General features: G+C 31.6%; 10 protein-coding genes and 1 long non-coding RNA gene across 17 annotated transcripts; 6 read left to right on the top strand and 5 right to left on the bottom strand.

Annotated features, from left to right (window-relative positions):
- The first annotated feature begins 21,454 nt into the window (after window positions 1–21,454).
- Window positions 21,455–25,439, top strand: LOC105782924 (serine carboxypeptidase-like 27). Its single transcript, XM_012608020.2, has 9 exons — window positions 21,455–22,014; window positions 22,099–22,194; window positions 22,286–22,378; window positions 22,460–22,545; window positions 22,636–22,896; window positions 23,875–24,002; window positions 24,084–24,179; window positions 24,712–24,817; window positions 25,102–25,439. The coding sequence occupies exons 1-9, from the start codon at window positions 21,651–21,653 to the stop codon at window positions 25,282–25,284; spliced, it is 1,413 nt and encodes a 470-aa protein (XP_012463474.1). The 5' UTR covers window positions 21,455–21,650; the 3' UTR covers window positions 25,285–25,439.
- Window positions 25,417–28,834, bottom strand: LOC105782925 (rhomboid-like protein 19). The gene is made up of 8 exons (XM_012608021.2): window positions 28,710–28,834; window positions 28,470–28,594; window positions 27,245–27,305; window positions 26,990–27,156; window positions 26,576–26,681; window positions 26,270–26,472; window positions 26,043–26,180; window positions 25,417–25,727 (listed from the first exon to the last, which is right to left on the bottom strand). The coding sequence occupies exons 1-8, from the start codon at window positions 28,719–28,721 to the stop codon at window positions 25,622–25,624; spliced, it is 918 nt and encodes a 305-aa protein (XP_012463475.1). The 5' UTR covers window positions 28,722–28,834; the 3' UTR covers window positions 25,417–25,621.
- Window positions 28,835–30,706: 1,872 nt separating this feature from the next.
- On the top strand, window positions 30,707–32,347 carry LOC105782926 (chlorophyll a-b binding protein 6, chloroplastic). The gene is made up of 4 exons (XM_012608023.2): window positions 30,707–30,949; window positions 31,053–31,155; window positions 31,696–31,984; window positions 32,089–32,347. The coding sequence occupies exons 1-4, from the start codon at window positions 30,753–30,755 to the stop codon at window positions 32,238–32,240; spliced, it is 741 nt and encodes a 246-aa protein (XP_012463477.1). The 5' UTR covers window positions 30,707–30,752; the 3' UTR covers window positions 32,241–32,347.
- A 19,300-nt stretch (window positions 32,348–51,647) lies between these two features.
- On the top strand, window positions 51,648–53,128 carry LOC105784492 (uncharacterized). Its single transcript, XR_008192564.1, has 2 exons — window positions 51,648–52,364; window positions 52,735–53,128. It is a non-coding gene; the product is annotated as an uncharacterized LOC105784492 (long non-coding RNA).
- A 5,454-nt stretch (window positions 53,129–58,582) lies between these two features.
- LOC105783436 (V-type proton ATPase subunit G1) lies at window positions 58,583–60,951 on the top strand. Its single transcript, XM_012608892.2, has 4 exons — window positions 58,583–58,734; window positions 59,647–59,760; window positions 60,130–60,230; window positions 60,545–60,951. Exons 2-4 carry the CDS (start codon window positions 59,673–59,675, stop codon window positions 60,686–60,688), a joined length of 333 nt encoding a protein of 110 aa, XP_012464346.1. The 5' UTR covers window positions 58,583–58,734; window positions 59,647–59,672; the 3' UTR covers window positions 60,689–60,951.
- Window positions 60,943–63,730, bottom strand: LOC105783434 (uncharacterized). Of its 5 annotated transcripts, none has more exons than XM_012608884.2 (8): window positions 63,566–63,730; window positions 63,260–63,464; window positions 62,789–63,167; window positions 62,562–62,699; window positions 62,250–62,478; window positions 61,627–61,828; window positions 61,310–61,474; window positions 60,943–61,224 (listed from the first exon to the last, which is right to left on the bottom strand). In XM_012608884.2, the coding sequence occupies exons 1-8, from the start codon at window positions 63,694–63,696 to the stop codon at window positions 61,030–61,032; spliced, it is 1,644 nt and encodes a 547-aa protein (XP_012464338.1). In that variant the 5' UTR covers window positions 63,697–63,730; the 3' UTR covers window positions 60,943–61,029. The 5 variants fall into 5 exon arrangements, with proteins under 5 accessions (XP_012464338.1, XP_012464341.1, XP_012464342.1 ...); XM_012608887.2 differs by having other exon boundaries at window positions 61,684–61,828; XM_012608888.2 differs by having other exon boundaries at window positions 61,690–61,828.
- A 4,305-nt stretch (window positions 63,731–68,035) lies between these two features.
- Window positions 68,036–70,627, bottom strand: LOC105784390 (laccase-17). The gene is made up of 6 exons (XM_012610252.2): window positions 70,410–70,627; window positions 70,182–70,333; window positions 69,810–70,054; window positions 69,589–69,717; window positions 68,522–69,484; window positions 68,036–68,431 (listed from the first exon to the last, which is right to left on the bottom strand). The coding sequence occupies exons 1-6, from the start codon at window positions 70,518–70,520 to the stop codon at window positions 68,301–68,303; spliced, it is 1,731 nt and encodes a 576-aa protein (XP_012465706.1). The 5' UTR covers window positions 70,521–70,627; the 3' UTR covers window positions 68,036–68,300.
- Window positions 70,628–80,207: 9,580 nt separating this feature from the next.
- Window positions 80,208–84,790, top strand: LOC105783648 (cytochrome P450 CYP736A12). The gene is made up of 2 exons (XM_012609222.2): window positions 80,208–80,953; window positions 83,665–84,790. The coding sequence occupies exons 1-2, from the start codon at window positions 80,264–80,266 to the stop codon at window positions 84,496–84,498; spliced, it is 1,524 nt and encodes a 507-aa protein (XP_012464676.1). The 5' UTR covers window positions 80,208–80,263; the 3' UTR covers window positions 84,499–84,790.
- Window positions 84,791–89,287: 4,497 nt separating this feature from the next.
- On the top strand, window positions 89,288–122,312 carry LOC105783071 (uncharacterized). 3 transcript variants are annotated; one of them, XM_012608256.2, is made up of 14 exons: window positions 108,937–109,084; window positions 109,878–110,233; window positions 110,654–110,892; window positions 111,471–111,627; window positions 112,585–112,662; window positions 113,325–113,399; window positions 113,557–113,676; window positions 115,676–115,840; window positions 115,998–116,520; window positions 116,786–116,942; window positions 117,867–117,976; window positions 118,867–118,979; window positions 119,996–120,347; window positions 121,785–122,312. In XM_012608256.2, the coding sequence occupies exons 2-14, from the start codon at window positions 109,895–109,897 to the stop codon at window positions 122,102–122,104; spliced, it is 2,748 nt and encodes a 915-aa protein (XP_012463710.1). In that variant the 5' UTR covers window positions 108,937–109,084; window positions 109,878–109,894; the 3' UTR covers window positions 122,105–122,312. The 3 variants fall into 3 exon arrangements, with proteins under 3 accessions (XP_052481998.1, XP_012463710.1, XP_052481997.1); XM_052626037.1 differs by lacking the exon at window positions 108,937–109,084 and adding an exon at window positions 109,401–109,419; XM_052626038.1 differs by lacking the exons at window positions 108,937–109,084; window positions 109,878–110,233; window positions 110,654–110,892 and adding an exon at window positions 89,288–89,434.
- LOC128035921 (uncharacterized) lies at window positions 103,911–106,753 on the bottom strand. Its single transcript, XM_052626039.1, has 2 exons — window positions 106,688–106,753; window positions 103,911–104,561 (listed from the first exon to the last, which is right to left on the bottom strand). Exons 1-2 carry the CDS (start codon window positions 106,729–106,731, stop codon window positions 104,009–104,011), a joined length of 597 nt encoding a protein of 198 aa, XP_052481999.1. The 5' UTR covers window positions 106,732–106,753; the 3' UTR covers window positions 103,911–104,008.
- Window positions 122,313–124,121: 1,809 nt separating the features above from the next.
- On the bottom strand, window positions 124,122–129,338 carry LOC105783200 (E3 ubiquitin-protein ligase WAV3). The gene is made up of 2 exons (XM_012608505.2): window positions 128,613–129,338; window positions 124,122–126,376 (listed from the first exon to the last, which is right to left on the bottom strand). Exons 1-2 carry the CDS (start codon window positions 128,862–128,864, stop codon window positions 124,448–124,450), a joined length of 2,181 nt encoding a protein of 726 aa, XP_012463959.1. The 5' UTR covers window positions 128,865–129,338; the 3' UTR covers window positions 124,122–124,447.
- Between the last annotated feature and the right edge of the window lie 14,841 nt (window positions 129,339–144,179).

The raw sequence follows: 144,179 nt of genomic DNA, 5'->3' as shown, positions 1-144,179 counted from the left end.
TATTAAAAGTTAAATTCTAGGTAAAATATATTTGACTTTAAGTAAAATTAAATATTTAAACTTATATTTAATTTAATTATATATTAAAATTGAGGTGAATTTATAAAATTATTTTTATTTAAAACTAATTAATTAAATTTTATTTTTCTTCCTTTTATTTTTCTTATTCTCTTTTTAAGTAAATAGAAATAGAAATAGAAAAAATTAAGTGTAGATGACATGTCAACTTATTATTGGTTGAGTTTTTTAAAAATTTAACATTTTGGGCTAAAGAAGGTAATGGAATAATAAATTATGTACTACTTTTGACAAAAAAATTAAGTACCAATTTAGAAAAATGGTATAATTTAAGTACCAAATTATCAATTAAACCTTTCAAAAAATCCCAAAACTTAAGTTTTTTTTAGACAACTCAAAACAATGCTGTCTTGTTATCTGCTTCTCCATTTTCATTCCATTTTAAACAATAATTTCAAAATTGTAAAACCCAATTTGCAGAAAACTAAAACGGAATAACAAACACAGGAATACCATCTTCATCTAGTTATAGAGAAATGAGTGAAAATGAAGAAAGCTGACAACAATCTAGCCACTCGAGGAACAATCTTTAGAGAAAGGCTGAGAGCAAGGGTTTAAAAATAAAAAGGGTAAATTATGCTCAAAGTCACTAAATTATTAATAGTTTACGTTTTGATCACTCAACTTTAAAAAGTTATAAAATGGTCACTGAAATATTTGAAAGTTTTCATTTAAGTTACTAAGCTATTAAAATCGTTGATGTATGACCTTCTCTATTCGCATTGCTTGCACCAAGTGAAAGCTTTTCTTTCATTTCTCTTCTACAATTTAATTTTTTTTCATGAAATAGTTAGGATCTCGTGTCCTAAGTGTAGTTTATTTGTCATTTGTACTTGTCATTTTTCGAACAATTAGGTTTAATACAAATTTTCACTCACATTTGTATCGTTTGAATTTTTTTTCTTAACAGTTTTTGCACGCAAAGCAAAATGTAAGTAAATATTGGCTCGTTGATTACCTAGCATTTAACTGATAATAAGTTGCATTATATGGTCGGATCATAATACCATAATACAATTTATGTTATTAAGGTGATCTAAAAGGTCCATAGCCAGCAAATCAATTAAATGACTATTATGTGATCTATTAAATTCAATTAGGGAGATAACTTATCTTAGGTATCAAAGTGGTTGACACCCAATGGATAAAGAGATAGATGTGATTGTCAAGATTGACAATAAATCAGACAAGACCTAAGTTGAATTAATCCTAAATCCATTTATAGATTAATTCACTTGTGACTTCATAGTGTGACTTACCTCAATCTTGAGTAAGTGATCAACTATGTATGTGTGACTCGTATACTTTGATGTATTAAAAGTTTGAGTTTAAATAATTAAAAAATCGAAAGCTAGTACGATAGGTATACTACTTATGTATGACATAACTTCATCTACAATAGTGGAATTCATAGCCTAATAAAAGTTAATGGTAACCTCTCATTGACATTACATGATAAATGAAAAAGTAATGTGGTCACGAGTCATGGGTCATTGTCTAGGACAAATGATTTAATTACTATTTGTTAGTTATTGATTTTTTTTATGAACGAAGATGTAATGGTTACCAATAGATGAAATTGGATCATATTGGGTGAATGGATTTAACCTAAATAGATAAATGATACCCTATGCACCCTATAAGGGTAATACACTCATGATAAGGTCATTGGGCAAGCATCTATAAAGTTGCTTTCATAATTGTATATAACAAGGAAGAGCTGTAACACCCTATACCTGGTTCGGTCACTGTCTCGAGCTATAAGATATTACAGTTATAAAACTTTACATAACCCTTAATGTAAATCTAACATAATCAAAATAATTCATCACCAATCATTTCCACGCTTTTCAAACAATTTGAAACCTGAATCAAGCTTGCAGAACATTTAAAACAACTCGGGATCAAATTTAAATTAAATTTAAACTTCTACAAAATTTTAAGTGTAATGTGAAAACAGGGGTCACATGGCCGTGTGAAAAAGGCCAACCTGTGTGGCCTCAAACATGAGCGTGTGGCTACCATACACGCCCATGTGCTCAAACTATGTAACTAACTGTGCCCGTGTCCTTCAGGATCACACGACCGTGTCTTCAAACCGTGTAACTCACTGTGCCTGTGTAACTCAAGGTCACCCGGCCGTGTAACACACTGTCCCCGTGTGAACCACCATGCAATGGAAGATAACAAGACACATAGTTGTGTGAGTAGGTCGTGTGCGACACACGGCCGTGTGACAGCCTGTGTCTCAGGCCGCATATACTTAAAATTAACTTAAAAATCAAGGTAACTTTCACATTTTGCTTGAGTAACAAACTAAACATAATACAAAAATTTTTATACCTTCAAATGCATTCAAACAAGTTCAAAACATAGCGAAACATAAAACCTAACTGTCAAACCAATGTGCCCTCAATGACACCACAATTCAATTACTAAGCCCAACATTTACATTTCATACCAAATTAGTATGCATACAAAGTTCTCAAATCCATTCATTTCATTCATTTAGGTATCCTGAACCAATAACATTAACAATAAAGCTTGACATCATATACCAGCCAAAATAACATTACAAAGATGACTATTAACATACATTACCAAAAGGTCACCTTCATCAAAACATATGCCAACTTTACACCTAAATACATTTATAACCAAAATACCAAGACATTAACAACCTTAACATAACATCATCCTATATAAATGCCATTTATAACTAAACCAAAATTAGCAAATAACTACTGAATAAAATGCTGGATAGTGTGATCTCTGGAACTTCCAATCAGCAACAAAAGTCCAACAACCTACAATGAAATACAACCAAAACAAAGTAAACTTTCATATAGCTTAGTAAGTTCGTAAAAAAACATCACATATGTTTTACTCAATTATAAAGCATACAAAGAATGTATTTAACAATTCTTAGTAATATACCATCGTTTCAACTTTCTGAAACCTTTAAACCTGGATAATTTATATCATAAATATACCATATGATAAACGATTATAAATCAAATCATCTTATATTAACATTTTATTTCATATAGTCGAAAGAATAATATTTATTCAAGTTAACTTTAGAACTCTACCTGACTCATAATGCTGCTCACACAAGCTTCAGAGTATCTGCAACACATGCAGGATCTCAAGCCATCATTACGGCCTATATCACCGATACGTAATACCTGCTAAACAAACATCGGCTCAAAGCCTGCCAAACAATCACCGGCTCAAAGCTTACTAAATAATGGCTCAAAGCCTACTAAATAATCGCTAGCTCAAGGCCTGCTAAATAAACACCGGCTCAAGGCCTGCTAAATAATCACCGGCTCAAGGCTTACTAAATGATCACCGGCTCAAGGCCTACTAAATAATCACTGGCTTAAGGCCTACCAAATAATCACCGGCTCAAGGTCTGCTAAATAAACAATATACTGTAACTACTATATTCCTATACTATTTATTTTCCAATCAATCAATAGATAATAACAACATTAAATCTAGTTATGATAAAATGTGCAATAAGTAAAAATAATTATAAACATATGAATAATTGTAACACCCCCTAACCCTAAACCGTCGTCGGAACAGGGTTACGAGGCATCATCGGACGTATCAGATAATCTACAAATAATTCTTAAACAAATAACAAACATATTATAATATAATCATAATTTCATATAAATATTTTTTATTACTAATTGACTTCATTTTTTTTAACTCAATATAACCCCTTTATAAATATTTAACCTTCCTATAATTTCAACCTGAAACCAATTCAAAACCAATATCATAATCCATATAATTTCGTATTCAAAACACCTAAACATATCTTAAACATCAACTTAGTAATTTACTAAATAAATATTCGCATATATTGTTTAAATTAATAAACTTCATTCTTTCTATTTCAACTTGTTATCAAATATACCAAATATGTTATGATAATTCTATTTCCATTTCATTACACTAAGTATCAAAATATCATTTTAATATCATTTTCAACCAAAAGCATAAGACATTTTCAAGTGACCAATGTAACACCTAAGTACATGCCACTTTACCAAAAGAAAGATTACATCACCAAATTTTACACTGGAGTCGGGATCGCTCTGGATGCTGAGCCGGAACCTTAATTTCTACTAACCTGCGCATGAAAACAACCGTACGCTGAGTATATCACACTCAGTGGTATTACTATAATTCAAATTACAATATAATAACAAAGTAAATTAAATCATTTAGCTTTAAAAATTTACCAAACTAATTCTTATTTAACTTTATTTTCTCAATATCTACAATTCAATTTGGCTTTCAATAGTTAATATCATACACTATCACATTGAGCCATTATTTATCTCATGAACATTTAGTTCATGCTTTCTATTCACATTTTCATATTCAATTCACATTTTCAAATTATATTCCACAATCACGTTTCTTTTCAATGGCTCAACTGATTTATTTCATTCGATTTAACTTTTCAATTAATTACCCCTATTAACAGACTCGGACTTTGGCGGATACACGAATCCAACCAAACACACTAGATTGGCACCTAGTGCCTCATCGGATAGTTCGGAGCAAAGTTGATACCCAGTGTCTCATCGGCCTAGCCGAAGTAAATTGATACCCAGTATCTCATCGAATCTATCCGAAGTAAAATAGTGACACCCAGTGTCTCATCGACTCGAGGTCGAAGTATCCCTGAACTCATCCAATCCTATGGCATGCCAACTATATCTGACTCGGCCCAACTAGTTAATAGGGTTTCCAATTCTCATTTCAAATTCACTTTCATTTCAAAATTTACTTTCAATATCAAATTCACTTTTTCATTCACTAATCAAAATTCAATTCAATACTAACACATAGTTCTTATTCAATTCAATTTTCTAATTTCAATTCAATAAAGTTACTTACCTCAATATTTACTTACCATAAATTAAATAAATTTAAATTAATATTTAATAATGAATAACTTGAATTATAGTAATACAAACCCGAATTTCGCGATTACTCCTTGATAACTTTTTCCTTTCCTTTCGGTGCCGATGTCTCGGGTTCTTTGTTAGCTACGAAAATTAAAATAATTCACAATCATTAATATATCACTAATTTATAATAAATACTAAATTTCTATTTAACTTTCACTTAAATTCCAATTTTAGTCCTAACTAAATTCATCTATTTTCCCATTACATTTTATATCTTATTCCTATCCAAATTCCATATAAACTTAAATTTAACTATCAAATTTTCATCATAATTTCAAATTTCTTTCAATTTAGTCCCTACAACACAAAACTTATAACCTAGTTTACAATTTAATCCTTTAATCAATTCTAATCAATAATTCTATCAAATAAACCCTAATTCAATCATTTATTCAACATGAACCCACTAAAAATCTACTAAATTTCAAAATTTCAACTTAAATTCAATAATATTCAACTCTAGGACTCCAAAAACATCAAAATTATAAGAAAAGGGACTAAATTTACTTACCAAATTAAACCCCAAGCTTTAAAAACCCTATTTCTCATTTCTTTCTTTCCTTTTTTTTCTCTTTTCGTTTCTATTCTGTTTCTTTCTATTTCTTTTTGGTTCTTTTATGCTTTCATTTTACTTTAGTTTCATAATTATTATTTCTTAAATATTAAGTAAATAAATATATATTTTACAATTGTATGTATATGATTTATTACACTTGTAATTTCTGTCACCATACATTTGTCAACTTATTAATCTGTTCATTAATCTAAAATATAATATCAATTAAATAATAATAAAATAATAATTATTATTATAATAATAAATATCTATTTAATAACAAATATAAATATTACAAATGTACACATATATATTTTACATTTTCATTTTATCATTACCATCCACTTGTCATAATTTTAATTTATTTATCATATAAAAATCTTTTACTAATTAATAATAAATAATAAAATATCTTTTACTAACTATATATAAATAATACAAATGTACTCATTTAAATTAATACACTTGTATTTTATTTTTACCTTACACTTGTCTTTTCTTAATTTATTTCATAATATAATATAAAATATTCAATTTAATTTATAATATAATAAAATAATAACAATAATAATATATTTTATGATTAAACAATCACAAAAATCAAAGATTTTTATGCTTTGCCGCCTCATTCATTAGAATAGGCTTAATTGCCTATTTAGTCCCCCTTATCTTCTTTTAATCTATAATTAGACTTTCACACCTTATTCAATTCAGTCCTTTTTTCTAATATCTATTAACTAAGCTAAATTCACCCAATTTGAACATAATTAAACACTCAAATAGACTCATGATCACTCTTAATAATTATTTACAAACTCGGTTTACTAAAACGGAGGCCCTATAACTCATTTTTCGATGCTTGTGAATTTTAGGTCATTACAATAATAATACGAACTTATAGAGTGTGGTAGCTAACGATACGCAATGACGACTATTCGACAGCTTTTCCCTTTCCCTGCTTATAAACAGACTGATCAGTTTCTTGATCATGCATAAAAAAAACTATTATTGGCCGAAGCTTTCTCAACTCTACTATGGTGAATTCAGTTTTGAATGTCTAAATGAAAAAGAAGATGATTTTAACTTATTTTATTTTTATGTTTATTTACTAAATTACCATTTTACCCTTATTATTAATTAAAAATTTCAACTAAACCTTGTCCATAACTATCCACTAACATGTCATATGGTACAATTACCATCCAAGTACATTAGTTTAAAATTTCATAGCCTTTTGATCCTTTTAATAATAGAAATAAACTTTTGCATCTTTTTCTATTTAGTCCTTTTTATCTAATTAACTATTTAAACATTATAATTTCTTAACCAAATTTTGATATAACCATATTAAATACTCATAAACATTAAATAAATGTTAAAATGCTAACTTCCTCGTCAGGATTGTGGTCATGAAACCACTGTTTCCAACACCAGTGAAAATCGGGTTGTCACAATAGCTCAATCATGGTACTTTAATGGAATGACTCCATGATTAAATGATCTTATAATTAATAAACGAATACTCAAAACTTAATTATGATTTATTTGAGCCCTAAATATATATGCCCAACCGGTCCCTCTGGTAGCTCGACATAACCCAAAATAATTTGCACGTTGAACTGATATTATGGAATGAATGAAAATGATAAGTGAGAGAAATAGGTCGCATGCATCACTATTTGCAATTAAATATATTTCCTCATAAATCCTAATACAGTAAAGTTGTCATGACTTTAATGGAACTAGAATTAAGTTGAGAAAATAATTTAATTAGGTAAATTAATTAATTAATATTTTGAGAAATAGAAAAATAGTTATTGGGTTGGTTAAATTATACGAGTTGGCTAGATAACATGTGGAATTGTACCCAATACCAGAAACAAGCCTAATAGGCCCATCTAGCATAGAAGGGGAGACAAACCCTAGTCCCAGTAAGGATTGTCGCCGCCCCCTTAATATTCCCAAGTAGGGAATTGTAATTTGTTATTAAACTATTATTATTTAATTACCTATTATTCAAGTAAAACTCTTGTAACTTTTTCCTATAAATAGGAATTACAGGTTAAGCGAAACTGACACTAGTTATTCATATTTTGAGCGCCTTACTCTGTTAGAAAATAATGACAATTTACTTAGAGAATGGATTATATTTTCTTGAGAGCCCATATTTTGGGTTTCTCATTGAGCGAATTAATTTTCCCATTAAAAAATAATTAAATTTTTTATTCTATGTGATCAGTTTGTAAAGTTAGAACCCACATCTAAGTAAGTCGGTGTCCAAGGATAGCGAAGACGATTGTTTAGTAGAAGGCTAGGAAATGACCTACACTGCCTCGCTCAAAGTATAAGTATTAATTTGATCCAGGGTTTACACTATAAATACCATAAGGCTCGATATTTTATTTTTATTTTTAAATTTCATTGTGCAACAAACACTATTTTTTAAGCTGATTTTTCTAATAGAAATAGCTTTGAACTCCATGAATCTACGAACCAAAATCTAAACAGCTTTCTTCTTCGATATTTGACACTATTTTTTAGACTGATTTGGATCTAAGATATGTTCTTCTACTCGATGGATACTGATTCACCGTACTGATTGTCAAATCATCACTTGTAGCTTGCTAGTAAGATTTAAAAAAATAATAATTGAGTTACTTAAATAAAAACTTTTGAATAGATTAGTCACTTAGATGAAACATTTCAAATAGTTCAGTGATCATTTTGTAACTTTTTGAAGTTCAGTGACCAAAATGTAAACTTGCTAATAGTTTAGTTGATAAAAAGCAGCGGATCAAGGATTGTATTCAAGTTGTTCAGCTTGAGAAAGAAAGATTTGGATTTGACCTAAAAAGAAAACACCAAATAAATTTAGGAAAACAACGAAAACAAGAATAACTAAAATAAGAAATTTAAGAACAAAGAGTGAATATTCAAAATAATAAACAAATAAACAAAAAAAAGTGGAAGATGGATCGAATAAATTGATAAATATGATGGATAGATGGATAAGTGTCCAATTGAACCATGTGAGATATAAATCTCATCAAACTCAATTAACGACTTTAATCAACCCTCCAAGAAATAATCCTTGGCAAATTAAAGGATGAAAAATGAATTCTCACGACTCCTTGAAGAAAATTGAGAATAAAATTACTTTTAAAAATCATAAGAAATAAATTTTACACAAAGAAGCTAACTCCGATAGTTGGAAAATTTTATTAATAAAACAATTGTCTCTTTAAAAAGCAATGAAGAGGCCTTTATATAGTCTAGCTAAGTACATCCAAACAAATTTTCAAGTATAATGAAACTCTAATTAATCTAAAAAGAAGTAGTTTTAAAATGAAACTTTCTTATTTGACTAAGAAACATTAAACTCTTAAACAACTTAAAATACTTAAAAATCCAAATTTAAAACAATAAAACATAATCAATACGATATTGAGATCATATATAATAAAAAATAAGCCTAAAAATCAAACCCAATATAATTTAAACCTGAACTAAAAGCTCGAAACTCGTAATTTCCGTAATAATTCTGTCTAGAAATTCTGCTCGTGCAGTCTTCACTAAAACGGTCATAACTTGAGCTCCCGAACTTGAAATCAAGTGATTTAAAGTGTGTTTCGAAACTAAGAGATAGATATTAAAATGCTATGAAGACATCTCAACCTCAAAATGCCTGGATCCAATCTAAAAGTTGCCGCAAGTTGAATGATTTTTCAAACTTGAAAATTAATAGCTTCGGTGAATGAAATTTAATAAATATCACCCCATTCGTGCATGTATCATTAGTAAGTTTGGATGTCATTTACCCAAATAACAAAAAGGGGAGGAGGCTTTAATTACAAGAAATGAAAGCATAATTAATCTAAGAGATAAAGTTGAAGGAGTGAGAAAATTGAAGTATGGAGAGCAAACTTAAAGTTCTATAGTGGTGATTGGGAGGTTGTAGTAGATGGTTTGTGTAAGTTAGACTGTGATTGGTTTGATGGTGATGAATGTGGTCGGTTCTGTGTGGTGTTGAAGGGACTGTTGAAATATTTAGTGGGTGAGGGATAGAGGTGCTCATATGTTGGGTCAAGCCTAAACATGATATTAACATATTTTATGTTTGTTCAAGCCTATCCTGACTCAAAATACGAGCTTAAAATTTTGCCTAAACTCACCTATATTTGCAAAAGACTAACCCAAGGCCCATATTATTTTTTAATTTTTTTAAAAATATTTATATTATATTATTTTAATATTTAATAATTTTATACATATTTTATTTATTGAAAATTTTTATATAGTCATTTTGTAACGGCCCGTTTTTAGTGAAATCGAAACAGTGATTTTGGGACCAAAAATCTGAAGTCAAAAATTTTATTTTAATATTATTTTATGGTCTATAGCATGATAATATGGTGGTATAAAAATTTCGTTAAAAAATTTTACCGTTTGTATGCTCAAATTGTGAAAAAGAACTAAATCGCGTAAAGTGCGAAAGTTGTGTTCTATAGCTAAAGGTGTTAAATAGCTATAGAAATTTAAATTGGAGGTCTTTATATGATAATTAGACCATTAAAGGTGATAGTGGATGAGCATGGCTTGATAATTGAGTAATTTTTAAAGTTAGGTAAGGGTAAAATGGTAATTAGGTAATAAAAGTTAAATTAAATAAAATAACACAAATTGACCATCCTTCTCTTTCATTTTCCACTAAAAATTTCAGCAAGAAACACCATTTTTGAAGCTTCAAATTTCAGCCATTGTCTCTCTTGCATGTAAGTGATTTTGGTGTTCGTTTTTAATGATTTTTATGTTTTCGGAATCGTTGTTGCTTAACCTAGCTAACCAGGGGACCAATTTGCAAAATGATTGAAAGTATAGGGTTTTTCCATGAGAGCATTTTGGTTTTTCTTGAAGTTTAATGGAAGAAAATGAACCCTTGTTGTTAAGTAAACAACTTTTGTTAAGTGTGTTTTGATGAAATTGTTAATTAGGGGTTAAATTGAGAAATACGAAAATTTTGTGATAAATGTGTGAATTTATGGAATATATGGGCTGATATGAGCATATATGATTTTTGGCTAGGCTTGGATGTAGTGAAATTTCATGAATTTCATTTTTTATGAGCCTAGGGACTAAATTGTAAAAAGGTCAAATGTTTAGGGGCAAAATGGTAATTTTTTCATAACATGAAATTTGATTGAATTGAATTGAATAAATATTAAATTAGTTAAATTTGATTATAGAGATCAAGAAAAGCCACGTTTGGAATTAGATCGAGGCAAAGATAAAGTAGTGGATTGATCGGTCGATTGTCTCCGTGTAAATTTGAGGTAAGTTCATATGTTTAATATGTATTAAATTATATGTGTTTAAATGCTTAATTGATATAATTGTGATGATACGACACCACGAAAATTCTCGACGAGGTATCGGCAATGCATGGATCCCAGTTCAACATTAGGAATAGATAGAATACAAATGACATGTCATTAAGGATTACTGTATTTTAGGTGCTGGTCTCGTACGTCCTACCGGTGGCTGATTTTTCGGTATGTGTTGCGGTAACTTTACAGCTTGTGTGAGCAGCACCGTGTAGCTACGTCTTGACTAACAACTTGTGTGAGTAGACCCAGTGATGGCTCGAGAGTGAGCATCTATATGAGATATGAAATATGAGACATGAGATAGAGGTGGTTTTAAATTGGCACTTAATGTGCGAGATACCCGAGTATCTGATAGTATTCCAAATGGTTCAACAGGCACAGATGATGATACGAGGTTATAAGAGTTGATACGAACCAGTACAGGTTTTCGTGTGAAATATGAAAAGTAATTCATAGTTGATGTATTCATACATGACTAACATGATTGTGATTATGTGTTAGGCTTTGGGCCAATTGAAATTTACCTATGTTTTAATTATGCTTATCTAAATTGTGGATGAATGGTAAGTTGTATTTATTAGCCATACGAACTTACTAAGCTTAATTACTTACTCTGTTTTAATTTTCGTGTTTTATAGTGATTCAAAAGCTCGCTTGGTTTGGAAGTGTTCGAAGATCGTGTCGCACTATCAAACTCTCATTTTAGTATTTTGGACTTTGTATATTTTGGTTAAATGACATGTATAGGTGTTTTGGCTAATGTGGCCTATATGTCTTGTTATGTTTTGGCCATTTGAGATGGCTTGTAAGGTGGTCACATATTTTGATATGTATATATGTTCAAATGGCCCTTTGATATGTAGTGTATGGTTGCTTTATGAATGTCTTGCTTGTGCAATTGTGTTTGGCATTAATTGGTTGAAACGGAGATGATTATGTATGCTAAGTTTTAGGCATAATGTCTCATATATCTAATTGATCATTTAGGTAACCTTTGAAATATGTTTGGTGTGTTTTAAAGTGGTCAAATGGATGTGTTTATGGATATCATGTTATGGTGTGAATGTACATGTTATAAACTTGATATTGGTTGGACTTGAGTGCCTATTTATACCATGGTTTTATGTATTTTGATGTGTATAGGTTGACACCAATTTGGGTGAAAATATGGCTTGGAAAATGACCTATTTTTGTCCACACAGGCAGAGACATGGGCGTGTGTCTCAGCCGTGTGTGACACACAGCTAGGTGGCACGACCATGTTCCCCCTGTAATTTCCTTAGAAAGCAAGTCAGTAGCTACACAGGGCCTAACACAAGGGTGAGTGGCTTGGCCGTATGGCACAAGTTAGTATACCCTCCAGTTTTCACACGGCCTAACACACGGCTTGGCACACGGGCGTGTGAGGCCATTTCGAAGGGTACACGGCTTGGCACACGGTCGTGTGGTCTGGTCGTGTAACCCAAGTTAGTGAGTTACACGGGGTCAGACATGAGTTGGGACACGACAATGTGATCTTTTTTCGATTGCCCACACGGCCTAGCCACATGGACGTGTGTCCCCTGCAATTTGAAAATTTTCAATATTTTTTTAAAAATTTCTTGAATACTCGATTTAGTCCCAAACCACTTTTAATGTCTATTTGGGGCCTCGAGGGCTCGTAATAAGGACTGTATGAATGTATTTGAATAGATTTTGATTTGAATGATAATTGATTATGAAATGTATGATTGTTTAAGTCATAAGTCCGGTATTGCTCTGTAACCCTATTCCGGCGTCGGATACGGGTTAGGGGTGGTACACATTTTAACATTATTTTAATTTGTACATTAGAGTAGTATTATATATTTAGCATATGTTTATTTTTTTAATGTGTTCTAAATTACATAATATAAAGTATTATAAACTTAAAAATGGATTGGGTCGGGACAAGCTTGAGCCTTGAATGTTCAAGCTCGAGGTCGACCCATATTATGGTGGTGTGGCAATGACTAGGGTTGAGGAAAGAAGAAAGAAAAGAAGAAGAAATTAGAAAAATAAATTAATAAAAAGAAGAATAAAATAGAAAAATAAATTAATAACTTGTTAGTTTAAATTTAGTAGAAAAAAACATATTTGGAATAATTGCTTAAGTAAAATAAGTTTTGGATCATTTATCAATGTTTTTAAAATCGAACAGATGGTTGAAACGATTAGATTATCGGTTTTTTGATTTGATCAATTCAATCGAATCGATTAAAAAATATTAAAAATTAAAAAAAAAAAAGAAAATCTAATTCAACTGGTCCTACCAGTTCCCAGGTCAAATGATTGAAAGCCCCTCTTCGGACCAATACCTCAAACGATTTGTGATCCTATCGATTAGTCCAAACCGATTAAAATAATGTTGTTATTTATTTTAAGGTTATTTTAATTATCTAAATTAAAAATAATTCCAAAAAAATAACACGTGACACATTATAAGAGGACCACATGTCCTGACATTTTAGAATTTAACAATATTAGTCAAAACTACATTACAGACGAAATCAAACTTTTAAGTACCAAAATAAATATATTCAAAATAGAGGTACATATTAGAATATTTGATCAAATTGAGGGGTCAAATATGGAATTATCTCTTATATAAATAAATATTGCAAAAGTTAAAAAATATCGGATTTCGTCTCTAGATGACCATCCTTTGTTCTTTACGTACTCAACTTGCACACGCCAATACGGTGCGTGTGAAAAATCGATGGCTGACATGGCATGTCTAAGTCGACACTTTCGGCAAAAATGTTGATTCCTAGACTTAATTAATTAAATATACATATTTACCCTTTGCAAATTAAATATATGATATATTTTCTCAATTTTTTTCAAATATATGATATTTTATGAAGTATTTTGAAAAGGGTATTTTTGTAAAAAACTCTCCCAATAGCAATAATCAGAAAACAATGTGTTTCCCAAATTTCCACTGTACCAATTAGTCAAAAGTTTTATAACTTCAACTTTTAGATAAGTAGCCTTAAATTATGCAGAGAGCTTATTTATTTATTTATTTAAAAGAGAATAAATTAATTTTATATATTAAATTAATTTATTATACTTAGAACAACACTAAAAAGTTCACATTCAATGATTAATGTAAATAAGATTAATTTCCTCTAAATAATTCACCAAAATATAAGATTTTTCCTTCATCTTAGTAGTGTCAAATACAAAGAATTTCTGAAAATTCGATGAGCAAAATGAAATTAATGGGTAGAATGACCACTTCGTAACAAAATGATAACGTAAATGACTAAAACGCAACCTGAAACAAATAAAAGTGACTATTTTTGTAGTTTACTCAAAAATATATTTTTCTAATCAATTTTCCACTTCATTTTTACAAAAACAAAATATAGAAAATGCAAAGTTCATTTTGCCCATTTAATTTAGAGTTAAATTTCATTAGATATCCCCAAATTATGATTTTTATTTTAAATTGATCTTCAAACTTTAAAACGCTTTAGTTATACCTCTAAATTATCGTGTTATATCAATCGATATTTTCATTATTAAAATTGTTTATTTAATAATTAAATAACATGTAAAATCTTATGTTACAGCTTTTAAAAAATAAAGAAAAGCAAAAAGTTGCCACATAACTTTTAAAATTAAAATCTACAAATAAAGTCAAACCGAAGAGAGAATAATAGTTTCTATAAAAGCTTTGAAGACCTCAAAAGAAGATTTTTACAAGATTCATTCTTCATTTTAAATTCAGTCATATATGATTTGATACTTCATTTAACGATTAAATTAATAATTTTAATAACGAAATAACCTTATTAGCATAACACCGATAATTTAAATATGTAATTAGAATATTTTAAAGTTTGAGAACTAATTTAAAATTAATATCATAGTCTAGGGATGTTTAGTGCGATTAACTCAGTATAGAGACTGTTATGATACTTTTATCTGGGCCTTGTTATCTGGGCCGAATTAATGTCAATGCCCAATAGTTAATAATAAGACCCAATAAGCTTGGATTGCCCTGGAAATTGGCAGTTCAATATATTAATAAATTTACCAAAAAACCTAATAATAAGATAAACACAATATATTAATAAAATTATATTATTAATTTGAATTAATAAAAAATAAAATTACTTTAGTTTTTTCCCTTACTTCTTTCTTTTAAAAACTTTTTTTCTATTCTAATTATTTGTTTTTATTTTTATAAATATATAAATAATCATTACTTAATTTCACTTATATATATTTGAACATTAATCTCATTATAGGTTTTTATCATATCTATTCTTTTTGAGACAATGACTAGAACTACTCATAGTCCCTTCCCAACCTTTAAATAGGAGGATAATGCGCTTCAGTGTACTCGAACCCACGTCCTCCTGTACTGACAATAATACTGATACCAATTAAGTTAAGACTCAATCGACATTTCACTCATAGTAGGTGTGGTGTCTGCTAATATACCAAAAAAAATTGGCAAAGACATTTTGGCTTTGGGAATATTTAAGAAAATAAAATTGGTTTTTTTAAAAAAAACTCATAAAATGTATATTTTGTATTTGATGATTAAAATAATAATAAAATTACCCATATTTTTATAATTAAAGTTAAATAAAATAATTCTATCAATTAAATAATAACTCAAATAAATTTTTAAAAATATAATTACAATCAATCATATAATAAATTAAAATATATCTAAACTCCCGCATAAAACTTAAAGTTGTCGCTACTTCTTTCTTGGTAAGCCAAACCTTGTTAGTCAAATCAAATTTTTTTGAACAATCTCATTATAGATTCTAATTATATTTGTCCTTTTTGACATAATTGAACTCACGTCTTTCTGTATTCGTAATAATACACATACTAATTAAACTAAGAATCAATCGAACAAATCAATTTTTTGTTAAATATTTACTTATGTTGATGCCTACTTGATTCCTTTATTTCTCTCTATTATTAGAGATAATAAAAGAAGATAAGGAGTTTATATATATATATATATGGTGATATGCCAAAACCAAATTTTTATTTTATTCTATCAAAACAAAAGGCTGACATGAAAGAAAGATATGATGCTCTTTGTATGGAAGATGTTTTGCCCATAACAAAGCCATCTATTATTAGAGATAATAAATGAAGATAAGGGTGTTTAGAATATATATATATATATATATATATATATAGGTCATGCCAAAACCAAATGTTTGTTTTATTTTATCAACACAAAAAGGCTGACATGAATGAAAGGAATGATGTTTTGGTCTATAGCAAAGCTATCATTTTCATTCTTTCACTTTCCAAAATTGCCTAAAATGGGGAAATTCTAGCATCACCTCTTAACTTTACCAATGATTTACCAAAATTTTTAAGCCTATAGAAAAAGTCTTAAAATTGCCAAACAATAACTTTACTTTATATCACAATTATCAAAATTTCTAACAATTTATCATAATTTCAATACATTTACTGATATCTCTAAGATTTTACGAATATTTCTAATGATTTATAAGAACTTTTAAACCTATGCCAAAATATCTAACGATTTACCAAAAATTCTAGAAATTTACCAATATTTCTAACCTATACAAAAATCCTTCAAAATGACCACAATTACTATACCTTTTCCTATATTTTTAAGTTTTCACCAAAATTTAAATCTAAGATATTACCCATATTTATATGAATTTATCAAAATATCTAATACCTTACAAATATTTTATAATAATGATTTACTAATATTTTTATTGGTTTATCAAAAATTCTAATATTTTACCAAATACCTGTTATGAGATATCCAATTGTCAACCTGAAATTCGAATACAACCCAGACTACCGACCTGCGACCCGAGTTTAAACCCCACCAGGTGGAGTCGTTAAGGGGCCCGCGGGGAGAGTTCGCGAGGTGAACTCGTGAGCTTAGTTCGCACATCCCTAGGTGTTCACAAGCACAGGGTACGAAGCCAAACGAATGAATCGGCGAGCACCTGGACTGACGAACACATGTTAAGTCTAGGGTATACATGTCATACATACATGGAGCCTACTTATAACGTCAATTCCATAAACATTAACCATATCATATCAATTCCATGAACATTAACCATATCATACAAATAACCCGATTCTCCCCATTAGGAGTACACACACCAAAAACATTCAAGAATACCCAAAGAGAACCCTTCAAAACCTTTTTGGTAATCGGCTACCTACAAGCTTCTCCTAAGCTTTTTTCCTACAAAATCCCATAGTAGAATTTCGGCTAACATGGTAGGGTCCTTTTCTCTTGTTTTTATGTTTGTCGCTTCATCATTACAAATTTTCCCATGCACATGCTAAGCTCCAATCAAAAAATAAATCGGTAATTATATCATGATGGTAAAAAATAGTGAAAATGTATTTCTTTTAACTTACTTATTCAAATGAATGAGAATATTTTTTTATTGATACAAGGTTTGGAGATAGCAGTTGGGTGTGGTTCACATTGATTTGTCGAGACGCATTAGAAGATATTGAAATGATGATAGGGCATGGTTCACACTATGTGCTGAGAGCTACTAGAGGACGTTGACTGGTTCGAAGGTTTGTAGAGTTATGGTGGAACTCAAGTGGAGCTGTAGTTTGGACGAACTTACCTCCTATCGGAGATCAGGTAACTTATGTAGAGGAAGGGCTTAGTGCAGGCCCTTTTCGTACTAGTGATCTATCTTGCATTCGTAGGGTCATGGGGAGACTAGGGATGGCAGCAATAGGACATTTGCAAATTATCCGAATTTGAATTCAAATTTAATATCATTATTTGTTGAATATATGACTCTGCATTCATTATTTAGATAAAAAATTCAGATTTGAATATTTGGCAATCTCTAATGTGTTGATATCAATTGTGCCTCATTATTTCCATGAATCATTTTTCTAGATAGAAGAAAATTATGTAAATATTTACTCAAAATCTTGTTTATCAGATTCCATTGTGGAAGACTAGGGATGGCAGCGATAGGATATTTGCAAATTATCCGAATTTGAATTCAAATTTAATATCTTTATTTGTTGAATATATGACTCCGCATTCGTTATTCAGATAAAAAATTCAAATTTGGACAATCTCTAATGTGTTGATATCAATGGTGCCTCATTATTTCCATGAATCATTTTTCCAGATAGAAGAAAATTATGTAAACACTTACTCAAAATCTTGCTTATCAGATTCCATTGTGGAAGACATTGTTTTTCTGAAGAATTTGCCATTATATATATGATCCATGCATAATTTCATGAAAAATGGATATAAATTTTTTATTGCTACTTAGTATTAGTGCATACCTCAAATGAATTGGCTTATTCGGAAAAAAACTTTTTTCTTTGGAAGATCTATCTCGTGTCTAGTACTGCATGGTTCCACTTTGCAAGAGCACTGAATCATTTTCTTGAAGCTATCTTTTTCGTCATAAATGATCTGCTTTCCCTGAAATGATCTAGTTCAATAGGGAAATCTCAATTCATTGGGCCTTTCGATACAATCAAATAGAAAGCCCCAAGGGCGTCATTGTTGGAAAAAATTCAGTTTGAAAATGGTTTTCTTGTACAATAAAAAATTAAAATTTAAAAAATCGAGCTGGTTTGTTATATTTATAGCAATAAACCCTTTATCGAAATCGCGCATGCATTTTTGGCTAGACAGGTCCTTGTCGTCCCCGACTTTCAACTAAACGACCTTCTCCGCTATTCTCGTACCACAAGCTGCTTTGAGTGTGGGCTTGAACGAATTCGAATGAAATATAGAACCATAAATTATTTATTTTACTTTCAGTGGAAAATCAAATATCTTTTTAATAGAACCTAGTAAAATTGTTATTTCAAAAAATAGAATTTATACTTAAAAAATAAATTCTCACTATTTGGTGTCATCTATATAGAGAGAAGAAGTGAAACCCTTATTGAATTGTAGAAGTCTATTTCAATAGAAAAACTAAATCCTAGTTTAACTAGGATTAGAGGGCGACAACCCTAATTAAATAAATTAGGGTTTGTCATCTCATGTATATTAATATATTTATATTAATATATTTCGATTTATAAATCTATATTTCTATATTATTTATTTTATTATTCTATCTATTATTATATTATCTATTATTATTATATTATTATAATATTATTATATATTATTATTTTATTTAGTTATTATTTATATTAGTATATTTAGAATTTTTATTATTTAATTTAAGTTATTATTATTTAATTTAAGTTAAAGTTAAATAGAAAAATAATAATTTAATTTAAGTATAATTAAGATAAATTATTAATTTAATAATTTAGATTTTCATTTTTATTATTATTTCGATTTTATTATTTTCTTTTCATTCATCATTAAATTCTATTTATTTCATTCAATTTACATTATAGATTGCGAAGTTTGACTGACTCCCCTCTATTTTTTTTAATTTTAATTTGGCAACTTATACTTCTATATTATTGAATGTGTCTCAAAATCTGAAAAATTCGTGGGAGGGGTCATTTTTGGATCCATAATGGATAATCATAAGAGGCTTTTGGGCCTCTCCCGTATCAGATCCAATTATAAATATTTCTTAGACTTTTAACTAAATATTTTATAATTCAATCCAACCCAATACTTTTTTTTCTAGTTCCTAAAATAAACATTTTAAATTAATTTAAATAAATAACTTAATTTCTCAATTAAATAATTTTTCAACCTAATTCTAATTTGTTAAAATAATGACATCTTTATCATAAAAAAAATCTATGAGAAAATATATTTAATATTTCTACATTTAATAGAGTTAGATTCATTATGACCAATTAATTTATTTTCATTTTTTTACTTTAATTAATTAATTAATTAATTAATAATTCGAAAAACTATAAATTAAATTTCAGGTCATTTCCATTTAGAGAAAACCACATTCATTTCCAAATGTTTCTCATTTCTCTAACTTTATCATTTCTATCCATTTTTGTTTATTTGATTCATCATACAATTCATTTCTGGTTTCAATGAGCTAGCAGAGAGACCGATTGGACTATAGTATCATGACTTAGCTCTCCCTAATGACATGTCATTATGAAAATAACTTGACCAGTGTTCATTCAATGACCTTATCATAAGTGTGTTATCCTCATAATATATCATTAATCTCTTTGGGATAAATCCGCTCTCCCAATATGATACTATTTTATCTAATGACAACCATTACATATTCCTTTATAAAAAGTCAATTATTATCAAATAGTAATTAAGTCATTTATCACAGATATAAACAACTTATGACTATATTTACTTTTCATCATGTAATACCAATGAGAGGATATCATTTACCCATATCTCAGGTTATGAATTTCATTGTTGTGAATGATGCTACATACTGTAGAAGTCATATACCCAACGCACAAACTTTTAATTCTTTATCTATTTAAACTCAAGCTACATACTGTTATGAATGATGTTACATATTGTAATAGTTAATTATAATCATAGTTATTCGAATGTATTGATTAAAGTTATAATTTTGTTTGTGCATTATATTGATTGATTTTGATTCTCGTATTAATTGTAATTTTAAATTTAAAAATAAAAATTAGATTGATTTTGATTGTTGTTTTACTCATATATTAATTGTAATTTCAACTTTAAAAATAAAATAAAAATTGGAAAGTCTAAAAAGAGAAAAATATGGATTCCTAGCTTCAAAGAGTTAATTTTCATGGGCCAATAGAACAACCAATAGCAAGTATTTATCAAAAAATAGAAAAGAAAAAAAAAAGTTGAACCAAAAAGGGCTAAACAACTACAAATGTTGCATCATTTGCATGCTTTAGAATATTCTAAAGCTGCTCTTAATCTCAATGCTAATGCTTTTCACTCTCAAGAGCCAAAAATGCAGTTCCTTCATATTCAATTTAGAACTTTATAGTCCATATAATTTGTTTCCAAATTTGATAAGGGCATATTTTTCCCACAAAGCTCAAATTAAATATTGGAACTTTGCGATAAAAGGAAAATGAAAATTTGAAACTTGGAACAATCCCATGTGTAACCCTTTAACTATTGGGATGAAATCTAATGACAAAGTTAGAAAACCAAAGAAAAGAAAATTCAGAGCTTTCCTTTGAATCTAATCAACAGACAAATAAGAACGTAAAAGCCAAAAGGAAAAAACATAAGCCTCATTGTTTAATTAGGTTTATGTCTGTTTTTACACCTCATGACAACCAATCACTATCATTGGAAGATTGTGAAAAATTAAAATTTTAAATGCCATTGGGAAATTCTGGAGATATTTTGGGATTTGGGTGTTTTGAGTTGTTTTTTTTAATTTGGTCCTGATAGTTACTTAATCTAACTTTAAATGTGATGATTATTTTCTTTGTTTTTTGTGTATGTGTGTGTATTGGTCTGTTTTGTACTTTCATTGTCTTTTTTGACTAGTCTATTTAGCTTTCTCTTGTTTTTTTCTTTTTTTTGGGTGAATATTAGCTCTCTTGTTAAACCCCATTTTCTAGAATATCCAAAGGTTCCATCTTTGAAAACCCAGAAATATTTATGAACTTGTGAATTTGGGTATTGCTTGTTTTTGTGAGTTCTTCATTGGTTGATTCATGGGTCAGTCAAGGTTCATTGATTTTCTCTTTGTGCTTTTGACTTGCTTTACTTGTTTTTCTTCTTCTTTTGGAGATCAAAATTTGGATAAAATCACAGAGTTACCTGGACAGCCAAAGAATGTTGACTTCAATCAATATTCAGGGTATGTGACTGTAAATGAAGAAGCTGGGAGGGCATTATTTTACTGGTTTATTGAGTCACCATTGAACCGTAGACCTGAGACAAGGCCACTTATTTTATGGCTTAATGGAGGACCTGGTTGCTCTTCAGTTGCTTATGGAGCAGCTGAAGAGATTGGTCCTTTTCGTATTAGACCAGATGGCAAGACACTTTACTCCAATCCTTATGCTTGGAACAAGTGTAAGTCTTCAATAACCTTTGTCTTGTATTATGTTCTGTCTGAATTTCATTTAAGACTTGCTTTGTTTCAATTGTTTTTTTCAGTGGCAAATACACTATTCCTTGAATCTCCAGCTGGTGTTGGTTTCTCATACACAAACACAACATCAGATTTATACACTTCTGGTGATAAGAGAACTGGTAAAACTTATTTACTTCTATATGGATAATTTGGTATTTGTAATGCAATTAGTTCATGTTTTTTTGGGATCTTGGTGTTGTAAATTCGCAGCTGAAGATGCATATGTTTTTCTGGTTAATTGGCTTGAAAGGTTTCCACAGTACAAGTATAGAGATTTCTATATTGCTGGAGAAAGTTATGCAGGTGTTACTTTGATCCCGGTTTTCGGCTTTAAGATTTTACTTGGTTCATATAAGATTTTATGTTTTTGGGATTCACTTTCAGGTCATTATGTTCCTCAATTGGCTCAAATTGTTTATGAAAGAAACAAAGGGGTTCAGAATCCTGTTATCAATTTCAAAGGATTTATGGTAAGAATGGGTTGTTGGAATTTCAATCCTTAATGGTAATCAGCTCTTTTGTTTTATGGGAAAATGAGTTACTGTCATCGGATTGTATAGGTCGGAAATGCTGTTACCGATGACTACCATGACTTTGTTGGCACATTCGAGTACTGGTGGACTCATGGTTTGATATCTGATTCCACCTATCGAAACCTGCAAGTTGCCTGTGACTTGGGATCAGCTACACATCCCTCCTCAGAATGCACAACTGCTCTTGAAGTTGCCGAAGCGGAGCAAGGAAACATCGATCCATATAGCATCTTCACACAACCTTGTGCAGATACCACATCGTTAAGACGCAACTTAAGGGGTCATTACGTAAGTTTCCATCAATCTCTTTCTCCTCCCTTATGAACACAATTATAGAACTTTTCCACTTATCTGTAAACTGACATGGTTTTACATATAATCCATATGTTTATGTCACTAATATAGCTTTAAATCATGGAATTGATACATATGTATATACACATATGTATGTATGTATGTATGTATGGAATGTTGAGAAGATAATTTGATTTGATTTGAGTTTGGATGACGGTTATCTTTCCTGTCCGTAAATTCATGCTTATCCCAGACTTGATCGTATTAACATGCAGTAAAGCTGAATCATTTGTCTGGAAAATAGGCTATGTACGCTACATGTGATGTTCTAAGATATTTTTTGATTCATTATGGGAAGCAAACACATTAAGTAGAATTTGTATCTTTCTGAAACTCCGAGAACTTTTGTACTATGACTGGTTTTCAGGTGGGACTCGGCATTAAATCTGTGGGATCATCTCAGTTATATGCCATTGTTGAATTTTATGAAAGCCTGTCAGAAGCCATTTATTTAGTTTAACTGTTGTGGACCATAAAGTACTCTCCCGTTAAAGTTGCTGCACTAAATAAAGAGATAAAAGATAAAAAAAAAAGAGGCAAATATCTTCGCATCCAATATGTTATGACGATCGAGTTTAGTCATAAGATGATGGCAATAGTGATGAGACAATTTCATATGTCTCTATTTGGTTGTTGCATAGTTTTTAGTTGTCCTTGCTGTTTTCTCTACTAATTTGATGCGTTTTTGCTTATGGGGTTCGGACATTAGACAGCTAGACTTACCGATATAGTTCATGAACCTAATTTGCTATGCATGTAGTCTCTAAATCATCGAGTTCCGAACAAGAATGTTTTAACCCCTTTAATTTTGATTAAGCTTGTTTGTTTTGTTTTCCTCTATGCTCTGGTTACTGATCCTGGAATTATCCATTCCGACCCTGCAATTGACCTTGTTTGTTACTTAAACTGCAGCCATGGATGTCAAGAGCTTTTGATCCATGCACTGAGAGGTACTCGAAAGAGTATTTTAATCGCCCTGAAGTTCAGAAGGCACTTCATGCAAATGTAACTGGTATTCCTTATCAATGGGAAACTTGCAGGTGGGTGATTAAATATTGATTTTGGATGATTTCGTTTTAGACATCCAGTAAGCGTTGTTTACAAAGATGTTCGATTTACAGTGATGTTGTTGGATATAACTGGACGGACTCTCCTCTCTCTATGCTTCCTATATACCAAGAACTAATTGCTGCTGGTATTCGGATATGGGTATACAGGTAAGTTAGCTCTCTTTCTTTCTTCTTGTCTCCACAAATCAGATTTTATGTTACCCGGAGGGTTATATGTTTTTTGTTGCTGAAGTAGTCACTAAGACTGTTGCCATTGGGAATTTATTGGCAAATGTTGAAGAATCTAAGTTCTAACATAACCAAAATCGACCAACTCCCGGCATGAGCTTTATGAATGTTAGTCAATTAGTCCATGTTATGGTTAGACACTTTAGGATGTATGCCCCATTATGTTGCTCACCTATGTTTGTTTGACTAAATTTGTCGGGATTGCCTTAAACCGGATGTCCTGTATTGTGAGAGTTCTGAGGATTTGGGAGGTTAGGCCCCTAAGACGATCATATTCTATCCTGGAAATTGTTCAACCTTTCATATCCAAATTATGGTACCTTCGCCAAGGGTCCCTGGTCTCAAACTATCAGTAAAATTGGTCCTTTGTTTCGTTTATTGTACTTTTCCTTTTTTCAGTTTCGATAGCTGGTCCGGGTTTTTCTTTGTGTGATTGAACACTTTTGTGCAGTGGAGACACTGACGCAGTGGTTCCGGTGACTGCAACTCGATACTCCATTGATGCCCTGAAACTACCTACCATTAACAAGTGGCATCCTTGGTATGACAATGGCAAGGTGAGTCCTTATAAACCCACACATTCTTTCAAACTTTAATCCTATTGCAGCCTCATTGCATGTTTTTCTCAAAAAATAGGGTTAACAAACTGTTCTTCCGACTCTATTTTTCTTGAAGTACTTGTGTCTGACATTACTAAACATGATCATTGAGATATGATGTTATAGGACTCCAAATATGTGAGCAAAACCTAAAAGAATTGAACATACCTGTATTAATCACATATCAGTATCTAACACTTGGTCTGAGTAACACGCCGGTTTAATTATTTTTTTGAATTAAGGTTGGTGGGTGGAGCCAAGAATACAAAGGGCTGACATTTGTGACAGTAACCGGAGCAGGTCATGAGGTTCCACTGCATCGTCCTCGTCAAGCTTTCATTCTTTTCAGATCATTCTTGGAGAACAAGTCAATGCCAAGTTACTTGTATTCATTATCCGCCGTGAATAAGTGGAAAGAGTTTTAGACTAGTTCATAAATCGGGTTGCGGAAATAAAAAATAATATAAGTTGTAAAATGATAAACTACTAGCCCGATTAAACTCTGTGCAATCATTGCTACTTGCCCGTATCTATTTTCATTGCAAGGGTCACAAAGATAATCTAAAATTTCTTATTTCAACTCAGTATGTTTCGTTGTGTAAAACTAAATTAGTTTTACACAAATGTAAGAAGATTTCTCATGTACGTATGCGTGTGTGTCACAAAAAGGGAAAAAAATAAAAAAAATGAAAGTAATTTTTGTAGTATTGAGATTCATGTAACCTCTATAATTGTTGACGATGGGGTAGAGTTTCTGTGCAATCAAACATTGTTGGTGCCGTTTATCTGCAGCTCTTCTGATTTCTTTCCAGCAGCAATCAAACTCTCAGCTGCCAATCTCTCCTCCAATGCTCTGGCCCCTTTTTCTCTGCAATCCGTCATAATGAAAGAAGCCCGTTACAGTCTTCAACTACAGACATCTTATGCAACAACTGCTGCATATTTCTACAGAAGTTCCGGCTTTCGCATTCATAACTTTCCTTTCTTAAACATCTTCCTACTTGTTCATCTTATTTCTTCCAACAAGGTTTGACCAATTTTCAATATATTAAAAGATAAAATGTTCATGAAAAAGCTTATGGTGTTCGTATCGGATGTTAGATTCATTAGATATTTATTACAATAGGGATGATGAGACATTGAACTTTCCAATGAGTATAGCAGGATTAACATAAATATGTACCTTCTTCTTGATGCTTCAATGGGGTCAGAACCAGGTAATGGTGCACTTCCCAAGCTATAAGCCAGAGTATCTATGAAAGCTTCAGACTTTCCACAAAGATTCCGGTGAAATTTTGATGCAATGAGATCAATCATTGGTCTGGACCAAATTGCATGCAAACACTTGTGAAAGAGCTTAAAGTGAATTATCTTATCATATCATAAACTAAAACGAAAGGCAAATAATACCTGAGAAATTCAGGGAAGAACGTCGAGAATGCAAAATCTTCATTCGGATCACCCCTATGCTTCGATTCTGGTTTTCTCTGGAGGTACCTGAGGTAAATCCAGCCCATATATGTTCCAAATATCAAAGTTGAAAGATATGTTGCTGACTCTGGAGTGAAGAAACTTATGGCAATGGAAAACAACAGCATAAGAGATGGAAGCCACTGCAAAGGATAGCATCATAAAGAGCATAAAAGGCGAATTCCCAGCTAGAAAATCTTTTTATGTCAAACTGAATTTAATGGTGCTAGTAATATAAATTTTTACCTTTGCTTTTATTTTCAGCCGAGGCAACTCTTGGTCGGGTACCATTTGCTTGATGCCAACCAAGAAGCCTGCTAGCACCCCATGGAAGCCAGAAAGTGGCATGTAACTAGCACAAAGACCAAACAAGAATAAGAGGCATAAAAAATGTAAACATGATGGGAAAAAAGATTAGGCTAAATTTTGCAGAATGTGTTTCATCAACTTCAAAATACACCCACCATTTTCATACAGATCAGTCAGAGAAGAAGAGGAGAGAAGTGTGCTTCGGTTTTTATAAATTTATTCTCTTCGCTTCTCAAACATTCAATTGAGAAGAAAGATGGAAAAAGAACAAGCAAAAGAGGAAATGGCATAAGGAGAGAAGTAACCAAATATAAATGCTTCTCAAACGCATAGGGAGATCATAGCACTCACAGGTAATTTTCCTGCCTTGTTACTCCGTACAAGGCCATAGCAGTAATGAAAACACAGACAGAAGTTAGAAAGTTAATTACAAAGATGAACTTCAAGAACTCCTTAGAACCCCATATCGGCTCAAGCAACTTCCCCATGAAAAGAAGACCAAGAGTGCTGACCACCAGCTGCAGAAATCGGTAAGCTTCAATACAACTATATGGTTGAAAGAAAAAGCAAAAGGAAAATGAGGCAAAATAGAATACATGTTCATACCCCTTGAATTGATTGTTCAATGTAACCGGCAGTTATGAGGTTCCAACCAAAAGGAATCGTCCTGAAAAAATATGTTTTAGGAAATAAACTAGGAATCAAATGAATCACTCTCTTGCATCTTTATGTTACTTGGACTCGGGTGTGAGTGTTGCATGTGGATATGTATCTGACATGGGTGTGGTTAGATTTTTCTAAGTTTTTTCATGTATTTGGAGGACCCTCGGAATTCATATCCTCATATCTATCTGTTGGACAAGAGTGTCAGAAACGGGTACTTTAAGGAGAATGAAGAGCCCAAGCAGCATAGCTTGCATCTCAAGGAATCCAACACCAACCACAGATAAATATGTAAAGCTATAGGTACATGGTATACAACCAGATCATGATCCAAAATGAAAAATCCATTCTTTTGACGGGGCAGGATCTCATATTAATTTTCCCAAGTCCTCCAAACCATTGTTACAGCTTTAATCACTGAATCAATACCAGGAAGGCAATGGTTTCTAAACCAAGATCCACCTTCAAGTTTCAAAATCTATATCTAAAACCTAAACAAAACCCTGAAAACCACTCCCTTCAGCCAAGTGTAAAACATAATAATTCAACTGATCAAACAGTAAGTAGCCATGTGAAGGAAGATGATCAAAACAATGATCTCTATAAGTTTGTTCAAGCATTAGAATCAAAATCTCGGCATATAAATGTTGAAATCATAAGCCATTCTATTAACCCTTGGATAAAAGCAATGAATATTCTAATTAACTAAAAATGACTACAAAAAACTGCATATAGTTGTAAATAGTTCAATCAAGTTCCTAAGTCCAGATCTAAGCATTCAAATTAAAATATGTAAAAAAGAATAAACATTCCACTTAACCAGAAGGAAAAAAAAAACCCTCTAATGGTAAATAGCCAATCAAATTCCAAAATCCAGATCTAAACATCCAAATAACAAAATAGAAACATCAACTATTTGATTAAAACTAGAACCAGTTCATCTATAAATATACATTGGACAGGATTACCAAAAACGAAATACAAAAGTTCCAGTGTAATGATCCTATGACTTTGTTCAATTAAAAATGAAGTTTGACTAAAATCCTATATGGGTAATTCACCAAAATCAACAACCAAAACAAAAAACCAAGTAAAGAAAAATCCAAACTTTCTCACATGAAAACGATGAAACTTCAATTAAAAGCGGGGGAAAAATGGGAGAAAGAACCTGGCGGGAATAAGAGCAAAGTAAGTAAGGGAAGAAGGAATAAGCTGAACCACGATGTGAATACCGAGGAGTATCAGTACTAGTCCTTTACATAGCTTCGTAAATTCATTGAATATTTCACTTCCCTATAAACTCAAATTCAACAAAATTTTAGAAAAAAAAAAAAAGAATTTTGAACTTTGGGGTGTATTTAATTTTCGTTTTCTTTTTAGAATGCCAACTTGGTGAAGATTATATTACCGGAGATCCCATGGTGAAGAGAGTGAATTGTAGCAGTGAATGGGATGCTTAGTGGGGGAGGAATAGCAGAGATGTACTATGAACTATATATATACTTATATATATGTGAGGATTAATGTAGAGAATACGACTACATTAATCATTAGATGTAAAAACGTTGTTGTCATAATTTTGGCAATGCGGGCAAAATTAATATCAATAAATGTTCTTGTTATCATATTTATTATATCATCTTTCTAAGAAAAGAAAATATTAATGTTGGGTTTGAAAAGCTATCAAATAATTAGATTTAGGTGTAATTACGTGTAATTATATAAAATGGTATATTTGATCATCATTATAATTGATAGATGTTACGAATTGAGTGTAATTGAAAATTTTCTGTCTTTTTAATATTTAATTTTAAAAAATATTTTTATATAAATTATAAAAATTATATTATAAGCATAAACATATATATATATATATATATGAGTGTTTAGGATGATTATGGCAACAATTTTTATATTATAAATATTAAAAATATATTATAAATATAATTTGTGAATTTTATAAAATTATAACAAAAATTATATTATTTAAAATCTAAAAAGTTCTAAATTATGATAAAAAATTTATTATAAAAACGATTTATATGTTATAAAGTGTTATCATATATTTATTTATAAAAATTAATGGGTAAACTATATAAATCAAATAGGAAACGACATAGAGAAACTTAGAGGTGATCATGGGTCGAGTCGGGTCAGGTCGGGCCTCAATAGAATTTTATGCCCATTTCCTAGGCTCGAGCCTGACCCAAAAAAGGGTTTAAAATTTTATCCAAGCTCGACTTGGACAAAAATGTTAAAACTCGAGCCTGACTCGTCCACTCCATATTAATTTTTTCATATTATTATTTTTATATAAAAATAAATTTAAAAATTATAATACACCAAATACACTAAAAACATTAAAATAAATATTTTTTAATAAATTGAAAATAAATTAAAAAATATTTATACTTAAAAAAATACTAATATAAGTATAACTTAACAACTTTACAAGCAAATACATTTAAAATAGTAGCAAAATTAACAATAAAACAATAGTTATACGATATCCAAATAATAATAACAAAACAATAGTAATATAATAGCGAAACAACACCAAAACGATGATAAAACAACAAGTTTTTTTATTTTTTTTGCAAATTCGGGTCAGATTGGGCCCAAACCAAAAAACTTACCAGAGGTCTGACCCGTGTTGAAAACGAGTCTCGTGTTTTGTCCAAACCCATTATCGGGCCTATATTTTTGCTCAAACCCTCCCACTTTTTGAGAGGAAAAAGTATTCACAGATTCAAAAAATTAAAAGAAAAACACTTCATTCTCCAAAAATAATAATAATGTTGATGCTAATTAAGTTAAGACTTAGTCAGAATTATTATGTATAACTTTTTTGTACATTACTCTATAAAATTTTATTATTTTAAATTAAGCGCTATTAATAATATACAAATAATAATTTAAATGTTTTAAAATAAATAATTTAATAATATATAGATTTTAAAATGTTTAAAATTAAATTACAAAAATTATTGATAATTAATATTCAAATTTATAATATTAAGTTTAAATAATCAATTAAACTTATGTTTAAAAATAGTTTCAATTAATATCTATCAAATTCAATTAATATTTTTATTTAAATTTAATTATTTTAAAAATAAAAATATTAATATGATATTAAACTATTAAAAAAATAAATACAAATAATCTGACGGGACTGTTTCCTATTACCTTTTCCCGTCAACCTTCACCTTACGGCTTACGCAGTAAAACACAAATATCCAATTGTCTCCTTCCCCACATATCGGCTTAAATAAGATTGGCAAATGCTACGTGGCGCAATAACAAAGCATTTGTTACCTTCACTTAGCCAATTAAAATCCACTTTTAGATTACCTCCATATCCACTCCCTTTTCTCTTTAACCTTCATATTCCCCCAACTTTCTTTTCTTTTCAGTTACGTCCTCCCAAACGAAAACCCTTTTTCCTCCTATGGCCGCCACCAACACATTGATGAGCTGTGGCATCGCCACCGCTTTCCCTTCAGTGCTTTCCTCTTCAAAGTCCAAGTTCGCCACCGCTACGCCGTTGCCTAGCTTTGGCGCCAATGTTGGCCACCGTGTTAGCATGTCGGCTGACTGGATGCCTGGTCAGCCTAGGCCTCCTTATCTTGATGGTTCAGCACCTGGGTAAAATTTCAAACAAAAAAATTCCATCTTTCTTTTCTTTTTATGTAGCCATTTTTAAGTATTTCTTATGAATGTGTGTGTATATATATATTTGGTTTTTCAGTGACTTTGGGTTTGATCCACTTAGACTTGGTGAGGTGCCGGAGAACCTTGAGAGGTACAAGGAATCTGAGTTGATTCACTGCAGATGGGCTATGCTTGCTGTTGTAAGTGTTTTCTTCCCTCAAATTATGGTTTTAGTCTCTATATTTTGATTTAGTCTAATTCAGTCCTCTTACTTACCTTAAATCACTTAAACGGCAAATGTTTCTTTTTAAATAAGCCCAAAATTACTGAAGTCATTTTAGAAGTGAATTATCACAATAATTATATTTTATTATTTTATATAAATATTTTAAAATGCCACACTCATTATAGGAAAGAAAAAGCAAAATTATGTAATAAATATATTTATATAAAATATATCTCTAACAAATGAAATTTTGGTTGAACATATAAATATTGAAAGCTATAGAGACTTTGGTCCAAATTTTATTATGTATATTTATATATCTATTTCTCTATATAAAATATATAAAATGATAAAATAAGCTTTACAATAATATAATTTGCTTTATAAAGTAAGGGTATGTTCATCATCATTTAACTGTGTTGGTGTTAGATTCACTCGTAAAATTAAAGTCAATAAAAAGTTTAATATTAAAATAAAAATTAACTAAATTCTCTAATAAAACTATAAATTGCAGCCTGGTATATTGGTGCCAGAGGCATTGGGGTATGGAAACTGGGTAAAGGCACAAGAATGGGCAGCCGTTCCTGGTGGGCAAGCCACTTACTTAGGCAACCCTGTTCCATGGGGAACTCTCCCAACAATCTTGGTCATCGAGTTCCTTGCCATCGCCTTCGTCGAGCACCAACGCAGCATGGAGAAAGATACCGAGAAAAAGAAGTACCCCGGCGGTGCTTTCGACCCCTTGGGATACTCCAAGGACCCTAAAAAGTTCGAGGAATACAAAGTCAAAGAGATCAAGAACGGTAAAGAACTTAAATCCCTTTTTATATATATATATATATAATTGATTAGAATTGTTTAGCTATTCATCCGAGCTCGAAAATCCGATTGATTTTGTTGTTTGCAGGTCGTTTGGCATTGTTGGCGTTTGTGGGATTTTGTGTTCAACAATCAGCTTACCCTGGAACTGGACCATTGGAGAACTTGGCAACTCACTTGGCTGATCCGTGGCACAACAACATTGGAGATATTATCATCCCCAGATCAATTTCGCCTTGAATGACGGAACATTTTAAAATGATGTCCATTACCCACTGTGTAAAACTCCCATGTAATCCATAATTCCACATGTAACGTAATGAATCAGGGTTCATGACTTTTACCTATACTATATAGACCATCATCTCCTCATATATAAGACTAGTATTAATAAAATTTAAACAAATTATAAACTTGTAATTCTTTCAAATATTTATAATTTTTTAAAATATTTTTTTGAAAATAAGAGTATGTACCAATTAAACATGCATATATTTACAAAAGTAATTTTAGGTCAAAGTAAATGTTCAACACACACGTGCATATATATACACGTTTTTGCAAAAAATATATTATAATCTTAAAATTAAGATGATCTTAAAATTAAGATTTTAGGCACCAAAAAATTTTGCCACATCTTCAAATTTTAAAGACATGAAATTATTATTATACACTCATTCATAGAGAAATTATTTTATGGGCCATTCCCATCACATTACTCACGATTCCTTTCCAATTATTTAATGACATTTCAACAATTTTTTTAATATCATTAAAACATAATTTTGGTAATTTCTTTTACCCTGAATCCTGAATCTAGAATGTCAAACCCTAAATACAAAACCTAAAACCCTAAATCATAACACCAAACCTCAAACATGTAACCTTAAACACGAACCATGAATCCCAAACTCATAACTCGTAACCCTAAACCCTTAAACCCTAAACATGAACCTTAAATCACAAGGTTAGAGGTTTATCCACATGTATTTTAAATTGTGGGGCCTACAATAGTTGAATATATAAAATGTTAATGTGTCAAAGCAAAGGCATTATCCACGTGTCTATGCCATCTAAGATTATTTTTAAAGACTTTATAATGTAGCTTTTTTAATCTCATATTTTCTTTTGTAATTGACATAATGATTTATTTGGCCCTCTAATTTCATAAAAGAAAATTAGTTTCGTCATTCATTTAAAATTTTGTCTCTTTTGTCTTTAAACTTATACTATTTATCAAATCACTCTCAAATAGATGGAAAAATTAATATTTATTAACTTTCTTGACGTGACACATCTTGAATTGTTATGTGTATGTCACATAAGCAATTAATTAATTTTTTAAAAAATTATAAATATTTTTAATTTTTAAAAGTTAATTGCTAATGTGGCATACATGTCAAAAAGTTAACAGACGTTAATTTTTCATCTATTTTGAAGTGATTTAATAAACAATACAAATTCAATGACTAGAAGAAATGAAAAATTATAAAGAAGATTGAAATGATTTTTTAACATCAATTTCATTATTGATTCTTGATCATATATGCTGTTTTTAATATAATGCATAAAACTACTCATAACTCCTCTCAACCTTTAAATAAAAGGATAATGTGCTTGGGCATTTTACTAAAAAAAGCCCATTTTTTTCATTAATTACCGAAATGGGCCAACTATTTAATTATTTACCGGATTGATCCATTTTCAATGGGCCAACTATTTAATTATTTACCGGATTGATCCATTTTCCCCGAAGTCGCGTCCACGTCAGCGCGATGTCAAGGTACGCGTCAGGACATCGCGGCCACGTAAGCGCGATGTGCTGACGTGGCAGCGATGTTGGCCCGCGCGTGAACAGTGCCCTTTGACCGTTGCCCCCAACGGTCAAAAAAAATATAAATACCCCCACCCCTTTTTATTTTTCACAAACAAATCCTCTCTCATATTTCCTCTCAATTTTCTCTCAATTTCCTTCCAAAATTCTCATAAATCCATATTTAATTTCAATTTCCTCTCAATTTCATTCCAAAAATCTCTCAAACCCATATTTAATTTCAATTTGCTCTCAATTTCCTTTTTTAAAATAGTTTTAATTTTTTTTATATTTTTATAAATCGTAAAAATTTCTACGATTCCATCAATGGCCGGATCATTGACTCGTCTTGATAGACATCACATATCGGTGGAACAAATGGAAATAGTAAGTGTTAAATTTAATTTTTAAATATTATTTAAGAATTTTATTTATGCTTTTTTAGATAATTATTAATTTATTATTTGTTATAAAAGTCTGTAGATCAGGTATTGGAATGCAATATCCGGAACATGTATGGTCCTCCATCACCGTTGGTAGAGAACTACCTGCGGGAAGCGGGTTTTTGGCACGTGGTGACGGTAGGCCGGGGATGCAAGTTGTACCCGAAACTAATCAGTGCATTGATCGAGAGGTGGAGACCCGAGACGCACACATTCCATCTTCTATGTGGAGAGTGCACTATCACTCTAGAAGATTTGAGTCTGCAATTGGGATTGCCGGTCGAGAGGTGGAGACCCGAGACGCACACATTCCATCGCCTTGGCCTTGTTAATTTCTCGAACTACCTTACTACACCATACATTGCCTCACTGCATCTGGTCTGCATAACTTGCTGCTCGCTTTGGAAATAGCGCCGCCAAATAAAAATATGTCTCTCGCACAACCGATGTTATCGGTAGATCGCGCGTTCCTTTGAGAACAGAACTTATGCATTCAGCCAGGTTCGATGTCATATGGCCATATTGTAAGCCGTTGTCGTATGCTTGTGCCCACTGTTCGAAACGTATGTTACAAAGGTAGTCCGCCCTTTCTGCGTTCATTGAACGTAAAATGGCCAACATCTCGTGAAAACCATCTTTATTTATTTCATACCCTGCCAATATAAGATCATAGCGAATAACTTACACCACTTCTACCAATAAAACTAATTCAGATTGACAAACGAAATAACACATATATAGACTAAATACCCATGTTGGTCACTTGTCGTCTTTCGCTCTTAGATGGATATTACGTGTAGTAGTTCGAAGCAATGTGTCTTAGGCAATATCTATGGTGTGTGCGCTGCCATAAGCTTCCCTGTCGATCAAATGCAGCTAGTATAACGGCGCCCCGATCTGAAATAACACAGATATCAGGTTGGGGGCACACATGCCTCCTTAACCTAGAGAGAAAGAAATCCCAGTCATCAGACGACTCCCCCGGTGTTATTGCAAATGCAATTGGAAGAATTCTTCCACCGCCATCCTGTGCCACTGCAAGCAATAGCCGATGTGTAATAGCCCGATTTTAGGCCTAGTCAGAACAGTGGTTTCGGGACCACAAATCCGACGAGAAAAAAAAATGTAATGGCCTGATTTTTCAGAGGTGTCGGAACGGTGATTTGAGATCACTAAATTCGACAAATGGGTAGAAAATATTATTAATTTAGTAAGTATAAGTTAAATGTGAAGTTAGGAAAATTTTTGAAATAGTGAATAGTGCACTAGAAATAAATATTAAAATAATTAGAATCGAAATGAGGTATCAAGACCTCGGGGATTTTAAACCGAGCCATAAATATTTTTATAAATATTTATGGAGTGTTAAAAAGTTAGTATTAAAGTTTCGTTAAGAAATTTTAAAGTTCCGATAATTAATTGAACAAAAAGGACTAAATTGTAACAAATGCAAAATTTTGGGAAATGATTAAATAGCTTAAATGATAAAAGGAAGAGGGCTTAAAAGGCAAATAGACCCAAGGTCTATTTGGGCTGGACGGCAAAGGCAAGAAATCAGCAAGAAAGTAAGAAGAATTAAGGGAAAAATTGGAATATTGCAAAATTTGCTTAATAAAGTTAGGACCAAAGTGGAATTATCTAGATTTCTCTTCATTTTTCTGAATTCTCATCAGCTAAAACACCATGGAAGAGCTTCTTCAAGCTTTTTCTTCATATTTTTATTACAAGTAAGTTCAATTCTTGACTATTTCTTGAAATTTTTGTATTTTTATGACTTTTACAACTAGGCCCACTTGTTAAATTCATTAGTTTTGATTTTATGAAAGAAGTTGAAAGTTGATATGAATATGTGCTGGAATTATATGATGATTTATCATGAAATTAGAGCTTTAAATTGTTCATATGCTGATTTTATTGAAAGAATTGAATAGAAAGTGAATGTTTGGGACCTAATAGTAAAAGAGTTTGAAGATAGAGTTATATGTGGAAATTATGAATTTCAATAGTTGTGTAACAACTTATAATGTCTAGGTAAAGTATTAATTGAGAAAATTAGATTAATTGAGGGGTTAATTGAGAAATGACCGAATTGTATAAACTGTGAAATTTGGGGCAAAATGGAAATCAACATTTTGCACTAAAACAGTTTTGGACAGCAGCAGTAGTGTAAATTTGAAAAATCACCAAAAATTGTAGAGATTGAATTAGAGGATGAATAAAATATGAAACTAAAGCTTATTGAGCCTAGTTTCTTATAAAAGAAACAGTTGTGAGCAATGGAATTGTAAATCATGAGATATAATAGATTTTATGAGACAATGTCAGAATGAATTCGGGTTCCCCTGTTCTGACTTTGGAAAATCATTAAAAATTGTAAAAAAATGATTATGAGTTATAGTTTATATGGTTAGAATCCTTAATGAGTCTATTTTTAGAAGAAAAAAAGAAAACATCATCCGAATTCTATACAATGAGATAATTAATTTTTAGTGAAGAGTGGTCGGAACTGTCAGACAGCGAAACAGGGGAAAATTTAAAGAATAAACTGTACTATTTGGCTGAACCAAAAATTCTGAAAATTTTATGGTATGAAGATATATGAGTCTAGTTTCAGGGAAAATTAACGGATCTTAATTTGGAGCTCTGTAGCTCCAGATAAAAACAATTTAGTGACTCTGACTCGAATAAACAGTTTTGAATATACATGTGAGTGAATAGTGAAATTATAGCTAATGTTGTTTAAGTGTGTTATACACATTAAGGATGTGGAATGGAGAGGAGGAGGAGGAAAATTGGGAAATATATGAATGATTTGTGTATAATTGGTCATATGCTTGATTTTAATTGATAAACGATGAAATAGAAATGATACTTATATTTGTGCATTATTGGTCATGGTTTAAGCTCATGTGTGAAAATAAAAGTTTCATAGTATGTGTGTATGGTATATTCGGTATATGATTTGGCATGAAATAATGTCATGAATGGTTTATGAATTAACACATGTTGGTAAGCCTGATACATGAATAAATGTTGTGCTCATCCATGCTTATAATGCTTATGCTATACGTGTATTTGGCTAACATATTTGGTGTATATGCTTAGACTTTGGCCAAGTAGTGGCTAGATTATGCCACGTTAAATTTATAAGTTATGCATTGAAATGGTTTATCGTGTGGTTAGTTCCAAAAAGAGTCATGTTTAAATACACTAGCTTGCAACTATGGTTGAATGATATGCTTATATCTTGTGTGATGTGCATAGAAACAAGTGTGGAAAGATAATGAAATAATAAGTTCATATGGCTGAAATTTAATGATTAAATGTTAATTTCATGAATTATATAATGTATGATGAAATGTATTTATTGTTGAAATGAGAGTAAAATAAAAATGTGAAAATCGAATAAATGATCAAATTAAGCGGAACGCCGGATTTGAGTACTTCTGATCAAGAGATAAAGTGATAAGTGGTAGCTTTAGCTACACTTATCTGATCAAGTGACAAAGTGATAAGTGCTACACTTATCTGATCAAGAGACAAAGTGATAAGTGGTAGCTTTAGCTACACTTATCTGATCAAGTGAAAAAGTGATAAGTGCTATACTTATCTGATCAAGTGAAAAAGTGATAAGTGCTACACTTATCTGATCAAGAGACAAAGTGATAAGTGGTAGCTTTAGCTACACTTATCTGATCAAGTGAAAAAGTGATAAGTGCTATACTTATCTGATCAAGTGAAAAAGTGATAAGTGCTATACTTATCTGATCAAGTGACAAAGTGATAAGTGTTAGCCTTAGCTACACTTATCTGATCAAGTGAGAAAGTGATAAGTGGTAGCCTTAGCTACACTTATCTGATCAAGTGACAAAGTGATAAGTGGTAGCCTAACTACACTTATCTGATCAGTGACAAGTGATAAGTGATCATACGTAAGACCATAGTTATACTATGGCAAAGTGAAAGTGAAGTACTCAATTTTCCGTAACCGTTCCCTAATTTGATTAAGGATGGTAAGTGACAAATGGACCCAAAAAAAATTAAAGTAAATGGATAAGTGGTAGTGTGTTTATGTCAGGACGATGTTGTTATTCAAGCTAAAGTGATATTTTCATTGCAAAATTGAGAATTTCATAAAGGTGTTATTGAATGGTATAATCAATAAATATTGAGTTAAATGGTAAATACGTATTAGTGTTGAACTTGATGTCATTGAATTGTACGTGAATTAAATGTAAATTGCTGGTGATATGATCTAAATTGTGAGCATGAGAAATTGCGAATTGAAGGAAATGGAAACGAAGCATTGAATTGCATGAGTATGTGTCGGGTCTTGTAAGCCCTAATTATTATGATTATAACATTTTGAGGATATATTGTGAAAAGTTATAGGAGCATGTTAATTATTTTGAAAGTTTTAATTTAGATGAAATTTTATAACTCGGTTAAATACGTTTACAAGTGCATGTGTTTTGGTAACGCCTCGTACCCTATTTCGGTATTGAATACGGGTAAGGGGTGTTACACGATGAGTATACCTACCGAACATAAATGTACCGTCAATTTGTACCAACAGCTTGCAGTACGAAAATACGTCTCGACATTGCTTAAAGGTCCAAAAAGGCGTTTGAACACTTTACATCCACGTAGCAATCGGCCGTTGTAGTACGTATCTTCCGTTTCAAGGTCTGTGATAGCACCTGGGATGTATCTCTCTAGCACCTGACACCATTGTCATATTTCATTATATGAGGCGTCCCACCCACTATGCATCTTTTCCAATACCTTTTGCTTAGCTATCCAAGCCTTGCGTTAAGAGGGAGTGTACCCCATTTGGCTACGGATACTGGCAATTATACCGACACTGAAGTCTTGGGATCTGCTCTTACCGTGGGCAGTATCAAGCTAGCTAACATAACTGAATCCATCTTGGGATGATCTTGTGAAACACCTATTAATGGAGTACATTAAATAATGCAACATTACATAATAAAAGTATTATTCATATACTGTCAATACTGTACTTGTAGCACATGTATGTAGACCTTTGTACTTTTTTATCTCCCACAACCCTGTACTTTTTTTAACGAGATGTAGATTTTCCATGAACATGTGCCGTCTTGCACCGCACACTTCGCCTCAAACTTATCAGATTTGGATTTAACGACGTGGTAGTTAACGTTGTTTTTTATGCTATGTTGTTTCAAAGCACCAATAAAACTATCCTTGTTGGTAAACCGATTACCAACTTCAAATTCAGCAGAATCTACCCCCGAACTTGTACGATCACGCAACCGGTGTGGTAGATCTGGAAACTCTAACGCATCATCTGCAGAGAGATCGACATTATGCATGTGGGCCGGAGGTGAGTATGCTCTGAATCGTGGATTTTCTTCTTCGTCTGAACTCCTTTCAGCATCTTCAGGTTCTGTTAGAATAGGCTCTGGTTCAGAAAATAAGCCAACTTCTGCACCATCCGGCCCGGGCTTTCGAGGTGGATCCACATCGGACTCATCTTCTAACCCACAATCATCTGCAGAGTACGAGGTCCCCTCACCGGTTGACGTCGTAGGGAGTATGTCATCCCTTCTTCGGGGTATTTGATAACGTCCCCAATTGGGTGTAGATTGTCACCCACTAGAACTTGATGTCATTCCCCAGTACGTATTTCCAGCATCAGACGTTGAGCCACCAACGTACATGTCCCATCCACCGACAGAGTGTCTTGCGGGGGATGTGCATTCGACACCGCTTCCGAACATGGGCTGTTCCATATTTTGTAACCCGCTAACCGAGTGTCGGCCAGAGGTCGTGTATACATCTCGAACATTGGTCGCAAGTACATCAGTTGGCGATGTAAATTGTACATATAACTCAATATAAGCTGCTCCACTAGCAAGATGAGTCTGCCCCATTACCTCCAAGCTACGAGCACCTTTTATGTCGAACGAGTCATATGTCACCAGATCAACAGAAGAACAAAATTGATATGTGATAGACAGAACTTTCATTGGTGTTGTTCCGAAAATTTTACGCCTAATTCTTTTACGAAGTTCTGTCAAATCTATGTTCTGGTTAAAAACCAGTCGCACCATATTCTCCGACAAAAAAAGAACACCATTCTCGGTGTGGCAAACCTTACCATCGTAGTAAATAACAGCACTAATACGTTCACTCATATTTGAAACTCTAACCTTCTTAGCCTCTCTAAATTGTTTCTGCTCTGACTTATGCATTCTGAGAACATTTTCTACCTAATTTATAACATCAGCCCAAACATGCTACTATAGCAAAAGCGCGTCCCCAAGGGCGCAATTTTCACAAATTCTTCTCAAATAGCATCCTGCTAGAAGCGAATTTATACTATTTGCTCAGAAACGTCAAAAAAAAAAATTCATCCATGACCTACTGTAGCAAGAGCGCGTCCACGAGGGCGCGATTTCAAAATTTGTTCTCAAATAGCATCCTGCTAGAAGTGATTTTATACTCTCAGAAAGGTAAAAAAAAAATTATTTCTTCCCGGACCTAAAAACCCTAAAAAGCCTGAACCCTAAGTCCTAAAAGCCGAAAAAAAACCTAACATGAAAAAAAACGTCAAAATCGCGTCCCCCAGAATGCGCTACGTGTCGGCCGACATCGCGACCACGTCAGCGATATCCTGACGCGTACCCTGACATCGCACTGACGTGGACGCGATTTAGGGAAAAATAGACCAATCCGGTAAATAATTAAATAGTTAGCCCATTTCGATAATTAATAAAAAAATGGACTTTTTTGGTAAAATACCCAATATACTTAACATACTCAACTTTGCGTCTTTCGACACTAATTGAATTAAAACTCATTCAACTAAAAAATAAAGATAATTACGAAAGGAAAGATGAGATTAAAGAAAGGCCCCGTAATGGATAATACCTATGACTTTTATTATAATTGTGTCATTATCATGTGGTAGTCATGCTGACAAGTCTCCATTTTTATTGTGTTGGCACCTAGCATTTACCTTTGTTAATTTAATATAAAAAAAAGATTGAAAAAAACTACAAATTGACTAATAAATTCATTTAAATCGATTTAAATTATCATAACCAAAAAAATAAAACTAGAATCAACCAAATAAAATCGTGTTGGATCCCCTTAGGACGGTTCAAACCCAACCTTTTATTATAAAAAGAGATAATTATTTATTTAACCTTTTAATTTTATAAAAAATTTATTTTAACTCTATTTTTAATTTTCATCTTTTTAGTCCTTAAATTTGCGTTGTTTGTCAAATTACACCCCAAAATGAATGAAAAAAAATCAACATTTGCTAACATTGCTGATGTGACATACACGTGGATGCCAATCAACAAAGTTAACACATGTTAACTTTTCCATATATTTTAAGATGATTTGACAAAAAATAAAAGAAACTAAAAAATAAATGAAGAGTTAATTTTAAAATTTTAGGGCAAAATAAATTATTATACAGTATGAAAATTCATTCACCAACCGATGAGCTAAAAGGCTTGATGCATGTCACACTCTTGTATTAATAAATTATTATGATTTGATTAAAAAATAAATTAAATTAGATCATTATCAAGTAAAGTTTGAATGTTAAGTGAGTTAGTCTAATCTAAATCTTGTACTTATGGATCGATTAAGTCTTAAATCGATTGACATGGACATTGTTGTCAATACAGGAGGACGTGAGTTCGAGTGCGTTAAAACATATTATCTTCCTATTTATGGGTTGAGAGGGGCTATTGGTAGTTTTAGGCATTGTGTCAAAACGAGCAAATATGATCAAAACAATCTTGTATTTATGAGTCTAATTAATTGAATTATTGTCCCGTTTTATACTACTAGTTTCTAATGTGACATGTATTGCATGTGACTTTTTATGTTTAATTTTTAAATAGTTTTAAAATAATGTATTTTAAATTATTGTTAACTACCATTGATAAAGACAATTTCTTTTAGTTTTAAATAATATACAAATTTTGAACGATAGAAGAAAGTAAATTATAATACTAATTTGAAAAAATTTAGTAAAACAACATATATCAATTATAATTATTTATGATAAATAGGAAAGATATTTATACTGAATTAATAAACACATTTAATTATAGTGACTAAGAATTAATTACAGAAATTTGACTTTCTTTTCAAAATAAACCCACAAAATATTTTTCACTTACGCCAAACAAACAACACATAGATAAAAAAATAGTTTTAAGAGTGCTTGCTTCTTTGAAGAACTGTGTTTTAATGCTTCATTTTTATATAATTCTTACTTATTAATGCAATCTTTAATTTTTTATTGAATATGTTTAACTACTGAATGTTATTTATAAAGCTAACATTAAACTTTAATTGATATACAACTCTAATATTAATTAAGTGATAATTAAGATACTTATAGTTCTATTCAAGTAATAATTCTATTTCACATCAATGAAATTAGCACAGTTTTAAAAAAAAATTAATAGAACTTTTTTCACCAAAATTTTAAGGATAAATTACACAAATAGTCACTCAATTTTGGGGTAGCTGACAAAACAGTTACTCAGGTTTCAATTTAGTCATTCAACTTTCAAAAAATAACAAAGCAGTCACCACTAACCGTTTTCCGTTATTAACTTAACATAAATGCCATTTTTCATCCCTCTCCCACCCCCTCCCTCATCCCCACCATCCATTGTAATACCCCCTACCCGTATTCATCCCCGAAATAGGGTATAAGGCATTACCAGATTTCACCGAATAAATTTTTCGTTGTTACGAGTTAAATACTATTCATTTATCGAAACATGTCATGACATCCCTTTGATGGGCCTCCGAAGCCTAAAACATACATCGGGGCCAAACCCGGATTAAATCGAAACCATAAGAAATTTTTCGCAAAATCCCAAAGTTTTTTTTTTGAACTCAATATAACCCCTTTATAAATATCTAATCTTCCCTGCAATTTTAAACCGAGACCAATCCAATACAACCAATCAATTTCAACATATTTTCAAGATAGATTTAACATATTCATAAGATAACCTCATCACATACCAAAACCAAAATTTGTTAGTCATACCAATGGCTAACCATACATTTATTTCACATTAACATTTACTTTACTAGCTTATACATGCCATTGATTTCCAAAATAAAGTTTCTTTACATACTGAGATATTGAGGTTGATAGTGTGATGCGTCTCTGACCAAATCCGACCTCCGAGCTCTTAACACTACAAAACAGGGGAAAAAGAAATAGGGTAAGCACTTTATGCTTAGTAAGCTCATGTAACAAGAATTATACTTACCTAATATTTTCAATACAATGCAATAAACATTCATACATCCCCATTCAATGCATTATTCCCTTAACATGCACAAACTCAACATTCAAGTTAGTTCTATAATTTCCATGTATCAATAATATATATACCATGATTGATCATCAATACCATGATTTCCATTTCCTTGTTATTTTTCCATATTTATCCCGTTGAATTTCTCGGAATTTCGATGAATTTCCAGGGGTACACTTTAGTGTACAAATTCGGGTTCGTCAATTCATATTAATGTGCACACATTTCCATTTCAGAGAGCACACACCCGCGAACCTCATCCTTACAGCGGGATTACCAGTCCAGGCTAAATCCCCTGTAATATAAACTCATAGAGTATTGTCGGGATTACCAGTCCAGGCTAAATCCCCTGCAATGACAATTACTCTAATGAGCTTGGATCTGAATTACCAGTCCAGGCTAAATTCAGACCATAATTTGGATTACCCGTCCGGGCTAAATCCATTTTCCACATATTCTTCGGGAGGGCTATATAAAGATAGGATCACCTGTCCGGGCTAGATCCTTTTTACCGTCAATTCCTTTTCAGAGATCTATCGAATTTTCCTTCCATTCAACCGGGATTTCTTCCCCTTTTTATCAAATATATCAATGTTTCATCAATTTCATACAATGAACATTCAAATCATATTCACAACAATAACAAACATTTCAAGCCTTTAAGAATATAATTCAAGTTACATGAGCTTACCTCAATACTTGTTTGTAAACAAAAATCTACTAATCCCAAAATTTTTCTTTTCCTCAATCTAGCTTCGTATTTGAATTTTCTGGATCTAAATAAATAAATTTAATTATTAATCTAATACATTTCATGTTCATATGTAACATTCTCTATAATTCCATTATTATTTATAGTGCATTCAAAGCTGTCTCACTGAGTCATAGTCGCTAAATTATTTATATCTTGAGCTAAGAAACTCCAAATTAAGATCCGCTAATTTTTCCTGAAACTAGACTCACATATATTCTTACCATAAAATTTTCAGAATTTTTGGTTTAGCCAATAAGTACAGTTTATTCTTTAAATTTTCCCCTATTTCACTGTTCAACAGTTCCGACCCCTCTTTATTAAAAATTAATTATCTCATTGTACAGAATTCAGATGATCTCCTCGTTTATTTCTTTTGAAAATAGACTCATTAAGGATTTTAAACATATAAATTTAAGCCCCTAATTATTTTTATCCAATTTTTTATGATTTTCCAAAGTCAGAACAGGGGAACCCGAATTCATTCTGACCTTGTCTCACAAAATCTATTATATCTCATGATTTACAATTCCATTGCTTACACCGTTTCTTTTATAAAAAAACTAGACTCAATAAGTTTTAATTTCATGTTTTATTAATCCTCTAATTTGATCTCTACAATTTTTGGTGATTTTTCAAAGTTAGACTACTGCTGCTGTCCAAAACTGTTTTAGTGCATGATGTTAATTACAATTTTTCCCCTAAGCTTTCAATAAATGATAATTTCATCCCTGCTCAATTAACCTCTCAATTGAGCTGATTTTTCTCAATTAACAATTTATTCGATCACTTTAAACTACTTTATAACCTTTGGAAATCAGCATTTTAGCACTAGACTTTAATTCCAAACTTTTCACAATTAGGTCCTACAAATCAATTTCTATTGAAATTACCTAATAAAATCATCTCATAAACAAATTAAACCTTCAATTTCATGCTATTTCATCATAAAATTACAGAACTCAACCATAGTGACTTTCAATTTCATCCATGAAATCAAAAACTAATGAATTTAGTAATAGGACCTAGTTGTAAAAGTCTTAGAAACACAAAAATTACAAGAAAAGGGCAAGGATTAACTCAATTGGTGCAAAAATTAGGATGTTTTTGTCTGATGATAATGAAGAAAATATGAAGAGAATTCTAGATATTCCAATTTGGTCACATTTTTATGTTAGTAAAATTTGTTATTTTCTCATTTTACCCTCATTTCACTAATTCTCCTGATTTTTCTCAGCTTATGCCGCCCAAAATATCTTCTTTTGGCTTATTTACAATTTATGTCCCTCCTCATTTAACAATTGAGCTATTTAATTTTTTTAGTAATTTTACACCTTTTTCAATTTAGTCCTTTTTACTTAATTGACTACCCAAACATTAAAATTTTCTAACGAAATTTTAATACCATATTACTAACATTTCATAAATATTTATAAAATATTTTTGACTTGGTTTTACGAGATTGAGGTCTCGATGCCTTGTTTTTACCCAATTTCTTCAATAATTTCTTTTTCTAACTAACCACTAAATCGGTAAAATTCCTCTATTTATATTTTCATATGATTTTCCTATCATATCAATATTCATGCAAAAATATTAAAATAAATTTATCTTTAAATCAGATTTGTGTCTACGAAACCACTGTTCCGATAACCTTAATTTAGGCCATTACATCCCTCCTCTTATCACAAGCCCCTTTACTTTTTTACAGACCTCTCCACAATTGCCCTCTCCCCCCCTTCCCCCTATTCATTCTTCACCATCATTCCTCTCATCCTTAGCAAAGCTGCCATGTCCAAAGGAATGAACCACTTTGTCCTTGTCATTTACTCAAATGCTCTAGCTTTAGTCATTCTTTTTCCAGCAACTTTTTTCTTCACAAGGTTCTCATTTATCTATCAATTAGATCCCTGGGTGAGCAATTAATGGTATTTATTTCTGTTTTGGAACTTCCTTATATGCAGGAAAAAGCGGCCACCAATTACTTTATTTTTTGTGCAAAATTTTCTGCTTAAGCATTGCTAGGTATGCAATTAAATCTAAACAGAGTTCAATAATTCTTTTATTGGTGAAAAAATTGGGTTATAAAACTTGGTTTTTTGCAAGATCACTTTGATACAGAACTGTGTAATCATTGGTGTAAGATACAACTCTCCAACCCTTACTTCTGCTCTAGCCAACTTAATCCCAGCTTTCACTTTCTTGCTTGCTGTTATCTTTAGGTTCTGAAAGGGTATCTATCGGAGATAACGTTGCTATGCCATTTGTAAATTTGAAAGCTGTAGTTTTGAAAGGGTATCTATCGGAGATAATGTTGGTTTCCTTCTATTGCATCTTTGGGTCCATTCAATCTGTATTGGTTACTTTGATTTTAAAAGAGACCCAAATGCTTTGATGTTGAGTCTTGATATCGAGCTCAATTCTATGGTTTACCTAGTAAGCAAACTGCAACTCCCTAAGTTAGCTTTGTCATTTTGGTAAATCGAAGCTTTGTAGCTGAGACCAATTTCGTTTCAGGCTTTATTTGGAAATGTGGTAACATTCGGCATACAAACATGGTGCTTATGGCGTAAAGGTCTAGTTTTTGTGGCCAAGTTCAAGCCCTTAAGTATCTTTGTGACCACACATTATATTGCTGCCTTCTTAGGGTTCATTTTCCTTGGGGATTCTGGTGAAGAAGGAAGAGGGGGAAGACGGGGAGATGGCAATGGTGGGGATGTTTGCAAAAAAGTAAAAGGGCTTGTGATAGGGGGAATGATGGTGGGGAAGAGGGAAGGGGATGGGGATGGGGATGGGAGAGGGATGAAAAATGGCATTTCTGTTAAGTCAATAACGGAAAACGATAGCTCCGTTACAGATGTAACGGAAAATAATTAGTGGTGATTGTTTTGTTATTTTTTGAAAGTTGAGCGATTGAATTGAAACCTGAGTGATTGTTTTGTCAGCTACCCCAAATTAAGTGACTATTGGTGGAATTTACCCAAATTGTGGATAAGAGGTTTTTTTTTGGAACAATTTTAATATATGTTCTGATCATATTTACTATTTTTGAGATAATACCTAAAATTACTTATAATCCCTCTCAACCCATAAATAGGAAAATAATCGCTTCAGTACACTTGAACTCACATTCTCTTGCATTAGTAACAATACTTATACCGATTGAACTAAGACTCAATCGAACTGATGGAAATAAATTTCTGCCAATCTTAATCCATGTCAATGTCACTAAAGTTAAATTTGAATCATTGCTTAAAGTGCAATGACTTAATTGAATTATTGCATAAAATTGGAAGTGTTTATGTGGCAATTAGACCATAAATTAGTGTTATGGACACAAAAGGGTATTTCTAGAAAAATATCTAAGTAATAGGTCAAGGGAATTTTTGTCCAAATTGAATAAAAGACAAAATAACGATAAAAACAAGTGTTCATCTTCTTAAAAAGTTGAAGCTTGCTGCCGAAATTTTCATGTTACCATAGCTAGGGTTCTTGATTTTTCTAAACTCAATTGTAAGTGATTTCTTGCCCTGTTTTTAATTATTTTCGTATTTCTATGCTTATTGATGCTTGAATTTCATGTTTCTACTATTTAATTTAAATGAAATTAAAGTTTAAAAATTGACCCATTCATGATATAATTGTAAATTGATTAGTGATGTTAGATAATGAATGTTTGAAGTGTTAATTACAAGTTTTACTAGATGAATTTCAATGAAAATGTTGAAAAAGGGCTAAATTGTGAAAGATAGTAAAGTGTGCATAAAGTTGTGATTTTGTGAAATTGAGGGCTGTTATGAGCATGAAATATGATTTAGTGAAGTTTGAAATTTAAGAATTTAGTGAATTTTATTTTTACGAGCTTAGGGACAAAAGTGGAATTTTTGAAAAGTTTTGGGGAAAAATGTAAATTTGCCAAAATGTTGTGTATGAATTGTATTTGAATGAAATGTTGATAAAATGTATTAAATTGTGCTAATATAGATCAAGAAAGAAGAAATAGTGGAAGTGATCGGGGAAAAGAGAAAGTTATCGACTAAATTACAAAAATAGTCGTTTTGCATCCGAGGTAAGTTACGTGTAAATAATAGTTATATTTTTATAAATTGTGAATTATATTTGATATGTGAATTAATATTCAATGTGGAACGAAAATTATTCATGAATTATTCAAGTGATAAAGTGTTGAAAATAAAGTGTTAAGTGTAAATTCCGGTTGAACTTAGGAATAGAAGTGGATACAAGTGACATGTCACTAGAGATCGATGTTCTGATGTTACAGTGAGTCCCGGTGCTGGGTGATCTAGCATGTGTTGCGAGACACTGACGACTTGTGTGAGCAGGCCCGTGGACATTTCAGTGTTATTGATCGATGGTAGCTTGCTACGTTTGATGGTAACCGGCTACATAACGATGGTAACCGGCTACATTTCGATGGTAACCGGCTACATAATGATGGTAACCGGCTACATATCGTGTTGCACTTATGTGCTAAATCTCTACGTATCTGTGTATATTACGAGTGTTCAACGGGATTAATAATGAGTTAAAGTGAATATGAAATGAAGTGTGTATGCAGGTACATTTGAAAAGAATGAGCATAAGTGATAAAGGTTAAGTGTGAAAATGTATATGCAAGTGAATTGGTAAGATTGTGCATGTGTAAGTGATTGAAATTGCTAGGAAATGTTTTGATTAGTTATATGTTAAAAGTGTTAATTATTAAATGAGTAATTATTGTTTACATGTAACTTACTAAGCTATTTATAGCTTACACCTTTCTTTCTTTCCATTGTTTTATAGTGTTTTGAGCTTGCTCGAATTGGGGATTGTCGGAGCTCGTATCACACTATCACACCCATCTCGGTATTATGTGTTTTCAAAATGTTTAAAGTTATGGCATGTATAGAGTCTTGATCATTTTGAGCATGTTCATATGATATGGCTAAGATTAGCTATGGAAATGGTTAGTAAAAATTATGTTTTGGGTGTTATGTATGTGTAAATGGTAGCTAATACAAAGAAGCAGTTTCTTTGACAGCAGCAGTGACGTGAATGTGAAAAATCACCATAAATAGTAGAAATGGAATTAGAGAGTGAATTATATATGGAATTAAAGCTTATCAAGTCTATTTTTATATGAAAGAAACGATGTAGGCAAAGGAATTCTGTATTTTGAGATATTTGAATTTTAGTGAGACAGGATCAGAATGGTTTTTGAAGTCCCCTGTTCTGACTTTAGAAAATCATTATAAATTTCACAGAAAGAATTATAGGTCATAATTTATATGTCTATATTCCTTAGTGAGTCTATTTTCAAAAGAAACAAACAATAACCTTATATGAATTCTGTACAATGCGATAATTGATTTTTAGTGGCAAGAGGTCAGATCTGTCGAGCTGTGAAACAGGGGATACTTTAATGAATAAAATGTACTAATTGGATAAGTAAAAAATTCTGAAAATTTTATGGTAAGTAGGAATATGAGTATAGTTTCAGGGAAAATTTACGGATTTAAATTTCGAGTTTCGTAACTTGAGTTATAATTAAATTAGTGACAGTCGCGCAGGTGGACAGTTTTGTTGTAAACAGTGAATTTAATTTTAAAAGCAAATTTTTATACTCCGAATTGGTAAGTTAAATTGGATAACATCTCGTACTCGATTCCGGCGACTGTCTCGGGTAAGAGGTGTTACAGATTAAATTGAAACCTGAGTGATTGTTTTGTCAGCTACCCCAAATTAAGTGACTATTGGTGGAATTTACCCAAATTGTGGATAAGAGGTTTTTTTTTTGGAACAATTTTAATATATGTTCTGATCATATTTACTATTTTTGAGATAATACCTAAAATTACTTATAATCCCTCTCAACCCATAAATAGGAAAATAATCGCTTCAGTACACTTGAACTCACATTCTTTTACATTAGTAACAATACTTATACCGATTGAACTAAGACTCAATCAAACTGATGGAAATAAATTTCTGCCGATCTTAATCCATGTCAATGTCACTAAAGTTAAATTTGAATCATTGCTTAAAGTGCACGTTACATTATTGTTTCCAACTTATCCTCCCAACACAAAATTTGTCCCCTGTACATAATGTTTTAGGCCCACTAGACTTGCATCATGTTTGCAATTCCTACAAGCAATCATCATGTATAAAGTTCTATAAGTTAATTGGTAGAGGACCATCTTTTTTATCTTGCAAATAAAAATAAACAAAAGTAGTAAATATATCATGTGATATATCAAATAAATATCTGATATTTTTATTTTCTGAATTTTTAAAAAATCCTATTCATATTCAATATTGAAAACTTTAGTTTATATGGATTTTTTAAAGATAAATCTTTATATGCAAACTAAATTATGTCTAAGTTAAAAGAATATGTATGAAAATTGTAATTTTGAAAAAATATATAAATGTATTTTTTAAAAGGTGAATAAACATATTCTCTCTTTAATTTTAGAATTTTAAATAATTTTATTTGATTAATTTTTATCAATTTTCAATTTAATTGATGTGATTGTTGATGTGACAATAAAATAAATAGAATATTTATAATATAGTTAGATTATATTTATAAAAACTTTATTTTAAAATCAATTTTCAAAAGAGAAAAACGTTTCTTATGTCTTAAGTTTAAATCTTACCATAATATTGTTTTATTAAAAATATAAAAAATAAAAATATTCTCAGTATTAATATTTGTTATTTTATAAAAGTCTTGGGCTTTTAATAAAATACTAGTATATTAATATTTATTACTTTGTAAAAGTAATCGGTTTTTGGCAATTTTCAAATTAAGTTAAGATTCAGTTGAAAAGCAATATTAACTTAGTCAAAAACTTAATATATAGAATAGATGATATATTGTGACATGTAAAGAATCAAACATATATTCAAACTAATATATTTAGATAGCTATTGTAATTTAGGAATTACCTCTAATTATTGAAATTCTTTAAAATATTCAGAAAAATTATTTGATTAGTCATATTTGTCACCTATAATCTAGACAATTTTATAATTTTACAACACTATCATTTTTAGGCAAAAATATTAGTAGAGATTCTTATATTAAGAGTCGATTGCATTTTACCTCCTTTACTCAAAAATAAAAAAATTAATTTCTATCGTTAGATTAAAAAGTAAACTAGTCATTTTTATTAATAATTCCATTCATTTTACTGTTAAAAAATAACGTTACTAATAAGATAACTAAATAGTTACACGTGACATGCCACTGTGCTTCATTTTGACATATAGTAACCAATTGTTAACAATAGAAATGGATGACTCTTAGTAGAATTTGACTCTTAATATAAATACCTCTACGATACTTTTACCCCATTTTTCAATTATTTAGAAAAACAAAAATAGTGAGATACTATAAATAATTTCGTTGATCAAACCATATTACCATACCCAAGTTTGAAAACATGGTACCTATCAGCACCATCATCATCTTCTTCCTCGACGCTTTTTCTTCCCTTCTAAGCCCTGCAACTTCTTTACGTGTCTCTTCTTCTTCTCCCAACTCGCCGGCTATGTTGATGCTCGGATTCGATTCCTTCAATCCCCATTTCTCAACCTTTCAACTGTTACATATCGGATACGCAATTTCATGAGAGGTAATTCAATCTTTCAACAGTTGAATCACACTTTTTTTGGGGGGTTTTACAGGGGAGAGAAAAGGGTTTACAAATCAAAAAGTTTCATAATGTATATATTGGTTTTGATGAATATTTCTTCTCTATTTCATCATTGATGTATATTTTATTGTACATTTTTCCTTTTAGCTCTGATTTAAGAAATACTGCCGATCTTACATGCAGTTTCTTGTATGCAATTTGATGTGTAAATAGCTATTTGTGCTTTTCTTGTTTTTGGCCATAAACTTCATCGTCTATATTCCTTAAAACGTGCCACCATTACGAGTTGCGTGTAAAGACACCACATATGAGCTACCAGAGACAAGGCGTCGGGTAAAAGGTATCTTTATAATTAATCAGGATCCGTTGGCCAAAATCTTTTATTCAAAATTGTGTTTTACCTTGAATTAGGGTGAAGCCAAAACAATTTTCTAAGGAGCCGAATGAAATTTTAATTTTTTATTGTTTATATCTTTATAATTTTTGAAAGATTAAATTGAATTTTTATAATTTTAGGGGGCCAAAGTACAATTTTATATTTATTAAATTGAAATTTTAAAAATTTTTAAAAGACCTAAATAATAAATTTTCATTTTGGGGGAGAAGCCAGCCCCTTAGCTTTGCATCTGCTTGGAACATCTGTTAATGTTAATTATAAGAAAAATTGACAAAACATTATAATTTGACTTATTTGTTTACATTTTGATCAGCAAATCACAAGATTATGATCGGAGAAAAGATTAGATCAAGCAAAAAGAAAAATTCAAAGAATTCTACAAAGATTCATTCGGTTCGTACTTGCTTTTTTACAAAGTACTACAATGCGTACTTGAATACTTGTATTTTTGACTTTTTGAGATGAGATGAAGAGAGTGCTTATTTTGTTCAGTTAGGAGCTTATTTCTGTTCAAATTTGTTATAATTCAGATTTGTTGTTCAGTTTGCAATTAAACTTTCAAAGGAAAAAGTTTTAATGAAAGAGTGATGTAGATTATATATAAAGGAGTGAGATTGTATCTTGGTGAGTAAGTTAGATTTAGATGATATTTTACTCTTCAAGTAAAACTCCGTTTACGTAAGAAGTTTCCAAACTATGTATGTAAACTTTTGATGTCCATTTTATTTATTCTGCTAATAATCATTTACTCCTGTTGCAATTTAATATATATCTAAACTAATATCCGCAGACAAAAAAAAAATAATTTAATTAATAATATCCAAGCAAAAAGCCCAGCCAAATGTTTAGTATAAGAAAACTCAACAAAGTCCAATCATGAAGCAAAACAAAACCAAAGATAAAAAACAGAAAATCATAATCACCAGCAAATGTCAAAAAAGAATCGAACACTACATCAAGCATGGGGAATATAGAAGCTTAACACGACTGTAAGAAGCTTACCACCAAGCCTTAAAAAAAATGATTTTGATCATCCCTACTTTATCTCACAGAGCTAGAACTTTAGTTTGGCAAGTTTGGTAAATTATGTAACTTTATGAATTTTTTGGTTTCAAATTCACCTAAATTAGCTTAATTCTCGCAAAATAAAAATTCTCGATAAAAATTTTCCAACGCACCAAAATTAAAGCGGAAACAACTCAAAAAAAAAAAAAGAAAAGAAAAAATAAGCTACACCCCATGTCACTAAACTATTAGTATGTTTACAATTTAATTATTTAACTTCAAAAAATTACAAAATAATCAGTGAACTATTTAAAAGTTTTCATTCACTATTTAGAAGTTTTTATTTAAGTAATTAGGCTGTTAAGTTTTTTTATTTATTTAGAAAAGTTTGTCTAATGAGTTCCAAGCAATGTTCAATAATTGGTATGGTGGACTAGTACCTATCGACGAGTAAAAAAATATACCTTAAATCCACGTCAATTTGATTATTAGTTTCGGGGATTGGAGAACAAAATTATTTGGACTTTGGTTTGTAGATTCATGACATTCAAGTTGTTTTATAAAAAAAATAAATTGCAAAAGAGAAGGGAAATGAGTGCTTGCGGTTGGTGCGTTTTGTAGATTCATGACGTTTAAAGTTATTTTATAAAAATAATTGCAAAAGAGAAGGGAAATTAGAGTTTTCGGTTGGTACATGTGATGCGAACAAAGAAAATCATATAACAAAGATTTAACAGCCGAGTGACTTAAATAAAAACTTAGTTTAGTGAAAATTTTGTAATTTTTTTGAAGTTGAGTGATCAAAACGTAAAAATACTAATAGTTTAGTAGCATTAAGTGTAGTTTACCCAAAAAGAAATGAAAAATATCTTATCGATTTTTCGCCTTAAAGCCAAACTCGCTTTTTGCCGGTCCTCTTCCTCTTCTTGTTTCATTGTCAGAAATTTCAATCAAAAGAACAAAGAAGCAGTGAGAGATGCATCTATGGCCATCAGTTAGACTAAGGGATTCATTCAAAATCGCTTATTTAAGAAAACTAGAATGGAACCTCCATCGAATGAAATCAGAGAAACAATCTTCTTCTTCTTCTTCCCCGAGGATTCCAAGCAACCAACAAAATCTCTTAAATGACGATCAAAAAGCTGCCCACTCGAAATCTGCTCCTGCCAAGTGTTGTGCTAGCTTCATTGTGATCTGTAGAGAGATTTTCATGGTCCTTTCTTGCTGCTACTGTTGCTTCTGCTGTGGAGGTAACTCTAAATCCCCCCATTTGACTTTCTTTTTCCAGGAAAAAAATTGTTGAAAGATTAGGTTTTTTGGTTTTTTTGGTATGAGTTTTTGATTTTATGTTGATTTATGGTGTTTATAGACTTGGCTTTTTGTGTTTACTCGATTTTGATATCTCCTTGTTGCAATTTTGTGGTTTATTTTTGTTTCTTTACATGAATTTTTAATTTTATGTAATTTTAGTGTTTTATTTAGTTCATTGGAAATGGGGTCTTTGAATTCAAAGCATTTCACTTTTTTGCTTGATTTTTTTTATAAAGTTTATATGTTGAATGGTCAAGCTTTTATTTTTGCGCTTTGCTTGAGCGGTTTAGAAAAGTTAGGTTGTGCTCTATGAGGTCCTTCATTTAATAATTCCAACTTAGCAATTCAGCACAAATTGATTTGAGTAATTCTTAACAAATTTGCCTCTATTTCTTGACATATTACTTGATTAAATCGCTCAGTCACTCAAATAGATTGATGGATCATATTTTGTCAGCTTAATTCCTGGATGAGTGTGTTAAATAATCTCTGTGTTCATGTTTTAGTGATTCTGCAAGAGCAAGATGGCGTTGTTTGTTTGGTTTAACATCATAATAGTGCAAGCCTTGCATGGTCGAACAGGTGAAGTTTGAGTCGTGTTTGGTTCAAACATCAACCTTGAATTATTGATAAAAAAAGATGACTGAATTGACAAGGAGACCCCTATTTTCATCCTAAAATCGGAGATAGGATAATGAAGTCTAAATAATGAAGTCTAATATTTAGAAGTCTAAGAGCTCTAATGTCTTTGATATACAGATAAACAAAGTTGCAAAGGATAATGAAGTTTAGAGATGAAAAGTTTGGGTAGCCATAGCACTAGTTACAGTTCAGAATGGTTTTTGGAATTTGTGGAAATTGTTTATTTTTATCCATGTTTTGCTTCTAATTCGAGAAGATAAAAGCCATCTTTGAAGCTCTCACTGGGTTGACCATCCCTTTTGTAACACTTACTCCGTAACATGTACTAGTCTAATACTAGAGGTTTAGGGGAAAGTGAAAACAATTTAATGTGGTAAAAGTACCATGGAGGCCGTTATACAATAGTCAGATTGCATTTTGCCCTCCCTACTAAAATATGAAAGTAAAGTAGTCCCTATACGTTGATCAAAGAGTAAATTGGTCATTTTGTTAAAAATTTCATTTATTTCTATTGTTAAAAACTGGTTACTGTACGTCAGCATGAAGTACACGTGGCACGCCGTTTGTCACTGTTTGGTTATTCTGTCCCCCATGGCAATTTTTAACAGTAGAAATGGATGAATTTTTCAACAGAAAGGATCAGTTTGCTCTTTGGTTTAATATACAACGATTAATTTGCCTAATTTTTTAGTTGGGAGGGGGGGGGGAATGCAATCTGACATCTAGTATAGGACAAAATGCTACTTCTTTAGTTTTTGAAATTTAGATAAAGTCTTCACTGGTGATATTTATAATGAGATTTGATGATAAAAAGTTCAAGAGGATACTTATCTATGATGGTAATCCGGTAGCTCTCTTCATTTTCTGAAAATATATGAATTGGAAAACACTTGGGATTGTGGTGTTCTTAACAACTATCTTTATTTTTCTTTTGATGTTTCTCTTGGGAGTTGTTCTACTTGACTTTTGAGCCTTTGGAGGATGGAATTTCTAGTGAAGCTTTCAATTTTTTTTTTCTTTCCAATCCTCTTCCGGAGTTGATGCTTGCCATAGAGTATATGCATGCACAGCAAACCCTTTTATTCCCGCCTTTTAAAGGCAAATGTAGAACAAATATAAGCTTTTTGAACTTTGAAGAATTGAACTTTTCAAGTTCCCATGTTCGTTTTTCCTTTGTGTTTTTGTTTAGTGAGCTTAGCGAAGAAGCAAAGATACTGGAAAAAGCCACCCGTTTCTTCTTTCAGTACACTTGTCAAACTGAGCACACACAAGTGAAGCCGTTAACTTCGTTTATTTTGCCTTAAAAAAGAAGAAACCCAAAAGACACTGTAGTTTTTCTTCCGTTTAAGCATAACCGACTTCTAGTGATGACCTTTGTTATACATTCTTACTATATCAGCTATTCTTTCAATCTTCAATGGTTTCTGGAATTGCTTTTGGGACATTCGTAGCTCTCGTTATACCCGTTTGTTTTATAAACTTGTTTTTGCATTGTGTAATTCATTATTATCATCGCCTAATATGAATTACCCCCCTTCAGCTTGTGTCGATGAAGAAGATTACTGATGGCATTTGTTTTAGGCGCCGAATCCGTTTGACTGCAGAATTGTACAAAAATGAAATACAAAGAAGTAAAATTGAATAATATTTTGCAGGAATCGAATTCTAATAACTGTAATGTGGCAAAAACTATATATTTGATTGTTATAGGAATAGGATTGATGTTGATCATTATATCAAGTCATTGATGTAGTGAATGGTTAGTTGTATAATCTATTTTATGTTAATGTTTGTAGAAACTGTCACCTTTTGTTGATTCAATTAGGAATGCCTTCCATAGCTGGTGGAAGCTAAGCTTCTTGCTGGGTTTTATTGTTAAAAACGGTGTTGTAAAATTGGACCGGACCAACCGGTTGAACCACAAATTGGTCTGAATTGGGAATCATTCAATTGTTTAAGAATTGGTTTGAACCATTAAAAAACCAATAAAAACCAGAAAATGAATTGGCAAAATGGATATGTCACGTAAACAAAGTGATTATTTAGTTTAAGGATTGAAATTTGAGAGGGACGAAAAGTAATTTTTTTAAAGTTGGAGGATTAAATCGGTTATTATATTAAAAACGGGTTTAATTGGTTGGTTCAATTAAGTTGAAAAATAATTAAAATTTTATTTAATTTACAAAATAAAATTCTATTATTTTTTATATTTTATATGAATTTATTAAAATCAATTAAAATTTAGAAAACAATAAAAGGAATTTCTTTCTCTAAACAAAACTTCAGTTATTTATATACAATTTTTATAAATATTATTTTCACTTAATATTTTTATATCTTGAATGTGTTCAAAAGTCACAATAGTCCCTGTCATCCAGTTATTATTATTATTATTATTTTATTTTAGAAAATGACAAAATAGTCATTTAAACTTTTGCAGTATGAAATTTCTTGCGGGTGTCCCGTGCAAGAAGACATCGAATTTGTTCAACGGTACACATATCATATATCTATATTTAAATAGGTATAATAATTTATTTGGTTCTTCAATCGTCCTAAAATAGATAAAAATTAATGCTTGTTAATTTTATTAACGTAACATTCATATGTATGTTATGTTAACAATAAATTAATTTTTAAATATAAAAACATTAAAGAATATTTTATAATTTTAAATTTAAAATTAATTAATTGATGACGTGTCAATGCTCGTGTATACATCAACAAAGTTAATATACAAATTAATTGGATTTATATTTTAATTTGATTGGATATATTATCAATAAAAATTTATTTTCTACGATGCTTCAATTTTTTTTAAAAATTAACTATTTTAAATTGTTTAAAAATGGACGAGTGCAACTAAACAAATATAAATTTGATCAGACATATAGATGCACAAAATTTTTCATGATTTATCACTCTACTTCAATTGAGACAGGTGACAATATGAGAGGCAATTAGAGAAGCACATACGAATAGTTCTTTGTCTTATACTGTCAGAATAATCGTTCAGTGACCGATTATCCACATACCTTGTGTCACCATGGAAGGGATCATTCATCTTAAACCACCCACGGGTGGCATTCTCTTCAAAAGGGATCACCTGAAAACTACAGCCTATGTATAAATACAGTGTTTGATGAATTATAGATATACTCATATTTAAAACTCTAGAAATAACATTTATTATTTTAATTATTTTTTTATAAAGACAAATAAGGGTAGAGTGGTCATTTGAGGAATTCAATTATTTCAATTTTTTTTTCCCTTGAAACTCTTTTAAATAAGCTGCCATTGTTGGTCCCTAAATTTTCTCGTTAAATCTCAAATCACAAAAACACCTATTCTCTTGGTACGTCTTCTCTTGCTCTCTCAATCTTTCTCTTTACTTTTTCTTACATTTTCTTCATATTTTCAATAATTTCTTCTCATTTTCCATAATTGATATTGTTTAACTGTCCAGATCACTATTTTTTTAACTCAAAACAATTTAATTGTATTATTAAAATAAGATCTTTATTTAATTTGAAAATTATATAAATCTAAATCCTCTACCTTTATTTTTTCCTCTCTGATCTGACTATTCTGTTTATCGATAGTTGTAATTCACTTGGATTTTGATTTTTTTTTTTGTGGGTACATTGTTTTCTGCCTTTTTATGGACCTAGATTTCATGGGTTTTTGAGAATTTTTGAAGGAGATTGCTGATATTGAGTTATAGAGTTGGCTTTCATAGTTGGTGGCATTGTTGTAAATTATCTTGGTGATCAAATCATGTTAGCCATAAAAGTTTGATGTACCAAAGGATTTGGATGTTGAACTTGGCTTAGATTGAAATGTATGCTAGACATGAAAGTGAGGTCCTTGGATTCTTAGTAGTCTCTTTGAGTTTTAATTTTACTATGGATCTAGAAAGGGGAAATTGAAATTTTGATGACTTTTGAGCTGGGGATATCAATGGGGACTGTGGAGGCATGGTTTAAAATCCTTGTGAATGTTAATGTAGTAAAATTGATTCAATGAATGCTTGTTGATCTTATTTTTAGTAAATATACTGATCTTGAGTTAGTCTTACTACATGCTATATGTTAATTGATGCAAATTAAACTTAACATTATTGTATCATGGTTGACCACTATTGAACTAAAGTTATTGCTTGGCCTTCTACCGTTCCGATGGATTTTGTTCTGTTTATTGTGTGACTGGTTTTTATTCCAATCTATACAATTACTAGAGTACTAAAGAAAAGGAATCTTAATTTCAGAGTAACTGTAATAAAATTCAGCAAATATGGAAGCCAACAGGGGCCAGAACGGTATTCAACAGCTGCTAGCTGCGGAACAAGATGCTCAGCACATTGTCAATGCTGCAAGAAATGGTTAGCACTAGTCTCATTTTTATTTTTCTCACACCTTGGCTAGTAAAAAATTATTCATTTTTCTTAACGGTTTTCATTGATGCAATTCTAGGTCAAGAATAATAAGATGTTAGTTTCTATGTTGATTCCCTTTATTTCTTTAGATGATATATTCAAGATTTATAGCATATTTTTTGCGTACTTGATTTCACTTGATAAGGAGACTTGGTTAAACAATGTAATTATGTAAACATGCAAGCGCATGTATGGACTTGTGGAAACATGGAAGAGAACTTGATTTGACTTTCATGGTTGCTGTTCTAATAGGTAGTTGTTGCCTTTTTTTTTGGAAGGACTAGATGTCAATTCACATATGTTTCTTGTTTTCAGCAAAAATGGCTAGACTGAAACAGGCCAAGGAAGAGGCAGAGAAAGAGATTGCTGAATATCGTGCTCAAGTAGAGTATGAGTTCAAGAAGAAGGTGGCGGAGGTATGAATTCATAATTTCTTTTTCCTGTTGCAATAACTGCAGTATGCTGAAAATCTTAGATATGAGCAACTGTCCCTTTCTTGGCTTCCATTTACTGAATCTGTCACACGGTTAAATAGTTTCTGCAAGTTTTCTGGAATTCATTCATGTTCTTAAATATCTGATTCTTTTTTAGTGAGATGCTATTTTGCCATTTCCATGGTATCTGAAATCTTATCATGTGATTGAACTCTAGGCGATAGACTTGCTTCGAGACCCAGTTATCCTTGATTACAATATGAGCTAAACCATTAACCATGTTTGTGGATTATCAGAGTAGCGGATACTCGGGGGCTAATGTGAAGCGGCTCGAGACTGAAACAGATGCAAAGATCAATCACTTGCAAAACGAAGCTGCAAGGATATCTCATGATGTTGTACAGATGCTTTTGAAGAATGTGACAACTGTGAGGAACTAGGGGGTCTTCCATGAAGACTGATGGTTTAATTTTCTACAACATTCTATCAATTCCCAAAACTCAGAGCTCATGCTTGGGAACAATTTTATGTCATTATTTTATCATTTGTTGTTATTTTTGTTTGTGCCATGTTCCTGTTCTGAAATAAACTCCAATGTGTGCCTTCTAGAAATGGTTTCTCTTAGTATTTCTTGGAACTTGATCTGAATTTTTGATGAGTATTGATCTCAGCTCAATATTGTTTAATGGATTCATTTTGTCTCTCTCCTAATCTCAACCTCAACTTTTGCTAATTTAGTTTCTGGAATAATAGTTAAATACAGACTTGTTTATCCTTTTTCTCAGAATTGCAATGCCAATAAATCCTGTAAAATTTGCTCCACCACTAAGCCACAGGCAAATAATCCAACTCCACAAATTGCAGGCCAAGCCATTGTTAATCCCTTCTGGTTAGAACCCTCACCTTCTCTGTTCCCCATGGCCCAAGCCATCGCTGGTGGAAGAACTCCATACAGCATTGTCATGCAATAACCCCCCTGCATCAAAGTTATGAAAATTTAGTGCTTCAAGTTCTACATCTTTAACACCTTTAATTCATTTATGGCTTCGCTTTTAACTTACTGCAATATCTGTAGCAGCAGAGAATGCTTCTGGAACTGTTGTTGAAACTATTAGTGTTGGGGTGACCACCATTGCCATTGCTGTGAACCCGGTTTTATTTCTTCCCCACCAATTTGTCAGTTTGTCTGGTTCCTGCTGTAGGTCATCCAATGCCAATGCCGTTATCTGCATGGTTTTAACAATTATACAGTAAGTTGAATGTGGTAAACAGGTTGTAAACTAAGAGGGGGAGGTTTACCTCTCCCTTCACCTCTCGTCTGCTCATCTCTCGGTTCAAATAAAAGAGCTGGAGGGAGAGGGAGAGGGAGAGTCTTTACAGCGTGAGTGTCGGACACGGGGTATTTGCTTTCAGAAATATGAAGAGTTGGGGCAACCTGTACCGAAGAAGAATGCCATGACAGGTTCTTAAGCTGCTCCTTAAAGAACTCTGAGAAACTGAGGAGAGTGCCAATCATTGATGTTCCCACGGCCAGAAGTGAAAATGCTTCTACCATAAATGAAACTCCACTCCATTTTACCCTGAAACAAGGGGGGAAAACATTAAATTCAGGGTACCAACTCATCTTAACTTATCCGACTATATGAATCATCCCCCAATAATCCTATACGAATCCCATTGGAGAAAGTTCAACATCTATGCTCAAGTTTTAGGCTTTTACAACATATAAGCTTTGGTTTCAGCTCCAATTCTATTTTTTGGAGTGAGTGTTGAATATAACTATATGCTCGTTCGATCGTTCATTATACCTAGGCTGCTATTATTAACTGCCCTAACCTTGGTATGTAAGTTATGCATGAAGGTAATGTTCATTTCCTTCTAGGCCTACCTGATATTGAAGCTGCCTCTACAAATGGGTAAAACTTGGGTTCTAGTGTTGAAGTTTTTCCTTATATTTACAACAGAGTTACGATGCCACATTTCGAGATGTAAAAAATGTACCTAACATAATATTCTTCTACCGAGGGGATTTTGCAATTGTGACATGTAGAATCTATGTATTTGACATACCCCATAAGCAGCTCAATAGGATCAACAACTTGGTCAGTTTGTGTTGAAATGCCAAGTGCAATAGCATCCCAAACAAGCAATGCCAACAAGGGAACAAGGCTGCCAAGCAAAACCGAAGCCCTTAATCGAGTAAGGTCACTGCCTAAATAAGCACAAAGGACTGCAATAACCAAGAGATATCATAACCCCATGATTGGAAAAATATTAAGCTTCATATTGAAAACAATAGTGTGTTTCTTTTACCCGGTGCAACATCATGGTATACCAATGAAAATATCATGACAGGAATGGTTGCTGGAACTTTCCCCCAATCACCATTTCCCTCCAGGCCTGACCATCCTCCTAACATAACTGCTACCACTTCAATTGCCATTAATAATCCTGTTCACATACAACCACCTATGGTTAATCGAGATAGAATTATCTATGATACTCAGACTCGGGTGTAAATAACTTGTCCAAAATTATACCTATCATGGAAACAGTGAGCCATTGGTTCACTTGATCAGTGACTTGTGTTCCACCAACAGAGATGAGAAATGTGAAAAGTGCAGTGAATAGGAAACCGGAAGCTGGTTCAGGAAGATTGATCAAATGGAAAAGGATCTCTCCAGACTTGGAACTATAGGCAATCATTGAAGTGTAACCCAAGAAAACATAGGTAACAGTGGCCAAATTTCCACCCCAATCACCAAGTGTCTCTTGTGCCATTGTCCTTATGGAAATGACCTCCAATTCACCCTCCTTCTTCTTCCTTTGTAAACCAACATTTATTTCAATGAGTAAAAGTGCTTCAATTAGCAAAAACGCCCAACAAACTACCAAGGATATTGAACTTGGAACCACACCCTGCAGTGTAAAAAGAAGTTTAAAACTTCATTAATTACCCAGTCACCAAAAGGTAAAAAAAAAAAACTCAATATCTATTGAAAGCAATTTACAGCAGGAGAGGCCTTCTGTGGGAGTGCAAGAATCCCAGAACCAATACTAGTGCCAACAATAAGAGCAACAGCTCCTGCTATGGTTCCTTTTTTTCCAGCTCCATTGATAACACTTTCTCCCTCTTTTGTCACATAAATTTTGTGAGTCCTCCATGGGTTTTTCTTCTTTTGCAGATATTGACAACCATATGGATGTTTCTTGCTGCTAAAACCAACCCCCAAAACATGGATAAGGAAACAGATGATCATATATATAGGAAACTTTAAATGAAAAGGTACCAAAAAGAAAGTTAATGTCATACATACATCTTGATATTGAGGCAAAATATATCTCTTTTTCGGTGAAGAATTGGAGATTTGGAGATTATGGTTGCATTTTTTATGTGGGCTTTGAGTGTGAGGGAAGAGGATGAAGTCATGCACTTGGTGGTGTCCATGGAAGAACGGAGTGTGGTGAAATAAATGGACAGTATAAATGCAAGGATCTTCCAAATATCTTGGAAGTGGACCTTACAAACTTTTTTTGCTTGTTTTAGCCACAAAAAATAATTATTCTGGAATTAAAAAACTTTATAAACGAATTTTAAAAGTTGTCTAAATTATATTAAAAAATAAAAATTAATTAAAAAAATACATTACAATTTTCAAAATCCTTCTTTTAGTTTCACTAGAACTGGCAAAACAAGCCCGAGTTTGAAAGCTCGCTTGTGCCGATCCGAGCCCATAACGATTTGAGTTTGAGAAATTTCAAGCCCGAGAAAATCCGAACTTGACAGAACCCAAGCTCGAGTCTGAGAACCCTGAAAAATCTAAATTTATAATTGAATAGTCATAATAGGAATTAATAATTAATATATTTTTATGATATCACTTAAAATAAAAAAATAAAAATAAAAAATCTTTATTTTATGAAAATGTATTCATAAGCATTGCATATTGTTATACCTTGTGTAGCAAGTCTCGTAGACCTTATAGTGTACCTCATGAACCTCAAAGTGCATTCATAGTGAGTTAAACATGTGTCTCTTAATGGAATTAACTACACTGCAAACTTTGAGCTTAATTTGCAAACCTCAACTCAACGAACTTTAGAAAGGGACAACTCCTCTAAGACCATGTGAGGGCCATGTGGAGACTTAAAGTAATTGATTGTTAGTCATCCTAAAACGTCTCATCTTAGGACGTAACATTATTGTCACTGCCAAGAGCATCAAATCATACTTCCTCGCCAGTAACCTTAAGACATGTATCCAAGCTTATCTGCCACTATAAAAGGCCATGCAAACAACTCATACACACTCACATAGGCACTCCTTTATGATCTCTTAACTCTTTCAAAAATTGAAACCATTCCCAACCTTCACTTCATTCTCCTTTGTTCTACCACTATCTTCTTCCCCTTGTTTACCTAATTGGTTAACCATTGGTGCGGTGCGTGCGGACGAGCATGTCGCATCCATGTAGCACTGATCATCCTAGCACTGAGTTTGATCCCATCCATGGTCACGTTACAAACCCCACTGAAGTGGTACAAGGAGTTGAACTATAGATCGATCAATGAAAATGCAAGGAAGACTTTGAGGTAATTCATTTGGATAATTACGACTTTGTTCTTGGCTTGAGTTTCCTTGACAAGATTAATGCTCTGTTGGTTCCTTTTGTCGGTTGTACATGCATCTTGGATACTCAACAACAACAATGCGTTGTGCTGGTGAGTCGAGACATGAAAGGTGGAATCTAGGTATTGTCGGCAATCCAACTAGCCGGTGATGTTCATTATGGTAAGAACATTGACTTTTTAGATTGGAATGCGAAGGAGACCCATTTGGAAATGCTAAAGGAGCGAAAAATCAATGTGAAGCTTGTTAAGCTACCACCTATGAGAGAAGTGGGTTGTGCATCAGACTTTATGGGAAAAAGTAGTGATGCAAACTAGACAGTCAAATCAAGTAAATTCTACAAGTAAGGTAAATCTTAAACAATTATCTAGTGTTTTACGTTATAACTTATCATTGGTTTGACAAAGACATAGGGGCCCTTTCAGAGTTTTAAAGCGGGTAAATCAAGAAACTTACAAACTGGAGTTGGCGGGAATACTTAAGGTTAACCCAATGTTCAATGTGGGTAAGCTTAAGCCTATTTGTGAGGATTAAGAGGATTCCGATCGAAAAAAGTCACAATTGGGGCAAGTAAGAGTGGTGGACTCTTGCGAACGAGATGTACCAAAAAGAGAAGCTGTTTGAATTAGGCGATGGATGAGATAAAAGCTGAGGTAAATGTTTCGAGGGACAAAACTACATGATAGAAAGACAAGTTGGGAACTAATATCATCCTGTGAACGCGACGAGGGTGTTGTAAGAATGATTAGGGGAGAATGTTTGGGGTCGCAAATCAAAGCCTGTGACTAAAAGCTTGTGACTAATGCACAAAGAGTGTCCAATGGAGGTCAACTAATTAAATGAGGCTCATTTGACCCGCTTGAATTGGCCCAATTCATAGAACCCAAAGAGAAACCCATCTATTTGAAGCTTGGGTGGCCCTATGAAACACTCTAATAAAACTAGGATTACCAGAGTAATTATTGTAAATCCTAAATAATAATATTGTATAGAGTTTAAATCCCTTAGGACTCTCATATTGTAGATAGGTAGTAGCCTCAATTGTTGATGTAATTCAATTTGTACCGTTGGATCTGGGGGAGCTCAACTATAAATAAATGCCCCCTCATTTGTAATCATCCTATTGTACTTTATTCTTGAGATAAAGAATATATTTGAGAGCGTTTACTCACACACATTATGTGCATCACTTTCTTGTGGCTTTCCAAGTTTTTTCGTTACTCATTCACTTTTGGGTTGCTTCCATTTTATTTTTGGCGTCTTAGAGAATTTTCAAGAGAATTCTCACTTTTTGAGAGTTAGACTGATAAACAAAGAAATCTCGTAAGGCTACGCGATTTGCTAGACTAAAGTTCTAGCCTCGTGACACTTACAAATGTTTTTGATAAAAAAAAGAATGCTTAACAACATAATTACCTTGATTTGTTTGATAATTCTCAACCACTAATCCACGACAAAACTAAACTTTAAGTTAAGCAAGGAAACAAAAACCACAAAGTCCTTGTTGATAAAATCTCTTCATATGGATTATGATAAGCATATATTATGGATGATTAAGAGTGAATATTTCAGCTAAGATTAGTGAAGATTATTCATTATTATCATAGATTATTTTGATGATAATTAAAGGTTATCTTGTTAGTAATTGAAACTGTGAAAAACCAATAAGTAAATTATATTATTATCCTACTTATCTCTTAGTTAGAGTTAAGTCTTGTAAGCTTATAAATTGCCATTCATGGGATTTGTGTAAAGCTTAGAGCACACAATTGAGTTCATTCTGTGAAAAACATTTTATGTGCTATTATCTTCCATCTTTGAGTGATTTGTTTTCAACTTTTCGTAGGAATTGGTTGTTTATATTCGGGAAGAGTTTGTTCTAAGCGTATTTAATGTTGGTGTGCGGAGATAAAATAAACTTATGAGAAATCAAGTATCAATGTCACTTTTTTAAGGTTCTATTCGCCTCCACTTATATTTGTTAGTTCAAAACTCTGGTAAGGAAAATCTCGAACACACGATCGGAACTCGAAAAGAAAAAGAAGAAATAGGACAAGGCTCCAAGGCGTGTATCAAGCCACTATCTTTAAGGTTATATTCGCCCCCACTTATCTTCAGTGTGCAAATGAGTTCCAAGCAAATTAACCTCGAGGATACAATGAAGCCAATGACTATTTGCGTTTTGCACTGACGAGAATAGTCCACTATGCACTGAGCATGTATAACAAAAACCTCAATTTCTACAAAGGATTTTTGCAGTAATACTTTATAGAATAATCTAATAATATTAGAAAATGAAGGAAGAAAAGAAAGAATATTAGAATTTGTTGATATGATTTCCAAATGAAATCTCATTCCTATTTATAGGAATTTTCATGTCTCTTCATAGAGACATCTTTCAATAGGTGTCTTTATGAATAAATAAATAATAATAATTATTCATTTAATTTTGTAACTATTCAAATAATATTTTTGAATAGTTATAATTCTTTAAAAATCAAATAATATAACTTTTGACCAATGACCAAAAGTTTTATCCTTTGATTAATTACACTCATTCATTTATAGTTATTGGGATACTATAAATATTTGAAAATGTTCCAACAATATTATGGTGTGCAAAAGAATTACTTGCAAATGAACCTCGAGATGTTTACTTGAATAATTATGACTATTTGTTAATAATAAAGTGGTATAATTTTTGAATTTCAGAGACATAACTAATTACTTGCAACTTTTGTTACAACTATTGAAACACTATATATATTTTGAAAATGTTACGACACTTGAAAAATGCTGCAATTATACATGGATTAGAATAAGTTAGACTTAAATTATTATATTGTGAGATTTAATAGTGGAATTCAAGTAAGGCTACGCTGAGATAGATTAATTTTGAACTTCGTTACAACTTCCTATGCTCAGAATTCTTGCAAAGCTTGGAAAAAGTGTTAACAACTTCAGCTAAGTTGAATGCTTTACTAAACAGTATTAAATTTTAATGTAATCAATATATGAGATTGCTTGGAAACCTGTAAAAATGCATGGACAAATTCTATAATAAAGTGGGTTTTTTATGAGACCACAGCATATTATTGTTATTAACGAAGATTCTAAAAGATGATTAAGGTTGAGCTGATCAGTCAGGGAAATGGTATTTTAATGAAAATAAAGCAATAAATTTAGTATGGAGGAGTTGCAAATTGTACAGATATGCTTCTGAGGCTTGTTACAAAATAAATTGCTTGCTTACTGTCCTAACTTCGCAAGAATCAAGAAAACAAATTTGGACCATTGATAGGCCAATGCCAAAAAAAATAAAAAAAAAAGTCAACAAATCAAAATGGCTGAAATTTAAAAAAAAAAAAAAAAAGGTTCAGGCAGGTTTTCGGCCAAAATGAACACAAGAAGTGTCATATCGATCAACATTTAGGAAGATCTGCTGGTGGAGGCAACAATTTCTGAGTAGGAAGTTCACCATCCAAGACAATCCAAGCCATCTTCAAGCCCCAGCTGGTGTGCACTTCTAGATGGCAATGCATGAACCATACCCCTGCAAACATGTGATTCTTGTTATCAATCGTCATCATCAACTCAAAGCAAGCATTTGATGAATCTAATTGGTGTTTAACATGTCACTTACCTGGATTGTCAGCTAGAAAACGAATTGCAACCCAACCTCCTGATGGCACACCAACAGTGTTCCTTTCAACGGGGTCAATCAGATTGAACTTTGCAGGGTCCTTATTTGGATCAAAGTTGCCAAAACCTTGGCCGACGATGAAGAAATTGAAGCCATGTAGATGAAGAGGGTGGCTTTCGGCTCCAAGAATGCTCGTGTCCTGCATAACTAGCTCCACGGAAGTGTTAAAAGGAAGCACTACTACCTTTGTTCCGTTGCTTACCGTAGTATTGTTAGGTGGTGAGCCTGTATAGTTAAATGGAGTTATAGGAGTGCTAGGAAAATCAGGGGTGTAAACTCCGTTAAATTGGCCGAAGAAATGAGCCTGGAGTAGTGCTGAAGTTGGCATTGCAAACGATACATTATTCACTGAAGCTGCGAACTTGGTTCCATTAGGTCCTTGGCAGGTTTGGTTATGCTGGCATGGGCTGGTTCCGAGACCAACAGTGAAGAAAAAATGCTTATCAACCTTCTGAGGCACATTGGCAGGATATTGTGCACTGGCCAAGCTACGGAGTTTACTCCCGAATTTTGTAGCAAAGGAAGTGTCGTTCAAAGCAGGTAGAATTGGTTTAAACAAGGGCAACATTATGCTTGAATGAAGGCTATTGGGTGGTGACTCGTATTCTAAAATACCGGCAACAGTTGAATTATCGAATGTTCCTTGGCCTGTCACATATGGTCTAGCCGTCATGAAGAAAGTGGCATTTGGATAGCTTGGTTTGGTCTTAAGGATCACATTTGTGGTCTGACCAGGGGTGATGAGAAGAGTTTCAGTCTTGAATGGTTTAACATAAACGGCATCAACATCAACAACAGTTAGTGTGTGATTTGCTATGCTGAAGAAGAGCTCATCATTGAGTGCCGCATTGACTAAACGCAGAAGGTAAGTTTTGCCAGGCTTCACCTTCAGCTTGAATGTATCTGTCAAAGTTGTCAGTCCACAAGTGAATCCCATAGCTCTATAATGTATGTGTGCATGTGTGTGTATGTCTAAAGCTTAAGACAAAATTTTAGCTATTTATTACCTTTGGCTGAGCAGGTATAAAGTGGTCCGGGGAGACCATTGATGGTATAAGCATCAGAGACATTTGGACCCCCACCAGTCTGGAGTGCCTGGCTAATTACAGCCTCAGGATCTGAATTGAACCACTCTCCTGCAATTTTATCATAAAGGGGTTCATGTCAATTTGAGTTAGCAAAATAAATGTAGAATCTTAATGGATCGGTTCGTTGATGATTTCGTTACCGAAGACAATGGGAACTTCCTTGTAAGGCTTAGCAAAAGGGTAAGGTATGCCACGCTTGTGAAGAATGATAATGGGACCATAAAGAGTGGCTCTTAGCCATGATATATGGGCATGCCAAAAGAGAGTCCCTCTTTGGCCTATAATGGTGAAGTTGTAAACGTAGCTTTGGCCAGTTTGTATGGGACACTGAGTCACATATGCTGGCCCATCCGCCCAACCGCTTTGAAGCTGTCGAATGCCATGCCTGTTTCGAAAAGACATCACCATATATAGCATGTAACTTTAGACCTTCCCACGTTAAGCATAGATCATTTATTCAGCATGTAAATTTAATATCTGCATAATGTCATTTTCAAAGTAAACTTCAATACCAGTGGATAGAAACATTGTTAGGCACATGATTGACCACTTTTATGAGAAGCTGATCACCCTCCCTTGCTACAATGCGAGGCCCTGGAAATTGTCCATTCACCGAAACAATGCTCCTTGTATGGCACAAACGTGTCACATTATGCAACTTGACCTACAAAATGGGTAAGGTACACCAAGTCACAATCAAACAGATATTTGGTTGATAATCCTATCAAATTAATACATACATCAAATTTGTAGTGCCTGGTGATCCCAAATACAGGGTCAACAAGTAGACAGAAAGTGAAAAATGAGAAGAAAACCAGAAATGCTGGTGATGAAAGAAGAAAAACTCCCATTTCTTTTTTCTTGGTCTGATTTCTCTTCCGTTTGAGTGAACTTATGAACTACTCCTTGAGTATGTATTCATTGAAGAATACAAAAGAGTGTATATATAGTGAAAGGCAAAGGGGTGTTTGGTGTGTACTTTTTTTTTAATTAGATGATGGAAACTATCTCAGTTTAAAATATATATATAAAGAAACCCATAGCTTCATTTTAGACTTCAGTATGATGCAGACCCAGTTGTTAGAGCAACTTTAGAGTGGTGTCAAAGATAAGTCAAAGCTTGATATTTAAACAAAGAAATCTATACTACATGAATGCTATTCTATGTCCCATAATGGACGTGATTCTGAGCTTATTTCTATGTTAATAGTACAAAACCCACATTATCTTCATGGGTGAAACTTGGAACCAACGAAGCAATTCTGTAACATTTGATAGTATCATATATCATTAGCCCCAAACATGACACTGACATTTACCTACCATATATTAGTAGTAAAGCAAATTTCAGAGTTTACATCAAGCAGTCATTTCAGAGTTAGATCTCATGCTATATCCTTTTAAAGTTTAATGAAGAAACAGGTCATGGAGGAACAAGGAGGAAACCCCCATGGAAGCAACAGTTCTACAAGCAAAAACAGACTAACAGCTACAAAAATTAAGCTTCTCTTTAAAGGGAATATATATAAACTCAAGATTGGCTTGATTCAAATATTGGGAATGTGATATCAAACTGTTTAATTGTGTCAAATTCTGAATTGGACTTTTAGATGCCAACCACTTTCTTTCTCCCCCAAAAAAAAAGGCAAAGATTAAAGCGAGATCATGCAAGCTTCAAGTATGTCTTTTGAGTTTTATGGGTCATATTTAAAGAAACGGAGGGTTTGTTAGATATATTTTAAAACAGCTAATGAATAAATGGGGGGAGTTGGTTGTCACGGTTATGATCATTGTGGAGATGCGTTTACGAGGCTTAATGCATATCGGGGTATTGATAGGTTGGGTATGGCGGATCTAAACATGTTATTAACATTTTTTATGTTTATTTAAGTTTGGCTCGATTGGAAATATGGGTATAATTTTTTTTTTCAAATTTATTCATATTTGCAAAAGAATAACCTAAACTCATTTTAGGCCCACCCATACTATTTTTTACTTTTTTTTAAATATTTATTTTATTTTATTTTAATATTTTATATTTTATATTTTTGAAAGTTTTATATAGTCATCTTAGCATTATTTTAATATTTAAATTAGAGAAGTATTATATATTTAGTATAAGTTTATTTTATAATGTGTTCTAAATTACATAATATAAAGTATTAGAAACCTAAAAACGCGTGAGTTACATGTGTTTCCACTCCTATTTATAGGAATTAATGAGTTACGTTTCAATTATAATTATTGAAACATTATAAGTATTTTGAATATATTTCAACAATCTCCCCCCATTTTTGAAATATTTTAGATTTTGATAATCTGGGAATCAGTTGCATAAGTGAAAGTGTTATACAATTGAACATTTACTCAGTGAAGACATGTTAAAGTTAATCGAAATTTCATAGTAGATTATGTTTTGAACCAATTATTCCATTTAATTAACCGAACACATCTCACACAATGATTACAACACTAGTCAATGCAGAGTATTCATGGACATTATTATGGTCATGTGTTTAGTAACCTCTTTTCATGAGTGTTATTAAGGTCAAGCCCTTAAGCTCTTAGAAGTGACCACACTTCACACTCACATAGGTAGATCCTAAGAGTGTTCCCATAATTATAACACTCTAACACATTTATGTTATGAGTCTACTAAGAGTATATTACTCATCCTTCCCCTTACCATTACCAGTATCTAGCACTTTTTTCTTAGCACAATATACTATTTATTATTTTATAGTTTTAGCAGTCGCATGCTGATGATGTATTTTGAATCGATCAAAATTTGACATTATATCAAGTGCTGAGTCAAGTTTCCGTTATAGGTAACTCAAATGTTATGTGCTTGTACCCTATCCCTAAATTTCCATATTTCCACTTTATCTAAGAATTGAGAGCATTAAATTTGTTCAAGTAAGGAACTTTCCTTAGGGTGCTATTTGATAGTAAAACCTTTTGTGTTATTATTTTACTTGCTGAGTTCACAAGGGTGAACTTAATGGTGATAGTATTGATCTTCAAGGTGCAAATGTGAGGAAAATTGTCACAGGATGTGTGATAGGTTAGAATCACTTATTGCAATTGTTGAAGAGAGTTGATATTTCTCACTGAACTAAGCTCCAAAGATGTAGAAAAACCGAACTACGCATATGTTTTGTTTGTTTACTATTTACAATTTGGTGCCAAAGAAATGCCTACTACCCTGTCGCTCCTTCCAAGCACCTATCTTATATTGCAGCAATGGTTTTAAATCTTCAATTGATATAAGAGTTTACCACATAAAGTAGATAGTGGAGATCCTAAACGTTGCTAGAATCAAGTTGTGAAAAATGTTTTGCTAAGTATTGGATTATATAAAGTATTTTTAGTACAATTAGATATTATCAAACCAAAATTTCATTATTCAACTATTAGCATATATCAGTATGAAATATTCTAACCAAGGTTTTTAGAACCAAACTAGTGGTTGAACCGATCAAGCTACCGGTTCGTCGATTTGACTAGTTCAACCGTCCGTCCAGATCAATCAAATAAAACAATAAAAAATATTTTTAAAATAATAAAAAAAATCTAGATTCTTAGGTCAACTGATCTAATGGCTTTCTCCAGACCTATACTATTGTCATTTCAGTCTAACTGATTCAACCGGTTGATTCGATTCAATTCAAGTTTTTATGATTTTTTTATAATTTTTATATGTTTATATTGATTTTTAATAATTTTAAATATTTTTTTTATATTTTTATGATTTTTATAAGTTTTTAAGAATTTTTATACATTATTATAAAATTTATATTTTAAATGTGTTTTATTAATTTTATAAATTTTATTAGAATTTATTATATTCTATAATATTTTTAAGCTTTTTTAATAACTTTTTAAAATTTATAAGTTTATATAATTTTAATATTTTTAATATTTTATGAGCAAATATTAGATTAAAATAGAAATTATCACGTATCACCATCTAATTAGTCCATTAATTTATTTTATTGGTGAAATGGTCAACTATGGATTCCATTTACGGAGTTGACTTTGGTGCATATTTAATATAGAGGCGTAATCAATTTTTTCACGTTTTTTTGCCGTTTTTGTATGTAAGCTTTTTTTAAACGTTTTTTAAGTTAAATAGTGAGACACTCAAGCTTTGGTATTGGACTTCTGATGTGATAGATAGTACAATTATTACATATATTTTTAAATAAGGATTATATGTAGAAAAAGCTTTTAAGAAAATGTAAAAAATAAACTCTTCTCTTAAATTCGCAATCAATTGAGTTTTTGTTGTTAATAAAATTATCAATTAAGCTCCTCAATTAATGGAATTCGTTGCTGACCTCGTTGACTATTAAATTAAATTGACAAACCAATTAGATTGTGACATGTGATGATTCTGGATTAATCTAATATTTTTACACTAAAATCATAAAAATTATAAAAACATTGAAACTTATAAAAAACAGAAAAAAAATATAAACAAACTAATAAATATTAAAATTATAAAAATAATCTCATAAATATTATAAAAATATAAAATATCTAATAAATTTATAAAATTAATAAAACACATTTAAAATTTTATAAAAACATATACAAGTTCTTAATAACTTATAAAAAAATCATTAGAAATCATTAAAACTATTGAAAATTAAAAATATTAAAAATTATTGGAATCGATACAAATTTATAAAAATTATAAAAAATCATAAAAACTTATAAGTATTGTAAAAAGTTATAAAAATCTAATAAATTATTAAAATTATACAATTAAAAATATATTTAAAATTGTATAAAACTTATAAAATTTCATAAAAACATTAAATAATATAATAAATTCTAAAACATTATAAGATATTATCCAAATTACTAAAAAGTTTATAAAAATCATAAAAGCATTAAAATAAAAATAAAAAGTCATTTAAACCCTAAAATCATAATGAGCACATGACATCACACCAACCATCGGATAATGAAAATAGTCATCGATCGTTAGGGTCATTTTCATGTTAAATAAAATGTTCTTAATATTTCAAAACTAAGACGATAATTATGAGATCCTCTCCTTTTATTGATAAATTATTGTTTTTTATTTTATAAATTTTTATCTCTAATTTTTTAAGTACAGTACGGTAGTTTGGATATTGAAAATTGATTTTTTTTTTTGCTAAGTATTGTATGATATAACATATTTTTGGTGTAGTTAGATACTATCAAACCAAAATTTAATTATCCAATCATTAGCATATCTTAGGGCCCCTTTGGATGGACGGTGCGTTTACCTACGGTTAGTTAAAAACAACGATTGCAATGAGATTATATATTGTAGCAATACTATAGCGTGACACAAAAAGAAAGCTAAACGCACTGCATTGGAGGTAAACGCCCATCCAAAGGGGCCATTAGTATGAATACTCTAACCAAAGTTTTCAGAATGGGACTACTAGATGAACCAGTTAGTCCGCTTGTTTTTCGGTTTGACTAGTTCAATCAATCCGTCCATTTCGATTAAATAAAACATTAAAAAGTAAAAAAATTTAAAAAAGTAAAAACAATTCAAACGTCAAGTTTTCAAGTCAATTGGTGTAATGGCTTTCTCCGAACTAGTACCCTTGTCGATTTTGTTTAACCAGTCCAACCTACTAATTCGATTCAATTCAAGTTTTATGATTACTTTTATAATTTTATAAGTTTATATCAATTTTGATATTTTTAAATTTTTATGGTTTTAATTTATTTTAATGAACTTTTATAAGTTTTTTAAGAATTTTATACGTTTTATAAGATTTCAAATATGTTTTGTTAATATTATAATTTTTTTATAATTTATTAGAATTAATTTGATTTTTATAATATTTATTATTTTTATAATTTTATAACTTTCTATCAATTTAATTATTTTTTATATTTTAATAATTTCTTTTATTTTATGAGAAAATATCATATTAAATCATAAATTGTCATATGTCGTCGTTTGATTCGTTTATCAATTTATTTTTACAGTCAACCTAGTCAACCATAAATTTTGTTAACGAAGGGTTTAATGGATTATTTTAACTAATGACAAAAGCTTAATCAATTTCTTTTGTTGATAGTAATGGACTAGATATTTTATTAGAAGACAAAAATAACAAAAAATACTGGCCCAAAAAGAATTAATTAAATTTTTGTATTTTCTAAAAGGTTTTTTTTTACGAGTTTTTTCGTTTAAAAAGAACATTTTTAAAGTTGAATACTACAACGCTCAAGTTTTGGAATTGGACTTATTTTACTTTTGCTCATTTTGATGGCCAAATTTCGGAAGCCACATTAAAACCGTTGAAAACATTTAATTGTTGAAAATAATTAGGTTTCAGTTGTTTTTACGAAAACTTTAAAATTTAAATACCAAGTAATTTAGAATTTGAAAATACTTATCCAAATTTAAATACCAAGTATTTGAAAAGTATTATTTTTATATCGAAGTCTCATCTTAAATCATTAAATTAAGAATTTGTAATAATTTTAATTATTTATTAAAATTAATTTTGGTAAAAAACTTCGGCAGCGGACTTTTGAAAATATTTTAAAAATCACAAAGTTTATTTAAAATAAATTAAAAATCATAAATAATTTATATTTCCTTATTCATACTCCTACAACAATTGTTTTAAAAATATGATATGACTTTTATTAAGGTTTGAAGCAAATTTGCACCAAATGGGAATTAATGAAAAAGAAGGGATTCAAAGTTTCAAACTCATATCATCAATGACGCCTCCATTATTACTCAATCACTACACTTGATACTTATATATTGACAAATGTGGCAAGATTATCTAAAAAAAATCGGGCGTGACCGCACTCAGTTCATTAACCAAATTTTTACTAACCCAATTTTTGAGATGTGACATGACGGATTTATCAGATAATAACATGTGATAGTTTTTTATTTAATTTAATATTTTCTCATAAAAACTATTAAAAATCATAAAAATTATTAAAAATCATTAAATTTATAAAATTTATAAAATTATTAAATAATAAAATATTAAAACTGATAGAAACGTATAAATAGTATAAAATTAAATATTATAATAATATTTAAAAATCTAATAAATTATAAAAATTATAAAATGAATAAAACATATTTAAAATTTTATAAAACATATAAAAATTCTTAAAAATTATAAAAGATCATTAAAAATAAGAAAAAATCATTAACAGTTTAAAAAATTGAAATTAATTTAAATTTATAATAATTATAAAAATCATAAAAAACTTATAAATATTATAAAAATTTATAAAATTATAAAAGTAATCAAATATGTTTTGATTTTTTATAAACTTATAAAATTTATAAATAATATAAAAATTATTAAAAAAGCTAAAAATATATAAAAGTAGTCATTTAAACTCCTAGAATAACTTATGATATCATATCAATCCTTGGATCATAGAAATAGTGATCAAATTATTAAAATTATTTTAATGTTGAATAAAATAGGCTTTTTATAAAATTAACCCAAAAGATTTAATTAATTATGTAAATGACTCATTTTTTATTAAACACGTAAGTGACCTAAAATTTACAATGAAAGTTGGTGGTTTAAAAAATTATCAAGAAAATACTATAATTTCTAAAAAATATGGGGGTTTAAAATTTTTGTTTTGTGGAGCCAAATAAATTGGTGCCACCAGTTTCTAGAGCTGCCTACATCATCCCTTTTTGCAATGTGGTTTTTTTTTTAATTTTTAAAATTTTAAATATATTAAAAACATCTTTTTTATCTTTACCTATTAAAAATATATTAAAATTTTAAAATTGGTTATACTTAACATTTTTTAATATGTTTAAAATTTTAATACATTTGAATATATTAAAATTTTAAAATTGGTTATACTTAATCTTTTTAATATATTTAAAATTTTAAAATTTTTTAATTTTTTAAATTTTAAAAAAAATTTTTGTCTTTACCTATTAAAATATATATTTTAAAAATATATTGAATATATTACAATTTTAAAAATAAAAAATTTATTTTAAAAGTATTTTAAAATTAAAAATAAAAATAAAAAATATATATTTATTATATTCGGGCCGGGCCGGGCCTAGGCCAAAAAAGTAACGTCCGAGGCCCGGCCTATTTTTTAAACGGGCCTCATTTTTTTGCCCAAACCCATATTTCGAGCCTATATTTTTACCCGAACCTTTTCATATTTCGGATATGCCGTCGGGCCGGGCGACCCTGGACAGGTCTACCTCTGCTTTACTTTGAGATAATGATTTGGTTGGTTGGAGTCTTTATCGAGAGGTCAGAGTTACCGACGGTGGAAGCAAGCAGGGAAATCATTATCAACTAAAATTTGTCACACTTTTATGATAATTATTAATAATAATTTTATAAATATATTTATGTCGCTAACATTTTTTTTTTCTTTTTGGTGTAGAAAACAGACAAAAATACCAAAAGATTTACATAGGAATACTAGGGGTTAAAATACCCCTTCTGTCGTCTTCTAAAATTTTTTGAATCTCCAAAGACCAACGATAAATAAGTATTAACTTTTCTTTATTTACAAAAGTCATTTTAATTAATGTATCTATTACTTGATTATTCTCTATAGGAGTATATCGCATAAACTATTTATCTTCATAAGATAAAGCAAGAGCAAACTATTCAAAATTGTCTACAGTTCGATAACAAAGACATAACACTTCCCAATTTCATCTCGAATCACATCTATTGTAGCAGATAACTCGATGTTTGTTTGAACCGCACCATTCGTATTGAGATAAAAACACATACTTGGGACTAACGGCGCACAAAGAGATTTAGATCCCATTTTCGACACAGCTCCATGTGCTGAGATAAATTGATTAGCTCAGCTGTATAAAATCTTAATAATCACATTTAGATTCATAGAAGTATCTTAAAAAATAAAAAAAGCCCCAGCTGGGTCTCTCGTGTTAATATCGCTAACAATTTTTAATCCAATAGTAAGGATGGGTATACGGGTTTTTCAATAATTGACCTAAATAAACTGTTTATGTATGAAAATGTCCCGAGTGCAATATCTTGTACTAAAATGACATGTTTCTACAATGCAACGAACAAATAATTATTTTACCATCTCCTTTTTTTTTTTTTACTTATTTATCTTTTCGTTTGACCATGTTGGCTTTTATTGGAGATCAACCGGATTAAGCAACGAACAAATAAAATAACAAGGAAATTGAAATGATCGAATGCAAATATCTTACGTGGAAAAACCCTTCCGAAGAGGATAGAAAACCATGAGTAAAAATAATTTTACTAAAACGGTAAAAATGAAGAGTACAAAAGATGGGGATAAAACTAAATCCTGAAACTCAAAATAAGAACCCTCAAAACGTAAACACAAATTTCTCTGAAAGCTTATAAAAGTTAATACCTAAATGTGTAATGGGTTATTTTTTTAAGGTGGAAAAGGACATATTTACAGCTAAATTCATAGGTCAAATAATATTAAAATAACATACACTAATCAGAGTTTTAAGTGAAAAACTAAAAAATAGAGTTTAATTGGGAGAAGAAAAGCCGAAAAATACGAGGTATAACTCCACAGCTTCTTATTTATTTTACAATTAATTAATTTTGTTATTGTTATTATTAATTGTTATATTTTCCATGTCTATATTGTTCTTGTTCAAGCTGCCTTGTCTTCTTCTGTTCCTCTTTTCTTTTCACCTATCCCGGCAACTAGAGCACGCCGGCAAAAAATAAATTCGAAAACCACACTGGCAAAGAGAATGTCGACACTAAAAAAGCAAAACATCATTTTTTTAAATTTAAACCAGTGTTGGCAACGAGAACATCCACACCTATTAAAATATTTTTCTAAAATCCTGGAATGTCCATATTTTTTAAGTGTATTGAAAAAAATACATATTGGTGCCAATGAACACAAAAAAATATATATTTTTTATAGACCAGGCAATCATTAAAGGATGATGGATGGCCGACACCAACATGTATTGTAAAAAAAATCATTTTCATATAAGATTTTACAGTTAAATCATTTTCGTAAATAATCAATTTATTTGGGTCAATTATAAAAAAATCATAAGTATAAATATTAAGCTGTCATTTGAATGCCAAATCAATATATTAACAATCCACTTTCATAATCTTAAAAATATATTTCTATATTTTTTTAAATAGATTAAGCATTAATCTCAATCAATATATAAGTTAACGCAGTCGATTAAGTCTTAGCTTGACTAGTATGTGTATTGTTGTCAATGTAAAAGTATGTGAGTTTGAGTGCACTGAAATGTATTATCCTCTTATTTATAAATCAGAGAAGAGCTATAGATAATTTTATACATTGTGTCAAAAAATACATAAATTAAGGCATAAATCTAATGTAAAATCCCACTTATTACTTCTTTCCCCACGTGGTTCATGTTTTGTTTTTTTTTTATTGAGAATTTGGCTATTTATTTGTAATTACAGCATTACTTGTCGGCCAAGTTGTGAAATCATGTTTGTTCCTTTCTTATTTAAGGTGAGGTTATTAATTGTCAATCGGCTACCTCTACTTTCCCATCCCAACTACTTTCCCATCCCAAATGTATTATTCAACGTTAGCCATACTCTTGGTACTCCTTGTACCTCTTTGTTCCTTTATCTACTTCTTCCGCCCACGAAACCACCACAAAAATGGCCGGAAACATCCACCCGGTCCTGCTCCTCTTCCCATTATTGGTAACCTCCATATGCTAGGGAACCTTCCTCACCAAACCCTTCACCATCTTGGCAAAAAATATGGACCCATAATGTCAATAAAGCTAGGCTATGTACCGACCATTGTGGTATCATCACCTGAAGCCGCTGAACAGTTCCTCAAGGTCCATGACCTTGTTTTTGCTTCCAGGCCTAACCTCCAATCTACCGAGTACTTGACCTACAGTGGCAAGGGCTTGGCTTTTGCCCACTACGGTTCCTATTGGCGAACTGCACGGAAATTGTCCACTTTGCACTTCCTTAGTGCTTCAAAAATCGAATGTTTTGCCCCAGTTAGGAAGGAAGAGGTGGTGTCATTGGTTGAATCGGTGAGGAAGGCAGTGACGGCGGGTGAGACGGTGGACCTTAGCCGGAAGTTAGGTAAGGTTATTGAAGTAATGATGTGTAAACTGCTTTTCGGGCAGTCCATGGATGATAAATTCCAATTCAAACCGCTAGTTGACGAGACCATGCTCTTGGCTGGGGTTTTCAATCTATCAGATTATCTACCTTTTCTTGCACCACTTGACCTTCAGGTAAATATCCTTTTCTTTTTCTCATTTTATCCTATTTTTATATGATTTTCCTTTTCACAATTTATTTTGTTATTACTTGCTCCATCTTGGGTTTTTTTATCAGAATAATATAAAAAATTAGGAAAATTGTATAAGATGTAGATTTTTTTATCAAAATAATATAAAAAATTTAATTAATTACAAACAATGAGAAAATTTATTTACGAAAATAAGTTGTTTGTTACCGTACAAACCGGTGTCATCTGACACATCGGCAACGTTACAACTTTTTCGACCAATCATCAGCCAATAATTATGTTTTTTCTTTAAAAAAATTATTGGTGCCATCACTGTTTCTGGCGGAACTAGTGTATATCTTTTTAAAATATTTGTATTTTCACGGATATACACGATGAGAGAAAAATAAAATATATATATTTTTAAGTGGATGTTGCGAATGTATCAAGCCGCACCCTTCTAGGTTAGAAAAAAAAAAGTTTATCATGAAAACATGAGCTGAAGTTAAAAAAAGTTCATAAAAAAAAAGCCTATCACCAATAATATTTAATCGAACCAAAAAAAAGTGATCAAACTGAGAATTTGTGGCTTAACCGGTTCAACCATCAGTCCAATTTTAAAGAAAAAAATAAAAATATATATACAAGAGAAAATAATATTTTTTGCTTTTATTGACACATGTCAATTTTTAATTATTATGTCATCTATATTCATTTCCAATAGGAGAATGACAAATTAGATTTTTCATCTTAAACTTTAGCTTTTTTTCTCCTAAAAAAATTCAAATCCAATTGAATATGCTAAAAATCAGGAGGAAAAATCTTATTTGTCATTCTCTTATTAGAAAGGGATATGAATGATGTGAAATCACAACTCCATACAATTAACAATCTTAAACTAACATATATGTCAATTTGGGAAAAAAAGCAGTCTACAGAGGCGAATCTAGGGGGCTGGCAAGGGCCTCAATCCCCTCTCAAATGGAAAATTGTTATTTAGGTCCTTTAGGAATTTTTAAAATTTTAATTTAGTAAAGGTAAAATTAAACTTTGGCCCCCTAAAATTATAAAAAAATTTAATTTAATCTTTTAAAAATTATAAATATATAGACTATTAAAAATTAAAATTTCATTTCTGGCTCCACCCCTGGTAGTTTAGGTATCACTTGTAACTAAAACAATGTTTAGGTGCCAAACTGGAAAAAATGTATAGTTTAGATACCAATTTATGGGTTAAGCTTATTTTTTAAATAGATTTAACAGTTTGACTAACGATTTACTCAACAGAGGTACCAACTTGAAGAAAAAAAAGTAGTTTAGGTATCACATGTGACTAAAAAAAGTTTAGATACCAAGATGAGAAAATCAGTATAATTTAAATACTAATTTATGAGTTAAACCTTATATAATTCATTAGGGACTATAAATAGTGTGTTAGGAAAGATCTACGAAATAATTTTTTAATAAAACGACATTATGTTTAAAAAGTGAAAGGTTATTAAAAGAGTAAATAATATTTATAAAACTTATTTTATAATTAGATAATTAAAAAAACAATCGAGTTATGACTTACAAATTGGGAGTGACATAAAATACATTTTAAATAAAATAATTATAAATTTAATAAATATTACTCCATCGAGCTTCAAGTTTTAAAAATATTCACAAATTACTCACATCTAGAACTTCAAGGTTCAACCTTTAAAAACAAAAGTTCAAGCTTCAAAAATATTAAGTCTCTTCACCCTTCAACCTATAAGTGTTCATGGGTTGGTATTAAGTATAATAATAGATTTTATGTTTGTTTAAGTTTGGTCTGACCCAGAATATAAACTTAAAATTTTATCCAAATTCACTCAAATTTACAAAAAAATTAACCCAAGCCCATTTTAGGCTCGTCCATATTATTTTTAATTTTTTTAAATATTTATATTATATTATTTTAATATTTAATAATTTTATACATTTTATTTATTGAAATTTTTTATATAATCATATTAACATTATTTTATTGTTTACATTAGAGTAGTATTATATATTTACTATAGGTTTGTTTCTTAATGTGTTCTAAATTACATAATATAAAGTATTATAAATTTTAAAACGGATTGAACCAGGCTTAAACCTTGAATGTTCAAGCTCGAGTCCAACCCATATTTTAAATGGGCTTAATTTTTTTGCCCAAGCTCATTTTCGAACCTAACATTTTTTGCCTAAACCCTTCTAAATTTCAGACAAGCCTTCGAGTCTAGATAAATAACCTAATCTATGAACAAGTCCACTTCAACCCCTTATAAAAAAAAATTCAATTTCATGCTTTTAGTTGTTTTGCATCACGCTAGTTCTTATGATTTTTCAAATTATTTGTTGCACTTTATTCGTTGAAAATCGTTTCAATTGAATAAATTATTTAAAAATTATAAAAAAAAAACCTATTCAACTGTGGGTTTAATCGATTGGTCTAGCTATAAAGAAGTATTTTAAGAGTTTAATTATCTTTGAATAATTTGATTTTATAGGTTTTTAAAAGATTAAAATACTTATCAAGTTGTGACATATTCGTCGTATCTTTACCTTCTTTAGAAATTATCTGGTTCGAATTAAAAAAAATTAAAATACTTGATTCACCAAATAAATCTAGTATTTTCACAAAGACTTGACAGTAATGAAGAATAAAATAATATATTACAGATTCCATCTATCGTTTCATTGCAGGGATATAGAAGAAGGCTTAAGAGGACAAGCAATGGGCTTCACGCAATTTTTGACAAAATGGTTGATGAACATCAACAAGGGACTTACGCCAAGGAACAAAAACCTTACACAGATTTCTTTCATGTACTGGTTTCATTGTTGGATACACCCATGAACCCTAACGATGAAGAGCAGCAGTACATCATTGGTAGAGAAAACATCAAGGCCATAATGGTGGACATGGTGGCAGCTTCATTTGACACCACAGCTACAGCCATTGAGTGGACACTTGCAGAGCTTCTAAGGCATCCTTCAGTCATGGTTGCTCTTCAACAAGAACTAGAAAGAATTGTTGGAAGGCATAGAATGGTAGAAGAGTCGGATCTACCGAAGCTTGCTTACTTAGATATGGTCATCAAAGAGAGTTTAAGGTTGCATCCAGTGGCGCCTTTACTAATTCCACGTGAGTCGACAGAAGATATCACCATTGATGGATATTTCATTCCAAAGAAGTCGCGAATTTTAGTGAATGTTTGGTCCATCGGGCGAGACCACAAAGTATGGTCAAACAATGCTGAAGAGTTCTTTCCAGAAAGGTTCAAGGATAGCAACATAGACCTTCGAGGACATGATTTCCAACTCATCCCTTTCGGGAGTGGCCGTAGAGGATGTCCTGGAATGCAGTTAGGGTTGACCACCATGCGTCTAATTATAGCTCAATTAGTTCATTGCTTTGATTGGGAGTTGCCTGATGGGATGTTGCCTAATGAACTCGATATGACTGAGAAGTTTGGGCTCTCGTTGCCAAGGGCTAATCATTTACTTGCAAACCCAACTTATCGTTTAGTTGGTTAAAGTGAGATAACTAAGGGTACGTAAGATGCATATCAATTATCAAAAAAATTGAGGTAACTATCATGGTCCCATTGTTTTAAGGTGAGTTCCTCAGCTAAGGGTTCTCATTTGGGCTTGATTATGGGTTGTTTTGTTGCCCTTTCATCAACTTAGGGTTAGTTTTCTATTTGTTGTTGCTGTTAAAAAGTGTTTTTTTAAAATACTTTTAGAATTTATGTGTTAAGCATTATTTATGGTCATAAAAGGTATTTTTGAAAAGCAAGAGGAAATAAAACGAAAGTAGTTTTGAAAAGTTTAGTAGAAAAGTACTATGAAAAAGTGTGATTTGTTAATTTTTAGTGTTCTCTATTGCTGCCAAAAAATTACGCTTGATGGTTTAAATTTTCTTTTAAATATGATAGTCAAAAGTAAAAATTAGTTAAGTTATATGATATTTAAATAATTAATATTATGATACATTAAATATAAATTATTTGTAAAATTTATAAAAATATTTTAATAATCTAATATAATAATAAATTATATTCAAATAATTTAATATAATGATATATAAAATATAAATAGCTAACATAAATAAAGATATTTTGATATTTTTCACTTCCAAATATAAAAGCCAAAAACCAAAAGTTCTTTAATCCTACCTTTTGCATTTGAGTGGAAAAACATTTTTTGGTTGCACTTTTGACTCCAAAAGTCGAGTGTTTTTCATAACTTCTGTGGTGGAAAAACACTTTACTTTTGGTTTAAAAGTGTTTTCCCTTCAATGGAAAACACACCCTTAAGCTTTACAAGTATAAAAATAATACAAATCCATAACTGGTTGAAATCATAAATTCAACTAGATTATATATATTTGAATTAAAATTCGTTAGTGGATTGTTCTATTCAACAATGTAAAATAACATTTGCAATTACAACTGAATGTAATTCAGATGGATAATCAAGTCCAAACGAAGTTCATCATTCTTATTAAATGTAACAGTCTTTATCTAAACCCAAAGGTTGACTCGAGTAAGCGATGTTACAATTAAATGACTTATAAACTTTCACTAAATGACTATTAAACTTTCATTAGCTAACCTAACGTTATCAAGGTCCCATTCAACATTTTAAGCCATTACCCAAGTCCTATTATGAAGCAATTACGTATAGAAATTATCCAGAATCGAGTCAAGGCATAAAAACATATTGTTAAGCATTTCAGGCTAAAAGTCTCGAGACTTGTACCTTAAATCTTGAGACATGAGTCTTGAGACTTGGTTGTTTACTATAGCAATTTAGCTATTGACTTTGCAAGTTTTGAAACTTGGATGCAGGGACTAAAAATTAATCAAGTTTAAAAACATTTCAAATCATTTTCAAACATCTTCATTTTAGTGATATGAACTTCATTGATGGACTAGATTGGATCGTGGATGCTAGATTGGATTGAATCTCTGCATTCTTAGTTGCAAAGAGTCCATGTTTACTTTGCTTGTTATTATTATGTTGTATCTAGCTTACCTTATTGACGTTTTAGTGCGATTATAATATATCTTGTAACACCCCATACTTGACCCGAACATTGGACCAAAGCACCGAGATGTTATGTACGTACAGGTACTAGATTATACACTAACAAATCAATGGTTTCTAAGTTTTATAGCTTAATACAGATCATACAGACCCTACGGAAGACCTACATTTGACCCAAAAGACGTTCACGGCCTCAGGAAAACTTTCAGAATTTTGACCCACACGCCCTTATGGATACACACGACATGAGTGTCTGGCCCGTGTGACCTACACGGCCTAGCACACGCCCGTATGGCCCTCTTAGTGACTCACACGACTTGTCACACGGTCTCACACATAGCCGTGTGATCCCAAACAATAGGTTACACGACCTGGACACACGCCCGTGTCCTTAGCCCGTGTGACCCTAAATAGTGCCTCACACAATCTACCACATGGCCTAACCCACGACCGTGTGGCATCAAAGGCCATGTTTTTCGACGTTCGTAAATTGCTGAAATTCAAGTTTTTGGTACCCACTTGATATGGTTTTGACGTAGAAGCAACAGAGGCAATCCTAGAACCTAAAAAACAACACTACAATGGCTAAATCAAACAAATAAACCAGAACAAAATGCTTGAACTAACATCCAAAGCGAAGTACATCGAAGGACTTTGACACCAAATCTTAAACGAAGTTAAACGCTTACCTTTGCTCGTAAACCGAAACACAACTCAAATCGTTGAGGAAAAGCGTTACTCTTAAGATCTTCGCCTAACAAACTTGTGCAAATAAGAAATCTACTCCATACAAAAAAATATAACTTCGTTCATCAAAACTCATACATAGAAAAACTTGACAAAGAACACTTACACAATTTGACTAGAGAATTACAGCACAACAGAACTTCGAATATCATATACGAAAGGATTCGAACAGTAAACTAAGGGTGGGAGAAGATCCCAACCAATAAGAAAAGAAAAGGAAACAGTAGAGAAAAAAGTGGAAGGAAAACAAAAAAAAATGTAAAAAGGATAGGAAGTTTTTCTTTGAAAGAAACTTAATTAATTTCAAAAAATAGAAACTAACTCGCAAAGCAGGATAATAAAAATAACTTCTCATTGCTTTCACATGAACTCACACACAGGACCACAAGATATACAGAAGCTTAACCATTAAATCAGTAGGCTCATTCTTGCTATCAACTGAGCAAAAATAATATTTATGCCAGATGCTCAAGAATAGGAATTTAGATAAAATAGCAAAAATTTTCAACAAAAAGATTCAAACCCAAAACCTCGCGCGCACACAAACACAACACTAAACCATTGAATAAGATTAACTTGTTAAAATTTCAAAAATCTTAATTCACAAATCGAGAGATAACCACTCTTGGTTTCACGACTCAATTTCTTCTAGCCCGGTTTTTGGAATGTTACAATTTTAATGGAAAAGGTCTAAATTATAAATAAAACAAAATTTTGTTCTTTTCCTCTCCATAGACGTAGGCTTTTGTGAAAGATGAAGATTTCTTTTTACACTAACTTTAATTAAATAAAATATTAATAAATATCTTATAATAAAATAAAATATTCAATCAATCATGTTTCAATACTTTTCTTCAGTAATTATTACGTCATATAATTATCTAATTTGAGTAATGATCATTTTACCCTTCATAAATTATTTTACTCTCTAAATAGATATCAATTAAAATTATTTTAATTTTTTCGAATGATTTTTTTTAATTTTGATTCTTAATTGATTTGGTTCGAATCAATTCAATTACATTTACTAACCATTTTAATTACATTGATATTGATATTAAATATGTGTTTTATTTTGTCAAATTGTTTTTATTGTAATTAATAATTCCTTTTTTTAAAGAATTAATAATTCTTATTATATTTAAAAGTGGTTATTTTCTTATATTTGTCTTTGGTTAAATTAGGAAATATTTTTAATATTTACTTAAATAAAAATGAATGTATTATCACAGTAATTAAATATCCATGCACCATAGGAATAGTTTACTTATAAGATTATATATGACTTTAAAAAATTATAAGATATATAAATATTAACAATAATAATATTTTATTATTTGTTGTTAAAATTTAAAATGCAAAAATTAACCGATTTTAAATGGTATAAAGATGTCTTTATGACTAGAGTTATGCAAAGGTCTTATAACCAACAACCGATTTAGAAAGAAAAGTTTCTAGCAAGACTTTCCACTTTATTTGGAGAAAAAGTTAGAAATCAAATAAGAGAAAATTACAGAGGTATTATTCCATATGAAAAGCTTACATATGGTGAACTAATTAGTTTCACCCAAAAGAAGGATTAAAAATTTATCAAGATTTAAAATTATAAAAGCAACTTAAGAAAGAAAGATATCAATGTAGAAAGGAATTAGGATCATTCTGCCACCAATTTGACATTAGGAATGAACCTTCTTCTTCAAAAACATGTTGCCCTATAAAACCAAAAATAGAAAGAAGAATATTTCAGAATATTATAAAAAACTCAAATATAGAAAATACAGAAAATGAAAGAAACAACAGAAAACAAAATTGATAAAACAATAAAATGTTATAGATGTGAAAAACCAGGATATATCTCAAAATATTGTAAAATTAAAAGAAAAATCAATAATTTAAATCTAGATGAAGAAATAGAGCAAAATTAAATAAGATTCTGTTAGAATTTAGAAACAACTTCTTCTAAAATGATATATCTATCGAAACAGATGAATTACAAATAGACGAATTACGTACAACATCTCAGTCTTCTAATGATGAAAATGAACTCTCAATTAATATGTTAACCAAATACCAAGAATTTATGATCGAAGTTATTGATAAAATTCAAGACCCAAAACTTAAAAGAGAATACATTTTGAAATTAAAATTCTCATTAAAAGATAAACCAGAAAAAGAAAAAGAATTATTTCACAACTGGATGACGTTATGTTGTTGTTGGTATATTGTGTTGTGCCTTAAAAATGTTCTTATTTTGCTGCTTTACAGGGATTACCTTGCATTTTTATGATTTGATTTATCCCTTATTTTATAAGGGCTGTTCTTGCATCGGTCAAGCATCTTGACTTATATATATATTAAATTACAGTGGCTGTTCTTGCGATCCATTTCTTGTGCAATCATGTTGTAGATTTAACTTAATCTGCTTTCAACAACAGTATGTTTTGGCAGAATTAGAAAATATTAAAAAAACAGCTCACTGGGAGGTTGATGTTGAAGTGGACCTTTTCCTTGTTAATGTTGGTGCAACTCGCCTGGACAGTGGCATGTTTGTGGACAGAACAATTATTTATTCTGATCTGGATCACAGCGTATTAAGAATGCTGCCAAAATATGCACCTGAAGCAAGAGAAAATGCTATTTTGGTTTCTTCCCATATTGATACTGTTTTCTCAACGTATGTTTCTTCCTTCTCCGTTCTTCTACTTCATGTTGATTCAAATAAGTTTTGTTTTTGACCGAAATGTGCAATATTAGTGTATGCGTCCTTTATGTTGCTTCCATTTGAATTCAGCTAGTGCTCTTAATCATAATTTCTTCTGACAGCCTGTACTGTGATATGTATGCTGCTAATGAACCAGTATAATGTTCAATTGTTAAAAAAATTTATAGGTTAGATGCATGGTAATATGCAGTGAATGATATCATTTGCATTTCAATTTCAAATTAATTAGTTTCCTGAAAAAACATAAACTTCTTTTTATTGGTTCAAAATTCAAAACAAAAAGTTTTGAATCCGGTTTCAAAAGATTGTGGTTGGGAAAAATGCGCTGCAACAGTTTTCAGCTCATTTCTTGAAAATTTTGAAAAGGTGTGGTTGCAATCTTTTCATATGGGAACACCAGATATTTACAACACTGCCCATTTTTGTGTGACATCGTTGTCCATCTTTCATCAGCTCTGGTTTGTGTGACATCAACACTGCCCAGATATTTACAACTTCTTTCCCCACTTGTGGTTCATGTTTTTTTTTTCTTTTGATTGAGAAAAATATGGTTCATATTTGGCTATTTATTTGTAATTACAGTCATATTTGTTCCTTTCTTATTTAAGGTGGCGTTATCAATTGCCAATCGGCCGCCTCTACTTTCCCATCCCAAATGTATTATGTTCACACCATTTTTTTTTTATGAAAACGAGGTCGACTTGGGTTTGAAAATAAAACAAAAAAATGGGAGTCGCCACCGATCTTTTTTTATGAGGTGTGATCGGATCACCTTGAAAAGTGGTTGTTTTTAATAAACGATTTGATTTTATTAAAACAACAATTTTGGTCCACGAAATTCAAAAAACGGGTTCAGGAGTCGGTTACGCACGAGAAAGGATTAGCACCCTCGATACGCCCAAAATTGGCACCTAGTTGATTAGTTAATGTCTTAATGTCGAAAATTGAAAACTTTGAAGAGTTTTAAAAATACGATCCTTGTATTAAAATGTTGAAAATGTTTGAGGAAAGGGGCATATTTCACATTAATCGAGGAAGAGAATCATATCCAGTAAGTTAGGACACAATGTCTCAAATTCCCGATGCGCGAATGAATGCCGGCAATTTAAAAGGTATTTAGCTATCTCGGATTAAAAAAGGATCACGACCAGTGAGTTAGGACACGATCTTTTTTTTATTCCCGAGATCATTTAAAACTTGAGTTTTGAAAAAGGCTCGTGTATTTAAATTTATTGTGAAAATCGAAACCCAGTAAGTTAGGGTACGACCTTCCCAAATTTAAACACGAGATTTTGCTTATTCAAATAAAATCATAATTTATGCATCAAATAAAATTAATTTAACACGAAATAAACACAACGTCAATATGCGAACAAAACAAAATGAATACGATGATGTAGCATAAATAATATGAGTAATAGCAATGAGAATAAATTAGGTAAAAGGATAAACCAATAACATACAAAATAACAATGCATATAAGGAAATAAAATTAAAACATTCATTCAAAATAATAATGAAAATATAAATAAAGAAATGAATAAGGCTATAAAATATAAAAGATATAAATTATGGAGATATATGAAAGCATGTATATATAAAAGTATGTATATATATGTATACTTTATATATTTATAAAAAAGAACTATGTACATATATATATAAATAAATTATATAAATGTATTCACGTGTATGCATATATATATAATGTAAAATATAAAAACATATGTACATTTTTAAAATTATTATATAAAAATATATACATATAAGTAAGTATATACATATATACGTATGTAAATTAAAATATGAAAAGTATATACATATAGGTATATATATGAATCATAAAACATAAAATACATATATAAAATACATATTTTAAAAAGATGAAGGATCTGTAAATATATATATATATGAAAATAATATATATATAGATATGTATATGGATATGTACAAAATTATACAATATACATAAAGAATGTAGGTATGTATATGCATGTATAAATAAATTATAAAAATAGGTATATGTATATATATATATATTACAAAAGTATGTATGTAAGTATATATATATATATATAATATACATCTATATAAAAGCAATAATAATAATAATAATAATAATAATAATAATAACAATAATAATAACAATAATAATAAAATAGTTAACTAAAATAATAGAAGAGCTAAAATGCGGACTAAATCGAAATAAAACTTAAATACTGGGCGATTTCGAAATAAATAAAAAAACTAAAAGGATTAAATTGCAACATGCGCCGAACATAGAGGGACCAAAACAGTAAATAAACCAAAGCCCCAAAACGTAGCGTTGAAGTGGACCAAATTGAAGCAAAAATAAAATTATGGGGCTAAATTAAAAATAACAGAAAATAATGAAAAGAGGGCTAAATTGCAACGAGCCGCGAATCGGAGGGACTGCGTGTGCAAATATCCCAAAAGTTAAAAACACGCAGATTCTCCGGGTCGGGTCGGGTCGACGCGCGGATCCCCCTTACCCAAAACGGCGCCGTTTTAATATCCTATGTAAATCATTTTTTGCCTTAAAATTTCATTTTCTCCCTTTTCCTTAAAAAAAACCTAAAATTCTCTCTAACCTTCTCCCCATTTTCCAGACGCCGGCCAGAGACCCGGCGAGGAGAGCCGCCGCCGCACCGGCCACCGTACACGGTGGCCAGAAAATTCAAAAAGGTAATTTTTTTTATTTTGCTAATATAAATTGTTTTTATATGTATATATATATGTATGAAAATAGCAAACGAACGAGTATAAGAGAAAAAAAATCCGAAATGAAAAAGAAGAGATCACCTTTTAATGTCTCTTTTTTCTATTGATATTTCTTTCCTTTTTTGTTACAAAAGTTCCCCCCTTTTACAATGGGTTCAATCAGTTTTTATACCGAAAAACAAAACCCCCCTTTGTACTGTGATATTTCTTTATTGTTTGCTGTCTTTTCTTCTTTGATTTTGCAGGTGCAAGTGGGGCGTCGATGGGACAGTGGCGGTAGCGGTAGTGCGCGGCGGCCAGCAGAGGCTAGGGTTAGGGGCTAGGGTTTTCTTTGTTTCTTTCTTTTTTGTTTTTGGGTTTGGGCTAGGTTTGGGTATTTGGGCTTGGGTAGTTTTGGGTCTGTTTGGGTGTATTGGGCAGGGATTAGGCTAGTTGGGCTCCGGGTTTGGTTTAATTGGTTTGGTTTTTTCGTTTTTGTAATTGGGCCCGGGCAAATGGGCTTGTACATATTATTCAACGTTAGCCATACTCTTGGTACTCCTTGTACCTCTTTGTTCCTTTATCTACTTCTTCCTCCCAAGAAACCACCACAAAAATGGCCGGAAACCTCCGCCCGGTCCTGCTCCTCTTCCCATTATTGGTAACCTCCATATGCTAGGGAACTTTCCTCACCAAACCCTTCACCATCTTGGCAAAAAATATGGACCCATAATGTCAATAAAGCTAGGCTATGTACCGACCATTGTGGTATCATCACCTGAAGCCGCTGAACTGTTCCTCAAGGTCCATGACCTTGTTTTTGCTTCCAGGCCTAACCTCCAATCTACCGAGTACTTGTCCTACAGTGGCAAGGGCTTGGCTTTTTCCCACTACGGTTCCTATTGGCGAACTGTACAGAAATTGTGCACTTTGCACTTCCTTAGTGCTTCAAAAATCGAATGTTTTGCCCCAGTTAGGAAGGAAGAGGTGGTGTCATTGGTTGAATCAGTGAGGAAGGCAGTGACGGCTGGTGAGACGGTGAACCTTAGCCGGAAGTTAGGTAAGGTTATTGAAGTAATGATGTGTAAAGTGCTTTTCGGGCAGTCCATGGATGGTAAGTTCCAATTCAAACCGCTAGTTAACGAGACCATGCTCTTGGCTGGGGTTTTCAATCTCTTAGATTATCTACCTTTTCTTGCCCCACTTGACCTTCAGGTAAATATCCTTTTCTTTTTCTCATTTTATCCTATTTTTATATGATTTTCCTTTTCACAAAATATTTTGTTATTACTTGCTCTATCTTGGGTTTTTTATCAAAATAATATAAAAAATTAGGAAAATTGTATAAGATGTAGATTTTTAATAAAAATAATATAAATAATTTAATTAATTACAAACAATAGGTTGAGAAATTTATTTACGAAAATGAGTTGTTTGTTACCGTGCAAACCGGTGTCATCTGACACATCGAACGTTACAACTTTTTCAACCAATCATCAGCCAATAATTATGTTTTTCTTTAAAAAAATTATTAGTGCCGTCACTGTGTCTAGTAGAACCAGTGTATATCTTTTTAAAATATTCGTATTTTCACAGATATACACGATTAGAGAAAAATAAAATATATATATTTTTAAGTGGATGTTGGGAATGTATAATGAAAACATGAGCTGAAGTTAAAAAAAAGTTCATAAAAAAAAGTCTATCACCAATAATATTTAATCGAACCAAAAAAAGTGATCAAACTGAGAATTGGTGACTTAACCGGTTCAACCATCGGTCCAATTTTAAAGAAAAATAAAATATATATACAAGAGAAAATAATATTTTTGCCTTTTTGACACATGTCAGTTTTAATTATTATGTCATTTATATCCATTTCCAATAGGAGAATAACAAACTAGATTTTTCATCTTGATTTTTAACTTTTTTTTCTCCTAAAAAAATTTAAATCCAATTGAAAATGCTAAAAATCAAGAGGAAAACGTTTAAGGTTGTCATTCTCTTATTGGAAAGGGATATGAATGATGTAGAATCACAACTTCATACAATTGACAATCTTGAACTAACATATATACCAATTTGGGAAAAAAAGCAGTTTACAAAGGCGAATTTAGGGGGGCTGGCAGGCGCCCCAGTCCCCTTTCAAATGGAAAATTGTTATTTAGGTCTTTTAGAAATTTTTAAAACTTTAATTTAGTAAAGGTAAAATTACACTTTGGCCCCTTAAAATTATAAAAAAATAATTTAATCCTTTAAAAATTATAAATATATAGACTATTAAAAATTAAAATTTCATTTCTGGCTCTACCCCTGGTAGTTTAGGTATCACTTGTAACTAAAAAAATATTTAGGTGCCAAACTAGAAAAATTGTATAGTTTAGATACCAATTTATGGGTTAAGCTTATTTTTAAATAGGTTTAACAGTTTGACTAACGATTTACTTAACAAAGGTATCAACTTGAAAAAAAGTAGTTTAAGTATCACATGTGACTAAAAAAGTTTAGATACCAAGATGAGAAAATCAGATAATTTAAATACCAATTTATGAGTTAAACCTTATATAATTGATTAGGGACTATAAATAATGTGTTAGGAAAGATCTACGAAATAACTTTTTTAATAAAATGACATTATGTTTAATGTGTTCTAAATTACATAATATAAAGTATTATAAACTTTAAAACAGGTTGAACCGGGCTTAAGTCTTGAATGTTCAAGCTCGAGTCCAACCCATATTTTAAATGAGCCTAATTTTTTTTGCCCAAGCTCATTTTTCGAACCTAATATTTTTACCTAAACCCTATTAAATTTCGGACAAACCTTCGAGTCTAGATGAATAACCCAATCCATGAACAGGTCTACTTCAACCCCTTTTTAAAAAAAAAAATCAAGTTTCATACTTTTAGTTGTTGTGCATCACACTAGTTATGATTTTTCAAATTATTTGTTGCACTTTATTCGTTGAAAATCGTTTCAACTAAATAAATTATTTAAAAGTCATAATAATTAAAAACCTATTCAACTCTTGGTTTAATCGATTGGTCTAGACTAGTTATAAAGAAGTGCTTTTAAGAGTTTAATTATGTTTGAATAATTTGATTTTATAGGTTTTAAAAGATTAAAATACTTATCAAGTTGTGACATATTCGTCAGTATCTTTACCCTCTTTAGAAATTTTTGGTTGAATTAAAAAAATTAAAATACTTGATTCACCAAATAAATCTAGTATTTTCACAAAGACTTGACAAGAATGAAGAATAAAATAATATATTACTGATTCCATCTATCGTTTCATTGGGGATATAGAAGAAGGCTTAAGAGGACAAGCAATGGGCTTCACGCAATTTTTGACAAAATGGTTGATGAACATCAACAAGGGACTTACGCCAAGGAGCAAAAACCTTGCACAGATTTCTTTCATGTACTGGTTGTACAAGCCCAATTTTTAAAACCCGAACCCAATTACAAAACCAGCCCTAACCCGGAGCCCAAACCAAAGGCCCAATGACCAAGGCCCAATTTCACAAAAAAATCAGCCTAGGGTTTCAGAAACAGAAACCCTAGGCGCCGCACTAGGGTCTTTGACCCTTGGCCTCCTAACAGCGCCGAATCTGCTGACTCTTGGCCTCTGCCACTGCCACTATCGCGTCGCACCTGCCACCATCCCATCGCCACTTGCACCTGCAGAGAAGAAACAACAAGGAAGACAGAAACAAACCACAAAATCGAGGGTATTTTTTTTTCCTTTTTCTCTTTGCTTTCGGTTATAAAAACCGATGATTGTAAAACAATGGGGTTCGGCCCCTCTTTCATGATTTCAAGAAATAAAAAGGCAAAGAAAACAGATTCAAAAAGCTTTTTTCGGTATAAGCTTTATTTTTTTATTTTTTTCTTTCTTTTCTCTTTATTTTTTTTTCCTTTCGTTTGCAATCGATTTTTTATATTTTTATTTTTGTTTTATTTTTAAACAACGTATAAACAAAAAAAAAGCAAAAAAAAACCTTTTTTGAATTTTCGGGCCACCATGTACGGTGGCCGGCGCGGCGACACGGCGGCGGTCCCTTGCCTATTTCTGGGCATTGCCCAGAGAGTAAACACAAAAGGGGGAGGATTCTGGTTTCTTTTTTGAGAAATAAGAGAAAAAATGAGCTTTTCTGAAAAGCTTTAACTTTTATACTGTTAACAAAATGACGTCGTTTTGGGCTTGGGCACCAATAGCCAAAACGACGCCGTTTCGTGCTCGACCCGACCCGTCCGGCCAGGATCCGCGTGTTTTTTCACTTGAGGGGTTATTTACGCAATTGGCCCCTCTGCCTTTGCGGTGTTTTAAATGTGGTCCTTATTGCATTTTCTAATTTGGCCACAAAATTTTATTTCTGTTTCATTTTAGTCCATAGCAGTGCAGCGTTTTCGACGCTTAGTCTATTTACCATTTTGGTCCCCCTGTTTCTGAGCGTGTCACAGTTCGTTCCTTTTCGACTTTTTATTTGAAATTCGCCCCGTATTTTTGTTTCTATTTTGATTTAGTCCTTTTTCTGTAATTTTATTATTATTATTATTATTTTGTTATTATTATTTTTATCATTTTTATTATTATTTATATTATTGTTACTTATCATATTATTATTATATAGTAGCCTATATATACATGTACATACATTTTTTCTAACTTATCTAATACATATATAAATATTTTTTATTATAAACATATCTATACGTATGCATATCTATGTATTTTTCTTTCACGAATATGTATATATTTATTCATATATATATAATTTTATATATTAAAGTATGTATATATATATATATGTATATATGTATATTTTATTTTATATTTTTTATAATCCACATATATATCTCCTTTAAAATGTACATACACATGTTTCTATAACGTACATACTTATATTTTATATATATATTCACATTTTATAATCTATATGCATATACATGTAGATATTTATATTTTATATCTCATAATATATATATCTTTCATATTTCCATAATTTTATGTATATACATACGTGTATATTTCCTAATATGTACATACATATTTTTTATATATTTTATAATTTTCATTTCTTTTATTTTTATGTTCATTCATGTATTTATTTATATATCCATTTTTATGCTTTAGTGTATTTATTTATTTATTTATTTGCCATGGTATATGCATGATTGGTTTATTTTATTATTCGTTTTTGTTCATTTTTTATTCACATTATCATATCTATTATTCCATTATGCATATAAATATCCTATTTCAAAAAGGAAAATATTTCAAATTAAGGCAATATTTAGCGTTTGGAAATTCGAGGAACGTGCCCTAAGGTACTGGGTTTCGATTTCTCGTTCGACCAAATAGCTAAATATCCTTTCAAAAATTTTCAAAATAAGGCAATATTTTGCGTTTGGAAATTCGAGGAACGTGCCCTAAGGTACTGGGTTTCGATTTCTCGTTCCACCAATTGACTTAATATCCTTTTCAAAAATTTTCAAAATAAGGCAATATTTTGCGTTTGGAAATTCGAGGAACGTGCCCTAAGGTATTGAGTTTCGATTTCTCGTTCGACCAAATGACTTAATATCCTTTTCAAAAATTTTCTAAATAAGTCAATATTTTGCATTTGGAAATTCGAGGAACGTGCCCTAAGGTACTGGGTTTCGATTTCACGTTTAGTCAAATTGCTAAATATCCCCTTGAATTTTAATCTATGCCATTCGAAATTTTTTTAAGGATCGTATTTTGAAATTCTTTAAAGTTTTCAGCTTTTCGACACTAAGACATTAAATAATCAACTAGGTACCAATTTTTGGGCGTATCGAGGATGCTAATCCTTCCTCGTATGCGAATCGACTCCGAACCTGTTTTTCTGAATTTTGTGGACCAAAACCGTTGTTTTAATAAAATCAAATCATTTATTAAAAACAACCACTTTTCAAGGTGATCCGATCACACCTCATAAAAAAAATATTGGTGGCGACTCCCGTTTCATTTTTCAAAACCCAAGTCGACCCCGTTTTCCATCCAAAAAATGGTGTCAACAGCTTGGCGACTCCACTGGGGATCCAAAATAAGAGAGTCAAGCCACGTGTTGATTAATTTCTGTCTTCTTGTCGAAAACTGTAAATTCGATTTAAAATTACGATCCTTTTATCCTTTTTTTTATGGTCCGCATCATTTTGATATGTTTGCTTTATTGGTTGAAGTCTTTTTCTTCCTGCACATTGCATTGCATGACCGTTGGTCACATCTTCTTAAGTGGGAGTGAGAAGCTAGTCCTTCGTGAGGTTTTCACCTCTGTGCAGGATAGTGGATCGCTTTCGGGATACATCCGTACCTATGTCTTCGTGAGATTTTCATCTTCGTGCAGCCATAGGGAAATGTATTCCCCTGAACCGAACTCGGTCTATATGAGCCTATAATGGGTGAGGATCGAGGAATCTACTGGTTCGGGTACCTTTATTTTAGAACCAAACCTCATGTATTGAACCTTAGGAGCCCACCCTAGGTAGAACCACTTTGAACCCTTAGTATTCACCCGAATAGGTGTTCTAATTATTCTTACTTGCTTTTGCTTTGTACTAACCTGTTTTCTTTTCTGTTTTGATTGCATTGCATTTTCATCATTAAAAGAGGTGTTGATTCATGTTCGGTTGTTAAATAGAGAGCTTGTCATAAGGAAATGAGTCTTTTGATAAAGTGGAAAATAATACGGTTGCCCGAATATTTTCCAAGAAAACACAACAAGAGAAAGATGATAGAGGACAACACAACTATTGCTCTGATGCCCGAGGACTAAAGATGATAAGGATTATCCGAGAGCCGCTGAACTTTCTTAAAGAGAAGCCAACGAGCATCACGAGGATGAGTGAGCAACGGCTCGGGTCAAGCAAAAAGGAGATAGAAGAGACGTTTCTTTTGAAGAGTGCGTGAGATTTATCTTAACGCTCGAATGAAGAAAATGATCGTTGACTTGGAATATAAGGGCAAAGCCGTATATATATATCCGCTTTATGTAAAGAGATTTGTTTTTTAGTAAAGTTGTCATAATAAGAATTGAACCAAGAATCAACGTCTCTTTTTGCATTCATTTCATGCATTTGCATTACATTGCATCATATGCATTAGATTTTCACGAAGTGACCCTAATTAGGTAAAATTATTTCAGTTAACCTGGAAAACCAACACCCCTACGGAACTCGAACGAAATCGAAGAGCATGGATCAAAGATTAGAAAAACTTGAACAGCTCCAAAGAGATATGCAAGATCAGATACAAGAGCGTCTGGAAAAGATTCAGTGAGATATGGCAAAAAAGATGAAGGAATCCCAGAATGACCTGATGGCTCAGTTAACGCAGTTGTTGACCGGGGGAAATGACAAAGGAAAAGAACCCGTGGTTAACCCTGAAGAAGGAAATAATGATGGACCCATCTACCCTCCAAGCTTTACCCCTCCGCACGCGCAAGCTCAAACTGAGGCGTACTTACACAAACCCTCTGTTACAATTAGACCTCAGCTATTTCCGACAGGCACCTCGATGCCAACAAACTTCCAAATCGGAGTAAGTTCTAACCCCGGAGAAAACCCTACCAATCCTATCGTCCTAGATCTCAACAAAGTGGAAAGAGAAAACGATAGAAGAATTGCCAAAGCGGTTAGAAGAAAGATGCAAATGGCTCGAGGAAAGGTTCAAGGCCATGGAAAGCATTGAGAATTATCGAGGGATTAATGCTAAAGACTTAAGCTTGGTTCCGGATCTGGTACTGCCCCATAAGTTCAAAATGCCAGAATTTGAGAAGTACAATAGGACTAGTTGCCCTGAGGCACATATTACTATGTTCTGTAGGCGTATGGCTGGATACGTCAACAACGACCAACTGCTCATACACTGCTTTCAAGATAGCCTCACAGGGGCAGCGTCTAAGTGGTACAATCAATTGACGCGTACCCAGATTAGTTCTTGGAGGGATTTAGCACAAGCCTTTATGAAACAATACAGTCATGTAGCTGATATGGTCCCCGACAGAATTACCCTGCAAAATATGGAGAAAAAGCCTAATGAAAGTTTTAGGCAGTACGCACAAAGGTGGAGGGAGGTCGCTATCCAAGTTCAGCCGCCACTCCTAGAGAAAGAAATGACGATGCTCTTCATCAACACATTGAAAGCCCCGTTCATCACCTACATGTTAGGAAGTGTTTCGAAGAGTTTTTCAGACATAGTCATGAGTGGTGAAATTATTGAAAGTGCCGTGAGAAGTGGAAAGATTGATGCTGGAGAAAATAATAGAAGGTCAGACTTAAAGAAGAAGGAAAACGAGGTGAGCAATGTGAACACTTACAACAAATCAATCACACAGCCAAGAAAGGTGATTGCTAGTCAGCAAGGTTCATCTAGACAAGAACCTTGTGTGAAACAAGGTACTAAGAACCTCCAGTTCACGCTAATACCGATGACGTATAAGGGGTTGTATCAAAAGCTATTCGATGCGCACATTGTTTCCCCTTTCTACTCAAAACCCCCACAGCCTCCTTACCCCAAATGGCACTATGCGAATGCACAATGTGAATATCATGCGGGAAATCTAGGGCATTCCATAGAAGATTGCATTGCCTTTAAAAAGGTGGTTGAAAGGCTTATCAGTATGGGCATTGTTAAACTTGATGATTCCTCTATTGCAAAAAATCCACTACCCTGTCATGACTGATAATGGAGTGAATACAATGCATAGAGATATTGGGAAGTGTTTACATCAGTGACATGTATGAAGAAGGGACCTTGTTAGATGTCAGCCCTTATAAATTTGGGAGTGTTCTAAGTAATCCCTATAGTATTTAGGGCTTGCTTAGAGTAATATTTAGAACACACTTGTTGCTTTCAGCCTAGAAGCAACAAGAACTCTTTTGTGAAATAGGCTCATGTCTGAACGTCATCATTTTAATGGAATGCATCTTTGCGATCTTTTGAACCAATATTCTTTCATTTCTTATGAATGATTATTTTATTCTTTTATTCTTTCATCCAAATCATTCTTTCATTCATTCATAATCATACTGCGTAGATAATTATTCTTAAACTCATACATTCTTTGTATATTCTCTTGTACCTACAATAGGTCCCTGAATATCAACGACATGAATGACACTGTTACAGACTTAGAACCTTTTTTTGAGCAAGACATGTGTTTAGAGGGATCTCACAATTTTGAAGATGACATAGATTGTAGCTTATCTCCGGACTTGTTGAGGATGGTAGAACAATAGGATAAACAGATCCTACCTCTCAAGGAATCACTAGAAATTGTGAGCTTGGTGAATACTAGAATTGATCTGACCACAGAGACGAAGCAAGACCTTGTTGAGTTACCTCTAGAGTTCAAAGATGTCTTTGTATGATCATACCAGGGTATGTCTCGATTCTTATCTTTGCCGGGGCAATGCCTCTCTCGTTGAGTCAGCATAGCTTTGTCCATTTGAAGTCGAGTTTCCATCCCTTCAAGATGTTGTTGGATTTCATCCTGATTAAAGAGGAAGATCCAAAGTTTTCTGTCATAGTTGCGTCCCAAAAAGACTCTATGAAAGAAATCTGGCACCAAAGAAGGTTTTTCGCATACAAGATGAAAGTGAAAGATCTTATATGGAAGACTTTAGAATAACATTGATTCTGGTCGAAAAGCATGACCAGGACTTGCCTAATCTCATGCGTTCAGACTCAAAAAAAATCAAAAAAATCAAAAAAATCAAAAAAATCAAAAAATTAAAAAATTAAAAAATTAAAAAATCAAAGTCAAAATAGAAAAAAAAAGAAAAAGAAAAAGGAGAGGTCAAGGCGAAAACCCGCAAAGGGCGCTTTGACCAAAGGTGGATCTGAGTTGAAAACCCGAAAAAGGGCAACTCAAATTTTGAGCAAAATGGGGCATGGACATCACCATTATCGATGACTTCTGATGGGCATTGCTTCATTTTGAGAGGCTACTTCATGGATCAAGGTCATCCTATACTAATACAGAATTTCAGAAAGGATGGTATTGGAAAATGCATTGAACTTAAATGATAGCACGATAATTGAGGTCTAAAATAAATTCAGAAGCAGACACCACGTTTTGTCACCGAATTACCTAGAGGTGAAAAAGGACTGGCATGAAAAATTACCATTTGCCCTCATTGTTTATCAAACATCTGTATTGAGGCAACACCTCTCTTTTTGGTTTACAGGATTGAGGTAGTTTTACCTATTAAAATCCCCTCATTGCTTGTTGGAGGGATCCTATCGCGATGTGATCAGTTGGCCCTAGGAAAAGGGTTAAAAGCTATTCATCAGAGTCGGATGTACCATAAATAAATAATATGAGCCCATAATAAACAGGCTCATCTCAGAGAATTCCACGAGAGGGCTGGATGTTGAAAAAGATTCTTCCTTAACGAAAGGATTCTAAAGGGAAATGAATGTCAAACCAAGAATGTCTCTATGTTGTAAAGAAGACCATTTTCAGAGGAGCACTGATCCTGAGTGAGATTGCCAATCCTATAAACTAGGATCCAGTTAAGAAACACTTCGTTTAAAGAAGAAGGAAAGACCAAGGTGAAAATTTGCAAAGGGCACTTTGAGTCAAAAAAAAGAAAAAAAAAGATGAAAAATGAAAAAATGAAAAAGTAAAAATGGAGAGGCTAAGGGGAAAACCCACAAAGGGCACCTTAGGCTAAAGGGGATTTGAGTTGAAAACCCGAAGGGCGGCTCAAATATTGATCAGAATGGGGCATGAAGTGATCAGATCGGGGCATGTGGTGATCTTGCTATACCTGAAAGGGTAAGGCGACATCTTGGGGCATCGACAGAGTCCTGTAGATCTCCTAAACACATGTCAAACTCAGAAAAGTCTTCAGAAAGTTTGTACAAAGAAGTTCAAGCTGCGATATCTGGGGCACCTAACCTTCAGACTATTTATATATTGAATTTGTTGTTGTTCTTGGAATACTTCATTCTTTTTCAAGATACGTGTTCCAATCAATTCCTCTTTTATTCTTGCTACCCTTGATAATTCATTCATTTTGAGCTTGCTCTCAAATCAATTCTATTTCATCCATCGTTATATTCTTTTTTGCAAACATGTTGCATTGGAATAATGATTAATGGACTAATAAAACTTTCACAAATGAAGTTTTGCATATTACTCTGAAAAGTTTCTAAATAATATAGGAACCTGAAACAGGATTATTGTTTAGAAAACACCGAGTTTAAAGGGTGAAATATCTAAGAAGGAAGAGTCTAAGTTAAAGGCTTTTCAGATTTTGTTGTCCAAACATTGATTGAACAAAATAACAAGATGCCGTGTTGGTGACAAAGCTTCAATGAACAAACAGGCAATGATCACCGAGTGATAAGAAAAGGTTTTCTTGGAGAATAAAATTTTGCAATTGTGCATCAGAATTTGGTACGACACCTTGGGAATGGGGTAAAGGACCAAAGAGCTTTACATTTTGTATCATTGAATTACGATAGAAGAAGATTGAGAAAAGTCATATCTTTCTACCCTTACGTTACAGTGGGAGATTGATGGTACAAATTTTATGTCCTAGTGGATTGAACTTTGACGTTCACAGTAGGGGGCAATCAGATTAAGTGTTTCTTTGGATATGTCAGCTGAGCAAGAAGGCGTTGTAGCACGTCAGTGATAAAGCCTTAATAAGCTTTTGCGTGATGATAACCTAAGCATTAAGGAATCATTTTCATGACATTTTGCATTCATACACATCTAGTTAGGAGCATTTGATTCATTCTGATCATGTCATCCTAATCACTATGCATAAATAAATTCATAAAATAGAACATACAGGTCATATTCCCTAGAGAACAGATCAGTGAAAACAACAGATCTTGCCTTTCTGCATTGACAGTGAAGCAGGTTGAAGCACCAAACCTTGCCTCTCTCGGTTGTGATGAAGCTGGTTGAAGACAACAGATCTTGCCTTCCTGCATTGACAGCGAAGCAGGTCGAAGACACAAACCTTGCCTCTCTCGATTGTGATGGAGCTGGTTGAAGAAAAAAGATCTTGCCCTTCTGTATTGACAGCGAAGCAGGTCGAAGACACAAACCTTGCCTCTCTCGATTGTGATGGAGCTGGTTGAAGACAAAAGATCCTGTCTTCCTGCATTGATAGCGAAGCAGGTCGAAGACACAAACCTTGCCTCTCTCGGTTGTGATGGAGCTGGTTGAAGATAAAAGATCTTGCCTTTCTACATTGACAGCGAAGCAGATCGAAGACACAAACCTTGCCTCTCTCGGTTGTGTAACACCCCTTACCCGTATCCAACACCGGAATAGGGTACGAGGCATTACCAAAACACATACACTTGTAAACGTATTTAACCGAGTTATAAAATTTCATCAAAATTAAAACTTTCAAAATAATTAACATGTTTCTATAACTTTTCACAATATATCCTCAAAATATTATAATCATAATAATTAGGGCCTACGAGACCCGATACATACTCATGCAATTTAATGCTTCATTTCCATTTCATTCAATTCGCAATTTCTCATGCTCATAATTTAAATCATATCACTAGCAATTTCCATTTAATTCACGTACAATTCAATGACATCAAGTTCAAAACTAATACGTATTTACCATTTAACTCAATGTTTATTGATTATACCATTCAATAACACATTTATGAAATTCTCAATTTTGCAATGAAAATATCACTTTAGTTTGAATAACAACATCGTCCTGATATAAATACGCTACCACTTATCCATTTACTTTAATTCTTTTGGGCCCATTTGTCACTTACCATCCTTAATCAAATTAGGGAACGGTCACGGAAAATTGAGTACTTCACTTTCACTTTGCCATAGTATAACTATGGTCTTACGTATGATCACTTATCACTTGTCCCTGATCAGATAAGTGTAGCTAGGCTACCACTTATCACTTTGTTTCTTGATCAGATAAGTGTAACCACTTATCACTTTGTTTCTTGATCAGATAAGTGTAACCACTTATCACTTTGTTTCTTGATCAGATAAGTGTAACCACTTATCACTTTGTTTCTTGATCAGATAAGTGTAGCCACTTATCACTTTGTCACTTGATCAGATAAGTGTAGCTAAAACTACCACTTATCACTTTTTCACTTGATCGAAGTACTCAAATCCGCGCCCGCTCAATTTGACCATTTATTCATATATCGGCTTACCAACATGTGTTAATTCATAAACCATTCATGACATTATTTCATGCCACATCATATATTGAATATACCATACACACATACTATGAAACTTTCTTTTCACACATGCCATGACCAATAATGCACAAATATAAGTATAATTCATATTTCATCGTTTATCAATTAAAATCAAGCATATGACCAATTATACACAAATCATTCATATATTTCCCAATTTTCCTCCTCCTCCTCTCCATTCCACATCCTTAATGTGTATAACACACTTAAACAACATTAACCATAATTTCAATATTCACTAACATATATAAATTCAAAGCTGTTTATCCGAGTCAGAGTCACTAAATTATTTTTATCCAGAGCTACAGAGCTTCAAATTAAGATACGTTAATTTTTCCTGAAACTAGACTCACATATCTTCATACCATAAAATTTTCAGAATTTTTGGTTCAGCCAAATAGTACAGTTTATTCTTTAAAGTTTCCCTTGTTTCGCTGTCTGATAGTTCCGACCACTCTTCACTAAAAATTAATTATCTCATTGTAAAGAATTCGGATAATTTTTTAGTTTGTTTCTTCTAAAAATAGACTCATTAAGGATTCTAACCATATAAATTATAACTCATAATCATTTTTGTACAATTTTTAATGATTTTTCAAAGTCAGAACAGGGGGACCAGAATTCATTCTGACCTTGTCTCACAAAATCCATTATATCTCATGATTTACAATTCCATTGCTCACACCATTTATTTTATAAGAAACTAGACTCAATAAGCTTTAGTGTCATATTTTATTCATCCTCTAATTCAATTTCTACAATTTTTGGTGATTTTTCAAAGTTATACTACTGCTGCTGTCCAAAACTGCTTTAGTGCAAAATGTTGATTTCCATTTTGCCCCAAATTTCACAGTTTATACAATTCGGTCCTTTCTCAATTAACCCCTCAATTAATCTAATTTTCTCAATTAATACTTTACCTAGACATTATAAGCTGTTACACAACTATTGGAATTCAGAATTTCCACATATAACTCTATCTTCAAACTCTTTTACTATTAGGTCCCAACATTCACTTTCTATTCAATTCTTTCAATAAAATCAGCATATGAACAATTTAAAGCTCTAATTTCATGATAAATCATCATATATTTCCAGCACATATTCATATCAACTTTCAACTTCTTTCATAAAATCAAAACTAATGAATTTAACAAGTGGGCCTAGTTGTAAAAGTCATAAAAATACAAAATTTCAAGAAATAGTCAAGAATTGAACTTACTTGTAATAAAAATATGAAGAACCAGCTTGAAGAAGCCTTTCCATGGTGTTTTAGCTGATGAGAATTCAGAAAATGAAGAGAAATCTAGATAATTCCACTTTGGTCCTAACTTTATTAAGCAATTTTGCAATATTCCAATTTTGCCCTTAATTCTCTTTACTTTCTGCTGATTTCATGCCCTGCCGTCCAGCCCAAATAGGCCTTGGGTCTATTTTCCTTTTAAGCCCTCTTCCTTTTATCATTTAAGCTATTTAATCATTTCCTATAATTTTGCATTTGTTACAATTTAGTCATTTTGTTCAATTAATTATCGGAACTTTAAAATTTCTTAACTAAACTTTAATACTAACTTTTAACACTCCATAAATATTTATAAAAATATTTATGGCTCGGTTTAAAATCCCCGAGGTCTTGATACCTCATTTCGTTTCTAATTATTTTAATATTTATTTCTAGTGCACTATTCACTATTTCAAAAATTTTCCTAACTTCGCATTTAACTTATACTCACTAAATTAATAATATTTTCTACCCATTTGTCGAATTTAGTGATCTCGAATCACCGTTCCGACACCTCTGAAAATTCAAGCCATTACATTTTTTTTTCGTCGGATTTGTGGTCCAGAAACCACTGTTCCGACTAGGCCTAAAATCGGGCTATTACAGGTTGTGATGGAGCTGGTTGAAGAAAAAAGATCTTGCCTTTTCGTATTGACAAATAAGGTGTCAAGACACAAACCTTGCCTCTCGGTTGTGATGGAGTGGTTGAAGACAATAGATCTTGCCTTTCAGTATTGACAATAAGCGGTCGAAGACACAAACCTTGCCTCTCTCGGTTGTGATGGAGTTGGTTGAAGACAAAGATCTTGCCTTCTGTATTGACGGTGAAGCGGTCAAGACACAAACCTTGCCTCTCTCGGTTGTGATGGAGCGGTTGAAGACAAAAGATCTTGCCTTTTCAGATTGATAAAGTGAAGCAGGTCGAAGACACAAACCTTGCCTTTCTCGATTGTATAATATACAAGATATAATATTTAATAAATATGAAAAAATAAAAACAACAAATAAAGTCTGAAACCTAAACCATTAATAAATAAAACCATTAGTTACTAAATTATAAGTAAATTTTTATTTTGGTCACTTAACTAAAAAAGTTACAATTTGGTCAATAAATTATTGAAAAGTTTTCTTTTAAGTTACTGAGCCATTAAAATCGATGGTATATAGCTTTCTCTGTTTACACTACCTGCATCAATCGAAAGCTCCTCTTTTTTCTTTTCTTCTACAATTCAATTTTTTTTTTATGAAACAACTTTGGACGTCATGAATCTGCAAACCAAAATTCAAACAATTTTTTTCTCCAATCTCTGACATTGATCATTAGATCAACTTGGATCTAAGGTATGTTCTTTTACTTGTCGATGGATACTAATATACCATACCGATCGTCATATCATCGCTTGAAGCTTGCTTATGGAAATATGGCCCAATGACTTAAATAATTTTTTTTAAATATTTAAATAATCAAATTATAACTTTTTTTAATTAAGTGACCAAATCAAAGGCTAGTGAGGTTTAGTCATAAATAAAAGTTTTTTCTCTAAATTCTTTTTGTACCTAATCATATACAAATTCATTGAACTAGGCTGAATAGCTGAAACCTACTGTCAATTCCCTGTTAATAAAGCTCTTCCTTTGCCTTACTATTCATTATTACCTTTCATCAGATTCCAAACCTAAATCACTTAGCATTTACTATTTTGCAGTTGTATTATTAATTTAATCATTAAAAAAATATTATTTCGTTTTTAATAATATTTTTTTAATAATTTTATTATAGATTCTGATTAAATTTATTATTTTTGACATAATGCCTACAATTATATATAGTCCCTCCCTAACCCATAAATAGGAGGATAATACACTTTAGCACGCTTGAACTCACATCCTCTTGTATTGTCAATAATTCCTAATGCCCATAATAATCGAGTTAAGAGTCAATTGACTATTTTGTTTTTAATAATTAACTAAATATAAAATGTTATTCGACATGTTTCCAAAAAATAATATGATTTTAATATATTGTACTTAGAAGTGCTCATGGGTCGAATCCAATTAAAATTTTAAACCCATTAAGCCCGACCCATTAATTCGTACAAATTGAGGGTCCAATTAATTTTTTTTTCTAATTTTTAATAATTTATTTAATTTCACCTAAAAACAATTCAACCGGTTAATCTCAGCCCATGTGAAAACCATAATTTCAACGATGGTATAAATTGTACGCTCCTAAGTAGCACCCAATCCGCATCTCCTGCTTTCCCTGAACTTAAATGCTTCTCTTTTGACTCTCAGAAAATAACCGAAGCTTTTGTCTTTTTGCATCAAATTTCCATCGTAAGTCTATCCTTCTTCTCTAAATAAAATTTCTTTGTTAGTTTTTGTTTATCGTATCCCTCTTCAATTTACATTTTTTTTCTTTTTTAATAATGTTCCTGTTCTTTAGCTTTCGAATTGGCCATGTATTCATGTAATCTTGTAGTTTCATTGACTTGGATTGATATGTAATTTGAAAAAAAAAATAGTTTTAGTTTTCTGTAAATACCCGTTTCTGTTTTATGTTGTGTTTCGGTTTGTTTATGGTTTTTGGATTGAGAGCAATGATCCCATGGATTTGAATTGATGGAGAATTTCAAATTTTGCGCTGGATGAATAAGAATATATATTATGAGGTTAAATTACTTGGAGTTTTTTTTATAAGGGGTAGGGGTAGTCCAAAGATTGAACTCAGGACTAGTGTCAACTGAATTTGAATACAAGTTCTTTGCCAACCACCTCTGGTTCAGCTTAGATTCTTTTACTCTTAAGTTTAGTAGCAAATTAGTCCAATTATTAATAAAAATTTTAGTCAACCAAGTCCATGGTGTAATGGCGAAGGACTAATGTTGAAATAAACTCCAAGTTGAATCAGGTTTTGGGTTCGATCGCTAGACACCCTAAACTATCCCCTCATCAAATAATAATAATTGTAGACAAGAATAAGGTAGGAAGTAAGGTTGAATGCCAAAAGATATTACCCTCATGAATTAGTTAATGGCCTTTGGAAGTAAGGGTGAATGCTAAAAGATATTACCTTGACTCATCCAAAGAGAATCTCTTTAAACTAACCTTTTGATCATATTTTGAGCAGATTTATTGGTTAAGAAAATGCGAAGGCGACCTGAAAGTTCATCAACTGCACCAGATACATCAGCCAAGAAATCAAGTGGTACCTCTAAAACTGATGAGGAAGCCAAACTGAATCACGGTATTCAGATAAGAACTGCACGGAGGTCAGGCTTCACATGGCTGACATTGTTTGCGGTGATTGTATACTCTTCTTGGGCTGTTTACCAATACCAGTATGAGAATTTGCCTGTGCCACTTACTGCTGAGCAAGCAGGCAAAAGGGGTTTCTCAGAGGTGGCTGCAATGAAGCATGTTAAGGCACTGACTGAATTGGGTCCGCATACAATTGGTTCTGATGCTATTGAACTTGCTCTGCAGGTTGGGTCAATTAAACCATTAGTTTTTTGCCTAATGATAATAGGATTATTGTCCCAAATCTTGATTACATTCTATTCGCTTTGCATTTTTATTGGATTCTTTGCTATGGCTACAAAAATAGGAAAGGATCTTAATATAGCTCCTTTTCTTTATTGTCATTTTGAGAAAAATTTAACAACTGGATGACGTTATGTTGTTGTTGGTATATTGTGTTGTGCCTTAAAAATGTTCTTATTTTGCTGTTTTACAGGGATTACCTTGCATTTTTATGATTTGATTTATCCCTTATTTTATAAGGGCTGTTCTTGCATCGGTCAAGCATCTTGATTGATATATATATTAAATTACAGTGGCTGTTCTTGCGATCCATTTCTTGTGCAATCATGTTGTAGATTTAACTTAATCTGCTTTCAACAACAGTATGTTTTGGCAGAATTAGAAAATATTAAAAAAACAGCTCACTGGGAGGTTGATGTTGAAGTGGACCTTTTCCATGTTAATGTTGGTGCAACTCGCCTGGACAGTGGCATGTTTGTGGACAGAACAATTATTTATTCTGATCTGGATCACATCGTATTAAGAATGCTGCCCAAATATGCACCTGAAGCAAGAGAAAATGCTATTTTGGTTTCTTCCCATATTGATACTGTTTTCTCAACGTATGTTTCTTCCTTCTCCGTTCTTCTACTTCATGTTGATTCAAATAAGTTCTGTTTTTGACCAAAATGTGCAATATTTAGTGTATGCGTCCTTTATGTTGCTTCCATTTGAATTCAGCTAGTGCTCTTAATCATAATTTCTTCTGACAGCCTGTACTGTGCTATGTATGCTGCTAATGAACCAGTATAATGTTCAATTGTTAAAAAAAATTATAGGTTAGATACATGGTAATATGCAGTGAATGATATCATTTGCATTTCAATTAAGGCAAGAAATAAAAATACTTCAAATTAATTAGTTTCCTGAAAAAAATACAAACTTCTTTTTATTGGTTCAAAATTCAAAACAAAAAGTTTTGAATCCCGTTTCAAAAGATTGTGGTTGGGAAAAATGCGCTGCAACAGTTTTCAGCTCATTTCTTGAAAATTTCGAAAAGGTGTGGTTGCAATCTTTTCATATGGGAACACCAGATATTTACAACACTGCCCATTTTTGTGTGACATCGTTGTCTATCTTTCATCAGCTCTGGTTATTCTGATTATTTTTCCCTTCGGAAAACATCTCTGTGCTGCTTCAGGGAAGGAGCTGGTGATTGTAGCTCATGTGTTTCTGTTATGTTGGAACTTGCTCGGGGGATTTCTCAGTGGGCTCATGGATTTAAGAATGCTGTGATATTTTTGTTTAACACTGGAGAGGAGGAGGGTCTAAGTGGTGCTCATAGCTTTATAACACAGGTTAGAAGTGTTTTCAAGGCCTTCACTTGAAACTTGAGCTGTATTATCTATGATTTTCATGAAGATTAGCCTCTTAAAGGTGAATGGTTTTGTTTTGGTGGATTTAGTTGTTTATGTTTTCCTTTTTCCTTGACGATGATGATACATTTATGTGTTTTCTACTAGGTAATGACTGGAAGATTTCTAAGAAAAATAGTATGATTTAATCAAAGATGGAAGAGTCTTATCCATTTTCTATTCTGCACATATCGTAGGCACAGGAATGTAGGAATGTGTCCAACATGTATAGTGCTTGGATTAACTTGTATGAAACATATGGTTGGTTTCTTACTTTAGTTTAATGGTTGATGAAACAAATTTCCAATAGTGAAGTTGGATAGTTGCATAATTTCTAGTTAAGCATGTAAGTGAAAGATATATATTTTCTTCATGGAGTCGAGATCTAGTAGTGCCACAGAGAAAGAATATAAGCAGCTAAACTAGAGAAGGAAGTTTGGTGAGGAACAAGATTGGTGGAGGCATACATAGATCTGAAAATCTTAAAAAGGGAATGTGGAGGCATTCATTTAGAATGCTGCAAGTTCTGTTATTTACTATTTTTGTATTTGATAAGGAGCATAGCAGATAAACTGTCTAAATTGTTTTAGTAGACAACTAGCATAGCTCAAGTTCAGTGAAATATTAGTATCTATTGGTAGATTTTTACAATCGGTTAGATGATGAAACTTTAGTGGGTAATTTACACTGAAGCATTCAATCTTGGATACTTTTCCATTTCTGTATTCTAAATTGTAGTTCTGTCAGTATTAGACACATGAATGAGTGATTATTCTTCTGCAGTATTACTCCAATAGTGAATGTGTAGGGTTACTCCAATACTGACAGATCAAGTACAGAAAGCAACAAATAGCAAAATCTTTTGAGTTAAAGGATTAACGTTTTAGTTTGCCATTGCAGCACCCTTGGAGTACAACTATTCGTATGGCTATTGATTTGGAGGCCATGGGTATTGGAGGAAAGTCTGCCATTTTTCAGGTATATCTCTGGGAGAAGTTTTGGTCCCCCCATTGACTTGTTGGAAGAGACTGGTAAATCCACTTAATCAGATTAGGGTAATTCCTTAAAAACAGATTTAAGCAGATTTACCGAATAATATTTTGGGTGTATACCTGCTTGTCTGATTTACCCAATCTTCAATTTTATTGCATCTTTTTCAGTTATGTTGTCAAATATTGTATATGTGTTAGCTTTTAACAAAGATTTGTAGCCTTGGTGGATAAGGCAAATAGTTTTCTCCAATCTAACTTCGGACAACCGTGATAATACTGGAAGGAACTAACCGGGAACTTCTTCCTCTCACACATAGACAGTCGCCAACATTGATTGTTGGATAACCATACCAAAATTCTTATTTTCCCTTCTTTAAAGTTTATGCTTTGTATTGTTTGAAGTGCTTTTGCTGTTGTGACATCAAGCATATGATTGAATCTACCATCGGCTTGTATGAGATGTTGTAAGATCATTGTTGTGTATGATTTGATGTTAATAGTGATGTTCTTGTGATTTACCATGTGAAAATTTCAGTACTTCTTCATATATGTTCTGAACCTCAAAATAATCAAAATCAAGATTACTTGCTATTTCCTTATATTTAACCATATTTCCTGTCATCTTATGTCTTGTTCTTTACTTGATAGGCTGGTCCTCATCCATTGGCTGTTGAGACTTTTGCTTCAGTTGCAAAATACCCATCTGGTAATATCATATTTCAGGTGTGTTTTTTCCTGCTTCTCCTTTTGGGTGTGTGTACGCACATATTCAAATGCATGTGCATGTTTTTGTATTTTTTTTATTTCATGTCATGCTTTAGTAGTTAAATTTGCTAAAGTCAGAAGGAAACCTTAAAATCTAAATGATACAATGCTGTAGGACATTTTTTCTTCTGGAGTTATAAACTCTGCAACAGATTTCCAAGTGTACAGAGAGGTTGCTGGTCTTTCAGGGCTTGACTTTGTGTACGCAGACCATGGTGCAGTATATCACACCAAGGTTTCTTCTGTTTCTTTGCCTCTTTTCACTATTTAATTGGGAACTTACATTTTGGTATTGAATTATTGATGAACTGCAATCTTTTATTACTCTGATCAAAGGAGTGGAGTTACTAGGTCTTCTTTTTCCTAGATAAGACAAGCTCCTTAATTTAGATGCTAATCTTGAGCCGTATATGTCCAAAATTTGATAGCCTTGCTGATAGGCAAGGATAGAATCCCGATATTAACTGTTCTTGTCACAGACAAGTGGGAGGCTTGCAAGAGAAGCATTGAGTCGCTGTAAACTTAGGGAGCAGGATGTAAATTGATGTAACCGCAGGATGGATTGAATACATTTCTAATGCATAAGAGTTAGTAAATATAATATTCTCTGAATATGGAGTTTTGAAATATGTAGAGTACATTATGGTGGTTCAGACTATCAAATAATGGACAATGAATGGCGTGGTTTAGGGAGAAAAGCGACAACAAATTGATAGAATAAGGCTAAAAAACGAGTAAGATAGAAGTTGCAACTCTTGGAGACTATAGGTTAGATAACCCTCAAGTTTATTATGAAGTCTATGCATAATAATAATGTAAATCTATTTTAGTGCTTATTAATGCTAAGGTTACAAATAACACTTTATTCCCTTCTTTGGACTAAAGCTCTAAGGATAAACGAGAGAGTTATTAATTTGTGGAGAAAGAAGTCTGTCATCTATTGGAAGCACCTGTTGTATAAGGGAGATTTAAAACATTTAGATGGGCTGATATCAATCGAAAGCCATTATGATCAGCCATTCGGAAGAAGCATTATGCTTGGTTGAACTAATAGAAAGAAGGTATCCTTGTGGTTCTCACAAGACAAAGGAGTAACCAATGGAAGTGAGAGGTACCATATGGAAAAACTGGCATCTTCGAAGATCAAGGCTCTCCTTGATGGATCCCTCTCTAACTAAATTCACTAACTTATTATCCTTTAAATATTTTGTCTTGCTAATTCTAAGAATTATTGTCATTTTCGTTGGATATGGCACCTTTTTAGATGATTTTTGTGATTACAGATATATAAACAAGCTTGAAAATTAATCAAGAGAAATAGGGCCTTTATTAATCATACGCCTAGCTAATTGTTTAAAAAAATATTTCTGGAATATAAAAAAAAGAATCATTTTATTTTACTCCATAAGATTCATAGTTTTAGTAAGGATAAATATCAAATTTATACATGAACTTTCATCCAATGTGCAATTTGATACATAAACTTTGATTTGGTGCAATCATACACATGAAATTTGAATTGTGGTTCATATGTATTCATGAAACTTTGATTTTGATCAATTGTACACATTGAAAGAAATGAATACATACATTTATTTTCATATTAAATTACTATAATTGTTTGTGTATGTAATATATCAACATAAAGTGGTGCTAATTCGATAATGTTGTTAGTGATATGTGAAATTTGAATTAAATCAAAATTTCATGTATAAAATCACACAAAATCGAAGTTCATGTACGAGATTACATATTGGATCAAAGTTCATGTATAGTTTTGATATTTATCCCTTTTAGTAATTTATGAAGATTGGAAACTGGTTTTCTTTTTAGGTCTAATGGTTGACATGATGCAATGCACATAAAATTGGCTAGTAACCCACTAACTAGAATAGTTGTTTGATATTTAGTATTACAAACTGCACTTTCATTAGGAAATCTAATTAACATCCTTATATTTATCAGTTAGCTGAGTGCATGTTATTATTATTTTTCGCTTTTAATGCTCCCTTTGAATCTTGATATTACCTCTGTGCATTCTTGGTCTTGGAAGCTATTCATAGTCTATGAGACAGTAAATGAAATCCTAGTATAACTAAATAATTAATTAAAATGAAGAAAATTGAATCATTTTCCATGCTAATTAAGAAACAACAAAAAAAGAAATGGAGAGAACATTGACAACTCTAATTCTTTCTTATTTCAGAATAGTTAAATTTGAATATTTTCTGCAGAATGACAAATTGAAGCTATTAAAGTCAGGATCTCTTCAACATCTTGGAGAAAACATGCTTGCTTTCCTGCTTCAGATTGCAACATCCTCTCATCTTTCAAAAGCCAATGCTACGGTTGATGACATACAATCTAGCCATGATACTGCTGTGTATTATGACATTTTGGTACCTTCATAATCTCTTGCACATAGTTTTTTATTTTGAAATCTGCTTTCTTTCTTTTTACATTTTTATTTCCTTTTTAGCCATGTTAAATTCACGGGGCTTTCTGCTACCATGAAAAATTTGCGGGATGCTATTGCTAAAACTTTGTTGATTTCAGGGGCAATATATGGTTATATACCGGCAACGGTTTGCAAACATGCTACATAGTTCAGTGATACTTCAGTCGCTTCTTATATGGACTACATCTTTGCTTATGGGTGGTTCTACAGCTGCAGTTTCATTGGCCTTTTCATGTTTGAGCAATATCCTCATGTGGATATTTTCAATAAGTTTTTCTGTTCTTGCTGCATTCATTCTACCCCTGATATCTTCATCACCTTTGCCATATCTTTCAATCCCGTGGTTGGTCTTGGGGTTATTTGCTGCGCCTGCTTTTCTTGGTGCTTTAACTGGTCAGCATTTGGGCTATCTTGTTTTGAAAAGATATTTATCAAATGTTTATGCCAAGAGAAAACAGCTGTCGCCTGCTATCCAAGCTGATCTGATCAAGTTAGAGACTGAAAGATGGCTCTTTAAAGCTGGTTCTCTGCAATGGCTTGTTCTTTTGGTTGTAGGAACTTACTATAAAATTGGATCATCTTACCTTGCTCTTGTTTGGCTTGTTCCACCAGCATTTGCATGTAAGCTATTTACTAGTTTTCTTCTGTACATCACTTTTCGTGACTTGGATGAATAGGATGTCTGTTTATATTAAGAAGAATAATGTACATTGTTCTGATTTCTGAGTTGTGCCCCGGTGGATTGGATGCATGCCTGGCATACTTAATATTGATAACACATGTGAAATTACTTTTATCTTCTTGTTTTCTTATTCCTGGCCAATATTTGGAATTTGTATCCTGATGGTATTTGCTTTAGACTAATTTTCTTTACCATATTCCTCAGATGGTTTGTTGGAAGCAACTTTAACCCCAGGTCGTTTACCGAAGCCTCTCAAACTTGCAACTCTGTGGATGGGCTTGGCCATTCCGATTTTAGCTTCAGCTGGCCAATTTATTAAATTAACTACTGTAATCATTGGACTTAGTGTGCGATTTATCAGGTAAAATTTATGAGATCATCTTAGTTTGAATGTTTGCTCCTTGGTTGAGATACTATCCTAACCCTTCCTTATGTCATTAATTGTCTGCTTGAGTAGGTTTCTGTAGATGATGAGAGTAGTTATATGCTTTTTTGCTTATCAGCATCAAACAAATCATCTTAAACTTTGGGGTTGCTGTGTTTGTATTCAGAATATATGCATCTGATCTCAAGTGATATTCAGTTTTACAAATCATCCTAACCCAAGTTCGATGCATATAGATAATGTGATATTAGTTGGAGGGCATGAATATCAAAAAAATCAGTTTGCCATTTTGTTTCATTATAGTGATTATCATATTTGAATAGAGCTTTATGAGGATTTTGCTAAAGTTGAGGGAGGGGTCATCTGTTTTAACATCATCATTTGGCTATAATTTCTCTATACATAATTATGCTTGGCTACTCGATCATGTTTGCGAAGTTTTTGCAGTAGAACTATAAAATTCCCTTAGCCTAACTGGTATTTTTTGGTCACACAAGATTCTGGATGCACTCTTTGATTTTATCCAAGTTTTTCATAGTTATGAAAATTTTTGGGGATTTGTGGTCTGTAATAATTTACCTTACTGTTATGTGGCCTTATGATCAGAATTCAGAAAGATCCAAAATCCGGAATACCTGATATTTAGAGTTGTATAGTGAACATGTTCTGATATTCTGATTTCTAGGTTGTGGCTATCTTTCTTGTGCTTAGACAGTATGCCAGTTGACATCCTTTGTGGTATATGCTGGATTGGCATAGCATGGTCTGTTTAAGCAGAAAAATTTTCGATGTTTCTGCCCTCAACAAAGCTTCTTAATTTAGTTTTGGAATGTAGTTTTTATACTTGCTTTAGACATTTTATAACACTACTGACCTCGCTTGTTTTATATGCTTATTTAGACATCCAGGTGGTACTCCTGAGTGGTTGCCAAGTGTGGGACTTTCCCTTTTTATTGCAGCTGTTATATGCCTAACCCTGGTGTATCTCCTTTCATATATTCATCTTTCAGGTATATGTGTATAATAAATGCAGGTGTTTAATTATTACAAAATGCTTTCTACGGTTTCCCCTGGCATTGACATTTTTGTTAGTAACGATGAGGGTATCAATCTTAGGTTTTTATTGTTCAATGAATATCGAAACTGTAAATTTGCAAATATATTTTCCATTAAGGATAGTCATTACCCAAATTTAAAGGTCAAAGTATTTTTATTTCAGGCAGAAAGAGGGTGACTTTCAAGTTTTGAGCCAATTTGAATTTGATCCATGACATGTTATTTAGAGTCTGTTGTATGAAATAGCATGAGCAAGACTTCATTACCTTTCCACTTCTGGAACATGCTCAGTGGCTGTTGAGTAATAAGATGATAATAAATCGTGTGTTTAAACTGCCCTTACGGTCAGATCCCTTCACGTGTAGATGATTGATACATAATTAAGTTTTTTGACCGTCAGCTGATGGCATGATGATCTTGAAGAGCAAAGAACTTATGGCTGAGCAAGATAATCTAATCATCCTACTGCTGATTATTATTATTATTATTATTATTATTATTATTATTATTATTATTAGGTTCCTAGATCAAATGCGGGTGTTATGACGAATGCAATAACAAGTAATGAGTTTGGCTTCAAAAGTTAATGAATTTTTTAAGTGAGCTATTAACATGCCATCACCGATGTAGTAATGATTTTAAGGGCTTCTCGAGTATTTATTTATGTCCTTGAAAATATTTTGTGAGATTGACAGTCACTTATACTTCCACAGTCAATTACTTTTCCTCCTTATTGTCATATTGTTATTAACCATCTCTTTGAAAATATTCTCCTATGTTGTCACTCCATTACGTATTTGAAGTGCTTGTTTATTCTCTTCATGTTATCTTACCGCTTTGCTAGGTGCAAAAACATCAATTGTCCTTTCAACTTGTATTCTGTTTGCTCTCTCACTTGCTGTGGTATTTTCTGGTATAATTCCGCCATTCACTGAGGAAACTGCCAGAGCTGTGAATGTAAGTTTCATACCTATAGTATAACTATTGCATTCTTGAACTACTATATCAAGGTATTACCTTACGGTATATTACTGATAGTTGACATCCCTTGACATTATAACTTGAGAAAATGTCCTGTTTGTGCTTCAGTGTCTTGATTCTTGAATTCAAGAATTTCAATGAGTGAAATGTTTAACGTATTTGATTTGTTCTAGATTCTTGTAGCTGCTTGCTTGCTTAGCTTCAAAGAGCTAGAGTGGGAATTTTAATTTAATAGAGAAGCACCAATCCTCTTAAGTTTAAGCTAATAAGAAAGTCTAAAAGACAGTTTTTAATTCTAACAGCTATGTTTATCTTGTACTTTATTTTCCATAAAGAAAAGGGTCAGGAATGGAACTAATTAACAAGATTTATATGAGGTTTTTTCCTTTTGATATTTATACTTGCGATGATTTACAATGATCACATAAAGTCTAAAATCACTTCCAGCAGAGCTTGAAGTAGTATCCTTGCTTTTTAATTAGGAGGGAACTTGAAGTAGTATCCTTGCTTTTTAATTCCTGTATCATTTTCACATAAGCTAAGAAAAAAGTGGAAAGAGGCTTGTGAGGCATGAAAGATTAGGTTCAAACCTTAGCAACCTCACCCCCACACTCAAAAAAAAAGGTCAGAAAAGTTATATTTTTCTCTGTAATTTATTTATTTTTTAATTAATATGGTTTCATCCTGATATTCTGCTACCATTTAAAGAACCACTTGGGGAATACTGTGCTTTAGTACTTGATATTAACAAGTTCCATTTCTTCTTCTATTGGTAAATTTCAGGTTACATTAACAGATTGGGGATGCTCCAACTTATTTTTAGACTCATGTTAGATTGAACTGTCTTTATTTTTTATTAATAGATTTAGTTGTCAGTTATTGAATATATTGAATATTAATGGGATTGTTGAATAGTGTTAGCATGGTTCTAGCATGTGATTAAATATGTTTTTATATCATCTTGAGGTAACAAAAGTTTTTTATGGTTCCAGGTGGTGCATGTTGTAGATACAACAGGAGGATTTGGTGAAAAGCCCAACTCATACATATCTCTATTTTCCTTTACTCCGGGAAAGTTCACTAAGGAAGTTGAGGAAATCAAAGAGGGGTTTGTATGTGGCAGACACAAGGCTATTGATTATGTTACTTTTTCAGTTAAATATGGCTGTTTGACCTATGATGGAACCGAAGAGGGATGGGATGAGTCCAATATTCCCACACTAGATGTTGTTAAAGATATAAACGGAGATAAGAGAATCACACAAGTGAAAATCGATACAAAGAGGTCCATACGCTGGTTTCTTGCAATCAATACTGAGGAAATAGAAGATTTCACGTTTAATGGTATGATGAAGATTGTTTATGTCTGTCATTCCTCTTATATTCCCATTGGCATACTTGCATTTGTTCATTTTGGGTTTCACATTTGGATTGTTGGTGTTGAGATCATTTAAGTCAAATTATTGAGTTTTAGTGTCAAATTAATTTAATTTCAGATCATGTCATCTTATTCTGATTTGGCTCATTTTGGATTGGGGTTAATTTGGATTCGGGTTGTTAAAGGTTTTAGTTGGATGGGTTTTGTTTGTTTACTTTTCTTGTTCAAATCAAGTTGGTTCGTGTATTGTCAGTTGGGTTTTCGGGTTTGAGCTAGTTTTGGCAAGTCTACAAGAGGGTAAATTACAACAATTGCCACGCTATGAAGGATAGGACGGACATGCAGTTTCTAACTGTAAAGTTCCTGAAATTCTACTTTTATAAACTGAGAAAATTGTGTGAGAACAAGTTAGTGTCTGGGATTAATGTCCCACATGGACCGTCTCATCGTGGAAAATTAGGAAATATCCAAAACTTTATATGCCACAACATTTAGAATGTTTTGCCCTTTGGTTTTGGATTCTCTTCTTTTGATTCCTATTGCACTAATAAGCTAAAACACCAGTTTTCTCATTGCTTGCCCTTGCTATGAAGTAATGATGGCATTGATTATGGTTTCATGTTGGTAGTTTTTATTCAAGAATCCATTTGAATTATTCATTCATTCTTTCTTTCTTTCTTTTATTATCAATACAATATCAGGGTGGAGGATGACAGGGTTTGAACTCATGTCCAACTCATGTCATTTAGGTGCCAGATGGGAGTATTGGTCCATTTGAATCATTCTTAATATTGTTGCTTGCATTCAAATTTGAAACATGCTTTTTATAGGCTTCTCTCGAGTAGTGTGTTTTCTGGGAATGCTGTTCTTACATGTAGGTATATCTGAACAGACTTTGTTATAGTGGACCATAATGGGGTAGTGGAGGATCAACTTGGAAGGTCGATTCAGTGGAAATATTCATTATTTTTTAGCCTGAAGTTTGACTCGGTTCATCTAGTCATTTTAAGAGTTAGCATGCTGCAAGTTTGGGATTCGAATCCCAACATTTCTCCATTCTCGATGTTGTACCAAAAAGATATTCAATCTTTTTTGTTGTGGAAGCAAATGAATGAATATAAGATAATTTCAGTTTTTGAAATGGTGATAGTTGAGGCAAGTGTTTGGTGAAGTATTTGTTAATGGAATGACTCTAGAACTGATTGGATTATCTAACAATAGAAAGATTTTTCTATATTTGGATGATATTACCTTCATATCTATGTTCAAATGTATTTTGAACATGTGTTGAACAGAAATATTTTAGGTAACTTAGAATTACACTATTAGGTTGATATTATTGGTTGCTCTACTTGGTCTTTTGTTCATCAGTCTAATAATCTTAGTTTCAACCTCACATGCAGTGGGTTTGGAGGAGTTAGTTGCAGCAGATGGTAAGCGTAGCATAGACGGATGGCATACTATTCAAGCTTCAGGGGGGAAGAATGCACCAACAAAGTTTGAACTCACACTCTTCTGGCTGCAAAATTCAACACGCCGTTCAGACAAGATGGTGCAATCGGAGCAGCGACCACTCTTGAGGATCAGAACTGATCTTCCTGGAGTGGTGACACCGAAGGTTGAAACAGTCCTTGAGAAGCTTCCACCATGGTATTCATTATTTGGGAAGTCCACATCTCCTCACACTTTATCATTTTTGAGTAGTCTTCCTATTGATTTCTAGATAAGATTTCGAACTCTTTGTTAGCATTTTTGGTACTGGAAAAAGGTTGTACATTAGTCCCACTACCACCGATCTACACAAACAAAACACCCTAACATTTATTTTCTATATTCTATTGTATACTTATAGTACAAGTTAAATCTTCTATTTGGAGAGAAGAAACAAAGATGATATCAAATATACTAAAACTTCTCCATGGGTCTACTCATATTGGATTGCAGTTTGGTTTCAAAGAATTTTTGTACCCAAGTTTGAATGTGCCCTTGCTCGATCTGATGCCTCATTTTTAATGTTTATAATGTTATAAAATATTTAAAGAAAAATTTGGGGTGTAACAAAATTTTAAAATTTTATCTAAATTTTTTTATAATGTTTATAATGGTTTTACACACTTTCGTAACTTTTTTTATGATTTATATTTTAATAATCTATCTATTAAATTTATCAATATATATGTAATTATACTTGTTATGTGTATAAATTTTGAACCGATATGATACTTTCATCATATCTATCTAAAAACTGTATATTAATATGTGGATGAGTATTTGGTATATAGGAAGTGTGCTTTTTTTATTCCATACAAAGCTTTACAAATTGTCATGTATAATTTTTTTAAATATATCCTATAAAAACTTTATGTATCAAATATTTTCTTAATATATATAATAATTTTAACTTTTTTACATAAAACAAAAGTCAAAATAAAATTTTCTTTTACTCCAAAAATATCATGATTTACATAAATGAAGTATAAAATATAATAATTGGATTGTTAAAATTTCAATTGTAGGAAAAAACTATGGAATTGTGTGAAATTATATTAGTTTTATACCACTGGAAGTGAATCTCTTCTTATATTGTTATCTTAATATTTACATATCAATACAATTAAGTGTTTGAGTTAGTGTCACTTATCAACCAAATTTCAATTTAGTTGTGGAATTACTAAAAGTATAATTTTTTATAAAGTAACCAATTTTATTAGTCTATTTAAATTTTATATAAAATTTAGAAAATCTTATTTGTTTTTATATTATATAAGCTTTTTGATCTAGCAAGTAAATATGTCATAATCTAATTTATATAATCAGATTTAAATACTAATATATTTATCACTTAATTTGAGTTAAATCAGTTTTTAAGTAAAAAGGTATAAGTCTAAAATAATCATCCACTCATGCCTTAACTCTGGTAGGACCTATGATTCGGTATCTATAAGCAAAACTAAACCATACTCGATTTACAGACTTAATCGCTTACTGCTTCAAAACGCTTTAGGTTATTGTGCATCAAAGTATTTAAGTCATGTTGAATAGCTAGTGAAAACATTAATATTTTGGTGGAAAAATCTAAGATTTTTTGGGTTCTTTTTCTTTTTCTTTTTTTGCTACATCCTGAAAGATTCTTGGTGCAGTCAAGTTTGCTGAGAATCTGTCACTCATGTTGAACTTTTTAGATTGACGTATGCATTCCATTTGAGAATTTATATAATAATCAAGGCCTGCTGCATGTAATTCCATTTGTATACCCAAAGATGTTATAAGGACCATGAATTTATGCCATGTTTCAAAAATAAAAATAATAACTCTTGCCATTAATTTTGCCCTTGCCATTAATTTTGCCATTGCCATTGAACCCTCTTTATATTCCTCTTGAAACTGTAGTTTTCCATATCACAGATGCTTATAGAATGGATTTAGCAGTATAGGTTGATTTCAACTCAATTATTTCTGCACTTAAACTTTCTTTCCGTGCGTTTCCAAATTTCAACCACAAACATGAGACAAAGATATACTGCTAAGGTCTTCATTTAACAAAGAAAATATGAGATGTTAGTCTACCGAGCAACCAATGGGTAGCCGGTGATTACATCAACGGTGCAAATCTTATGCATTAAACTGCAGTTCCATGGGCTGATTCTTGCACTAAATCATAAATATACGTACAACAAAAGTGTCCAAGTCAGAGGAAGAGCTCATTTAGTCGACATTAGCAAAAGAGATGGCAATAGAGCTTTGCTAAAATAAACTGATGCAGGTAATTATATATTAGGTGAAAGCTCACCACAATCGTTTCAACAAAAAACAAACACATAACCCCAGATTTTCCCAGAGAGAAAAAGCCATTTCTCTTTATATACACCCCCCCAACAACACAAACAAAAATACAAAATGGTGTAAACCCTACCTATTCTCCTTTTTTACTCCCAAAATGTGTTCTTTCGCCTTCTTCCCATATATTTTTTATTCATTTACACATGTAATACTCTTAATCCTTCCACAAAATCACCTCCCCAAACAAAATTTCGCAAAATACAGGGAAAACAGCTACGGGAAACTATTACCTTGGCTTTGGTTGTGATCCAAGTGACCATACTGGTTGTACAAGCCTTTGAGTTGATGGACTACCTAGTAACATTGCTTGAGATCGAGTAAGCATCTCAACCATTGATGGAGTTTGATAAGCTTGAACCAGACTTGAACCGTCAGTGGAGTCACCTCTTGCGGTAGCTCTTTGCCACGAGTGTGAGCTCAGTCCTGAGAGGATATATGCTCTCCCAGATGCCTCATACACATGTCTGCTTGCCATCCTCTCTTGCATCTCCTTGAGTTCAGCATCCAACACAATACAAAGTCGGTCATGAGATTTGGCTGAAACAGTCTCGGACAGCACCCTTCTACAATTTTCAAGGATTGAAACAGCACCTGGTAGATCTCCTAGTTCAGCTGTCATTCTCGCCTCTGCCATTGCCTCAGCTGCTTGGAACCTGTTGCGTTGCCTGTCTACTTCAATTGACACTACTTCCTGCCCAGCGACTTCAGGCCTTCGAATCCTAACATCGTCACTCTCCAAAGTGGTCATTTCTTTAGTTAAGGGATCCCTATAAACACATTTCACCTTTAGCAACGAGGTTTCGCATTCAGAAGACTCGGCTGGTACTTTAACCGACACCAAAAAATCCCTCTCTTCATCAGCATAGAGATCTCCAACCTCGATAACTCCAGTTTTTCCATCAGCTGCTACTCGGCTTGGATAACTGCCTGCTTTAAGCAGACCAAGGCAAAGACTTGGATTCATGCACTCCACACCCACTTGCAGCTCTTGAACTACAACACTTAAAAGACCACCAATGCATTGCGCAAATGCATCCTGGAGTACGGCTTCAGTTTCGATAAAAGAAAATGTCCCTCCCGAGATCTCTGAAATTGAATGCATTGATGAAGCATCATGATCTGCACCAAAACCAAAAGCATGTACTGGAATCTGGAATCCTGTGTTGCCACTCCCATGCATAGACAGAGGGACAAGCAACTGGTAATTTGGTTGAGACTTGTTTGCACCGGCACCAGTGACAGTATAAGTATCTTGCCCATCCGAGAAAAGTATTATGCTGGCAACTGGATTCTTTTCCCTCCTGTCTTCCATTACCTTGGCACCTTTCTTCAGGCCTTCAGCTATGTTGGTACCACCATTTGCAACCAGAGAGTTAACAGCATGGAGTGCCTGCTGCCGCCCCACGTCAGACATTCGACGAAGGGGGAAGAGGCGACGAGCTGTTGAAGAGAAGGCAATGACTGAAAGCCTATCATTGGAGCCAAGGTTTTGTATTACAAACCCCATTGCCCGCTTTAACAATGCAAGCTTGGTGCCAGCCATGCTACCACTGATATCAAGCACAGTGACTAGGTCAACAGGAGCACGAGGGTTTTGATACGGTTGTGGCAAGCTAGCATGATTTCGGCTGGAACTTTGATTTGCAACCGTAGCAGCAGCTTTAAGATGAACAAGAATCGTGAAATTATCGTATGAACTGGACCTTGGTGCCTCCAAAACCTCAGGGTATGTTTTGATCTCTATTGTTCTAAGGGATGAGTTATCTGACGCATTCGTACTCTCAGCAACCACAGGTAGGTAATCCAATGATTCATCATCATTGAAAATGCCTGGTTCAGGAGCCTGAAATAATGGTACAACATGTCGCCGACTTAAATCTCTACGAGGTGGAGGTAATCGACGGACTACGGTCATCAAAGCATCATTTTGTGGCCAACCAACAGGATTGACAGCTACCCTGCCAAGGGGAGGATCCAAACTAGGACTCTGCATGGGGATTTCTTTCCATTTTGCTCTACAAACCGGACAAATTTGATTACCATGCTTCACATTTGAAGCAATGCAATGGAAGTGGAAAGAATGAGAGCACTCGGCCGTGAAAATTGCATGGCCACCTCCTTGTTTCATCTTCGTCAAACATATTGAACATGTTTGCTGAAACACATATGACAAACAAAATTAGCATCAACTGCAATAGATTTCATTTTCATTAAAAAAAGGAAATCTTTGGAGAACATTCAGCCAAAGAAAAAGAAGCAAGGCACATATAATATCAAACATAACCGGTTTCTTCTGTGGCTACGTATTATTTTCTTAATCATCCAGGAGAAGCATAAGCACTAATGATCAAAGACGGTTGTTCAAATTTAAATACAATTTTCCATAACAAAATTAACGAAGGATAGAAACACCAGGACAGCAACATCTATGACTGTGCCACTATACAAACACTAGGAATTAGGTATGATCCAAAAAGTAGCAGTTTTTATTGTTTTATGCTGCACCTTTTTTTTCATTTTCTGTAAGAAAGATAAATCATCAAAAAGAATTTCTCGAGCCTAAAAAATACATCACTTGGACTCGGTTGTTAGTGTCGGACACGAGTAGGTGCCTGGGCACAACTATGTTCAATTCCTTTTCCAAGATTTTCATGTATTTGAAGAGTCCTTAGAGGGTGATTAGCCCATTTCCCGTATCCGGATATGTGCTGGATGCAAGTGTTTGACACAAGTACTTCAAGAAAATGAAGACTTGGAGCAACATGGGATAAAAGGAAACAGTGAAGATTGCTGAGAATAATCTGGTTTAGGTGTGAATGAATTTTACTTTGGGCCAGAGCTAAAAGTAGCACAAAACAAAAAGGGACAAAAATAGATTAGGCTGTAGCTAATCAGCCTAGCAAAGTTAAAAAAGAAGTCAATGTTAGGTATCCAACAAATAAAGGGAATATTAGGGAAATAAAGCTAAGAATCAAAGAACTTTTGAGAAATTATTAAGAAACTATTCACTAATATAAATGAACCAGATCTTTATAACAACTGCTTTAAAATTCGAAAGGCGCATTAACGACAAAAAAAGGATATCAAGTTATGCTTTTAGGTATTTCTTTTCTTTTTTCTTGTTTTTATTTTACAATTATTTGATGGAAATTATATGGTAGAAAGGTAGCAATTTTAACAGTCGAAATACGAGGCCATCAAGCAAAGCTACTTTTTTTTCTTTCTCACAAGGGAAAGGTAGATCTTTTTGGCCATCTTTTAATAGTAGCGCAATTAAAAGTGGTCCTGAAAGGGATTTGTGCATTAACCAAGCAGAAATCCAAAGCTCAACTAGTTAGATCAATAAACCAACTCAATCATCGAAAAATGTTAAAATAAGACTGGAATGATCAGACCACACTACTATCCTTAATTTATTCAATTAGACATTTTCCTAACACAAACATGGAAAAAGATGCTCTAGCTGGATAAACAAGAAAATATGTTTTCGATTGCGCCAACCACAAGAAAAGATTTAGCTAAGTCACAGTCATGATCATCGGAACATTGAGAAATTTCAGAGGCTTTCACCCTATCACTTTCGAAGGGAAAATACATGAGCTATAAACATAATTGGAGCTGCAAGAGAAACAGATAGATTTTTCTTCTGGCAACTGATAAAGAGAAATTTTAAACCGATACGGCAATCATTTACGTTGCAAAGCATAAACCAAGTAGAGATCTTTATTATTCAACTGGAAATATCAGCATCATCAGCCTGAATAAGTAAACCACAAGCTCAGCAAATAGCACTAACAACAATGACAAACACATACCATTCATGGTAACATAGCTAGCTGCCTTTAGCTTTCTATTTTTTCAAATAAATACAAAAGCAATTAGCAAAATTACATAACCTTTTCTTTCCAGCCGTTTTTTTTTTCTGAGGAACCAAACAGATACTACAACTGTAACCCCTCAACCTTATTTATCATTAGAATTTAGAAGCTAAACAATAGAAAGCCTAATAACCCCAAAACTTCATTTTCCTCCTTTTTCCAAGCAATAAATAAGACAAGCCTAAAATATCCAAAATACCTCAAACACAAAACTAACAAAACCAAGATCAATATTTTTTTATCTCCTTCATCCCTCCATCCCCACAATTTACAACAAGCAAACAAACACACACAAAAAAAGGAAAATTGCAAAAAAGAAAAAAAAATCAAAACAGAACTTGGTATAAAGAAATTCCTTTAACTATCTGTTTTTCTTCTCCATTCACCAACCAAAACAGGAAACTGGAAACCATCGAAAGGAAAAAAAATTTACTAAAGTTTTAACTCCTCCAACAAATCTCATTTATCAAAAGCATAGCTCAAAAAACATTATAAGAAAGGAGAGAACCAAACCTTGGATGATTTGCTTGCACTTCTAGACAAACTTTTAGACAACCTTAAACCATTTGCAGAAGGCAAAGGAGTCATTGGCCCAGAAGCTGCCATGTTTACCGAGCTTAAAGGAGATAACAAAGCAGCATCAGATAACCTCTCAGTAGAAGGAAGTGAAGAATAACCATTATCGTCATCATCTAAAGTTCTAGGCAAATAAGCACAAAGATTCAAGCCCAAAGCCAACTTTGCTTTTCTCCATTTACTACCCATTTTGGCTCAAAATAAAGTCTTCAGAACTTAAAAACAAAAACCCAAAGTTAAAAACTGGATCTTGAAGTTGATTCTTATGTCAAGTTGCTATCTTTTACAGAATTGTTCTTCAGAATGGGAAAGACAGAGAGAGAAAAAAAAGGGAGGGTCTTTAAAAAAAAGTGAAAATGGAACACAAAAACCAAGAGAAAACAAATATATAAAGAGAAGAGAGAGATAGAGGTTTAAACTTTAAATGTAAAGATGACTGATAAAGCTGCAGTTTTTGTTTTGGTAATGGGTAAAATGTCAAAGCTAGGGACAAAGTCAGGGTTATAGGAAGAGAAGGAATACAAATACAATACTCGGTTTCCTGTTGGTGTTAGTGGCCGCCATTGTAGAGGGAAGGAGAAAGGGTTGAGCTGAGAGGTATGGGATTTTTTTTTTTATTGAGATTTGGGAAATGTTTGACCTTTGTTGTTGATGATGTTGGGACAGGTCCAAAACCACGTTTGCTTTAATAGTAGAAAGCAAACCTTTTTTTTTTTTGCTACTTTTTTTCTTTCTTTTTTTTTATATAATTTATAATGCTCCATTAATTAATTAATACTACCATATCTATTACCTTTTTTAATGTTTTTTGTCCCTATTTTCAAAGTTGTGGGAATGATTTATAAATTAAAAAAAATAAAATATATATCATTAAATTAAGAAATTATTTTATAGACCCATCTCATCATATTATTTATGGTCTATTTTAATTATTTAATGATATTTTAATAATTTTTTCATGTTATTGATACATAATTTTGATAAAACTTTTACCCTAAACTTTAAATCATGAATCTCAAATTAAACCTTAAATCTAAAATCCTAAATCCGAACTTGAAACTTGAACGCTATTTATGTTCACGGTTTCGAGCTTAAGGTTCAATGTTTAACCTATTTATGGTTCATGTTTTGGGTTTTAAGTTTAGGATTTATGATCTAGTGTTTAAGATTTGGGGGTTTAAGATTCATGATACAATATTTAATATTTTAAGGTTTGAGATTCGAGATTTAAAGTTCAAGTAAAATAATTACTAAAATTAGTATCAATAACATGGAAAATTTTGTTGAATGTCATTAAATAATTGGAAATGAAACATGAATGATGCGGTGAGAATGGTCCATTAAATAATTTATCCATTAAATTGAACCTATAAATAGAGAATAATACATTTAACACACTTAAACTCACATCCTTCCATATTAACAACAACACACGTACCAATCGAGTTAAGACTCAATTGGTGAAAATATAATATATATATATATATATATATATCTTTGGATGCTTCAAAATTTGATCATTGTTGTTTTATTTTTATTTTTGAAAATAAATTTAATAAATCATTATCAAAGTTGGAAATTGACATTCTTATTGCGAATGGCAAACTATCAAACTTTTTGTCAGTCAACTTTAGCAAATGGGAGAAACATTCCATCATACTTTCTAGTAATCAATGTCTCATTGCCAAATTATACTGTCCCTTACCAATTCATCTCGTATTTTATATATTTTTAAAATTAATTAATATTAAAATTTTAAATTCATTTTATTATATTAATCATTATATTATATTAGTATCGTGTGTGAAATTTCAAGTTCATAAAATTAATAAACCAATATGGAAGATAATTTTTGTGACTGACCAATTGACTTCAGCCTCTTATTTTGACTATTTAAATATTATTATTCACACCCCATTTAGTTTATTTTAATATTTATTTGTAATTCAAAACGATGGTATTTTTTGTTTATGTTAAAAATATATTTACTTTTATATATCTAATATTTTTTTCATTCAAATTATTTATTTGTTTTGCATTAAAAATATTTATTTATTAAAGCAGAGAAAATGAAACTGTATTTATTTTTACAAAATCAAATAATAACTAAATCTTTTTCAATGCGCTCAAATAAGAGCTTTTCAAATATGGTATAGATTTTAAATTATGTTTCTCTTTTTGTTTTCCTTTTTAAGTCATACGCGACTCGGTTGACATATATCCTGTTTTAAACGAGCCAATATCCACATAATTTTACACTATAAACTAGACGAAGTGTACGAAAAGACTTTATTTGAGGATATTCAAAGATGTCTGGTTCTTATTTAGACATTTTGAATTTTTTTACATTTGTAAAAACAACGACAAAAAATTTGACCCCAATTTTAATATTTGGTACACTTAGACTCCATGAGCAGGGTGAAAAGGTTGACAAGTGTTCCATAGGGGTAGAATAAAATATTAAAAAATATTTTAAATAAAGAGATACATGTCAATTTTTAATCTACTTGAAGCCTTAGTAGTCGAGTGAAACACTTCAGTAAAACTAAAATTACTATCGTGAATATTTTGTAATCCTAAGAGACAAGATTGTATAGTGTTTAAATCTCTTAAGACTCTCATCTTGTAGATAGGCTTTGATCTCAACCGTCGATATAATTTAAACTGTACCGTTAGATTTAGGGAAACTCAACTATAAATAGAGGTCTTCATCCTCATTTGTAATCACTCACGGCACGTTTAGTTCATTAGAATGGAATAGAGATGTAACAGAATAGACTTATAATAGTATTACATTGTTTGGTTGGTAAAATAATATTACTACATAGGAATGGAATAGATTGAAAATGATAAATTTACCCTTGTATTAAACCCAAGATCCTAAATCCATGAGTTATTAATATTTATTCATAATTAATTATTATTTAATAATGTTTAAATAAAATTATTAGTATTTATTTCTAAGTCCTCCACTATTATTTGTTTTACGTAATGATGTGTCATGTTATTATTCAACGATGGTGCATGAGATTTATGCATCGACGTTGCATCAAATATTATTCTTTTTATATTATTAATAATATTTCAATAAAATTTTAAATACATTATATTTATTAATAAAATAAAAGAACTATTATGATAAAATATTTGTAAATTATTCAATATAATTTATTAAATATTTTTATAAGTATAATATAAATTATATAAAACATAATAATTTTTAATATGAAATTTCTTTATTTAATAATTCTAATATATTTTTAAAAATAACATATTAAAATATATAATTATTTCACAATAAAACTATATAATAAATATTCCAAACTCAATATTTAAAAATAAAAATTTCAACATAGAACATATATATATATAAATTATTATTTTATAATATTTTAATGCATACAATCTATTATTTAATATATAATAAAACCTTCTAAAGAGTATGTTGGTAAGAAAAATAATTTTGAGCTATTCCTTGTCTCCTACTAATAGCTATTACATGGGGAGGCGCTGAATTCCAATTCAGTGTTTTTGAAACTGATTAAATTGATTGTATTAAAATAATAATTTAAAATAAATAAATATTGTTTATATCAATAAATATTTAATAGAAATATATGTTTTATTGAATGGTGCAAATTTTAATATAAACTTAATGGATGTATAATTATTGTTTTATTTATAAAATAAATTATTTTATAAAAATAAATAAATTAAGATTATATATTTGATTAAATAAATTATGTGTTGTTAATTCAACGGATTAATTTGAGTAAATTTTTATGATATTAGTCCACGTGGCGGTAGATGATGGCAGTATGTGAGGAATGATTGTTTTGGAGAAAGAGGGCAATGGAGAAGGCATACAGTCAAAAGGAGAAAAAAAATTCGTAAGGTGGGCAATGTAATAATGGTAAATGGTGTAGCATTTTCCGCATGACATGATTACATGTGTGTTCACACACACGTGCACATCATCACACCGAACCTTTCTTCTTTGATCTCCCTCATCCTATGTCAACCCTATTTGATATTTTTCCTTAATATTTAAGCATTATTTGATGTTAGATCGAGTGAGACAGTTTATTTTTTTATTTAAGTGTTGAGGTGGGATATCGCTTTCTAATCATTAAATTATGTGAAATTAAATATTTTAATCACTCTAAGCTGATATAAATTTTTTATTGGTCTAGTAATAAAATTAGTTCTCTAATATTTATATATTTTATCAATTTTATCTTAAATATAAAAAAATCAACAAATTTAGCTCTCAATGTTTATAAAATTTTCATTTTAGTTCTAATACTAAAAGATTCAACTAATTTGGCCCTCAACATTTACAACATCTGTTAATTTAGTCCTAACTTTAAAATTATATAAAAAATTAATTTTAGCCCTTTATAACTCATCAGCTAATTGATAAGTGATAAAAGTAACATGTTTTAATCATGTTCTTAATGCGTTTTTTGGATGATTATTTATGCATATTGGTGAATCTTATGCTCCTAACCCTTTGAATTCATGTTTCTATACTTAATAGAGCATTTGGGAGCAAAAGGAGTGAAAATAGGACAAATAGAGCAAATTTCAAGAGCCACACGGCCATGTGTCAAATCGCGTCGATTCCGCGACTTGCTTCCCAAACACGCGGAAAAACATATTTTTAAGCTTGCTGAGCATTCTAAAGTCTTTAAATACTAAATAGAAGAAGAGAAGAGGTAGTAGACCTGTCCATGGGCCGGGCGGCCCGGCCCGGCCCAACGGCCCGCCCGAAATATGGGAGGGTTTGGGTAAAAATATAGGCCCGAAATATGGGCTTGGGCAAAAAACAAGGCCCGTTTAGAAAATGGGCAGACCTCGGCAAGATTTTTTGGCCGGGCCCGCCCGCCCAAAATATATTAAATATATTTTTTATTTTTAAAATATACTAGTTTTAGTTTTATTTTAAGTTACAAAATGTTAGATTTTGTTACAACAATTAATACAATTAACAATTAATAATTTGATAATTTTACTAACAATTAATACAATTAACAATTAATAATTTTACTAACAAAATGTTAGTAACAATTAATAATTAATAATTTGATAATTTTAGTAACAATTAATACAATTAATAATTTTACTAACAAAATGTTAGATTTTACAAAATGTTGATTGGTACAAAAAATATATAATTTGATACAATTTTAATAATAATTAATTTTGATAACAATTAATTTTAATAACAATTAGTTTTAATTTTAATAAAAATATAATCTTAATTTTAATTAAAAAAACGGGCCGGGCCGGGCTCGGGCTCCATAATTTTTTTCCCGGGCCGGGCCTGGGCAAAATCTTAGGCCCATATTTTCGGCTGGGCCCGGGCCTAGGAAGCGGGCTGAAAATTTTTGTTGGGCCCGGCCCGGCCCATGGACACCTCTAAGAGGTAGTCATCAGAGAATATTAATGAAGAAAACAACTCAAAGAACATCATTATAGCCAACTCTGAAGCAGATTTCCATCAATATTGAAGACCTCATTTTAATTTCTTTTGAAGTTTTTTATGAACTTCTTTATTTCCTGTGGTTATTCTTTCTTTAAGATGTTTTTATTCATAATTATAAACTAATTTCCTAAATACTTAATAAAGACAAACAATTCTATATAAATAAGTTGATTTAAGGCACTAAATTACCTTCTTTTATTATATATAAAAGAAATCTAATATAATGAAAGCTACATGTACTAGCCAGCATTAATTTTTGCTTTAATCTTTATAGGTAAAGAGGATATTTTTTCTCTTTAGAATTCTTATGGCACAAAGTTCCTTAAATAAATTGTCAAATAGACAAATACACATTGATTTGTGTTAGATACCTAACAAAGGCCAATAAATCGTAATAAATAATAACGATGTTGAACTTTCCTAGGTCCAATGCCCACCAAAACTTTATTTTAAATAATGAAATAATATTCTTATTTTAAATAAATAATTAAATAACACTAGATTAGTATGTAAGGTGTAATGATTTATTTAATTTTTAACTTTATGAAAAATATTTTATTTTTATTTAATTATTCATCTTTTTAACCCTTAAACTTGAATTATTTGTCAAATCATCCCAAAATAGATAAAAAAACTAACGTTTGTTAACTTTCTGACATGACATGTACGTGGTTTAAAAATTATTAAAAGATATAAGTTTGTTTAATATTATTTAATATTTTAAAATTAATTAATTGTTGTTGTAAGGTACATGTGGACTCTACATAGATACCACGTCAACAAACGCTAATTTTTTATTTATTTGAGATAATTTGACAAATAATAAAAATTTAAAACTAAAATAATTTTTTTATAAAATTAGAAACTCAAATAAATCATTACCTGTTATTTTAAAACTATTGAAAAATAATTTGAAGTTGTTAATAGCACTGTCGTTATTGTTCCTCACAAAAACCTTGGTCTGTGAACCCTAATCTCCTCAAAAATTGGTATTCAATGGTCAAAACTTTTGGCACGAAAATTTCAACATTGCCTTAATTTCTTTTTATTTGAAATTTGTGCAGCTTATATTTAAAAAAAAAACATTAGCTTTGATAAATTCTTAATATTATGGATTAAGCAAAACACATATTCATTAATTCCGGCGGGAAATCTAGAATTTTTCTTGGAAAATAATATTCATAGGGGTAAATTATAAAAATAGTCAATTTTGTTTGTTTTAGATTACATTTTAATAACTTATGTTTGAAATCTTACGTTTCAGTCACTTACGTTATCGTTTTGTTATGAAATGGTCACTCTACCGTTAAGCTCCGTTACCTTCCTAACGGCAGTCCTACGTAGCAGTCCAAATGGATTTTAAATGCCAACTTGAATGTCCAGTCGGGATGAGTTTTTTTAGTCAAAATGGAAAAGAAAGCTAAAAGAAAAGGAAACAAACAATTTTTATTTTCCAGTTCAAGGTGTAATTAATTGAAAACTTTTAATTAATTAAAAACTTATTTTCATCCCAACTGGATATCCAAGTTGACATTTAAAATTCATTTAGACTACCACGTAGGACTGCGGTTAGGGAAGTAATGGAGCTTAACGACAGAGTGACCACGATAACATAAATGACTAAAACGTAATATTTCAAACATAAGTGACTAAAATGTAACTTAGGATAAACAGAAGTGACTATTTTTGAATTTACCCTTTTCATATAGGTTTGATAAAATCATTGTGGTTGAAAGTGTGAAAATAAGGAAGTGTTCAAAATCTTGTGCTCAATTTAAACATTTAATTTTAAGCATTATTTTTCAAAACCATTAATGTGGATTGGTTGAAAGTGTAAAAGTGAGGAAGTGTTCAAAATCTTGTGCTCAATTTAAACATTTAATTTTAAGCATTATTTTTCAAAACCACTCTCCTTGATATTCTAAACTGGAGAAAAATATTAAATGTAATTTTAAATAATTATTGAAATTTTCAAATTATTAAACTTTGTATGGTAAGCTACATGTCTTCCTAATATTTTCTATACAATTTCTAAATTATTCATAACCTTCTAAACTATTAAATTAAAAATAATATGTGCTTAAACGCTCTTAAACTCACGTCCATCAAATTGTTGTAACAATAATTACTATGCTAATTGAGTTAATTCTCAATAATTGCCTTCCCTAAATTTAAGTATGGAATTTATACCTAAAATTCTATATTAAATACCTTTTTGGTGAATAAATAAATAAATGGATACAGTATGCTTTTGACGTATTAATTAGGGGTGAGCAAAACTCAATTCAATTCGACAAAAATAAAATAAAAACCGAATTTCGAGTTAACCGAATCGAGTTATTCAATTTTTTTAAGTTCTACTTGAATAAGTAATTCGAGTTTCGAGTTCAAGTTGAATTTTACAATTTGAATAACAGATCGGTGTGAATACCCATTTGCTTCCTATCAATTTTGAAAATGAGTAAATTGCTCTCGCTCTCTCAACAAAAAATACAAAAAGAAAATCAAAATAATTTTTAAAATTCAAAATATTTATAATATTTTTTTAAAAATTATAAAGAATGTATATAAAGGAAGTTAGAAATTTAAAAATTGTCTAAAATAATAATTTTGGGACTTAAATAAGTTAATTAACGATTCAAGTTTATCATACTAAATTATCTTAATTTTTTCCTATTTTCTTTGATTTTTTTCAAATATATATGGTTTTAAATTTACACTCTCTAACATGAAATTAATTATATTGTAATAAGATTTTAATTTGACATGTTTAATTTTTTAATTTAACTCGAACAATTTTACTTCGTTTGACTCGACTTGAATTTCATTTTACTCAACTCGATTGGAAAAAATTTAAATCAAGTTAGGATAAAAAAGGACTCATAAACTCGATTAACTCAAAAATTTTGTCAAATAAAATTTCATTTACTTTCTTATTGCTTTATAATTATTATTACTGCCATTTTAATGTATACTTTACATGGAATGTAAAAAGAAAATACACAAATAAAAGAGTAAGATTATAAATGATAAGGGAATTTGAGTGGAGTTTCCTATTCCCACTTACTTTTAAACCTTCAAAAGACAACCTTTTAAAAGGATAAATAAAATAAAATCCCCTTTCTTTTTAAAATGGAAAAAAAAGTTATTCCTCTCCCCCACAAAGGAACATCAACATGCAACCAAGACAATGACTTCTTTTTATGACCACCCATGCCTATTACTAATTTATGAACAAAAAAGAAACCCAAAAAATATGAGATAAAATTTGATGAATTAAGAGGCTAGCTCCTTGCAATGAGTGGAGATCCATTATTAAAAATAGGGTAATCATTTGATTGAATTGAGTGAAAAAAATTTACGTTAATGAGTCTTATTTTATTATTCTGACTCGATTTGAAATATTTTCGAATCGAGCAAAGTAAAATGAAATTTGAGTTGAGTCAAATCGAGTAAAATTGCTCGAGTTAAATTAAACATGTTAAATTAAAATATTGTTACAATATAACCAATTTTATGTTAGAGTACATAAATTTGAAACCATGTATATTTGAAAAACTTTTCAAATTTTTCAAAGCAAAAAAAAGTATGATAAACTTAAATTATTAATTAACTTATTTAGGTCCAAAAAATTATTTTTTTTAAAATTGTTTTAAAATTTTAACTTTCATTATATATTTTTTAGAATATTTGTAATTTTTGTTGAAAGAGATCAGTTTGTTCATTTTCAAAATTGGCAGAGACCAAAGAGGTAGTTACACCAATCTATTATTCGAGTTATTCGAATTGTAAAACTCAACTCGACTGGAATAACTCGATTTGATTAACTCAAAATTTGATTAAATTTAATTTTTTTAATTTTTTAAAATTAATTCGAATTTTGTTTATCCTTATTTAAAAAAAAAATCCTTCATAAAAAGAATCCACCTTTGTGAAGGGGATAGGATTCCCCTTTCCTTTTTACCATCCTCTAAATTTGTTAGACTTTCTAGGGCAAGTCAACTAGAAAGCTGAAATTTCTGTTCTTTTCCTTTTTCTTTAAAAAAAAACCCTAATTACAAAGGGTTTTTCCCACTCTCATGGTGCCCCCCACTAAGGTATAGTCATTAAAAAACTATGGAATATGGACTGTCTTGCACATATAAAAAAAAATTGATACTAACACTAACCATATCTTTCTTGATTATATTAACAATATAATCCATGAGGGTCATGGATTATCCATCATCTTTTTGATATAATAAATTAAACATAATTCAATTTAGACCAATGCAAGCTACATATAAGGGTTTTGACCCTCTTCTCTTATAAATTTTCTGTCCTTCAATAAAAAAATTAGCTTAATTAAAAATTAAACTTTATTCTAGAAACTTTAATTAAGATATGGATTATGTTGGTGTGATTTAAGTTTTTAATTTATAGTTAATTTATTCTTAATATTCTTAATCAGAATCAATAATCATAAATAATGCAAGGAAATTAAAATATTTTATATTAAAAATATATTTATAAAAATATTTTAATAAATGATTATTGATGGAGCGATAATGATTTTTTATATAAATTTATGGGAGTTGTGTTACCACAATCAAGATAGTTTTTTTTTTAGATAAAAATAACAATAAGCGATTACACAATGACAACTAAATTGAAACATCGTAGAAACATTATAATCAGCCAGACCCTGCATTGAAGGTGGTGGCCTTGCAAATAAATGTCATCCTGTGAACCCTGTAGCAGAGTACTTGGCCAAATGGTCTGTAATTTTGTTCTGGGTTCTTGAAACATGGCGAATATGTACCCTTCAACTCCGGTTAAATAGACAATGTATTAGGCATAATTCCATTAAACTACTATCGACAGATCCACCAGTCAAAATCGTTTCCACCAATAAAGCATTATCACATTCCAACTTCAATTGTTGAAAACCCTTGCCCCATGTTAAATGCAGACTTTCAAGAACCGCCCTTGTTTCAATCCTGAATACTATATTCTTGCCGAGCCTCGTCCACGTAACTAAAAAGCCCTAAAATTATTATAATAAAAGATTAAAGGTTTTAATTTTTTAAACAAATAAAAAAACACTAAGAAAAAAAGAAAAGAAAACAACTGGCTTGAGGGTTTGCATAATCATGAATAATGATGTCACATGCATTTGATAATCAATAAGTCAAACCTAATCCATGCATTTAATGGGGTCCAATTCTTAAATGTAAAATCATGTCTTCCAAAATTTGCTATGTCTGCTTTATCATTACATTGTCAGCTTATGCTTTGTTGTGAATGCATGCAGATGTCTAATCTTTTATTATTACTTTTTAATGCGCAAATAACTCCTTCAATTAGGGTTTTCAGTAATGAAATTAATTTTGCAAAATTACAATTCATCTGTAAAAGTTGAAAAGCACTTGAATGATTACATAATTAAATATTAGATTTTCTTTCTTTAAAAGAAAAGTGTTTGTGATTCTAAATTTAATTGATTTAATTCGGTTAATCGATTTAGTTCGGTCGAAGTTAGTTAAAGATTTTCGGAATTTCGGTTAATAGTTAATTCAATTTGAAATTGGATAATTAACCAAAATTAATAAATGATATTATATATAATATGTATTAGGCTATTACTAATTTGATTAATTCGGTCAAATGAACATTATCAAAAAATTTTATATGTTTTATACTTGTTTTAACAATAAATAAATAAATTTCGGACCGAATTAACCGAAATATTCGGTTCGATTATTTTTTTTTAAAAATTGATTCGGTTAACTGTTAAAGGATTAAAAAGTTCAGTTAATTCGATTAATACTAGTTTGGTTCGGTTAACTGTTTGAATCCTATTTTAGATGGGATGTTTTTTAAAATAAATTACAAGATTAAAATTGATTTATCCCTTAAAGTTGTATCGTATTACACCTGCTCATGAGCTAGGTCACTCACCTAGGCTCGAAGATCTATCTGAAAAATGAGAAGGCTTGGATAAAATACGAGGCCTGAAAATGGCTTGGGTAAAATTTAAGGCCTATTTTCTATATGGGTTGGGCCTTAGGCAAGATTTTTTGGCCTGACCCAGCCTAAATATATCATATTATAAAAATTATATTAATTATATATATTTATATTAAATCACTAACCCAATAACAATTAAATTCATTACTCAAAATTTAATAAAAAACTCACCCAACTAAATAACTGGCAATTTACCAATAAAAGCCTTTTTTTTCAAAAATTACCGAGATAGGCCCATTTTTTAATTATTTACCGGAATGGTCCTTTTTTCGGGAAATCGCGTCCACGTCAGCATCTCGCGCTGACGTGGACGCAATTTCGGCCCGCGCGTGAACAGTACTCAACGGTCAAAAAAATAAAATACCGGGCCCATTTCGATAAATTTTAAAAATATAGGGCTTTTTTGGTATTTTGAAAAAATAAATTTTGAATCTTTTTGTACTTGTATTTATTTTTTTATCAATTAACTCTTCAATATTACATCAATAGCAACAAGTACAAAAAAGATTCAAAATTGTTACCAACAAGATTTGAACCAAGATACTAAGGGAAATAAGCGAGCATTTAACCAACTAAGCCAAACTAATTAATTGACATATTATAGAAATACTGTTATTATTTTAATTATATTACTTACGTTCTAAAGATTTATCAGAACTATTCCATACACGTGTCAAATCAGAAAAAACAATACAACAATTCTGTTAAAAAAAAATCCGGTGTTTACTTCAAATAAATAAGAAAAATAATGATTTGAATGTTTCAAAATTCAATTTTAAACCGAAAAAATCAAAATTTAGGGGCAAAAAAGGATCTTTTTCGACGAAAACTATGGCAAATCGCCTTTGGCTGTTTGCCAGCGCGTAGATCTCGAAAAGTTATTCGAAATAAAAAAAATCGTCTCAATCGGACAACCGAGCCAAAAGTTATGGCCTTTCAAAGTTTTTCAAGCTAAAAAACATAAATTGTTCATCCACGTCAACAAATCGCGTCCTCGTAGGCGCGATTTGTGTCCACGTAAGCAAAGCGCGCTAACGTGGACGCGATGTTCTGACACATCCCCTGACATCGCGCTGACATGGACGCGATTTCGGGGAAAATGGCCCATTCCGGTAAATAATAAAATACCGAGCCCATTTCGGTAAATTTTTAAAAAATAGGGTTTTTTTTTAGTAATTTGCCCCAAAAACTCAAGGTTCCTTTTATATCTTCCTATAATTATTTTACTAGAGTTTGTTACTTTTCTTTATTCTCGTGTCCTCTCGTAATATTATTATCAGCTTGGAGTTAGTATGCAATTGAGTCGAGTCGAATTGAATAAAAAATTTCGAGTTAATCGCGTTGACAAATCTTATTTTAGGAACCGAATTCAATTTAAAATTTTTTGAATCGAGTCAAAAAATTTCGAGTCAAGTAAACGAATCATATTATTTATACTCAATGTTGCGTTTACATAGACCGATTATTTAACTAGCAGGCAAAATATAAGATTATTTAACTATATAAACAAGATAATGGTTTTATTTTTAACTTAATGGGTAAACATGAATCAAAACGATGTAATTTTGTCTTTTAATTTAATAACTTCGACTTTTAACTTTAGAAAAGTAATCATTTATCAAAATGTCATATTTTTGTCTTTTCTTATTCGGATTGTCAAATAACTCGAATTGTGTAATTCATATTCGAGTTAAACCGAAAAATTTGATTTTTTTATTTGAGTTGATCCAAATAACTCGATTAACTCGAACTATTTAATTAAAAATTTAAATTTTTTATCGAATTTTTCAAATCAAATAGAATTTTACTCATATCTAATAAGGAGTGAACCAATTCAAAATCCATCAGGCGGTTCGAGTTTTGCCATCCCTAATAAGGAGTGTCTTGGAAAATTGTTTAATGATATATAAATGGTAAAATGTGTTACAAATACTTTCTCATTACTAATTTTTAAAATGTATAATTATTTTTTTGACCCTCTAACTTTATAAAAAAAGAAGTCATTTTAGCATCCCACTTAAATTTTCACCTATTTTAGCCCTTGAAATTGCATTTTTTTTGTCAAATCACCCCAAAATAAATATAGATGGAATTGTTAACTTTGCTATTTTAGCCCTTGAAATTGTATTTTTTTTGTCAAATCACTCGATTAACTCGAACTATTTAATTAAAAATTTAATTTTTTATCGAATTTTTCGAATTGAATCGAATTTTACTCATCTCTAATAAGGAGTGAACCAATTCAAAATCCATCAGGCGGTTCGAGTTTTGCCATCCCTAATAATGAGTGTCTTGGAAAATTGTTTAATGATATATAAATGGTAAAATGTGTTATAGATACTTTCTCATTACTAATTTTTAAAATGTATAATTACTTTTTTGACCCTCTAACTTTATAAAAAAAGAAGTCATTTTAGCATCCCACTTAAATTTTCACCTATTTTAGTCCTTGAAATTGCATTTTTTTTTGGTCAAATCACCCCAAAATAAATATAGATGGAATTGTTAACTTTGCTATTTTAGCCCTTAAAATTGTATTTTTTTGTCAGATCACTCGATTAACTCGAACTATTTAATTAAAAAATTAATTTTTTATCGAATTTTTCGCATTGAATCGAATTTTACTCATCTCTAATAAGGAGTGAACCAATTCAAAATCCATCCGCCGGTACGGGTTTTGCCATCCCTAATAAGGAGTGTCTTGGAAAATTGTTTAATGATATATAAATGGTAAAATGTGTTACAAATACTTTCTCATTACTAATTTTTAAAATGTATAATTATTTTTTTGACCCTTTAACTTTATAAAAAAAGAAGAAGTCATTTTAGCATCCCACTTAATTTTTCGCCTATTTTAGCCATTGAAATTGCATTTTTTGTCAAATCACCCCAAAATAATATAGATGGAATTGTTAACTTTGCTACCATGTTCAATGACATGTCAACATTTAATTATTTTTAAAAATTTTAATTAAAATATATTTTTATAATTTTATATTTTTTGAATTTTTAAAATTTTTTAAAAAATTAAAAAATGTTGACGTATCATCCATGTGGCAATCCATGTGTTTATCACATCAGTAAAGTTTAAAAATGTTAACCTTTTCATCCATTTTGGGGTAATTTGACAAAAAAACACAAGTTTAAGGGTTAAAAAGGTGAAAAATGAAAGGTCAAAATGATTTTTATAATGTTGGAGGGCATATTTAATGAAACTTATAATTAAGGTGGAGTAAGAAAAATTGATAAATTCGATTTGAGTTGAAGTATTTGAACGATTTATTGAATACAAGTTAAAAAATTCAGTGGGCCCAATTAAATTGCATGTTATTTTTCATTTAATTTATAAAAGTTTTATAGAAAATATTTTTTTAAAAATAGCATATAAAAGTTACTGATTATTTTTATTAAATTCTTTAGAAATATTAAAATTTTTTTTGAAACTTTACCAAATAATATCTAAAAGCCACAAAACAAAATTTATCTTGTCAAAACAAATCTAAAAATTAATATAAAAATAGAAAATCAAACAAAATCAAATTATAATAGACGGTTCCAAAAATCCAAAAAAATAAAAAAATTGATCGAACCGAACCAATCTCTTCCCAGTCAGATTAAATTTGGACAAGGATGGTAAAACTTGAACCGCCTGATGAATTCCGAACCAATCTTGGTGGATGCGGAATAAATGAATTCCAAACCATAAATTTTCTGTTTGAAAAGTGGATGCGGATGGGGCAGGATTGATTTATTCTTTTGGATAATGAGTATGGAACATAACGATAATCGCTTGTCTCGTCCCAGCCTGTTCCACTATATAAAATTATCATTTTATCATTGTACATATCAACTATTAAAAATGTAAAAACATAATAACGCAATATAGAAAAAAAAACATATATTTATTATTTAAATATTTACTTTACTTTAAAAATATTAAAAAAATTAAAGACAAATAGGAAGAATTAAATTAAAATAGAATGAGAATAGATATATCTAACATTTAC

This window comes from Gossypium raimondii, chromosome 13 (genome assembly GCF_025698545.1).
Source record: "Gossypium raimondii isolate GPD5lz chromosome 13, ASM2569854v1, whole genome shotgun sequence".
In the NCBI taxonomy this organism is placed as follows: Eukaryota; Viridiplantae; Streptophyta; class Magnoliopsida; order Malvales; family Malvaceae; genus Gossypium; species Gossypium raimondii.
Note: the sequence above shows the minus strand (reverse complement) of the source record. Positions and strands in the feature narration are given on the sequence as shown.

What these genes read in the sequence shown, in the direction of transcription:
- LOC105782924 (XM_012608020.2), top strand. Translation starts at nt 21,651, where the DNA reads ATGGGTCAGTCAAGGTTCATTGATTTTCTCTTTGTGCTTTTGACTTGC. An exon ending in TCCTTATGCTTGGAACAAGT is followed by an intron (nt 22,015 to 22,098) that starts GTAAGTCTTCAA and finishes TGTTTTTTTCAG; the next exon opens with TGGCAAATACACTATTCCTT. An exon ending in TGCTGGAGAAAGTTATGCAG is followed by an intron (nt 22,379 to 22,459) that starts GTGTTACTTTGA and finishes ATTCACTTTCAG; the next exon opens with GTCATTATGTTCCTCAATTG.
- LOC105782925 (XM_012608021.2), bottom strand. An exon ending in ACAAGGCAGGAAAATTACCT is followed by an intron (nt 26,682 to 26,989) that starts GTGAGTGCTATG and finishes TCTTTGTGCTAG; the next exon opens with TTACATGCCACTTTCTGGCT. An exon ending in ATTGAAGCATCAAGAAGAAG is followed by an intron (nt 25,728 to 26,042) that starts GTACATATTTAT and finishes GACGGATTGCAG; the next exon opens with AGAAAAAGGGGCCAGAGCAT.
- LOC105782926 (XM_012608023.2), top strand. Translation starts at nt 30,753, where the DNA reads ATGGCCGCCACCAACACATTGATGAGCTGTGGCATCGCCACCGCTTTC. An exon ending in CTTGATGGTTCAGCACCTGG is followed by an intron (nt 30,950 to 31,052) that starts GTAAAATTTCAA and finishes TTGGTTTTTCAG; the next exon opens with TGACTTTGGGTTTGATCCAC. An exon ending in GATGGGCTATGCTTGCTGTT is followed by an intron (nt 31,156 to 31,695) that starts GTAAGTGTTTTC and finishes TATAAATTGCAG; the next exon opens with CCTGGTATATTGGTGCCAGA.
- LOC105783436 (XM_012608892.2), top strand. Translation starts at nt 59,673, where the DNA reads ATGGAAGCCAACAGGGGCCAGAACGGTATTCAACAGCTGCTAGCTGCG. An exon ending in TGTCAATGCTGCAAGAAATG is followed by an intron (nt 59,761 to 60,129) that starts GTTAGCACTAGT and finishes TCTTGTTTTCAG; the next exon opens with CAAAAATGGCTAGACTGAAA. An exon ending in TCAAGAAGAAGGTGGCGGAG is followed by an intron (nt 60,231 to 60,544) that starts GTATGAATTCAT and finishes GTGGATTATCAG; the next exon opens with AGTAGCGGATACTCGGGGGC.
- LOC105783434 (XM_012608884.2), bottom strand. Translation starts at nt 63,696, where the DNA reads ATGGACACCACCAAGTGCATGACTTCATCCTCTTCCCTCACACTCAAA. An exon ending in GCTCACTGTTTCCATGATAG is followed by an intron (nt 62,700 to 62,788) that starts GTATAATTTTGG and finishes GTATGTGAACAG; the next exon opens with GATTATTAATGGCAATTGAA. An exon ending in CTGCTGCTACAGATATTGCA is followed by an intron (nt 61,225 to 61,309) that starts GTAAGTTAAAAG and finishes ACTTTGATGCAG; the next exon opens with GGGGGTTATTGCATGACAAT.
- LOC105784390 (XM_012610252.2), bottom strand. Translation starts at nt 70,520, where the DNA reads ATGGGAGTTTTTCTTCTTTCATCACCAGCATTTCTGGTTTTCTTCTCA. An exon ending in AACAATGTTTCTATCCACTG is followed by an intron (nt 70,055 to 70,181) that starts GTATTGAAGTTT and finishes TTTTCGAAACAG; the next exon opens with GCATGGCATTCGACAGCTTC. An exon ending in GGAAGTTCCCATTGTCTTCG is followed by an intron (nt 69,718 to 69,809) that starts GTAACGAAATCA and finishes ATAAAATTGCAG; the next exon opens with GAGAGTGGTTCAATTCAGAT.
- LOC105783648 (XM_012609222.2), top strand. Translation starts at nt 80,264, where the DNA reads ATGTATTATTCAACGTTAGCCATACTCTTGGTACTCCTTGTACCTCTT. An exon ending in TTGCACCACTTGACCTTCAG is followed by an intron (nt 80,954 to 83,664) that starts GTAAATATCCTT and finishes GTTTCATTGCAG; the next exon opens with GGATATAGAAGAAGGCTTAA.
- LOC128035921 (XM_052626039.1), bottom strand. Translation starts at nt 106,731, where the DNA reads ATGGAAAGGCTTCTTCAAGCTGGTTCTTCATATTTTTATTACAA. An exon ending in TCTTCATATTTTTATTACAA is followed by an intron (nt 104,562 to 106,687) that starts GTAAGTTCAATT and finishes TACGTTTACAAG; the next exon opens with TGTATGTGTTTTGGTAATGC.
- LOC105783071 (XM_012608256.2), top strand. Translation starts at nt 109,895, where the DNA reads ATGCGAAGGCGACCTGAAAGTTCATCAACTGCACCAGATACATCAGCC. An exon ending in GAAAGTCTGCCATTTTTCAG is followed by an intron (nt 112,663 to 113,324) that starts GTATATCTCTGG and finishes TTTACTTGATAG; the next exon opens with GCTGGTCCTCATCCATTGGC. An exon ending in TGTTCCACCAGCATTTGCAT is followed by an intron (nt 116,521 to 116,785) that starts GTAAGCTATTTA and finishes CATATTCCTCAG; the next exon opens with ATGGTTTGTTGGAAGCAACT.
- LOC105783200 (XM_012608505.2), bottom strand. Translation starts at nt 128,864, where the DNA reads ATGGGTAGTAAATGGAGAAAAGCAAAGTTGGCTTTGGGCTTGAATCTT. An exon ending in GTGCAAGCAAATCATCCAAG is followed by an intron (nt 126,377 to 128,612) that starts GTTTGGTTCTCT and finishes TATGTGTTTCAG; the next exon opens with CAAACATGTTCAATATGTTT.